The sequence below is a fragment of the Pteropus medius genome, unplaced genomic scaffold (genome assembly GCF_902729225.1).
Source record: "Pteropus medius unplaced genomic scaffold, Ma_sr-lr_union100, whole genome shotgun sequence".
Taxonomy (NCBI): domain Eukaryota; kingdom Metazoa; phylum Chordata; class Mammalia; order Chiroptera; family Pteropodidae; genus Pteropus; species Pteropus medius.
The window spans coordinates 12361336-12505514 of record NW_024354503.1 but is presented as its reverse complement, the minus strand read 5'-3'; the positions used below and the strand labels follow the sequence as shown (position 1 = coordinate 12505514).

The 144179-nt window shown below is 37.0% G+C and overlaps 5 protein-coding genes and 1 pseudogene across 11 annotated transcripts in view; 5 read left to right on the top strand and 1 right to left on the bottom strand.

Annotated features, from left to right (window-relative positions):
- SLC25A27 (solute carrier family 25 member 27) overlaps positions 1–13760 on the top strand; it is a 19521-nt gene extending 5761 nt beyond the window's left edge. The window contains exons 4-9 of the mRNA XM_039854836.1: positions 1–77; positions 1556–1697; positions 2037–2121; positions 6849–6941; positions 7711–7813; positions 11172–13760. The exon at positions 1–77 is cut by the window's left edge and continues 38 nt beyond it. Coding sequence (XP_039710770.1) covers positions 1–77; positions 1556–1697; positions 2037–2121; positions 6849–6941; positions 7711–7813; positions 11172–11243 — 572 coding nt within the window. The 3' untranslated portion in view covers positions 11244–13760. The remainder of the gene's footprint in view (positions 78–1555; positions 1698–2036; positions 2122–6848; positions 6942–7710; positions 7814–11171) is intronic.
- Positions 13761–23460: 9700 nt separating this feature from the next.
- On the top strand, positions 23461–45264 carry TDRD6 (tudor domain containing 6). 2 transcript variants are annotated; one of them, XM_039854365.1, is made up of 4 exons: positions 23461–29634; positions 31078–31202; positions 32938–33027; positions 43153–45264. In XM_039854365.1, the coding sequence occupies exons 1-4, from the start codon at positions 23583–23585 to the stop codon at positions 43174–43176; spliced, it is 6291 nt and encodes a 2096-aa protein (XP_039710299.1). In that variant the 5' UTR covers positions 23461–23582; the 3' UTR covers positions 43177–45264. The 2 variants fall into 2 exon arrangements, with proteins under 2 accessions (XP_039710299.1, XP_039710300.1); XM_039854366.1 differs by lacking the exon at positions 32938–33027.
- Positions 42188–42306, top strand: LOC120596386 (uncharacterized; annotated as a pseudogene).
- A 138-nt stretch (positions 45265–45402) lies between the features above and the next one.
- On the bottom strand, positions 45403–82023 carry PLA2G7 (phospholipase A2 group VII). Of its 5 annotated transcripts, none has more exons than XM_039854378.1 (12): positions 81808–82023; positions 78428–78575; positions 64840–64961; positions 64253–64397; positions 62579–62672; positions 60410–60478; positions 59744–59870; positions 58727–58840; positions 50107–50198; positions 49031–49201; positions 46613–46761; positions 45403–46252 (listed from the first exon to the last, which is right to left on the bottom strand). In XM_039854378.1, exons 2-12 carry the CDS (start codon positions 78471–78473, stop codon positions 46110–46112), a joined length of 1272 nt encoding a protein of 423 aa, XP_039710312.1. In that variant the 5' UTR covers positions 78474–78575; positions 81808–82023; the 3' UTR covers positions 45403–46109. The 5 variants fall into 5 exon arrangements, with proteins under 5 accessions (XP_039710312.1, XP_039710313.1, XP_039710314.1 ...); XM_039854379.1 differs by lacking the exon at positions 81808–82023 and adding an exon at positions 81416–81434; XM_039854380.1 differs by lacking the exon at positions 81808–82023 and adding an exon at positions 69606–69673 and having other exon boundaries at positions 78428–78566.
- An 8357-nt stretch (positions 82024–90380) lies between these two features.
- On the top strand, positions 90381–104494 carry ANKRD66 (ankyrin repeat domain 66). 2 transcript variants are annotated; one of them, XM_039854483.1, is made up of 4 exons: positions 90381–90467; positions 95987–96161; positions 97893–98121; positions 102265–104494. In XM_039854483.1, the coding sequence occupies exons 2-4, from the start codon at positions 95999–96001 to the stop codon at positions 102422–102424; spliced, it is 552 nt and encodes a 183-aa protein (XP_039710417.1). In that variant the 5' UTR covers positions 90381–90467; positions 95987–95998; the 3' UTR covers positions 102425–104494. The 2 variants fall into 2 exon arrangements, with proteins under 2 accessions (XP_039710417.1, XP_039710416.1); XM_039854482.1 differs by lacking the exon at positions 102265–104494 and adding an exon at positions 101424–101845.
- A 20284-nt stretch (positions 104495–124778) lies between these two features.
- Positions 124779–144179, top strand: part of MEP1A (meprin A subunit alpha) — a 29864-nt gene continuing 10463 nt past the window's right edge. Inside the window, exons 1-8 of the mRNA XM_039854091.1 lie at positions 124779–124871; positions 124953–124977; positions 125072–125122; positions 128090–128130; positions 128653–128728; positions 134403–134520; positions 139181–139356; positions 143284–143505. Of these exons, the coding sequence (XP_039710025.1) occupies positions 124803–124871; positions 124953–124977; positions 125072–125122; positions 128090–128130; positions 128653–128728; positions 134403–134520; positions 139181–139356; positions 143284–143505 (778 nt within the window). The 5' untranslated portion in view covers positions 124779–124802. The remainder of the gene's footprint in view (positions 124872–124952; positions 124978–125071; positions 125123–128089; positions 128131–128652; positions 128729–134402; positions 134521–139180; positions 139357–143283; positions 143506–144179) is intronic.

Genomic DNA, 144179 nt, shown 5'->3' with positions numbered 1-144179 from the left:
TAAGAATACTACTTAGTCAGTTACGGCGGGAAAGGAGTACAATTGCGAAGACAGATAGACTCCTCCCAGGAGGAAAAGTACAGGATGCATTGTGCTGAGTATGTAGGGTCTAATCCTCTGAAGACTGCAGGTCTGCGGCTGAGCCAGAGATGGAGGAGGGTTTGGATCCTCTTTTGGGAGTTCACCACTGACCACTGCTCTTCACTCTGCTACTCCTCTACCTGACTCAGTAAATGAGGTTGGGCTGCAGCAGTCCAGGCTTCCCTTCAGCCTTTCAAACAGGGAAAGAGCACACATCGCAGAGGAGAAAAGGGAACCATTCCGAATTAACCAAGTATTCAACAGAATCCTAGGGCCTATTTTGTCATTTTGTAACAAGGTCTAATTACTAAATAGCAGAGAGAAGTATTGTTGCCTTGGTTGGATAAGGAGAGCCTTGGGGATTCTGGGATATCTGAATTTTTAACTTATTGCCTCAGTATTTTCCCTCTCTCTGTCTCTAATGTCAGAAATTTTTGGTTTGCTATAGTAAAAATCATTGACTGTCATTGTAAAGAACATGAACCTTGGGATCAGACAACCTGGGATTCAAATCATCTTTACCATATTTTAGCTCTGTAACTCTCATCAAATTCTTTAGCCTCTCTAAGGCTCAGTTTCCTCAGATGTAATTTGGAATCATAATATACACATCATAGACTTTTCAGAAATAAAATACATCTTATCTATATTAAAGAAGTCTGGTGTTTACTAAGTGCATGACATTTTAGCTGCATTGACCATCATTAATAGGCATAACTCCCTGTGTAGCATAATAGCAATTATTCATGACCAATAAATATGTCAAATGATCTTTTTGGGTGTAATACCTGACAGAGTGTAATTCCTGAGTAAAAGGCACACAACTAGTAAGTGGTAGAAGTAGCATTTGACTCCAGGTATTTCTAATTACATAAAATCCAGACTTTTATATCAGATGTTTCCACATTTGTTTTATGGTTCAGCACCACTTTTTTAATCTGTGTACAGAAAAATGAGCAAAATAAGAATAAGATAGTAAATTTTCATAAAGGCAAAAGTGTTCAGTTTTAAAATTTCTCATGATAAGGCTGTCTTTCCTACTTTTTAATCTAAAAATATCTCTTTTATGAGATTATGTGAGGATCAATTTTTTTTTAATGTTACTTAGTGAAATGACAAAATTTGCAGGTCTCCCACCAAGTAAAATGAACCCAGAGGTCTGATAACCACTGTTCCCTCCTATAATTAATTTGTGCACTGATGATATAAAGTATCAAGAAGAATTTTAATCTGTTCAAAAATATGAGAAGAATATGACGCAGTTTATAAAGATTTTCATAAAAAATATTTAATTAAATGTTGGCCATTTTCTGAAGGATTATTGTTTATCTAGAAATTAGATTTATGTGGATTGCTTGATAATTTCTAACAATCTGGATAATTATTTCTAATAATTAAGATGTTATTTTACTCAAAATCATAACAGCTATAGGTGAAGCTTACCCAATTGCATTCCGTACATAGGAATGCATAGTTTTTACATTTCATTATTATTTCCTTTAGATATCGTGGTGTACATCATGCATTTGCAAAAATCTTAGCTGAAGGAGGAATACGTGGGCTTTGGGCAGGCTGGGTACCCAATATACAAAGAGCAGCGCTGGTGAATATGGGAGGTAATGGAAACTTTATTGATTTCCGAGAAGCTTAATTATCTTAATCATTATAAGTACTCACATTAGGGAAAATGAAAAACTCTCATTATTTTTAATAACATATATTGGCAGCAGTCTTTTATGTTGTCACATCATAATTGAGTAATTTCCCTAGAGCATTTTCACTCTTTCTACAGTGATGTGTGAAGAAGGATTTCCACAAATAATTCAGTTGTGACAGTAATGAGACCAAACTATTTCTAAGGTGTCCTCTCAACCCCACACCTTCTTTTAAGATTCAAAAGATATTCATTGTTGAATAAATAAACATTTAAGCCTTCTATTTCTTTCCGTTCCCAGATTTAACCACTTACGATACAGTAAAACACTACTTGGTATTGAATACACCACTCGAGGACAATATCATGACTCACAGTTTATCTAGGTAAGTGATTGTTTTAGTTTTAGGCTCTTTTTTTTTTTTTTTTTTCTATATCACATTTCTTTTCATATTTGGCACACATTCTAACTTTTTATCTCTTTTGATTGGGAATCTAGTGATTACACACTTAGAGAAAGGTGATACATTTATAGAGAGCAATTTTCCTAAAGTTTGTTGAAGTTAAAATAGGAAGATAAAAACAAAGTTGTAGAATGTTGCAGATTAAACGTCCCCAAATATTTGTACCGTGGTGAGACCCTCCCAGGGTCACATTCTGATGGTGGATTCTCCAACTCAGTTCAGTAGATATTTGAAGGTCTTTTATGTTAAAGACACTGTGCAGGGCCTTGTAACTGGTGCAAAGGTTTACCAAGTCAGAAATCAAGACAGTTGTAAAAACAGTGGACAGTAAATGCTGAAAGAAAGTGACTAGTTAATGTAGAGTTCAGAGGAAGGAGAAAACTAACCACTTAGAAGGGCCTACAAAGGAGATAGAATTAGATATATATTTTGAAGGGCTGTTTGTGGCTCTTTACAGAGAAAGGAAGATGAGCATTTCAGGCAAGAACAGTATGTGCTTTAATCTCTTTACAACACAATTTCAAATATCCACTAGAGTGAGTTATTTTATAGATGTCTAGTATCTTTAACATTATAGTGGTTTTATTTAGCTTCTGATCTTGTTTCCAGATTCTAGAACCCATTATGCTATTTAGACAACCCCAAAGTATATTAATAGTGTCAAACCAGTGATATTTGGAGATACACAGATATAGATGTAATTATGCCGAATTCAGGTTCGCCTTAACTTAATATTCCTAGAGTGGTTTTCTGTCATCCTTCCTTTTTAAAAATAAGTATTATCTTACTGTTGCTAGGGCAATGCATTTGTTTGTCTTTGCTCCTGTTCTTTCCCATTCCAAATTCCCACTGAGGTGTGATCACAGTCTACACCGTACTTTTTCTATCCAATAGTCCAGCCTCCTCTGAGGATTTTAGCCCGTCTTCCATTTTTACCTCCATCCCTATAAACATATTTATTATATCTTTAGAGAAAACTGAGGATTTTAGCCCTTCTTCCATTTTTACCTCCATCCCTATAAACATATTTATTATATCTTTAGTCACTTTTACCTTCTTTCCGCCACTGTCTTCATGTGTGCTATTTGTCCTGCCTGTGAGACTTTCTTCCCAGTCACCACCTGTCAAGTCATCTTGTGAAACTTTTCTATCTTTTAAGATGCTTGTCTGTTCCATTGCTCTACTCTAGGAGCAGGTTATATTCAAGTCTGCTTGAAATTCCCACAGTGATATCTGTTTCTTTGTCATTGTCTTTCTACCCAAATGGTCTTTGAAATCCCACACTTTGAACCTACAATTCATGAATTTCTCAGCAGGTGTAAGTCTACTTAATGTACACTACTCCACTTAACAGATATGTCTTTTTTAGAAAGACCTAAGATTTCCATCAGTATATATTCCAGCCCTAATCTGAAATAACTTACCCTTATTCTTCTCTAATTCAGTTTTCGAGAAAATGAAATTAGTATTTGGTTCATTTTTGAGCTCCACCCACTGGATTAGGTTTTTAAATAGATTGATATAAGTATATGTGGTATTATGAGGCAGCTCAGAAGTTGCTAACTATGAACTCTAAGTAGGTACAGAGTGCTATGTGATCTTAAAGTTCTGGATGTTGTGTCATAGAATACAGTGAATGCTCATGGAGGCTTGAAGGGGATTGCAGCTATACAGAGAGCTTTATACAAGCTGTCAACATCTGAAGAAAAGAGAGTTTGATATGAAGAAGAAGAATAGGAATGGTGTAAGCACTGAACTATGCGATTAAACGTAGTGAAAATGGTATATTGTATGCTGTGTATGTTTTAGCACAATTTTAAAAAATGGTATGACTAAAATGAAGTCCTGGGGTAAGGCAGGAACAGTAGAAAACTATGGCTAGGATTTTAGTGAGATTGGAAGGCAAGTGGCAAGCTATGTTAATAAAGGAAGCAGAGAAAAGTTGAGGAGTTGAATTAATGGTCGGAAAATTATATAGAACAAGAAGACTAGGATAATCCCCTTTTTTAAATCTTGAGACTGTTGAGAGGTAAAACTGTAAAAGGTCAGCCCACACTGTGTGAAGATTGTACATAAGCATGATTATTTAGTTGATCCTGAAGAGTATTGCTGATTCTGATACAGTGCTGATGGAATATTTTAAACTAGTCTTGTAGATAGCCATTTGGTCTCCTGGAAAGAACAAAAGATTTGCCAGTCACTCTCTGTCCATTACCTCTTTAGCTGTGTCCTGGGCCTCATTTTGGTGTATTACTAGCAAGGAGTGATAAAGGTCAATAGCAACAATGGCAACACCCATTACAAGTAGCTTGGCAAAATCTATGTCCCTGTTACTGTTGTGTCTTCTCCCTTTGACTCTAGATGCCATCTTATTTGAGACCTTTTAAATACATTATTTGCTCTCTTTTTTCAATATTTATTTAAATTAATATTATTTAAATAAGATTTAAATAAATAATCTCTAATAATCTCTAATATTTATTTTTTAAAAACGTCTAGCCAGATCATACTATGGCCTCAAAACAATTTGATAAGAAGAGGATGAGGCCATTGGCAGCTGTGTCCTAAAGTCTCTATGTGACAGGTAGGGCCCACAGTTGCTGAAGGGGGTCCTTGACGTGGTTAATATGCAGGTAAAAAAAAAAAAAATCCTCTAATAATCAATTACAAGGGCTACCCACATTTTAAAAAGAGTTTATTAATATTACACTCTGATAGAAATAGTTTCCACTCTTGCCACTTAGGTATAGCTGAGCTGGCAACCAGCATCTCTGAAGCAGATGAACAAGTCAGAATGTACTGTTTCCTTCCAGTCTATCAAGCAAAGAGGGAGAAGCTGTGTATCTGTTTTTTACCCTGCATCTTTTCTGTTCCTTACCTCTTGATTAGTTTTGTGTGTTTTTTTTAGTAGATAGCTTTAGAACTTAGGTGAATTTTGTGTTAGTTGAGATGTTTTTACGTGAAAATATGAAGGTATGTTATAATTAATGATATTGAACTTTGAGTTTCAAAGAAGCTGAACAAATAGGAAATAATGTAAAAAGAGCATTAGTTTGTATTATTAGAATATATGTGGCAAAACAATACATTCTTTCTGTATAGGTAATGCCTGTCATGTGATCAGAGACCCAAGGAAAGTTATATGCATAGTTGGGTCATTTGCTGGAACATGTAAATAGGTTATATGGGTTCCTTCTCTTGAATTCAAGTAGTTCCAGAGTGATTTTTCCTTTGAATTTTAAATCTTGACCTGAAAGAGGTAGAAAGAGTCTAGGTACTTTCTGATATGACAATTTAGAGTAAGAGAGTATGAAGATTCCTAATGCAGCTTCAACTTTCCTACCACAGAGCCTTCGGAGATTTCAAAAGCCTTGGCACAGAATTCAGTGGTCCTTATCTTTGTGAGGTATTTGATGTGCCAGAAGAACATGAAAGCTTTATGCAGTTTTTCTTTCTAGCTTTCCATTAGCCAAACATAAGCTCTTCTTCAGACTCCCATGACCCCAGCTTCTGGCACTTAGACCTTCTTCTGTTTTCCATGATTCAGGTTAACTACCCCTCTTCTCATCACATGCCTTTCTCCTGAAAAAGTTTAAAGTAATTAATGAGTTTCCTGTTTATGGAATTTTGATCACATTCCCATATTGCTTCTCTCATGCCTACATAATGAACTGCTAGTGGTTTTTAAACCTTTCAGTTATTCTTTTAGACACTCTTGATTTACTCTGCAGTAAGTTGACAACATCCATTTTGTCTCTTTTGTGTAATGGACAAGAAGCCTTTTTCAAGAAAGTGATTAGCCTTGTTGAGTAAAGAAAGGGGGATGAGCAAACACTCATCAGACTCTGTGCCTGAGCATGGATTGAAAGAAGAAAAGGAATTTTCCATTATCTGGGGCATAGGACATTCCAAATGGAAATTAAAAGCACAGCGGTGTTAGCATGGTGTATAGAGAACTACACTTAGTTATATTGTTAGAGCATAATGGGCAAAGAGAGAATATCTAAAATAAAATCAAACTCCTTAAATAGCCTTCATGGGCTGATCTCTACTTCTTTAGTGTTTCATCTGGTTAGACTCTCACTCCTTCAGGATACTGCAGCCATGCTGGTTGTTTTCCATGTCTTAAACACACCAAGAGCATTCTGAGCTTGCTCTTCTGCTTGTAATACTCTTTCTCCAGTTCTTCACATAGATGCTTCCTTCTTGCCAGGTATCAGTTCTGCTGTCACCCCAAAAGACTTTCAATTACTGCCTGTCACCCAGTTACTCCCTATCACATTACCCCATTTTATTTTTTTCATACCACTTATCAGCATCTGAAATTATTCATTTCTCCTCTGCTTCTGCCCAAATAGAGTGTAAATGCCTTGAGGACAGGATCTTATCTATCTTGCTCTCCTTGTAGAAGAGTACCTACCACCAGTAGGTGTTCAATGTATATTTATTGACTGATATTCTTTTGTTTTTCTTTTGATCTACCTCTTCAGTGAATTAATTTAGCATTGATTTTAAGCTAAAAGAGCATTATTATAAAGAATATTATTGTAATATATTGTGTTCTATTTTTTCTAAATATTAAATTCCCTTTTCTTAAAATCGAGCAACTGCTACATATTCTCTTTCAATTCACTTATTTGTATCTACAGTTTATGTTCTGGACTGGTAGCTTCTATTCTGGGAACACCAGCTGATGTCATCAAAAGCCGAATAATGAATCAACCACGAGATAAGCAAGGAAGGTAGATAGAAAGTCTTCAGTATCCATGTGTCTGAATGTCTATAATAACATTATTCTTTAAAGATGTTTCCCCTATTTATTCTTAATAGAAATGTATTTATGTGTTTATGTGTTCAACCAGGAAATTATTTTTATGCAATTACCTGCTCTTTGATGAAAATGCACTGTGCCTTTGGGGAAATAAGCTAATTTAATAATAATTATTTAGTCACAAGATATTTATTGTGACTTTATTGTTTTCAAAGAGTTTTGAAAACAGACTCTCCTGAGAATTTACAAAGCATTTTCTTCAGAAGCTCATGACTTGCATAACATGGAAAATTTGATTTGATATAAAACAGCGTGTTCTCCCTGGAAGCAATCAGGTAGAGTGAATTCTAAGTGTAAGACCAAGGGTGGGATGAATCAGAAGAGTCAACCTTGAAAATATCTTTAAACTCAGAAGAGGTAATATATAATGTCATTTTGTTCGTCAATTCCTTATAACGTTGATGAGATAAAATAAAAACTTAACTCTTGTTTATATCAATTAGCCTATGGTAAAATTGGTTTCATTATATATATCATTTTGCGTGAAGTTGCAGAACCTATCGATGACATTAAGTGAGGATTTACTGTATATAGAACCACAAATATTATTTGCCCTAAACTAGCAGAAAATATTTAATTTATAGTAAGCTTCCTTCAGCTATTTTTTTTTAATTAATATTTTATTTATACATCTGTTTACACACAAGAAATTTAACAAAATTGTCTTCTTTCCTTTTTAGGGGACTTTTGTATAAATCATCAACTGACTGCTTGATTCAAGCTGTTCAAGGAGAAGGATTCATGAGTCTGTACAAAGGCTTTTTACCATCTTGGCTGCGAATGGTAAAGTTAGGTCTTTCCTTCTTTTGTTTTTGTTTGTACTGAAGTTACTTTTAATATGTAAATACTTTCCCTTTTTTCTTCTGGTTTTTGGCATGGCCCGGTTCCCAAACCTCAGTTCTGTCTTTCTTTTTTATATTTCTTTTTTGTTTCCTTTTTACCTCTACTCAGAGTTCTATTACCTTCTTTGGTAGATTAAGGTATAGTAATTCACTTACATCCAGAAGTGAATAAGTTGATATTCTGTTATTATAAAGTCAATAGATAGATTTTCTGCAATGTAAAGCTTTTAGTAGTCTATTTAGCCAAAATATCATAATTCCGGACAGGAATACAGGTTATATACTAGAGACCATTCCTATGAAAATGTTACTGTTTCAAACAAAATTTGTTACCTTGATGGCAAATGTCACATTACACATTAATACTTATTACCACAAAGCTCTGCTTAGTAAGACAGCATTATGTCATTTTTATTTAGTTTGGATGTTTTTACTGAAGTGAACTAAGATGTAGAATTAAACTTATTTAAGCAAAATAACAAAATAAAAACAAAGTACTCAAGTATTTTGTAAGTTAAAAAATATTTTTAAAAAATGAATGAGTTGTAGGTTTAGAAATTCAAACAATCAATACTTTTTACAATATAATAGAATATTAGTTGAGCACCTACACCATGCAAAGTGTCGTACTCAGTGCCTGCCTTGGTGCTAAAGCTTCTAGTCTAGGTGAGGACACACATTGAATAAGAAACTCGAAGTGATGACTGGGAGGGGGAATATGCATGGTAATATGGAAATATATAGCAAGCGAGTACAGCCCAGGCTGAGATATTAAGAAAATCTTGAAGAACAGACTTTTGAATTAAGATTTGAAGAATGAGTAGGACTTAGCCTCATAAAAAGAGTAGAAAAGAACATTCTTGGTAGAAGGAATAGTTGGAATGGACAGAGAACATAATGAATTCGAGGAAATGAAGGAAGCCCAGCAGGCAGGCCAAACAGAAACACAGAAGAGAACAGCACAGGGTGAGGTCAGAAAGAGACAGGGACCAGATCAGGAAGGGCCATATGACCCATAAAAGTGAGGGCCCTGATATGTTTAGGGAACTACAGAAAATTTATTGTGGCTAGAGAATAAATAGGGCTTCAGAGGAGGGTGCTGGAGAGAATTCTAGAGAAGTATTTAAGAACTCATTTGAGAAGGACCTGGTGAGCCAAGTTTCATAGTTCACGTGTAACCCTATGGTTAGCAAACAGCTGCTTAAACATGGGAACGATGTGCTAAGATTTGTTTGGCGACAAGATTACTTTGGCAGCAATATAGAAGATACATCAAAAGCTAAGATACAAGAAAGGAAGTTTTGACAGTGGTCTAGCCAGGAGATGATTGTAGATATGGAGAGAAGATAGATTCTAGGGACATTGATGGTTAACTCCACAGGACTTAGTAACTGATATAGAATGTGAGAGAGAAAAAGAAGGAAATGTGACTGTTAGGTTTCTAGTATGGGAGACTATATGGATGGGTGAAACTATTGATGAAAAACAAAATCAGGGTCAGGAGGAGTGATGGGCAAGGAGAATATCCAAAGACAAAGGAATACTGAGACCACTTAAACTGACCCATTTTCTTTTACATGAGACTCAGGAAGTATAGATTACAAAAAATAAGAGTACTTAATGTGTAACAACCATAGGACTAAGCTCTTTACACATGTAAATTATTTTTTTAAAATCTTACAAAAACCTCATAAGACAGGTAGTGTTATTCTTATTTTTCAGATGAGAAAACCATGGCTTAACGTATAAGAAACTTACTCAAGTTCATATATCTAGTATATGGCAGAGCTAAGAATTGACTACAGATCTGTTCATCTTTAAATTCATATTCCTAAATAATGCAGTATACTGAGTTTCTCAAGACACTACAACTAGTTATAGAAGTTTTAAAAGAAAAGAGTGCATAGTGATGATGAGATGTTACCAGAGAAAGGCTGGGTAAACAACCAGAGATCATTGCCTTGTTGATTTGCCATAGTGCATGACCCTGATCTTAGAAATCTGACTCATGAGCATTTCCAAGTATATTGGCCTTACAAATACAGATTCATTTCAGCTGAACTCATTGAAATTGATAAGCAGACCACTGTATCACCTCATTCACATTGAGAAACACACTTGACAAGTGATCCAGATGCTGAAGTCCTCTGGACAGAATTCTTCTAAATCTGTGCTGTATGGGGAGCCAAGTTTTAATCAGAAGGTTGCTTGCTGAACACAGGGAAATAACAGGAAGAGCTTATTTGAAAAATTAATACTTAAGAATATTAAACCAAGAGCCCTTATGTGTCTAGCTCCACATTAACAGGCATATGCTTGGCTCACTTCATTTGTGGTTACAAGAATATGGTATCATCACAGCTTCACATTCTTTATTTTGTCCATGTCTTCAGACATTTAACTCACCAAGATGTGATCTCCACTAGTAAATTCTTAGTCTACCAACATAACATGCTTAATATTTCCAAACATATATGATACACATATTGTTTTACAAACTCTCTAACCAAATATGTTTTACATTCTAATTGCTTAAGCCTATTTCTCTAGGACGATAGAGTTTCTCTCTGGTCAGTATTACCCATCACCTATAAAGCAAACCAGACAGGAATTGGATCCAAGACACTGTTTCTCTGATAGTTGCTTCCAGTGTTTACTCTGTGATATCCCTCTGTGTGTTTAGCATTTAAATCTTCTGTTGACGAATAACTCTTATCTCTTTATATATAATTCCCTTTGGTACAGTTATACCTTCATTCAAGTTAAGTGTTTTTGAGCTGGAAATTCTTCTCTCTCTTTCATGTGAATTTTTATATCCATTTTGTGATATAGCAGGTGTTGGTTTTCTGACCTAACTCCCAGAGGATAACCTTTCATCTTCACTTTGAAGTTCTTAAGTGCCTCCTTCTCATGGTCTATACACAAACGACATGTAAAGGAGTCCAGCCTAGGATTCAGGCATGCTGAGTCCGAGCCTTTTAGCCAGTAATGTTCAGTAAAAAGAACCCTGGGATGGAAGCCAGAATCCCATGGTCTAGATCCACAACATATAAAAGGCATTTGATTGTTAAGCCTCAGTGTCCTTATTCATCAAAAAAGGGATATTGATACCTTTCTTTTCTACTGTAAATTGTTCAGAGAAATCTGTGAGAAATATAAGACATGAAAAATACCAAAATGTTTGTTTTCAGCCTAGGTGTATTCAAAATGACTTCTTCATTCAAAGATACGTATGCATATATGTAGAATATTAATAATTTATTTGAAATATGCACTAACTTCTTTGGTTAATCTTTCAGACCCCTTGGTCACTGGTGTTCTGGCTTACTTATGAAAAAATCAGAGAGATGAGTGGAGTCAGTCCATTTTAAGCCCTTAAAGATGCAGCCCTTAAAGATACAGTGTTCAGTATCATTGAAATATGGGCATCTACAGCACCACCCCCCTATTATTTCTACCTCTTTAGGAAGACACCTTATTCTACAGAGACTGTGATTTATAGGGGGCAGCACTTTATTTTTCTCTGGAAACCCAAGTTCTCTTTGACTCCTCTCTTTGTTCAAAAGCAATCTGGTTGGATCACACATGGCCACCCGATTAGACTCAGCAGAGCATTTTCTAAAGAAGAATGGAATCCTGACCACTTACCTTGAGAGATCTGACCTTTGAAATGTTATTCTATGATGAAGAGCCTGCTTAGAGGAGAAGTGCCCGAAGGGAGACAGCATCTCAGACCTGAAGTAGACAATAGGAATGGGAAAGACTACATACATACATGCATACATACATACATACATACATACAAAATAGTGACTAAGAAATATACTTAATCTATTATGTCAGTATTTTCATTTGAAATTTGATATTTCACTTTTCTGTTAAGTGCACATATTGTAAATTAAAGATAGGTGAATGAAAATTTATGAATAAACATTTTGAATTTTCCTAGTGTTGAAGGAAGTTGATGTATCTTTCCTTCCCAGGTGGATGAAAAAAAATCAAATTGAGATGATGTTTGGATTTCAAGGAAAGAAGCTGCTTTCTGTCAGTGCTGTTAGTTAGATTTGTGTTAATTGGTTAGCATTCCACTGCACATGCTAAGGACTTCCTGACAGCCACAGACTTTGAATCTTGGTGAAAACAAACAGTATTTACTTTATTATATATCCTGTTACAACTTGGATTTATTGCTAGCTCTCAAGAATCATCAATATATTAAGAGTGCACCTTGCCGGATTAAAGCTCAGGTGGATAGGTCTTTTTTATAAAGCAACTTCTGTTATAAGCCTTTTAGTGGCATTTTAAAAGCAAAGCTGAGATGAAGTCATCCTTTCTTTCTTGTCTCCCCCTTTCCTAACACTGAGAGAGAAAGAGAGAACTCAGAAATCATACTAAAGCTGTCTCTAGCCTGAAACTTATTCAGTTTGGCAAAGCTTCCTGCCTAAAAAATAATAAGTATAAACTGCCTGTCGTATACAGTTATACCTCCAATCCCCAAATCACATCAATTTTCTAATTCTAATTTCTTCAGATTTACCTATATACCACCTGCTCCCCAACCTCAGACAGTAGGCATTTCTGGATGGATGGCTACGTTTATGAGTAGAGGCTGTAACTGTCAAAATAGGCAAACTCAGAAAGCTTATCTAGGAAGGACCATGGAGCTGACCCAACAATTTGTTATCACAGACATGGATGATGTTAATCAGAAAAAAGTTTACAAGTGCTTTGTGGTTGTACTAATGCATAATCACTGCCATTTAAGAGGGGAAATATACTTTAAAATATATTTTAATGTGATATACTAATCTGCAGTGGCTTATTGTTTTTCCATAGAGTTGTATAATGTAGAATTTAATCTCTTAAAATCATTAGGTGGACTGCTTTTCCATTGCATTTGTCAATCTGTATGAATTGAGTTGTTAACTGTATTTAAAATAATGTTATGTACTTAAATTCCCAAGTGTTCTGCACTGGAACCACTCGAAGAACTTCTGATTTTTTTATGTTTTATAATATTTAAAATTAAGTAAAAACTGGATCAAAAGAACTATATGCCAACTGGACTGTAAAAAAAATTCCTTAGCCTTATTCTTTGAGGGACTTGGGGTGGGAAAACATTGCTTAAGTACTGAGACTCTTTCTTGGTATCTGGATTCATCAAGAATAACTGGATTTTTTAACCTGAAATGATTATCTGGTTTAACTCTTTCATTTTACATGTTAGGAAACTAAGGTCCAGAGAAGTAGAGTTGTTCATATTCATAAGTTACTTAGTAGCAGAACCAGGATAAAAATACACATCTCCTAATTATAACTGACAGCTATTGTACAGATTTTTCTTTATGACATTTTCCTGCTTTTACATGTTAAATGAATTGAATTGCCTTTAGCATAAATTTTAGAATGGAGTTACCATACTTTACCTTGACCATTAGACCCTCCATAATCTGATCAAATCCTGTATATTCAACATATATATCCCATCATATTCATACTTTTTCAGTGAAATCATATTTATTAATGTATCTTGGGACTTAATTTTAGTTTTACCAATGTGAAATTATCTTGTTCCTCTTCAAAATAATCAACATTTAATAAAAAGGAATAAAAATTTCAGGAATTTTGTGTCCATACTGAAAGACTTAACCATTTCAATCTCACTTTCTCATACTACTACTATTATATAAGGTATTTATCTTCAGCTCAGTGTTGGTAACACTTAATATCTAAGTTTCTTTTGCTTAAGCTCCACATTTTTTCTCTTCTCAAATGGTTTTTTTCTCATCGAAAAATATATACTTATTTTTTAATTATACAGTTATTTGTTCTTTGTATGTATAAGTGAATTAGCATATTATCTAAATAAAGAGATTACATTTCCTAAATTTGCTTTTAGCAAGGAATAATGTGTCTTTATCAAGAGCTCCAAATCCTATTTGATTATAAGTGACTAGTGGTAAGACTATGTCTTGTTTTTATAAAAATTTCTACTCTCATTAGTAGCATTTCTTTGCTGTTAGGTACTCAACAGAAGTTGATTACAGATATATATAACATAAATCAATTAAGTCTGTCTTCATTATTTTAAGAATATGACAGTTATAAGACTAGTCTGAATTTTTTTCCACTTTGCTAAGAAAAAGACATAAATTCAGGGAGGTTTTAAATGTAAAAATAAAAATTTGCTGTTCTGTCATTTTTGAAGTTTTATGCACAATCATTTATTTACAGTTGAAATAGTTATGTATGTTCTTCTCTGTTGATGAAGATTCCCTCAGGACCTCCTTGGGAAAAAATGTTTAATACTTGTGGTTAAAAAAAGGGGGGGAGGGGTAAAAAAATACTCAGTTATCCCCAATTAAACCAGGACTCATTAAAATGATTACCAAGTGAATATATATTATTAGTAAATGCCAGATAATATGGAAAAAAGACAACATGGGTTCTAAAGATCTTTATCCTATTTTGGGTTCTACTTCTGACAAAGTAGTATAACTATGATCAAGTCTCTTCACATCTCATGATTTCTGTTTATAAGATGAACTGATTGAACTCTGGAATCTTAAATAGCATATACTTGGAGGGGGCCATTATATTGATGCCATGTGTGAAAAATAGGATTATAAAAGCTTATTGGGATTTTTTTCCCCTAGACTTAACTAATTTCTCGTATTTAAAGGTTGAGAAAGCTTTATTCAGGCCTTAAAGTATAATTTTATTACTCTAATCTTTATATTACTGGCCTTTCTCACCCAGAAATCCACAGAGTAGCAGTCATCTTCCTTCAGACAGCTCTGGGTATGTCACCCCATGTTCTTCAATCGGTCCTTCATACACACACAATAAAAATCCTTAATACTATACTCAAGTACCTCTCAATCTGACTCCAACCCATTTTTCTAACCTTTGCATTTTACTGCATAACTATTCTACCTCCTTTTAAATGCATTGCTCACATATTTCTCTGGAGATGCTCTTGGCTGCTTCTCATGCAGTGTTCATACTGTGCTCTCCACCTAACTTTCCTTCCATCACCACCACCCATTCCTCTTCACTTCCATTGGTTAAATCTCACTTTACTATCTAGAATGATCTCTGAAGACTTCAATATCTTCAACACTCCATTCTCCCATTACTTCTCCTACTCTGGATATATGTCTATGTATTGATGTATCCTGCTTCCTCTATACAGAATGAACTGCTTGCAAGCAAGGACCATCTGCTACATCTGTTTCTCTTTATACAATTCAAATAGGCGCCAATTAGAAGGTATTTGTTGAATTCAGAGATGTTTGGGGGGTGGAAAGAGAAAAACATTTATGTACGCATGATTTAATTCATGTTGTTTTCCTCCTATCTTCAGAATAATTATGTTGGGTCAGTAACACTTGACTTCATGAGATTCTTTATTAAGTGCTTCATGGCATTTTCAAAAGATTCTATGTATTTAAATGTAATTATCATATTTAAGAAGTATTCATCAGTTTAATAGCTATTCCATAAAAATCTAGAATTTGATAGTTTTAAGTAATACAAAATATTTGATTAGTTGATCAATAGTTAATAAATATGTGATAAGTTTATATTATTCTTCATTTTAGAGTGTATACAAAAATATCACTGTTTTGGCCTTTATTGATACCATACAAATGCACATTTTACCCACTCAAGTGTTTCATTATTTCTGAATTTTGAGGAATACATGATTATTTTTCTCCCCCCATACTTTACCCCCAACAGGCTGCTGTGATTGTCAACAGCAGCAGGATCCACTTTGAAGGTTTGATGAAAGTAGATGAAGATGCCTAAAGATGTCTGTTTGCTGAAATGTCTGGTAACAAACAGGAGTATATGTGAGTAAATATAGTGCACTCTAATTTTTAAAATGTTTTAAGATGCCTAATTGGGTGTTAAGGGTTTTGTTTTGTCCTGGTATGCTTTTTAGTTAAGATGATAATAAATTTAGAGATGATTTTTAAATCTTAATCTTTACTTTTCACAAGTGAAATAGAAACTGGCTTAATTTAGGATGTTAGATTTGAAATATTTATATTAGCACAAAGGATGCTCATACCCTGTCACTATATATTTATTAACTTATAATAAATCCAGTTTAGCTATTAATCCAGTTCTCCCTATTAATCTAGTTCTGCTCTGAATAAAGCAGATGGATAACTCATAATTAGAATGATGGACATGCTCACTGGCTGAGGATAAAAGAGGAAAATAAAATTGGAATTATTTTAAACATTGGATAATTAGTCCCTTCTTTTTGACACCATGTTCCTACTTTGATTTCCATGAACTTATTCCCTCCTGTCACTTATATTTTTCATTACTACCTTTCAGTCTATATTGGCTGTTTCTTTGCTGCCAAGTCCTTAAACTTTGGTTCTCATGGTTCTGTTCTTGGCCTTCTTCTCAATTTTACTCTCTCTCTAGGAAGAGCTATGTGTTTCTGTGATTTAAGCTACCACACTTAGGCTAGTTAATTCTCAAACACATAATAGGCACTCAAATGGTACCTATGTTTCTAGTCCTTACTTCTCAAGCTTCAGTCATGTTTTCTTAGTTGCCAATTATACATCTATACCACAAAGGCCCACAGTCCTTGTGAGCTCTACTTTTCCAATATTAAATCACTCTTTTTGTACAACTCCTTCTTCCCTGACCTTTAAAATCTGCATTTCCTCCAGGATACTCTGTTGCAATACGCAGCCAGCACTGCAGCCAGGAAACCTCAGGACATCCTTAACTTCTCATTTGTTTTCTTTACTTATTGTCCAAAGTGCTTAAATCCATTTATAAAACAGAAAACTACAGGTCAAAGTCTCTTATGAACATAGACGCAAAAATCTGTAAGTACCACTTTACACCTATGTGGATGCTTATTATAAAAACAAAACAAAACACAGCAAATAACAAGTGTTAGCAATGAGGTGGAGAAATTGGAAACTTTATGCTTTGCTGGTGATAAATGTAGAATGGTACAACTGCTATACAAAACAATATGAGAGGGTCCTCAAAAATTAAGAGTTATCATTTAATCCAGCAATTCCACTTCTAGGTATATACCCAAAGGAAATGAATGGGACTTGAACGGGTATTTGTACACTAATGTTCATAGCAGCATTTTTCAAATAGCCAAATGGTGGAAAAAAGTCCAAAGTTCCCTTGCTGGATGAATGGATAAACAAAATATGTGTGTGTGTGTGTGTGTGTGTGTGTACATATATATATATATATCTACACACATATATATATACACACATACAATGGAATATTCCATTGTATGTGTATATATATATATATACCATTGTATGTGTGTATATATGTACATTTCATTGTATGTGTATATATATATGTGTGTGTGTGTGTGTGTGTATAATATTCCATTGTACATATACATATCTATGTGTATGTACAATGGAATATTATATATATATACACACACACACATATATATATGTGTGTATGTACAATGGAATATTATTCAGCCTTAAAAAGGAAGTTCTGAGACATACTACAACATGGATGAATCTGGAAAACATTATGCTGAGTGCAATAAGCCAGACACAAATGGGCACATATTGTATGATTCTACTTTTATGAGATAACTAGAGTAATCAAATTTATAGAAACAGAAAGTAGAATAGTGGTTTCAAGGGGTTGGAGTGGGGAAGAATGAGAAGTTAGTGTTTAATGGATACATAGTTTCAGTTCAGGATGATGAAATAGTTCTGGAAATGGATAGTGGTGATGATTGCACGACAATGTGAATGTACTTATTGCCACTGAACTGTACATTTAGAAATGGTTAAAATGGTAAGTTTTTTGTTATGTATATTTTTATACAATTCAGATGTAAAAATATATTAGCAGATTTAATTCAGCATTATAAAAAGGATAATAACATCATATCTCAGTGGGGTTTATCCCAGGAATACAAGGTTAGTTCAACATTCAAAAAAATCAATGAATATAATTCACCTTGTTAACAAAAACAGGAAAAAAAAACTTAATAGAATGTAAAAAAGTTTATAAAATGAGAAAATCCAATGTCTTTTCATGATAAAAGTTCTCAACAATCTAGCCAAAGAAAGGAATTTCCTCAGCTCGATAAAGGGATCTAAGTAAAACCTATAGCTAACATCACACTGGTGAAGACTGAAGGTGTTCTCCCTAAATCAGGAACAAGACAAGAATGTCTGTTCTCCCCATTTCTATTCAAAACGTACTGGAGGTCTTAGTCATTACAGTGAGGCAAGAAAGAGAAATAAAAGGCATGTCTTCATTGGAAAAGAAGACATAAAAACTGTCTTCATTCATAAACGATATAACTATGTAGGAAATCCTAAGGACTATTTTTTAAAAAGCTACTAGAAATAATAAGTGATCCTTTGCAAAGTGATAAAATATTAGGTCAATATACAAAAATAAAGATATTGCTGTAGCAGTGAAAAATTAGAAACTAAATTTTTTTTTAGTTAATATTTATAATGACATCAAAAACATGAAGAACTTAGGGATAAATCTATCAAAATGTATGTAAGACTTGTTCACTGAAAACTCAAAACATTTCCTGAAAGTAAACACTTCAGTTAATGGAGATAAACTATGTCCATGGATTGAAAAACTCAATAGTCAGTTCTCAAATTCATCTCTTTCTACGATGCAATCCTAATAAAAATTCTGACAGGTTTTTTTTTGCAGAATTTGACAAGTGTGTTCTAAAATATGTATGGAAAAAGCAAAGACCTTGTATAGACAAAACAATTTTGAGGAAAAAGAACAAAGTTGAAGGATTCATATTACCTAATTTCAAAATTGACTTTTAAGCAGTTTGTATAATAATTAAGATAGTGTGCTACTGGCATAAAGATACACACACACACACACACACACACACACACACACAAAATGCAGAGTCAAGGAATAAACTCACTTACATCTGGTCATCTAATTCTTGGCAAAGGTGCCAAAGTAATTTAATCAGGAAAATATAGTCTTTGCTACAAATGGCACTATAACAGTTGGATATCCATGTGCAAAAATAAAACAAAGCCCTCAGTCCTCTCACGACATTTACAAAAATTAATTCAGAATGGATCATAGACCTTAATACAAGAGCTAAAATGATAAAACATATAAGAAAACTGAAAGTCTTTTAAATCTTGGTTTAGGCAAAGATTTCTTGGGACACAAAAACTAATGTATGTGAATGTTTACAGCAGCTATATTAATAATCCCCTAAAATTGGAAATAATCTGAACATCATCATCCAGTGAATAAATTGTGTCTATACAATTGAAAACTATTCAACAATAAAACTATCGATATAGACAACATGGATGAATTCCAAGGCATTATGCTAAGTGATGGAAGTCAAACACAAGAGGCTACAAACTATGGTTCCTTTTTATATGACATTCTGGAAAAGGCAAAACTATAGACAGAGGTTGCCAGGAACTGTGATTGTCAGGGACAGCTCAAGAAGGAGGGAGGGAATAGAATGCAGAGACATCGGGGTACTACTTGGATAATGCAAATGTTTTATATTTTAGCTGTCATATACATTTACAAACTCTACATTTGTATATTTGTGGTGATGTGCACTTACATTATATACAACTGCATACTGTATACAAATGTTTAACTTTACATTTGTCAAAACATCCACCTGCACAAAAGGGTGAATTTTGCTGTATGTAAATTATGCATCAATAAACCTGATTTTAAAAAAAATCTAAGATTTTTTTAATCTTTAAAAGAACAAGAAAGTGTTTTAAATTTTTATTTTCTTTACTGTTACTAATAACTATATTATATGTCTACTGTGCTGGGCCCTTTACCTATTTTGGGTCATTTAATCTTCACAATAAAGTAAAATTCTATTTTTATAGATGAAGAAACTAAATCAGAAAAGTTCATTATCCATGTCGCCCTGAGATGAAAACCAGAGACTTTCAAAATCTGATGCCTTTGCTTTTTCTACTGTTTTGTTGCATCTCAAAAATTTATTTAATGCAAACACATTAACTGTACTTACATTAATTCATACTTCAGAACCATCCTATATGGTATGTCCCCTTATACCCATTTTCAGATGTGGAAATGAGGATAGATAAATAATCTTGGCTTGCTCTTTCTATTCTAATTATCTCCCTATATTGGCATGGTCTTGAATTATTTGTGCGTGTATGTGTGTGTGTGGAGTCTAATAAAACTTCAGTTGTGGACACTAAAATCCGAATATCTTAGAATTTAAAAAAACTTTTTATTTAAAAATATTAGATTCACATGAAGTTGCAAAAGATATACAGGGAAATCCAATGAACCTTTCATCTGGTCCTCCCCAATGGTAACATTGTACATAACTGTAGTACATAATCAAAACTAGCAAAGTGATACTGGTATAATCTAGTTTCAGATTTTACTAGTTTTACAAGTTTTATAAGCACACACATGTGTGAGTGTGTGTCTAGTTCTCTGCAATGTATCACCTTTGTGATCTTCATTTAAACACCACATTCAAGATATAGAAGTTTCATCACAAGGCTCTCTCATGCTACCCCTTTTATAGCCACTTATCCCTTCTCCCCTCATCCCTAACTCCTGGCAATTAATCTATTCTCTATTTCTATGCTTTTAAGTCAAAAACATTATATAAATGGAATCATACAGTATGAGACATTTGGGGATTTTTTTTCACTCAGCATAATTCCCTTGAGAACCTTCCAAATGGTTACATGTATCTACAGTTCATTTCCTTTTTATTGATGAATTGTATCACATGGCATGGATAGACCACAGTCTATTTAACCATTTACCCATTGAAGACTATTTGGGTTGTTTCCAGTTTTTGGCTAATAGGAATATAGCTGCTATAAACATTGATGTACAGGTTTCTGTATGAACATATTTTCATTTCTCTGGGATAAATGCCCAAGATTGCAGTTGCAAGGTCATACTGCAAGTACCTACTGAGTTTTTACAAAGTACATTTACATTACCATTTTACATTCCTACCAGCAATACGAGGGTTTCAGTTTTTCCACATTCTGGTCAGTGTTGATGTTATCACTATTTTCCAGTCATTATCATAGATTTATAGTGATACTTGATTGTGATTTTGTTTTTCCTTAATGGCTAATGATGTTGAACATCATTTCATGTTCTTCTTTGCCATCTGTATGTCCTCTTCCGTGAAATGTCTCCATATCTTTTGCCCATTTTCAAACTGTATTTTTTTTCACTGTCGAGTTTCAAGAGTATTTTACATATTGTAGATACAAATCCGGTGTCAGACATGTGGTTTGCAAATATTTTATCCTCTCATTCTCTTTACAGGGTATTTTTCACTTGAATAATTAAAAAATATTTATTGAACAATAATTTTCTAAGCATCTTTAAACAGGGCTAATTAGTGGTGTGGAAACTATAGACTTTAAAGTGTACTGTGTTTCTGCTGGAGTTCTCTATATAGGGAGGTCTAAGCTAGCACAGAACAAATATGACTTATCTGTTTTGCCCAAGTTCCCTGCATCTTGTTTTCATAAAAATATTGAAATAACTCATAATATAGTGTCCCACTACCTCTTAAACACATTCCTTCACCTTATCCTTTTCGCTTTTAACTCTTAAATATTTGTATTAGAATAAAATTATTCCTTTACCATTTCTGAAGCCTAATAGGAGGGAAGCTTTTTTATTTTTATTTTTTTAATTTTCTGTGTAACTCAAGATATTTTGCTTAATAAAATGTGGGAAATATTTAGCAGGAGCTTAATCTTCACAGTGCAATGTTCTGATTTTGTTTAGTTCCCTGTCCAGAAGCAGAGGAAGACAGAGCAAAGTAAAGATACCTACCCCAAATACAAAAGAGGTGGGACATTGGAAATATCTGGAAGGATGAGAGGAAAGGGCTCTGTCTGACCAGGCCATAATAGCCACATGATACACCTCGACATCTAGGTTTATAGGGCCTGAGCCATGAAAAGAGTTTGGAGACAAGTTAAATAGAAAACAGATAATATAAAAGGTATGTAAAACTAGGAAATAATTCTGCCTGGGTGTATAGTAGAGTCATGAGGAAGAAACATTTCAGCTAGATCTTGCTAGATGTTTTTAAATCAAATGCTTATTTTTTTGCCCATCATGAATAGGAAAAATTAGAGATAATTTGGAAAATAGAATTAAAATTTTAAGGATGTTTGTCAAGTAAAAGTCTTTTTAGAGAAATCAAATTCATTCTTGCATTTATTCATTCAGCAAGTATTTATTGCCTTAGCCCCATGCTACATTCCAGCAATGCAAGAAGCAGTTCTTGCCAAATGGAGCTTTTAAGCTAGTGGGATGACCAGGTGATCAAAGGTAATCTCAACACACTGTGAAAAATAAACTAAGCACAGGAGCCCTTGGAAACTCATGGTAGTTTCTAATCTGGATAGACTGAAAACACTGAGATTTATACTGTTAGGCCAGGGTTATATTAAGTACTGCCTTGGTTTTATCTATACTTTATTTGATACTTCAAAATGTGAAGGCATGAAATGGAAAAGTGTGAGAAACTATGAGAAACTCCGATGAACAGAGATCTAATGTAGAGATATTTCTGGGAGCTACTCATAGTTTGCCTCCATTTTTCCATTCCACTCCCTCCGCCCTGACAAAGAGAGTCTTCTAAGGGTTACTTTGGTAAGATTTAGGTGAGGGGAATAAAACAAGAGTCCAGCCAATAGGCCCTATGCCACAGTAGATACAGGAAGAATTTGAAGTCATGTTTCTTTCATTCCTCGACCTCCTTTCATGAGTCCGTTTCTGTCCTAGATTTCTGAGTAAATGAATAAATGCCTGCAAAGGTGGCGTGCCACAGTTAGTAAAACAAAACGGCAAAAGAACTCCCAAGTAACTGTGGGGAAAGAAGCATAAAACAGCCTCCATATACTCTCATACTTTAACTAATAACTCTTATCAATTCAGGTGATCAAACAGGTTCACCTTAGAGAGGGTCAGCAACTTGCTAGAGAGCAAAACACTGAGTGAGCACAGTGAACCCTCTGCCCTGCGGAGAGCAAGCGCATTGCACCCCTCAGCCTGGGACCTTCTGAAACCTCTGGCCCTAACGCCCATTGCCTCCTGCCCATTTCCCCACGGGCTAACATTGCGCCTGGCTCACTAGGCTCATCAGTATTAGCCGGATAACCGAATAGGAAGTACCTTTCTAGCTTGCGCCTCCCCACGGCCCGGCCCTCGGCCAGGCCTTCACGCTGCGTCCTCCAGAGTTGAAGATGCTCTGAGGAGAAACCGATTATGTCCCAGTCCTGCCTCCTTTGGCTTCCTGAACGGCCCTGGGAGCCCCTTTTGGCCTCACGCCACCCCTCGGCCCACCTCTCGGCTGCCACCGCACCCCAGCTGGGCTCCCCTCCGCCGCCCACACAGGCCCGCGGCCGGAAGCGGGGGCGCCACGCGCGGCAAATGCCTGAGCGGCCGCGCAACCGTGGGCCCAACCGTGGGCGGTTGGTCCGGCCGCCGGGTCTTACCAGTAGGCGCGAGTGCTGGGGACCCCGCGTCGGGTGTGTTTTGGAAGGGGCGCCTCAGGAGCCCTTCCCAGTCCCTCTGTCTTTTGAGCCTGGTTGGTGGTGAGCGCCTCACAGCGGCGCTGGGGGTTTCGGTGGGCGGTGGCCTGGCCGCGCCGCGCCACGGAGATGTGCTCGACGCCCGGGCTGCCGACGCCGGGGGCCTCGCTGGTTCTGCGGGTGTCTTTCGTGGACGTGCATCCCGAGGTGATCCCCGTGCAGCTATGGGGGCTGGTGGGCGAACGGAGGGACGAGTACCTGAGGCTGAGCCGGGAGATCCAGGAAGCAGCGGCCACGCGCGGCCCGTGGGCTCTGGGCGGTGCCTCGGCCTCGCCGGGTGAGCTCTGCCTGGTGCAGGTGGGGCTCTTGTGGCACCGCGGCCGCGTAGTCAGCCGGCAGGCGCAGGAGAGCCGCATCTTCCTGCTGGACGAGGGCCGCACCATCACGGCCGGCGCGGGCTCGTTGGTGCCTGGGCGCAGCGAGTTCTTCCACCTGCCTTCGGAGGTGCTGGGCTGCGTGCTGGCCGGCCTGGTGCCGGCGGGCGGCGGCGGCGCGGGCGGGGGCGAGCCCCAGCACTGGCCGGCCAGCGCCATGGACTTTCTTAGCAACCTGCAGGGCAAAGAGGTGCACGGGCGGGTCCTGGACGTGCTGCTCCTCCACCGCCTGGTCCTTCTGGAGGTGCCTTCTCTGTTCCAGCAGATGCAGGAGCTTGGCCTGGCCCGGCAGGTACCCCACAGTCTCTTCCGCTCGCTGCTCAAGCGTTATCTCTCAGCGGCCACTAGTGGCATGGGCTCCGGGACTCCAGTCTTCCAGCGAGTCCTGCCCAAGCAAGAGCAGCCTGGTCTGGATTACTTCTATCCCCAGCTGCAGCTGGGCGTGACGGAGCCCATAGTGGTGACCCAAGTGTGCCATCCCCACCGCATTCACTGCCAACTCCGGAGCTTCTCACAGGAGATCCACCGCCTCTCCGAGAGCATGGCCCACATATACCGGGGCTCCCCGGGGAAAGGGGGTGAGAACTCCACCAGTGCCACCTGGGAAGAGAGGGAAGAGAGCCCGGACAAGCCTGGCTCTCCGTGCGCATCGTGTGGATTGGATGGACATTGGTACAGGGCTCTCCTGCTTGAGACTTTTCGGCCTCAGCGCTGTGCCCAAGTGCTTCATGTAGACTTTGGCAGGAAGGAGTTAGTGAGTTGCAGTAGCCTGCGCTACTTGCTGCCTGAATATTTTCGAATGCCTGTGGTGACTTACCCTTGTGCTTTGTATGGACTCTGGGACGGTGGCAGAGGCTGGTCTCGGTCACAGGTTGGTGACCTGAAGGCACTGATACTGGGTCAGTCTGTGAATGCAAAGATTGAATTTTACTGTTCCTTTGAGCATGTGTATTATGTCACCCTGTATGGTGAAGATGGGACTAATCTTAACTGTGTATTCGGAGTACAGTCCTGTTGCTTGGCTGACCGATTCCTTCAGAGCCAGGGAGTAGAGGAGGAGGAGGAAGAAGAACCAAAAACAAATCTTCACTCTCAGTCTCCTGCTGAAGAAGTGGATGAAGAGCTTTCACCCCCAACCTTAAGGTCTATTGGGTTAAAGATGAATGCATTCTATGATGCCCAGGTAGAGTTTGTTAAAAATCCTTCTGAGTTTTGGATTAGGTTGAGGAAACACAGTGGCACCTTTAGCAAGTTGATGAGGAGAATGTGCAGTTTCTATTCCTCTGCTAGTAAGCTGGATGGTGTCGTTCTGAAGCCGGAACCTGATGACCTGTGCTGTGTCAAATGGAAAGAAAATGGCTATTATCGGGCTATGGTCACCAGATTAGATGACAAGAGTGTGGATGTATTCTTAGTTGATCGAGGTAATTCAGAAAATGTGGACTGGTATGACGTAAGGATGCTGCTTCCTCAGTTTAGACGGCTACCAATATTGGCTCTGAGGTGTACTCTGGCCGATATTTGGCCTTTGGCAGAAACTTGGAGCCAGGAGGCAATTTCGTTTTTTAAAAAGACTGTGCTCCACAAAGAATTAGTTATCCATGTCCTTGATAAGCAGGATAATCAATATGTTATTGAGATTCTTGATGAATCAAGAACAGGGGAAGAAAACATTAGTAAGGTAATTGCTCAAGCTGGATATGCCAAGTATCAGGAATTTGAAACAAGGGAAAATATTTCTGGATGTGCCCACTCCCCAGGGCATGTTTCAAACCATTTTACTGCAGGGAATAACAAAATATCTTCTGCCAAAAAGGTAGAAGTAGAACAGGAAGCCAAGAGAGAGAATAAAGCATCTGTTTCAGAAGCTTTGACTGACACAACAGTTGTTGCAAATGTTTCAGCTGGATTAGTTATACAGAAAAATGAGAAAAGAGTGTCTGTTTATCCTCCTCTTATACAGAATTTTTTGGAAATTAAACCAGGCTCTTCTTGTAAAGGAGAAGTAGAAGTTGGAAGTACAGTAGAAGTCAAAGTGTCATATGTTGAAAATCCTGGCTATTTCTGGTGCCAGCTGACCAGGAACATGCAAGGATTTAAAACCCTAATGTGTGATATTCAGGACTATTGCAATGATGCCCCTACTCCTTACCAGGGAGCTACTACCCCTGCTTGTTTGGCACTACGAACAGTAAATGGAAAATGGGCCAGAGCTCTAATCAGTGGGGCACAATCACCAGAGCATGTCAAAGTAGTATTTGTGGATTATGGAGATGAAGATATGGTATCTATGAAGAATATTTATTCAATTAGGGAAGAGTTTCTCAAAGTTAAGGCGCAGGCTTTTAGGTGCAGTCTTTATAATTTAATTCAACCAACTGGTCAAAATCCTTTCGTTTGGGATGAAAAGGCGATACAGGCTTTCAGTGAATTTGTAGATAATGCATGGGAAGACAATCTAGAATTAAAATGCACAATATTTGCTTTGGCATCGATACATGATGAAGAACTGTTTAATGTCGTGGATTTGCTAACGCCCTTTCAGAGCGCATGCCATTTTTTGGTAGAAAAGGGACTTGCACGACCAGTTAAACTTCAGAAGCCTCTGGAGTCCTCTGTTCAGCTACATTCTTACTACTATTCTACTCATGATATGAAAATTGGAAGTGAAGAGTCAGTATATATAACACATGTTGATGACCCTTGGACATTTTATTGCCAGTTGGGAAGAAATGCAAATATATTAGAACAGTTGTCATGTAATATTACACAACTAAGTAAAGTTTTGCCAAATTTAAAAACGTCTCCTTTGATCCGTGGAACTTTGTGCCTTGCCAAGTATACTGATGGAAATTGGTATAGGGGGATAATTATAGAAAAAGAACCAAATAAAGTCTTCTTTGTTGATTTTGGGAACATTTATGTGGTAACAAATGATGATCTGCTTCCAATACCTAGTGATGCATATGATGTCTTACTTTTGCCCATGCAAGCTGTTAAATGTTCATTATCTGATGTTCCTGATCGTATACCAGAAGAAATTACAACATGGTTTCAGGAGACGGTTTTAGATAAGTCATTGAAGGCTTTGGTTGTAGCAAAAGATCCAGATGGGAGACTGATTATAGAACTATACGATGACAGTATTCAAATTAATGCTAACATTAATGAGAAACTAGGGCTACTTGGTTACAAAGGTGGGGCAAGAAAAAAAGTAAGTGAAGTACTCTCTAGAGTAGAAACTCTTGAAGTAAAAAAGGAAAATATAAACTTGTCACCTAAGGAGTATTTAAGTAAATCAGTAGAGAACAAATTATGCAATATGGAGATCTTAGGAGAGTCATACAAACCTAAGATCAGTTCAGCATGTAAAGAGCTCAAACTTTTGCAGAGTTCAACAAAGACAAACTTTGTCACTCAACATCAGGAATCTATGGGAAATAAAAACAATCAAGTGTCTTCATTAACAACAACAAAAGAAGAAAGTTTTGCTGACCCACCACCTTTGAAAGCTACAAAACTAGAACCCACTCTTTCAGAAAGGAAAACAGGAGATTCATGTAACAAAGATTTGCCTCTAAAATTTTCTGAGTTCCCTCAGAAGACTATAATGCCTGGCTTTAAGACAATTGTATATGTTTCTCATATAAATGACCTTTCAGACTTTTATGTTCAACTAGCAGAAGATGAAGCCGAACTTAATCATCTTTCAGAGAAATTAAATAATGTTTGTAGAAGGCCTGAATGTTTTGCAGGTCCACATTTGCAAAAAGGAGATATAATATGTGCAACTTTTCCAGAAGATAATTTATGGTATCGTGCTGTGGTCAAGGAACAACAACCAAATGACCTCCTCTCTGTACAATTTATAGATTATGGCAACGTTTCTGTGGTTCATACTAACAAAGTAGGTAAACTTGACCTTATTAATGCAGTGTTACCAAGATTGTGTATTCACTGCTCCTTAAAGGGACTTTGGGTTCCTGAGATTTTAAACTGTAAAGAAATGATGCATTATTTTTCCCGAAGGACAGATGAGGCTCAAATAAAATGTGAATTTGTTAAATTTCAAGACAAATGGGAAGTTATTCTTGCTGATGACCATGGTATCATAGCAGAAGATATGATTAGCAGATTTGCTGTCAGTGAAAAATCTGAAATAGGACTTTCTACCCAAATAATTAAAGGTACCTTTTCAAAGTCTGTCAGCAAGACAGACATCGACACTTCAGTATTCCTTAACTGGTATAATCCAAAGATGAAACTGATAAGAGCTTATGCCACCGTGATAGATGGGCCTGAATATTTTTGGTGTCAGTTTGCCGATACTGAGCAACTTCAGTACTTAGAAGTAGAAGTACAGACTGCTGGAGAACAGGTAACAGATTGGAGAAGTTGTCCTCGTATTGGAGACCCTTGCATTGTGAGATACAGAGAAGATGGGCATTATTATAGGGCACTTATCACCAGTATTTGTGAAGATTATCTCGTATCCGTCAGGCTTGTGGACTTCGGAAACGTTGAAGACTGTGTGGACCCAAAAGCACTCTGCAACATTCCCTCTGAACTTCTGATGGTTCCCATGCAAGCCTTTCCGTGCTGCCTCTCAGGATTTAATATTTCAGAGGGTGTGTGCCCTCAAGAGGGAAATGACTATTTTTATGAAATAGTAACAGAAGATGTGTTGGAGATAACAATATTAGAAATCAAAAAGGATGTTTGTGATATCCCTTTAGCAGTTGTTGACTTGAAAAGCAAAGGCAAAAGTATTAACGAGAAAATGAAGAAATATTCTAAGATTGATATTAAGAACAGTGATCTGCCCTATGAAAAAAATGGCCCCGAGATAAAGGGGGCTCTTGGGTCTCCTAGTTCTGATGTTGGACTTAAGAAACCAAGTAGTAAAACTGGACAAGAGAAAAGACTATATGTGGAAGCACAGACAGATGAGCTCTCCGAAAGAATTGAAAAAGACTTAAATATTATTGAAACCAAACCAAATAAATTCTACAACTCTGAAATTGATAACATTTTTGAAGCTTTTGAAAACCCACACAAAGATAAAATTGGCCCTGAGGTACTGGAAGGTAAAGTAGAGTGCCATTTGGTTGACAAAGCAAAGTTTGATAACAAATACCAAATTACAGGGTTTAATACATTATTACCACAAGCTTGTGAAACAAAAGAGATATTAGAACTTAATTCACTTGAGGTGGCACTTTCTCCTGATGAATCAAAAGAATTCTTGGAAATAGAATCCATTGAGCTACAGCATTCTCTAGTTGGGGATGAAGAAAATGAAGAGCCAGTCCTCGAGTCTCCGATGGTGTCTCTCCCCCAAAGCTGTGACACAGAAGCCACCTTACAGCCATTTACAGTGCAACTTCCCCTCACCTGTGAAGCTGAGAAACAGCCAGAACTAGAATTACCTACAGCCCAGGTGTGTCTAGATGACAAAATAAAATCTTTGTCTTTAAGAGTTAGCCAGAAAGCCCAAGAATCCATGTTTGCTGAGGACACAAGAAAGTCCAGTTGTGTGGAATGTTTTGATGACCAGCATAGGTTGCCATTGCATCTACATGGACAGGATTGTGATCCCAAAATGCAGATTGAAATGAATATATATAAAGAAGAATTCACAGAATATAAAAACAGAGATGCCATTTCATCGTTGACTTCTTTGTTCCCTGAAGATGAATCCAGAGATGGAAAGAAACACAGCAATGCTCTACCAGCTTATGTCTCAGGTATTTGTATTTTTTTTCTTTCACGTTCATTTAAAGTTTACTTAGTGTCTTTCAAGATTACTTATTTGTCTTAAAGAAAAGAATAATTCTTACTTGAATTTTTTTTAATTAATGGTTTTTTTGTTTTTTTTTTGCAGAAAAGATTAAAACCTGAAAAGAGAATTAGATTTGGATGATATTGAGAATATAGGGACCTTAACTTGTGGAATCAATGTAAAATACTACTTTATATGCTGCGTAAAATGCTGAATTGTTTTGTGTTTAAAATAGAATGCTTAAAATTTGTCTTAATCACGTTAAAATGTTAACAGAATATCTTTAAAATCAAGAGGCTATGTTTTTTTTTTTGTTTTTTGTTTTTTGTTTTTGTTTTTTTTATAAAACAAAACAAAATAAAACAAGTATTCCTTTGCCAAGCACTACTGTATGCATGAATTTACAGTAGGGATCATTTTAGCAGTTTTCAAATTTAACTTTTGTTTCATGCATATACCCTGCCATTCATTTAGAATCCTTTAAACAAAAAATAGATTTAGGTTAACTAAAACAGTTAACAGCCATGAGTAAATATTGGAGAACTTTTATTGTCATTAACTTTTCTATAAATTATTTTTACTGCTATTTTTTTTTTTTTGGCTACTTAATAAGATTTAAAAGTTACATAAAAATAGCTAACTTTTAGGTTTTTTATAATCAATGTTAGACTTTTTAAATGTCGATTTTTATATTATTAAATTTGAGTCATTGTACGAAATAGAGGAAACATTAGACTAAGGAGAATGAAAATCACCATAATCCTACCACCAAGAAATGAGCACGGTCAATGCCGTGGTGGACTCCCTTTCTGCTGTCTTTCACCCTCTGTGTGTGTGTATTTACATACAGTTTAAAAAACTAAATAGAGATTATACCGTCTTATAGTGTTCAATGCTGCATTTTAATCCCTTAAGTATGTTTTCAAAATATTTTGATTCCATAGTATGCCATTCTGTGAATACATGATAATTTATTTAAATATTATGCGAGATTTTTAGTCCTTATATATTTCAATGATAAGTAATAGCTTTGTGATAAGAGTGTCTACTCACTTGCAATATGCTGCTGCTTCACTATAGAAATAGTAGTTGTGACCATACACCACACCACATGTAGCGATAATAACTGGCTTTTAGCAGTAATTTTTAATGTTACAAGCAGATTCACATCCTTAAAAAACACATCACACATGGTGGTGTTTTTTGAGGAAAGTTTTAAGGAATTGTATGGGGAGGGGACCCTGGAAGAATTTAAAATAACATTGAAGAAAGGTGACAGACTTAGAACATGTCATACTGTGCATGATAACTGATTATATAGAAATAGTAAAGGCAGAATTAGGAAAATGCTTTGTTCGTGTATCTATCATTAAGAGATATGCATTTGATTCCTTATTCAATTTGGCAGCTCAACAAGAGAACACCTATACTCTGAAAGGATTTACTGTTGGATCCAAATGTGTTGTGTGGTCAAGTCTAAGGAACACATGGTCTAAATGTGAGATTTTGGAAATAGCTGAAGAAGGCACGAGGGTAAGTAAAGTTGAAGTACTTTATCACAAAATATACTTGCAGACTGTTAAGGAAATTTTATCAGATGAGGAAATGCAATTAAACAAATGTTTTCCCTGTTCATTTCCCTTGATGTATTGATGCAGTGCAAAAACTGGTTTGTTTGTTTATTTATTTATTTATTTATTTATCTATTTATTTATTTATTTATTTAAATTTATTAGGAAGACATTGGTTAATAAAATTATACAGGTTTCAAGTGTACAATTCAGTGATATGTCATATGTATATTAATTGCATTGTGTGTTCACCACCCAAAGTTAAATTTCCTTTCATCACCGTATATTTGACCCTCTTTACCCTTATCTACCTCCCCACTCTCTCCCCTTTTTCCTCTGGTAACCACTGAACTGTTGTCTGTGTCTATGCGTCTCTGTTTGTCCTGTTCGTTTGTTGCTTTCAGTTTTTTTTTATCCCACATACGAGTGAAACAATATGGTTCTCAACGTTTTGTGTCTGACTTATTTCACTTAGCATGATCATCTCTAGATCCATTCATGTTGTCGCAAATGGCACTATTTCATCTTTTCTTATAGCCGAGTAATATTCCATTTTTATCGTTTTAAAAGCGTCCTAGCAAGAAATCATCATAAGCTCTTTCATCTCCCTTACCACTGAAATCTTATCAGTCACTAAGTTCCACACTTTCCACTTCTTACTTCAGTTAAAATTTTTTATATCTAATGCCACTGCCTTCGTTAAGTTCCTCGTTTCACAATCAGATTACTCTAATAACCTTCTATTTAGTTTACTTTTTCCAGTCTTTCTTCAGTTCATTCTCCACACTGCCAGTGTGAAATTTATTAAATGCAAATCTGACTACATCATTCCTGTGTGTAAAACTTCTTGGGGACTTTCAGTGGACTGTGTTTCTCCTGTGATCTGGAAACCACCTGTATCAGAATCATCTAGTGTGTTACCTAAATATTAGATTTCTAGGCTATGCCCTGGCTGACTGATTCAGAATTTCTGGGGATAGGAGCAAGGCTGTGCATTCTTATACCATTAAAATCTGAGAACTGCTGGTCCGGAATAGAAAAGTCAAGCTCATTAAAGATTTAAAGGTCTTCCAAGATTTAAGTGTCAGTGTACCTCTCTAGCCTTATGTCTTACTCCTTTGTGTTTTGTGCCTTATATCAGAGGAACATCAAAGTGCTGGATTTCTCTTATATATACTATTTTGCTTAGTTTTTTTTTTAATATATATATATATTTAATAATGTAGTTCTGTTTGCCTGTATTCTGTCCCCTTCACAAAATGGTTCATTTCTACTTATCTTTAAAAGACTTTTCTTCAGTCGTTGCTTCTTCCAGGAAACATTCCTTAGCATTATATTCTAAATCTCTCCATTTCTTCTCCCCAACCCCCCCAAAAAAGCTGTATTCCTACTTGTATATTTATATCTCCGGCTGCAGAAGTCTGTATTTCCTACGTCGTATTGTATTTATCTGCTTAGGGGTCTGTTTCTCCACTAAAGTTTGAACTTCTTGAGATCTATCTTTGATCTCTAGGCAAGCACAAGACATGTTTTTTGAACCAAAGTACCATTGAGTTGAAACATAAGATTGAGATTTAATAAAAAATCATTTTCATTGCCTTTTAAAGCATTTCATTTTAAAAAGGATTGCTATAGTACAAAAATCAGTTAAATATTTGAAAACTACCAATGTTTATGAAAATTTTTTTCTTTGGTAGGTTTTGGACCTTTCAAATGGTATAGAGGAGATAGTGAACCCTGAGAATGTCTGGAATGGCATACCCAAATTGGATAAGAGTCCATCTGAGGTATGGAATTATATAAATAGTAATTAATGAGAGCATTGTCCTTCATTTTGAAAGGTGGTGAACTATTTCCAAAGCCATTGTGTTCAGAATAATGGAGAGGAAAAAAAAAACTAATATTGTAATAATAACAATGAAAAACGATAACAAAATCAATGTTTCTGGATTTAACGCTTGTATCCCTTTGAGCAAACTAGTTATTAATGTTCTACTCCTTAATTTTCATTTTGGGATTTCAAAAATGAAAATTGTTTGGTGTTCATGACCTTTGTAAAATATGTTTGATGCAGAAAATCTAGGAAATGGCAAAGTTAAAAAGGAGAAAGTATCAATCACCTGTAACACATTCACCCAAAGATAAACAGATTGATTAGTTTGGTTTTATTTTAAAGTTTTTCAGTTTATATGGAATATAAATATATCATCTACATCTTTTGAACATAGTTCATTTCACTCTACATATTCTGTGTTTTATATTCTGTGTTCTTCATTCAAGATTATAAGGTGGGCAGTTTTCCATGCCAATGTGATATGTCTGGGTGTTTGAGTTTATCCTCTATGGAGTTTGTTGAACTTCTTGCTTCAAAATCTGTGTCTGATAGTTCTAATATCTGATCATCTCAGGATTTGCTTCTGATTGTCTTGAGAAATGATTAGCTTTTCTTGGTTCTTTTTATGTTGAGTAATTTTATGTTATACCCAGAATGTTTTGAATATTATGTTGGAAGACTTAAAATCTTCTAGAAAATTTTTTTGTTTTAGCAGGCGATCAACCCAGTTAGATTCATACCACAAGTCATGTCTCTTCTGTGTTTATGGTTCTAATGTCAGTTTAGTTTTCAAAGACTTTGCTGTGATGTTCAGATATGCCCAGGACATAAGCCACTTGAGTTACTCTGGAACTTGGGCAGTGGTTTGTATAGTAGTCCAGGTGTTAAAGACTACTACTTCACCTACTTGGTTCTCTTCTGTATATGCACAGTTCAGGGGTAACCTTGGGACTTGTATCAGTTCACATACAGTAGTAGGTGTTCAAATTTTCCAATTCCTTTCCTCTCTGATATTTTCTCAACACTTTTAGACTCCAAGGGTCCTTTTTAATCCAGCCCTGGCCAGGAGACCCTTTTCCTGGTCTCTTGGCCAGGAAGCATGTTTCTAGCCAGGTTTTCCCTCTGAGCTGCCATTAGATCTCTTTGAGCCTGCTTTTGGAGTGAAGCAGATAGAGAAAAGAGGAAAAAAACCATCTCCTTGCATTCTTTAAATAACAGAGGGCCCTTTTCCTGGCTCCACAGCCAGAGTTTTCTCTTAGATTTTTAGGTGCCTGCACTGTGACTGCTGTCCCCAGGCAGTGACTGCAGCTGTTCTCAGGACAGGGCCAAGAGGGAAAAAGATAAAGGAATTTTTTTTTTTTTTTTGAAGTGATTTCTCATCCAATCCCCACTTGCTAGCAGTCAGGGGCCTCTTTTCCCAATCCACTGGCTAGAAATAAGAGATTTCTTTCAGAGTTTTGCTGTCTACTCTATCTGGACAGCTCTGATCTGGTCAAACCTCAGGTCAAAATTAAGATACAAAGCTCGGAAAAAGAAAGGGGGAAAAAAGAAACCTGTGTAACTCACCCTGCTACAAGTGATTATTCAAGTTTTTAGTTCAGTCCTCATTCTGCCTGTACCTGTTTACTTTTCAGAGTCCACCAGTAGTTGATTTTGTATTCTTTACAGAGCTTTTAGTTCTAATTAATATAAGAGAGAAGCTATAGTTGGCTTACTCCATCTTGGTTGCAGCTAGAAAGCCAAAACTGCATAATATTATGTGACATTAATGATCAGTAATTTATTAAACCATTTGGACATTAAGGTCATTTGAAATTTTTCACTATAAAAAATCATTGAACATCTCCCTTCATGTTCTTATTTTAATTCCAATTTTTGTTTTCTTGTCAAAAATAACAACCAGCTTTACTTGTGTTGCATTAGTATTTACTAAAACTTTTCCGTTCTGACCATTTTCATTTATTAATTTTTAAGACTCCATAGACAAATACATAGATCTATACATATAGTATTCTATTTGGGTAAACTATACCTGCCAAATAAAAGAGAGCCATTTAAGATGATTTAAAGTGTTCATAAAATAATGTAGACACAACTACCTCTGGCTTTAAACTAATTAGCAAATATAGAACCTACCTAACAAGAAAAGCTTTACATTTTTATTTAGTTCTTAATGAGATTTAAGTGATCCTTTCCTCAAATTTTTTAAAGAACCTTTGATTGATTGATTGATTGATTGATTATTTATTTATTTATTTATTTAGCATTTTATTTCTTTTTTCCCCTCTCCTACCCTCCCCTCTGGCAACCACTAGTCTACCGTCCATGTCCATGAGTCTCTGTTTGTTTGTCCTGTTCATTTGTTGCTTTTAAGTTTATATCCCACATATAAGTGATAATTATGTGATTTTCAATCTTATCTGTCTGGCTTATTTTGCTTAGTATGATTATTTCAAGATCCATCCATGTTGTTGCAAATGGCAGTATTTCATTTCTTCTTATGACTGAGTAACATTCCATTGTATATATGTACCACAGCTTCTTTAACCAATCATCTGTCATAGGATACGGTTGCTTCTATGTCATGGCCACTGTGAATAATGCTGCTATGAACATCAGTGTGCAAATATATTTTTGGATATGAGTTTTCAAGTCTTTGCAGTAAATACCCAGTAGAGAGATTGCTGGATCATATGGTAGATCAATTACTTTTTGAGGAAGCTCCATACTGTTTTCCAAAGTGGCTGTACTAATTTGCAGTCCCACCAGCAGTGTATGAGGGTTCCTTTTTCTCCGCATCCTCTCCAAAATTTGTTTTACTTGTCCTGTTGATTATAGCCATTCTAACAGGTGTGAGATGATATCTCACTGTGGTTTTGATTTGCATTTCCCTAATAGCTAGCGATGTTGAGCATCTTTTCACATATTTGTTGGCCATTTGTATGTCCTCTAGGGAGAAGTGTCTGTTCAGGTCCTCTGACCATTTTTTGATTGGATCATTTTTGTTGTTGTTGTTGTTATTGAGTCATATGAGTTCTTTGTATATTTTGGATATTAGGCCCTTATTGGGGGTGTTGCTTGCAAATATATTTTTCCATTCGGTTTGTTGTCTCTTTACCTTGTTGATGGTTTCTTTTGCTGAGCAGAAGCTTTTTAGTTCGATATAGTCTCATTCACTTATTTCTGCTTTTACTTCCCTTGCCTTTGAGGTCATATTCATAAAATCCTCTTTATGTCCAAGGTTCTTGAGTTTAGTTCCTATGTTTTCTTCTATGCATTTTATTGTTTCAGATCTTATATTCAGGTCCTAAATCCATTTTGAGTTAATTTTGGTGTGTGGTGATAGACAACAGTCTAGTTTCATTCTTTTTCAGGTGGCTTTCCAGTTTTCCCAGCACCATTTATTGAAGTGACTTCCCTTTCTCCGCTGTATGTTTTTGGCTTTTTTGTCAAAAATTATTTGCCCATATAAATATGGGTTTACTTCTGGACTCTCAATTCTATTCCACTGGTCTGCGTGTCTGTTTTGCTGCCATTACCATGCCATTTTGAGTACTGTCGCTTTGTAGTCTAATTTGAAGTTGGGCAGAGTGATGCCTCCAGCCTCATTTTTTTTTCTCAGGATGGCTTTGGCACTTTGGGGTCTTTTGTGCTTCCATATGAATCTGATGATATTTTCTTCTATTTCTTTCTTTAAAAAGTGCCAATGGGATTTTTATGGGGATTGCATTAAATTTGTATAATGCTTTAGGTAATATGGTCATTTTAACTATGTTGATTCTTCCAATCCAAGAACACGGAATATCTTTCCATTCCTTTGTATCTTCTTTGATTTCTTTTAATAGGGTCTTGTTGTTTGGTTAGATTTATTCCTGGGTATTTTATTCTTTTTGTTGCAATTGCAAAAGGGATTATTTTTCTACTTCTTTTTCTGACACTTTGTTATTAAAGTATGGGAATGTTATGGATTTTTGAACATTGATTTTGTATCCAGAAACTTTACTGTATTTGCTTATTGTTTCTAGTAGTGTTCTTGTGGAGTCTTTAGGGTTTTCTATATACAGAAAAATGTCATCTGCAAACAATGACAGTCTGACTTCTTTATTTCCTATTTGGATGCCTTTTATATCTTTCTCTTGTCTGATTGCACTTGCTAGGACCTCCAATGTTATATTGAATAAGAGTGGCGATAGTGGATAGCCTTGCCTTGTTCCTGATCTTAGAGGGAAGGTTTTTAGTTGTTCACCATTAAGTATAATGTTGGCTGAGGGTCTGTCATATATAACCTTTATTATGTTAAGGTACTTTTCTTCTATATTGAGTTTGTTAAGTGTTTTGATCATAAATGGATGCTGTATCTTGTTGAAAGCTTTTTCTGCATCTATTGATATGATCATATGATTCTTATTTTTTAATTTGTATTTGTGGTGTATCACATTATTGATTTGCCTATGTTGAACCATCCCTGTGCCTCTGGAATGAAGCTCACTTGATTGTGGCGTATAATCTTTTTAATATGTTGCTGTATTTGGTTTGCTAGTATCTTACTTAGGATTTTTGCAGCTGTGCTCTTGACAGATATTGATCTGTAGTTTTCTTTTTGTGTGTTATCTTGACCAAGTTTTGGTATCAGGGTAATATTGGCCTCATAAAATGAGTTAGGAAGTATTGCCTCCTCTTAAATTTTTTAGAAGAATTTGAGGAGAATAGGTATTAAACCTTCTTTGAATGTTTGGTGGAATTCACTAGTGAAGCCATCTGGTCATGGACTTTTACTTTTTGGTAGGTTTTTGATGATTGTTTCAATTTCCATTCTGCTGATTGGTCTATTTAGATTTTCCAGTTCTTCTTGATTCAGTCTAGGAAGGTTGTATTGTTCTAAGTACTGGTCCATTTCTTCTAGGTTATTAAATTTGGTGTTATATACTTTTTCATAGTATTCTTGCATGATCCTTTGTATTTCTGCAATGTCAGTCGTAATTTCCCCTTTCCTCCCTGATTTTGTTTACTTGTGTCTTTTCTCTTTTTTCCTTTAGTGAGTCTAGCCAGGAGTTTGTCCATTTTATTAACCTTCTCAAAGAACCAGCTCTTTGTTGCATTTATTTTTTCTATTTTTTGTTTGTTTGTTTGTTTTCAATTTCATTTATTTCTGCTCTACTGATGATGATTTCTTTCCTTCTGACTTTAGGCTTCATTTGTTCTTCCTTTTCTAGCTTTTTAAGATGAAGCGTTAGGTTGTTTATTTGGGCTCGTTCTTGTTTTTGGAGGTAGGCTGTAATGATATGAACTTTCCTCTTATTACCGCTTTTGCTGTGTTCCAAAAGTTTTGATATGTTGTACTATCATTATCATTCATTTCTATGTATTTCTTGATCTCTCTCGTTATTTCTTCTCTGACCCAGTTATTCTTCAGTAGTATGTTGTTAATCTCCATGTATTTGTGGTTCTTTCTGCTTTCTTTTTACCGTTGATTTCTAGTTTCAAAGCATTATGATCAGAGAATATGGTTGGTATGATTTCAACCCTCTTATATTTGTTGAGGCTATCTCTGTGTCCCAGTATGTGGTCGATCCTTGAGAATGTTCCACATGCACTAGAGAAGAATGTATAAGCACCTGTTTTGGGATGAAACAATTGGTAAATGTCAATTATGTCCAGTTGGTCTAATATGTCATTTAAGGATGTTATTTCCTTATTGATTTTGTGTTTGGATGATTCCTTATTGATTTTGTGTTTGTGTCCATATCTGACAGTGGGGTATTTAGGTCCCCTACTATGATAGTGTTTTGGTCTATTTCTCCCTTTAGTTCTGTTAGTAATTCCTTTATATATTTCAGGGTTCCCTGATTGGGTGCATAGATATTAATAAGTGTTCTGTTTTCTTGGTGCATGATTCCCTTTATCATTGTGAAGTGTCCCTCAGTATCTTTCTTTACCTTTTTTATTTTGAAGTCTATTTTGTCCGATATTAGTACTGCTACTCCCACTTTTCTCTGAATGCCATTTGCTTGAAATATCATTTTCACCCTTTCACTTTGAGTCTATATTTGTCTTTGGAGCTGAGATGTGTCTCCTGGAGGCAGCATCGGGTTAGGTTTTGTTTTTTGATCCAATCTGCTACTCTGTGCCTTTTTATTGGTGAGGTGAGTCCATTTATATTTAGGGTGATTATTGAAATATGGGTTCTTCTTATAGCCATTTTATCTTTTGCTTTCTGGTAGCTTGGTGTTTCCATTGCTTCCTTGTCCTTGTGTTTCTGTTTTCTTTATTTTGGTTGATTTTTGTGGGTTTTCCCTCTGGTCCTTTTTTTATGTTATATAGTTCAGTTCTCAATCTTTGGTGTGTGGTAACCATTATGAATATGTAAAGGATAGTTATATATATATATATACAGTCGTCCATTTTCTTCTGCATGTGCCTTATCTCCATTCCCCTTTGCGAATTTGGATCTTTGAATCCTCTCCTTTTCAGTCATTGTCTCAATTTGTCCCTATGTATGCTGAACATTCATTACTATCTTGCTATAGCAAATCTCTTCTTATTTTAAGCATATTATGTACTGTTTCTAGTAAGAGTTGCACTCCTCTGCTTTTATCAGCCTGGTAGTCACCTATTCCTAGTTATGTATTGTTTTTTTTTTTTTTTTTGTCTTTTGTTTTAGGTGTGCTGACCCCTCTCAGTATTTCCTGTAGTGCAGACCTCGTAGTAGACCTCAATTTTTGTATGTTTGGAAAGGTCTTTATTTCTCCTTCATATCTAGAGGAGAGCTTAGCTGGATACATTATTCTTGGCTGGTAGTTCCTTTCATTTAATAGTTTGAATATTTGATTCCACTCCTTTCTGGCTTGTAAGGTTTGTGCTGAGAAGTTCAACGATTATCTAATGGGTTTTCCTTTATAGATTACTGTCTTCTTTTCCCTGGCTGCCCTTAGAATTCTGTCTTTGTCATTGATTTTTGATAATTCTAATATAGTGTGTCTTGGTGAAGGCCTTTGTGTTGAGATAATTGGATGTTCTATTGACTTCTTGAATTCCAAGCTTCTAGCTCTTTCCTTAGATTTGAGAAATTCTCGTCAACTATTTGTCTGGAAATGCTTTCTAATCCCTGCTCATTCTCCTCCCCTTAGAGAATTCCCATTATTCTTATGTTTCCTCCCCTGATGGTATCAGCTAGTTCTTGTATTTCTCTTTCATTATTTTTCATTCTTTAGTGTCTCTCTTCTTCCTTCTGATTTATTTCTAGATTTCTGTCTTCGGTATCACTGATCCTTTCCTCCATTTGGTCAACTCTATTTCCCAAGCTAGTTATATCATTTTTCAACTCTTTATCTCCAGAAGGTCTTTTCGGTTCTTTTTGAGGGTTTCATTCTCCTTGCTGAAGAACTCATTCTGCTCACCTAATTGTTTTTTCAATTCCTGAAATTGTTGATATGATTCTTTTCGGATCTCAATGAGTTTTTTCAGAAGTAGCATCCTGAATTCTCTGTCATTTAAGTCACATATTTCTATGTCTGTAAGCTTATTTTCTGGAGATTTTTCTCTTTCTTTCTGAGATGCCTCATTACCTTGGTTATTCATGGTGTTTAACGGACTATGTCTGCCTGGGCATTAATGGAAATGTATTCTGTTGTTTTTCCAGAAAGAAGATTTATTATATAATGGTCCCTAGCCTGTTGCATAGAAGGCTAGGGTTTCCAATAGGTGGCATCTAAGCCTCTTGGATCTGTGCTTTATATAAAGTCTTAATAATGTCTTTTTTCCTTATAGATGTTTAATCATGCTTGCTACTCTCAGTCTCAGTTCCTGTCAGTGTTAGCTACAGTTTCGGTAGCGTTTGCTCAGATTTCTCTGGGGCTCCATGTGATTGGTCTCCGAGGATGTGGGGGCAGGGGCCCTCTGGGTTGGAGGATGAGAGCTGCGGCTCCGCCTCGGTTTTGCAACCGTGGCTGTTAAAAATCAACTGTTGTTTCTCTATCTTCCCCACTTTTCTGCCATCCTGTTTCTGTGCCTTCTGCTCTGATGACTGGGCAATGTCCTCGGCCATGTGGAGCTCACAGCACTCCCAGGCAGGGCTGTTCAGGGAAGTCACTGCACCTTCAGCCCTCCCCCTCCTCCTATAGGGAGCTATGGTGGCTGCGAGAAGCAGCTTCTTTGTTTCTCCCAGTCCACTGCCGAACACCCAGGATTCTGACTTCAGTAGGTCTTTTGCACAGTTTCCATGCTCAGAAGTGCTGGTGTGCAGTTTGGATGTTTTTTGTTGAATTTTAGATGCTCAGCTTATTGTTTCAAGGGGAAAGATCTGGGAACATCTCTCACTCTGCCATGTTTAATCTAATCTCCTACCTTTCCTCAAATTTAAAGAAACTTTTAGATATAGATGTCTATCTACAAATGAGCTGATTTTCTTTAAAAAGTGAAAATCATGAGGCATTAAATTATGAATGACTATTTTTTGGGAATACATCAAGTCACTATGATCCTGGAGTCTGTTACATTTTTTTAGAACTTTTTTTTTCCATCCGAGCTACTTTATTTCACCATGAGAAAATGTTTCATGAATAGATTTCTGTTTAGACATCATGCTTGCACATGATACTATTAGGTGTTGAAAAGAATTTGGGAGAACTATTCCTCTTAAGTCCTTAATAAAGCATTTGTGACTCACCATGAATAATATGTTTGAAAAGCAGCCTCTTGAACAATGTACTAAACACCAGAGCTATGGGAGTTTGGGACCTCAAAATTAGAAAAAGGTACTTTATCCCTGTGTAGAATGCTCCAGTGGAGATGGTCCAGAGAAATGAGTAAATCGAAGAACAGAAAATGTATTTCAGGTGATTCTTCATATTATAAAATCATATTGTCAAAAGGATTACTTTTTGTTATTTATACCATTTTTCTGGTTTATCTGTTGTCCCCTTTCTTATTTTAATTATTTTGTGCCTATAATGCAGAACCAGTTGTAATCTAAAGGTTCTTTTTGTTAGGCTATATTCCAAACAGTGAAAAAAGATTATTACTTTATGTCATTGGATGATACCACAATTAAAGGGAACTTCTGATTCTAAAATGAAATATTTTTTTCAACCAGACTGCCAACTCTTAAAAGATACTGCTACAGCCATGCCACCCTGAACAAGCCCGATCTCATCTGATCTCAAAAGCTAAGCAGGGTCGGGTCTGATTAGTACTTGGATAGGAGACCACCTAGGAAGACCAGGTGCTGTAGGCGTAGAAAATAAAAATAAGGGATTGTAAGTTGACAAGGTCCTTGCAATCTGTGAGGTCAACCAACGGTTGTCTCACCTAAAAAAAATAAATAATTGAAAAAAAAAAGATATCGTTACCCTGAATCCTCAGACAAAAATGGTTTATCGATTTCTTTGGATAGTAATAGTGGTGGGGGGGGACACTTTAGCTAAAAGTGTTAAATATGCTTACAGATATAAATAACCAAAAAGTGGATTTCTTGAAATATTATAGGAAATTTGTTTGTTGATTGAATTCGTCTTGAAAGTTAAATTGTAAATCTAATAAATTTATATTTTTAATGATTTTCTCAGTATTTCTCAATATGAGCTCATAATGAGCTCACATGTTTAAATGACCTATTGGAATTTCTTTCTGGATTTTTAGTTTATCTGTACGATAAAATTCAATTTGTTGGGAGTTCCTGGTTCTTGCATGATCATGTTCGTAAGCAGAATTGAGGCAAATTGAGAATGAAATGAGCTCTTGGTGGCTGTAATATTATGTGAAAAATACATGCTAATCAAAGAGAACAATGGACTAACTGGTTATCAGCCTTGTTAACATCATTCTAGCACAATACAAAATATGCCAATTTCATAATCTTTTAGAGAAACTTTGTTTGAGAATAGGTAGAGTATGAAAGCAAAATACTAAAAAGAAAAAAATATTTCTGTAGGAATAATTCCGTGTAGTAATTAGAATACTCATCTGTCCCCTGTACCCATTTTTTAGAGACATTAAATGTGTTGTGGTAGTGCCCATGTAAATAATTTTTTTTGTTTTTACATTTCTTTATCAACTTGAGATTTTTCTCTTTTTGTTTCAGAAAAGGGCTCTGGAGGTGATATAAGTTTAACCATGGATCAGTGGTTATGGCCAGTCAATCAGAAGCTGCTCTTAAACAAGCGATGTCTTATCCAGACCAACAGAGTATTTGAGCCAATTGAGAGCATGTAATCACAAGAAGGTGTCATTTAAAAAAAAAAGCTATGTTATATATTGAAAATAAAATAGGTCTCGGGTTGACTGTGCAGTGTTTTTATAGTGGCATTGCTAGATATATGGATCTGAGATCTTTTTCTTTGAATGTGTTGTTTCTAGTCAGTTGGGAGAATTTATTTTGCTAATCAATTTGCTAACATGTTACTCACATTTCTAAAAAATGATTTTTGTTTCTTCTAAATATAATGTTTAAATTGAAATAGAAAATTATAGGTTTATGACAAGTATATTATACAACAGTACTTAGAAGGATGGCTTTGTAACTTCTTCAGAATTTTTGTTTTGTTTCCGAAGCCTTGCCTTGTCTGTCTAGTAAAACATTTGATTAATATTTTGTTCAAATTTGGAAGTATTCTGATATGACACAATATTTGAATAAAGTTTATTCTTAAAGGTGTAGTGGTCACATTTCATTAAAAAAGAAATAGAATTCTGGATTATCTGTTGTTCTGGAATATCTGTAGTAATAGAACCACAATTCTAAAATTAGGGGTAACATAGTAATGTTAAATGTTAGCTCTATGTTTTCATCACTCGGCTGATACTTTAAATGCATTTTCTCATTTAATCTTCAACTCTAAGGTGCATATTAATATTATCCATATTTTATAGGTGAGAAAATCAAACCTCTTTGAAGAAGTTAAAAAAGTTACCGAAGCCCAAAGAGCTAGTGAGTCTCAGAAGCTTGATCAAATCTGGACCTAACTAACTTTCAAAGTCCATGCTTTTGAACAGCGTTTTGTATAGGCAGTAGTAGATGAAGTACAGATCGCGGCTTTGGGAAACAGATCTTAGCTGTTTACTGCTTACTAGACATGTGACCTAAGCAAGTTATGTAATATCTTTAAGGCTTGATCTTCCTCATCTGTAAAATGGGATAATAAAACCTTCTTTGCAGTGTTTTTTAAGATTAGCAATACTTTATGTAAAGTACGTGAAAAGGAGTAGGCAGTTGATATTTTCTTCTTTTCCCTGAAAACTCAATATGTACTATGCTAGGCATTCTTTCTTTTTTTTTTTAACCTTAACTCATTGGATCCTTTCAGCAGCAGCATGTGCCACTAACAAAGATTTATAAAGAGGTGCTATTGAATGAGACATCAATACAATTGGAATGGTTATCCATTTCTAAAATGAGTAAGGAGGTTTGCTACATGAGAGCAATGAAAAGATGTGTGTATGAAACATTATCAGACCCTGAAGCTTGATAGGAATAGTGAGAATTAAGAACCTCGAGAGCTGGGTATAATTTCAATAAGTAACAAGGAGGGGATTTTGCTTTAAACATGATCAAGGTAGATAGGTATATTGCTTGTTCCTGAGATAATAAATAGACAAGTTTGGCTCATTCATATAGGAGATATACTTATGAATTACTGGGAGAAAAGGTCAGAGAAGATGCATTAGGGCCAAATTATAGAAAACCTTCAGTTTCACGCTGAGAAGTTGAATCTAATCCTTTATTTTAACTTTTTAAATAGAAATGGCTACAGGATGAGAGAAAACGAATTTCTCAAAATGAGTGATTTTGCACCTTAAAATATTAGGATGAGCCTAAAGTGCTCAGTCAGAACACACAGTTACCTAATAACTGGGCAAAAGAGATAGGAATGGAATAGTTATAGTTAACTGGGCTTGCGTACTAAGCAGTGGTTATCCCTGTTTACACAGGCTTAATTAGACTTAATGATGGAGAATTCATAGGAACGAGACCATATTTAGACCAAAATATACTCAATTAATGAGTGGCATAAGTTTTTATACCCCTTGGGAACAAACAAACAAACACACACATTTTCCTTGACTCTCAGATGTATAAGTGCATAATTTTTTAAGATATCTTTTTTACCTCCTTTTATCGTACTAGTCTACATCTACTACAGAATTAAACCCTTATTAAATAAAACTAATTGGAAAATAAAGTAGTTAAAAGAAATTCTGAATGTTTCTTTTGTTATCTTCCCAGGCTTTGGGTGAATAGCTAATTTAATGTGTTAGAGCTGTCTTATGTACTTTTCTTTAGCAAGTAGAATCCACCAGAGATAAGCCATTAAAGTAAATGCGAACAAATGACCAACTTTCTTCCATTTGTTTTAATCTATGCCTTTGCCCTTGTTCACTCCTCATTTAGTCATTACATTCAAATTGTATAGTATTACTAATTCTATAGTATAGTATTACTAATTGTATAGTATTACTAATTCTATATTTTCAGTATTTTTACCCTTGTTCACTCCTCATTTAGTCATTACATTCAAATTGTATAGTATTACTAATTCTGAGGTAAAGCAGTGGCTTTATTATCTGCTTGATCTAATTTTTCTTAACATGACCGAAAGTCAAAGGGCAGTGCTGCCAAATTCCACCTAGAATACCATGTTGCTAAAACTCAATTCTACTGTTCATAATAGAAAAAGAAAAAAAGACAAGAAAATCTGTTTTTATTGTATTTTTAGGGAGTGTTATATCATTGCAGCATGTTTTCATTGGCATTGTGCCTGTTTTAATATCCTTGTTCATTAAAGTAATGTAAAAACAGTTGTGAACTTGGGCACTAAAAATGGATCATTTTAGTAAAAGTAAAATTTCAGCTGGTATGATTTTTATAGACAGCAATCTCATTATATTTAAAGGAAAACAGAGCATAGAGAAACTTCACTCACTATTATGGTATAGCCTACATTTTAAAATACGAATTCATTTAGAAAATACATTAAAATCATATACATTCACATTCAGAGGTTTTAAAATAAGACTTAAAAAAGACTTTAAAAAGCACTTTTAATCTAAATTCTTTTTCTCTATTTCTGTAGAGTTCTGTAGAGTGACACGTTGGTTGGTTGTGTCAATGTTGGTCCCTGGAATAAGATTGTCATCTTCCCCTTCCACCAAATAATCCCACTGATCGAAACCTTTCTGAAGTTCTGTAAAATATAAATGTTAATAAACATTAAACTTTCGAGAGCATTAAACAGTTGAATGCCACTAGGTGGCATCATAGCATTGCAAATGATCTAATCTGCTTAATGATCATGGAGACGAGCTACTCTGTGCTGAGCTGCTGCCTGGCTGCTTCAGCAACTGATAGCTTTAATAAGCAGACTTACCATGTGATATGTAGTATGCAACAGAGCACAAATTTCTGATATTGGTTTCAAACTGATTTACTGCTACATTAAATTGTAAACCACTGGAGACTGTTAAAATTTGACTAATGCTGTGTTAAGATAGTTTTGTCCTGAGGATCATCTGGTTTATGTTATCAAAGAATATTAGTTTCTTACCTAAATGCTTCTGTAAGAATGCTAGTGAAGCTTTGTTGTTAAGATCAATAGCTACTTTTGAATCTATATTTCCTTTTAATGTTAATATGTATCCAAGTATTTTGCCAGTTACCAAAGAGAAGTCAACAAAATTCTGATGGACTGCACCCCTGAAAGACAAACGAGACATTTATAAATCACATTGTTTGATAAAATTATTTTTGTAGTTAGGGTGCAGGAAAGATCCTGGCCTGCACCAACAACCAAGGAAACAAAACTTACCGATTTGATCTCCTTAGATATGAACTTGAGGGTCATAGACTGACTGTTCACTTAGAGATCCTAGAATATATATAGTCTTCCCTTCTAGATAAAAAAATTTAAAGATTCCTATGTTGCTTGGCATCTTGTCTTTAGAAGAAATGATTCCAGCGTTTTAAGGGACTAGAATATTTCCAATTTGAGTAGATGAAATGTGTTATATGTTGAAGGGGCCCCGAACTCAGAGCCAGAAACCTGCTTGCTCCGTTACCCTCACCTCTTAACTTGATATCTATTTGATGCTAATCAAAAACACTTTGGATTTAAGCCTTAGATTAAGTATATTTAAAAAAAAAAAAGACACCACCACTTTCCCTTGATTTGTTTAAACTGTAAGCACCTTACAAATACCACTATAGTGCACTTTAAATTCACCAATAGTCTACCATCAAATAGGATGGTCTTTTTTAGTACTCATTTTCTATTACCTCTGAAATATTCGACACTTCATTTCCTCGCATTTTTTTTCCTTTGTTTCCTTGACGTTGCACTTTCCCCTCTTTCTCTATACTTTGTTTTTTACTGGATCTTCACCTAAATGTAGGCCTTTCTCAAGGTTCTATTCTCAGACCAATTCTTTTCTCACTTTGAGGCCTCATCTACTTCAAAGGTTTCATCTCTGATATACAAAGTCTATACTTTTCGAAACATCCAAGAGATGTTTGTGGCCAGACATCTCTACCTGGATTTCCCAGGCTGATGTTAAGAAACTCCAAGGTTAAAACACATCTCTTCAACCCCACTCGGTGCACCTCTTCCTTTTCACTTTCCTGCTGCTTATTGGCAAATCATCATCGTTTTAGTTATCTATACTCAAAACAGAGCCATGTGAGTCCCGCTCACTCTTCCCCATATGCCCATCAAAACTTGAGAGTCAGATGCATACAGGTAGACCCAGGGTCATGAGAGAGTTGAGAGCAAAAGCCGGAATGCTACCAACAGTAAGGGGACTGCCTGAGAAGGAGGGAGGGTTCGGGAGAAAGGGAGGGAGCAGCCTAATGAAAGGAGAAGCAGGAAAGACTAGGGTTGTGGTATCTAAGGGAGGAGAAGTAAGGGTAGTCAACAATATTGAATGAATGCAGAGACACTGCAAATGGGCTTCTGGGCCTTTTAGATCCTCAGTAGGTTCAGCTTCAGCACACTGGTGGGGGTTCAGGAAGCTAGATCACAGAAGTCAAGAGTAAATAGAAATAAGGGCATGAAATATTAAATATAAGCTATTCTTTCAAGGTTTCTAGCAGAGAGGAAAGAGAAAGAGTGAGAGCCTAGTAAGGAAGTAGGGTTCTATTTCTGTACTATTTCTCTTATAGAATAAGACTTGCATATACAAATAAGCTAAATTAAAGTCTTTATCTAGACCTACCCTTGCCATTTATCTAAACTCTCTCACTCTAGATCCTTCAAGACCCAATTCTACTCTGACCTCCTCCAAGCAGTCTTTTCTAACTACCTCAGTTGGAAAAGACCCCTCCATTCTCTGATCCCATAGTGTTTGTTGTCTATACCGTGTGTATTTCTTTCCTATTGTCTCTTTTTTTCTCCTAAGTAAACAAGGTTTCAAGAAGGAGAGGGATGTGCTCCGTCTTTGCTTTGTAATATCTCATTCTGACCTCAAAACCTTATTGGGATTCCTTTTTCATGTCCATGATATAAGCACATTGCTGATGCTCAAGGGGACCCCCATTATAGTTTTGGGAGTTTATAAATTCATATTCTTTCCAAATAGGTGATCACACCTTGCAGGTCTCAACAGATGATCTGACTTCTTTTCTAAAGAGTTCGTAGTCTAGCCTGATGGTGGAATACTTCCTTCTACCCTGGACTCCTACCCTGCCCCTCCTCCTGTGTAAGCCTGCTCTTGTGTTTACATAAAAGTAGCATGTATCCAGGTGCAAGTTGTAATTGTTAGTATATGAGCTACTCAAAACATGTGCATTTTAAAAAGAGTAAGCCTAAATGCACTTAGAGCCTGAGATTTTCTAATAGTCTCCCTTATTGAAAGTTCTAAACAACAAATTCGATGATTCTTTGATGGCTACCCAATATTGTCTGCTGATGTTTATCCAAGTTTCAAGTTTCTGTTTCAGATGATGAAATAAGTCAGTTACTTTTACTTACTTGATTGTAATCATTTTTCTTTCTTTACCAGGTACGTAGCATTTTTTCATTTTTATGATATTATCAGGATATTGGAACAGTTCAGAGTTGATAAAAAAGAGGGGCTGAGAAAAATGGGAAAGTACTTCTTCATGCAGTGGAAACATCCATGCATCCAAGGCAATCCCGCATCTGGAGATATTTGTTGACGACAATAAAAGAAGGCTGGTTACATACTGGGCAACATATAGGACCATTGTCCCTGTGTTTCCAGACCTTCTGACACTCCGCAGTCTAATTATTATACCTTTTTTAGAGTAACAATTGGACCTATTGCTTTATATTTACAGGTGGGTGCTTCACCTGGAAAAGTGAGCATCCAAGAAAAAAACATATGGGGTATATGTTTTTGAAATATAACTAACTTTTTTTTTAAATAAGTTTATCCTATGTTTCTTGACCTTTGGGGCACTCTATTTTATTTGCTAAATGGATGAAAGAAGAGAATTCCCTTACACTGAAACAGATTTTAAGAAGTATGAGATGAAATTTCGCAAATGATCCTGCCCCTTTCTATGTGGGTGGTTCTACGTGATCTCATCAGTCTGGGATGAAGTGGCTCAAAAAAGAAAATATTTCTACAAGCTAGAATACTGGAGTCCTGTCTCCCACCCAAATAACTATGTAATTTCAGACCTCACTCTAAATTAAAGATGAAACAAAAATAATTTAAAAATACTCTGCTTATTGGGGAAGTCTAGACTATAAAATGGCAATATTATTATCACAATCATTATGTCACAGATCAAATGTGGCTATAAAGATAAATATCCAAATAAAAGTGTTAAAGCCTCAAAAAAATAAGAATGGTGAGGGAAAATCAATAGGGGTGGGGAGCATTTTTAGTCTCAGTAAAAGTAGATGGTTTATGCCTAGGTTAATTCACATAGTATACTTTATGGAGGCAAAAGAATAGACTTGTAAGCCTCAAAGGATCCTTTCCTTCCTAAGAATTGGATAAACTTCTATCTCACACAGGTTATCACTCCCCTTCTTCCAATAACTTACTGTTCTTTCACTTTACCTCATTTTCTTACCTGAATCTCTGGTCATCATGAAGAGCCTGAATACTTGTGGCTCCACCAAAAGAATGTCCAATTATTGCTATTTTATTCCTATCGATAGAGTCCTATGTGAAAAAGTATAATATGAATTCATAACTATCTCACAGTTTGTTAGAATACACAAAATGATTTTGAGAATCATACAATTATTATTCAATTATTGGACATAATTGTGTACCTTGATTTCTTATTAAAAATACACACACATGGAGGTATAGAGGGAAGATGGCAGACTAGGTAAAAGCAGGGTTCGTCTCCTCCCAGGACCACAATGAAATTACAACCAAACTATAAAATAGCCAACATGGAGTCCAGCCGATCATAACACCTACATCTGATAATATAAAGGAGCCACATTGAAGCCGGTAGGAGGGGCGAAGTTGAGAATTGGGCTGGACCTGCACCCATGGGTGGTGGAGGATCACCGGGAGGGAGAGAGAGGCTGTAGAGGCTCTCCTGAGGGAGATGGGGGTCCTGGTCTCATCTGCGGGCTCCCCAGCCCAGGGTCCCAGCCCAGGGAAGAGGAGATTCCAATAATTCTAACTGTAGAAACTGGAGGGGATTCTGGCCATCTGGGTGAGACGGAGGGCGACTGAACCCCTAGACGTCCCTTTGAAGGACCCACGTAAAGGCTTTTTGACCTGTGGATGCTCACCCGAGACATCAGTGGTGAGTCAGAGGCTTGCCCGGGATTCATTCTAAAAAGGTCTCCATTGCCTGGCGTCTGAACAAGGGCTGGAAAGTCGGCCACCGTTGTGCCTTAGTCCGGCTCCTCTGCGGGGCAATCTACAGACCTCACCAGCTTGACTGTGTAGACCCCTCCCACAGGGCCATTAGGAACCTCTGGTCTGAGAGCAGCGTTCCTAATCCCAGCAACAGCGGCCAGCTGCTGTGAGCCACATTTCAGAGATAGGGTCAGGCAGATCGCTGCTGCCAACACGAACTTGGGCTGAAATCAGAGACCAATGAGCTAGTCCCAGACAACAGCTGTCTTGCTGTGAGCTGGGTCTTCTGTAGGAACTCGCAACAGTTACCAAATTTGCAGCAAGACTGAGGCTGAATTTACCTGACTGCCATTGTCTCTCTGAGACCTCGCCCCACCCTACCCACGATTGCCCCAGAGGGCCCATTGACAGTGAACTGCAAGAGACCTGCTCTTCCCCTTCCCTGATCTCCTAATCCACACAGGCAACAAACTTTGGCTGGCACAGTGTGGGCCAGAAATCAAGGGCAGGCAGACCTTTGCTGCACAGAAATCAAGGGCAGGCAGACCTTTGCTGCCTGCAAGAGTTGCAACATTGTGTCCAGGGAGCACAGGGGTCTGAGGGACCACCCTTGACAGCAGCTGGCCTCACTATGATCTTTGTCTACAGCGGGAACGCCCAGGCATAGAAGTTGCAGCAAAACTGAGGCTGTATTGGCCGAACAGACCTTGTCTCCCTGAGATCCCACTTCACCCAAGCCACAAAGTGCCTGCGGCCCATTGACAAGCAGCTTCTTGTGCCCTGCTTGGCTCTGGGGTTGAGCAGTCAATGCAAGCAACAGACCTTGGCTAGCGCAGTGAGCACATTTCGAAGAAAACAGTTGTGGACAGACCACTGCTGCCTGAACTAGCTGCGATATCTCTTAAGGGGATTACGGGGGTCTGTATTGGCCTGACGGTCCTTGACTCCCTGAGCTCTTGCCTCATTTGGTACACAAAGTACCCGCTGCACATTGATAGGCAGCTGCCTCTGCTCTGGTGTAGTGCATATAGGCCCAGAGTAGGCAACAGTTGACCTTGCTACAAGTGGAAACTAGTACAGCGAGCCACAGAGACAATGAGGGCATGTAAAATGACACTGCAGTGGCAGGGGGAAATTTACTCACTAGACCCAGGAGACTCCCAGTGTCCCTGCACCACCCAACATGTGTATCACCCAGAGGCTCATTCAGTTTCAGAGACTTACAGGCATCTGATAGGCAGTATCATGACTTGAGGAGCACTGGTCCCTCTGCTAAACTGCTACAGATCAGGGATGGGGGGTAACTGAGTGCTGCCTACAGCGGTATCTCTTCCATTTACTTATAGATCCAGCATAGACAACAATCATCAGTGAATAGCCCTGAGCAATCAAAAGCAGCGGCTGACTTTGGCCTATGGGGGAGCCTCTCCCAAGGGGACACGAAACTAACGCAACTGGAGGTTGGCACCAGACCACAACGGAGCAGCTCCTGACTAGTTGTAGTAGTGATACACACAAAGGATAGTTGCAACAAGTACACAAGCCTGCTAGGGCAAGTCCCACTCAGTGGGGTCAGCCCCCCACAACAACTCTTATCCTGAGGGTGCAGCCAATTCACACAATTAGTCAGCCTGAACATTAATCTTACCCACTGATCTACTAACAACAATAAAGGCTTGGTAACAACAGAAGATCACACACAACCTACACAAAGGTCGCTTCTAGAGCTCCCGGCACAAGGGGTCAGGGAGAGTGTGCCACTGGGGCACACCGGACTCCTTCCACATTAGGCCATCTGGCCAAGGCTGAGAGACAAAACAAATATTCCTGACACATAGAAAAGAACACAGAGAGGCTAATAAAATGATAAAACAAAGAAACATGCCACAAACGAAACAACAAGAGAAAACTCCGGAAAATAAGCTAAATGAAATGGAGGCAAGCAACCTACCAGAGACAGAGTTCAGAATAACGGCTATAAGGATGCTCAACGAACTTATGGGGAGAATGGATGAGCGCAATGAGAACCTCAACAGAGAGATAATAAACATTAAAAAGGACATAGACACTTTAAAAAAGAACCAGACAGAAATGAGGAATACAATAACTGAAATGAAGTATACACTAGAAGGATTCAACAGTAGATTGGATGAAGCAGGAGATCGAATCAGCGAATTGAAGACAAGGTAGCTGAATACACCCAATCAGAACAACAAAAAGAATAAAGAATTAAAAAAAAAATAGGATAGTTTAAGAGACCTCTGGGACAATATGAAGTGTAAAAATATCCGAATCATAGGAGTACCTGAAGAGGAAGAAGGAGAGCAAGGGATTGAGATTCTATTTGAAGAAATAATGACAGAAAACTTCCCTAACCTGGCAAAGGAATTAGACATACAAGTTCAGGAAGCACAAAGAATGTCAAACAAGAGGAATTCAAACAGACCTACACCAAGACACGTCATAATTAAAGTGCCAAAGGTCAAAGACAAAGAGAGAATCTTAAAAGCAGCAAGAGAAAGGAAGCTGGTTACTTACAAGAGTACCCCCGTAAGAATGTCTGCTGACTTTTCAATGGAAACTTTGCAGGCCAGAAGGGAATGGCAAGAAATGTTCAAAGTTATGAAAAACAAGAATCTACAACCACGGATACTCTTATCTAGCAAGGCTTTTGATCAAAATAGAAGGTGGGATAAAGAGCTTCCCAGACAGAAAAAAAGCTTAAGCAATTCATCACCAACGAGCCAGCATTACAAGAAATGTTAAAAGGTCTTCTGTAAAAAGAGAAGGGGTAAAAAAGAAAATAGAAATAACAAATATGAATAATAAAATGGCAGTAACAATGTACCTATCAGTAATCACTTTAAATGTAAACGAATTAAATGTTCCAATCAAAAGACATAGGGTAGCCGAATGGATAAGAAAACAAGACCCATGCATATGCTGTCTACAAGAGACCCACTTCAGATCAAACGACATTCACAGACTGAAAGTAAAGGGACGGAAAAAGATATTTCACGCAAACGGAAATGAAAAAAAAGCTGGGGTAGCAATACTTATATCAGATAAAATAAACTTTAAAACAAAGACTATAATAAGAGATAAAAAAGGGCATTACATAATAATAAAGGGATCAATAAATCAAGAGGACGTAACCCTAGTAAACATATATGCACCCAACAAAGAAGCACCTACATAACATAAAGCAATTATTGACTGACATAAAAGGAGAGATCAATAGTAATACACTCATAGTAGGAGACTTTAATACCCCATTGACACCAATGGACAGATCTTCCAGGCAAAGAATCAACAAGGAAACAATGGATCTAAAAGATACACTAGACAGATGGACTTAATAGATATTTTCAGAGCATTTTATCCCAAAGCAGCAAAATATACATTCTTCTCAAGTGCATATGGAACATTTTCAAGGATAGACCACATGTTAGGACACAAATCAAGTCTCAATAAATTTAAGAAGATTGAAATCATATCAACTATCTTCTCTGATCACAATGGTATGAAACTAGATATCAACTACAAGAAAAAAAAATGGGAAAATACACAAACACATGGAAGCTAAATAACATGATACTAAACAATGAAAGGGTTATTAATAAGATCAAGGAAGAAATCAAGATACCTAGAGACAAATAAAAATGAAAACAACGACTCAAAATTTATAGGACACAGTGAAAGCAATACCTAAGAGGGAAATTCATAGCAATACAGGCCTACCTCAAGAAACAAGAAAAAGCTCAAATAAACAATCTAACCTTACAATTAAAAGAACTAAAAAAAGAAGAGCAAACCAAGCCCAAAGTGAATAGAAAGAAGGAAATAATAAAGATCAGAGCAGAAACAGATGAAATAAGAGTCTAGAAAAACAATGCAAAAGATTAATGAAACCAAGAGCTGGTTCTTTGAAAGGATAAACGAAATTGACAGACCCTTAGCCAGACTCATCAAGGAAAAAAGAGAGAGGACTCAAATAAATAAAATCAGAAATGAAAGAGGAGAAATAACCATGGACTCCACAGAAATACAATCATAAGAAAATGCTATGAGCAATTATATGCCAACAAACTGGACAATCTGGAAGAACTGGACACATTCCTAGAAACATACAATCTCTCAAGACTGAGTCGAGAAGAAACAGAAAATCTGAACCGACCGATTACCACCAATGAAATAGAATCAGTAATCAAAAACCTCCCCAAAAACAAAAATCCTGGACCAGTTGGCTTCATAGGCGAATTTTACCAAACATTCAAAGAAGAATTATCACCTATTCTTCTCAAACTATCCCAAAAATTCAAGAAGAGGGAAGGCTCCCTAACTCCTTTTATGAGGTCACCATTACCTTGATTCCAAAACCAGGCAAAGACATTACAAAAAAAGAAAACTATAGGCTGATATCTCTTATGAACACTGATGCAAAAATTCTCAATAAAATATCAGCAAACCGAATTCAGCAATACATTAAAAATATCACATATCATGATCAAGTTGGGTTTATTCCTGGGATGCAAGGTTGGTTCTATATCCACAATATCAATTAATGTGATACACCACATTAACGAATCAAAAGATAAAAAATCATATGATCGTACCCATAGATGCAGAAAAAGCATTTGACAAAATCCAGCATCCATTTATGATAAAAACTCTCAGCAAAGTGGGAATAGAGGAAACATACCTCAACATAATAAAGGCCATATATGACAAACCTACGGCTAACATCATACTCAATGAAGAAAGGCTAAAAGCATTTTCCTTAAGATCAAGAACAAGACAAGGATGGCCTCTTTCACCACTCCCCTTCAACATTGTATTGGAAGTCTTAGCCACAGCAATAAGAAAGAGAAATAAAAGGCATCTGAATGGGAAAGGAAGAAGTAAAACTCTCGTTATTTGCCGATGACATGATACTATACAGAGAGAACCCTAAAGATTCTACCAAAAAAATGTTAGAACTGATCAATGAATTCAGTAAAGTAGCAGGTTACAAAATAAATATTCAGAAGTCAGTGGCATTTTTATACACCAATGACAAACTTTCAGAAAGAGAAATTAAGAAAACAATCCCACTTACAATTGTGTCGAAAACTATAAAATACTTGGGAATCAAATTAACCAAGAAGGTAGAAGACCTGTTTTCAGAAAATTATGTCATTGAAAAAAGAAATTGAAGAAGATACAAATAAATGTAAGCATATACCCTGTTCAGGGGTAGGAAGAATCAACATTGTTAAAATGGCCATACTATCCAAAGCAATCTATAGATTCAATGCAATCTCTATCAAAATACCAATGGCATTTTTCAGAGAGCTAGAACAAATAATCCTAAAATTTATATGGAGCCATAAAAAACCCCAAATAGCCATGGCAATCTTGAGAAAGAACAACAAAGTTGGAGGTATCACACTACCTGATATCAAATTATACTACAAGCCTACAGTAATCAAAACAGCATGGTATAAAAACAGATACATTGATCACTTAATATATGACAAAGGAGGTAAGACAGTCTCTTCAATAAGTGGTGTTGGGAAAATTGGACAGATACATGTATAAAAAAGAAGCTGGACCATCTTCTTACATCATATACAAGAATAGACTCAAAATGGATTAAAGACTTAAATGTAAGATCCAAAACCATAAAACTTTTAGAAGAAAACATAAGCAGTAAATTCTCAGATATTACTAACAGGAATTTCTTTTCAGATATATCTCCTCAGGCAAGAGAAACAAAAGAAAAAAATAAACAAATGGGACTACATCAAACTAAAAAGTTTTTGTACAGCAAAGGAAACCATCAACAAAACAAAAAGATAACCAACTGTTTGGGAGGAAATATTCACTAATGATACATCTGATAAGGGGTTAATATCCAAGATTTATAAAGAATTTATACAACTCAACAGCAAAAAAAAAACAAACAATCCAATTAAAAAGTGGGTAGAAGACCTGAACAGATACTTCTCTAAAGAGGAAATACAGATGGCTAACAGACATATGAAAAGATGCTCAAGGTTGCTAATCATAAGAGAAATGCAAATTAAAACCACAATGAGATAATCACCTCACACCTGTTAGAATGGCTATCATCAGTAAATCAAAGAACAGCAAGTGTTGGAGAGGATGAGGAGAAAATGGAACCCTCATACATTGTTGGTGGGACTGCAAATTGGTACAGCCGCTATGGAAAAGTCGGGAGGTTTCTCAAAAAATTAAAAATGGATATACCTTTTGACCCAGCAATTGCACTTCTCGGTATTTATCCAAAGAAAACCAAAATGATAACTTGTAAAGATCTATGCACTCCAATATTCATGGCAGCACAATTTACAATAGCCAAGATATGGAAGCAACCTAAATGCCCATCAACAGATGATTAGATAAAGAAATTATGGTTCATATATACAATGGAATATTACTCAGCCATTAAAAAAAAATGAAATCCTATTATTTGCAATGACATGGATGGACCTAGGGGTTATTATGCTGAGTGAAGTAAGTCAGACAGAGAAAGATAAATACCATATGATTTCACTTATATGTGGAATCTAAAGAACAAAAAGAACAAACTAATCAAAAACAGACATAAAAATAGTGGACAATTTGGTGACAGAGGGGAGGGGAGTTGGGCAACTGGGAGAATAGGGTGAAGGATTAAAGAAGTACAAATTAGTAGTTGATAGCTGGGCACGAAGATGGGGAGCACAGCACAGGAAATGCAGTTAGCATTAATATGATGGCTAAGTGGAGGGCCAGGGGAGGAAGGGAGCAATTAGGGGAATCATTTTATGAACAATATAGATGTCTAACCAATGTATTGAATACTTGAAACTAATTTAAATAAATAAATTTATTTAAATAAATACACACATATATACACACATATATAAATATATATATTTATATATATTATATAAATATAATAAACACACATAAATATGTATATATAAATACACACACACACACACACACACACATATGTTAAGCATTTGTAAAAGTTCAGAAGTGAACTGAATGGTCTTACTAGTCACCCACACTTAAAATGTCAACACCAATGCTGACTTCTCCCTCTCCTCTTTCCATATATATTAGTTTGTTCATTCCATGACTGTTTATTGGACAGCTGCTCTGTGCCAGGCATTGTAATTCACTTTCAGTGAGCTCATAGTCTTTTAGGGAACAAAGAGATACAAATGCATGATGCAAATACAATAGAGTGGTGCCAAGAAGGAGACAGAATAGATAGCTAACTCAGACCAGGGCTGGGCAGTAGGGTCCAAGAAAGCTTCTCTTGGTGGAGGTGATGACTGACTTGAGTTGGATTAAGCAGGACTTAGGGTAGATGGTGTGTCAGGCCATGGGGACAACATGTACAAAGTCATGGAGACATGAGAGAGAGTGGCTGGTTGAAGAACTGTGTCTGGAGAACAGACCATCATCTTCTGCTCAAAGTACTTCTAGTTCTCTCTGTTCCCTGTACTCCACCCTCCACACCATTTCAGAGTCCACTTGGTCTGATATTTTTCCACCCTTCCCAACGTTTTGTCTAAAACTTTTGACCAACTTTCCAGGATCAATGGGCTCAACAACATGCAGAAGCTATCCAAGAAATTCAGTCCTTGCACTGGCGGTATTAACTTGAACCATATGAAATTGTCATTTTTGTAGACTGACTGTTGGCAATTTCATATCTAGTTCAACCTAATGCACTCCTCATTGCTATAATACTTTACTTGTAATTTTTTGCAGCCTTTTGTCGTGTTTTTCTGTATTATAGCAGAAAAGCAGAAAAATAAAGAACAATAAAGAACTAAGGGACAAGGGAAAAGGCTTTTTTGGCTTACCTTCAGTTGTTTTAGATCAAACTCTATATCTAATACATTCTTCACTGGCTTTTCGCAATCAGTGCAGAGAATATAATTGAGAGCTTGGGAACACTCTTTTGCTCTTTGCTGTACCTAATATGATTATTAGAAGAAGGAAATGACAGAGTAAAAAGTTGTAACATTTATTTTAAAGTTTGCGTAGAGTTTACATGTGGGGAAAATGGTCAGTTGCTTTTAAACTGCAAATGTCTAAGAAATTAATGATTAGAAAACAACCTAGCATAATGACACCGGCACCAGCTTTGCAGGTAGTTATAGCTTAGTCCAAATCCTGGCTTTGTTGCCTACCCACAGTGTGACCTCAGATGATTACTTAACCTCTCTAAGCTTCCATGCATTGTATAATAATGCTTATCTCAGTGAAATGTGATTGGGATTAAATGCAGTAACAGAGGTAAGGCAACTACTTAAAAGCTTGGCACAGGGCAGACGCCAGAGTGCTTTATTTCATTTAATCTTCCCAACAGCCCTGTTAGAAAGATACTGTTGTTATTCCTTATTTTGTAACAGAGTAAACATGGAAGCAAAACAAAGAGAGTAAGTAACTTGTCGAGGATCACCCACTGCTAAGTGATGGCGCCAGGATTCAAACGCAGAAAGTTGAATTCTAAGGCCTGGACTCTTAACGCTATTGTATAACCCACTCTCTGAAAAGTAGTTTTATTTATATTGCCTGTGGCAGGGGGGAGGGACTCTATGAATTTATTTTGAGATTTTAAAGTTAGAAGTTCTAGTGCAAAAGAATTCTGTATATTTGCTGTATCTCCCAGAATTTTTGTTTGTTTTTACTATGATCCAGGTATTTCAATAAGGGAATGTTATTATTCAGAGAATCTTCTGGTAGAACTTTTGATACTGTGAAGTAGGAGCGTGAGGAGCACAGCTTGTCCTGTGTAAAGTTAAATATGCAAATGTCACCATTTTGCATATGCTTTTTTCAGTCACCACAACACCTCTACTCTTACTGCAGTGTACCTGCTCATTTCGCAGAGTCGCCTCCTCCTCTCTTCGTTTTAGGGTTTTAAAATAGAGCCAAGACTTATTCACAGTTTCTGCAGCATACTGGTCATTGAAATAGTAAGTTGCAGATGCTGATTGATCTCTACAATATAAACAGAATCACTTACACTTCCTCATCTCACCCACGTTCCTCATCCCCATTGCTGATCCCTCCTCACTCAGTTCTTTCTGACTTCCCTTTCTTCATCCACAGCACATTTTTTTTTTTTAAATCAACGAGGACCCCAAGGGATTTCTAAGAAAAAGGCATCATTGTGAGTAAAATCAACCCATAATATCTTCACAATTCTGCGAAGCAAGATTGATAACTCACTCCTGGAATCAATTCCTAGTACTGTCACTTACTAGCTGTGTGGCTTCGGGCCACACAGTACCCTTTCTCAGCTTCATTTTCTTCCTCCTTAAAACAGTGGTACTGGTACCCATTTCATAGGGTTGTTATGAAGATTAAATGATGGTATATGACTATGGCACGTGATAAACACTCCAGAAATGTTAGCTGTTTTTTTAATTCTTGACAATCTAACTCAGTCTCATGATGTAATGATAGTTGACAATCCAATCAACAGCTTTTATAAACCTTGAAGAAAGTTAGAGCCCAGTACATACCAGGTGACATACCTGTGTTCTACAGCAGCAACTATAAATCCATGAGATGCCAGTTCAATGCCAATAGCAGAATAAATTGTCCTTCAAAACAAAAAGAGGGAAGCGTTCAACTCCCTGTAATGGTTACAAGGTGGGATTCACTAATGAACCTGGGCACATGGAGACCATCACACCCCCATAGTAGTCCCCAGGGTGAAGCAGAGAGCTGTGGTTCTCAAAGGATGGGTGGCAATTTTGCCCCTCGGAATATATTTCACGTTTAGAGGTGTGTTTTTATTATCATGACGCCGAGGAGGGTGCTACTGACATCTAGTGGATAGAGGGACTGAACATCCTGGCATAGAAAGGCCTACACAACATGAAATTATTCAGTCCAAAACATCAATAGTACCAAGGCTGATAAACCCTGGTGCAGCGATTATAAATATTGCCTTTGAGAGTTCTGGGTTTTAATTGTGATTCTGCCGCTTACCAGCAACATGACTTTAGGTAATTACAGTACTGAATTTTTGTCCTCACTTGTAAAGTGGGGCTATTAATGCCTTTGCTTTAGGAGAGTTGTAAGATTTTGATAAGAGAATGTATGTGGGAAGGCAGTATAGTGTGGTTTAAGAGAAAAGGACCTGTAGTCTGACCACTGTGTTTGAATCCTGGTTCCTCCACTTCTTAGATGCCTACCTAGGGTAAGTCACCCGTCTTACCTCTGCCTTGGTTTTTTGTTTTTTTTTTTAAATCTGTAGAAGGGTGATGTTATAACAATACAGTACCCAATGAGATTATTGTAAGGATTAAATAAGTTAACACCTTTTCGGTACTTATAATCATGTCTAAAATTGGGTATTACTGAACATATATTTGCTGTTGATTAAATAAATGGACAGGGTGAGAAGCTTAAAAAATCATGTTCTAAGCAACTGCATTTACAACCCCTTTCTAGGTCTTCGTTCTGCACAGTCTTTTTATATCATGGATTCAATAGAAACTGTCCACAGAGAATAAAAAGGAGGTAAGTAGAAACTGTATCTTCTACTCTTGGAGATGCAAGACCGACTCAGTAAGAGAAAATGACCCCGCACAGAAATCAGCAAACCTTTTAGTGAAAAGTCAGAGAGTAAATGCGTCCAGTTCTGTAGGCCATCTATTACTTGTCACAGCTACTTGATTCTGCTGTTGTAGCACAAAAGTAGCCATAGACAATGTGAAAAGCAAATGAGTGTGGCTGTGTTCCAATGTAATTTTATTTACACAAATAGGCAGCGGGCTGGGTTTGGCCCTGGGATTCTAATATGCCAACTACAGGCTAGACAATTAAAGAACTGAAGATAATTTCTTATTGCAGATGCTACCCAACTTCTTTCTTGCTGAAAGCCACCTTTTCTTTTCTGAAAGTCTTATAGTCTTCTGAGGTGGAAGAAAGGGAGGAGGCAGTACGAAGACAGAAGTAGAGAGGGTGGGTGATTATGAAAATGCACCACTCAGATATTATGCCATAGAAACTATAGTTGACTAAAGACCCCACCCAGCTGCTGCCCCTCTGGATCCACCACCACGACAGTTTCCGGTGGGTCACTTCCAGTGACTGGGCAGTGCGGGTGTAACGTAGGCCCATTGCTGTGATACACAGAATTTCTTTGATGAGCAGCTTTGGGTCAAGCACTCCCTCTCCTGGCTTGGCCTGGTCTTTCTTTGAACCGTGCTGTAGCCTGGTACTCTTCATACCCAATCTTCTGTTTCTCATCTCCTTTCCAAGTGTCCAACCTGAACATTGTCTGAAGGCTCTCTCCATCTTTTTCTGCACCTTCCCCTCTATCCTTCACAGGTATTTCTCTCAATAAATGTCTTTCACAGCTAATCCAATCTTGGATCTTGGTACTATTTCTCAGAAGCCCTGAACTAACACAGTGGATCATTTTGAGAGTGTAAATATTATAATATAGAAGGACAACGGCCAAAAATGCAACACCCTCTCTTCTCTATTGTAAGGCCAATCTCCATGAACTGGATAGAGGAAAAGACACAGCTATGACCGATTGACAGATCACATCCAACTCTTCAGAAGCCTCAACTCCTCTAGAACAGGGGCCAGCATGAAGCTCCAAAATTTGATTTTCCTTTTTTGGGAAGAAACACATTTGGTTATTGATCCCTAGATCAATAATTGTTCAATCTCTCAAACTTTACCTGAATGCGCCAAGACCATGAGAAAAAACAATTAGTGGATATTTTTCACCAGTCTTCAGATGGGCATTCCAGTTTGCAGGAGTTGTCAGTGAACCTAGACAACAATGGAAGATTATAAATAGCATTTTATCTGACTTGAATGTTTTTGGTTAATTTAACCTACATCTCCTGAGTATAAAATCCTGACCCATGGAATTTATATTTTTATGCACTAATAGTAAATTCATTAAAAAGTTTCCTACTAGATACACACCAAACAAAGACCTCGACCATGTGTTTTTTCCTAAGACCATAGGCTCATTAATTATCAGTCCTCCTTGCCAGCTCTAAACTTAAGGTGACATTTTTTTTACTTAAAAGTGTTCAGCAAGGCTGGTTTTTATTACCAATCCCAGGTTTGGGCAAAACTTCTAAGGGAATGTTCAGAAACCAAATTACTAATAAAACTCAAGAACATTACACTGAAACCCAGAATCTTCAAATTGGAGACTCCTCTCATTCTAACTAGTTTGTGATCAAGAGAAAGGTAGAGAGACCATTGACTCCATATTCAGGTATGGCTTTGCGTACAGTTCTGCCATTTACTGGTTATTGACGTTGGGCACATTAAGAGAACTTTCTAAGCTTCAGATTCCTTTTCTGTAAAATGAAGGAAATGATATCTACTTCACAGGGTTTTGTGAGAATTATATTTAGGTAGGTAACATATGTAAAGCACCTATCCAGTCACATAGTAAGGGGCACAAAAAAGGAAAAGCACTGTCTTCTCTTCTTCTTAATTCTTATTCTCATTATTATCGTCAACGATTGTGTTTCATTTTCTCATCTATAAAATGGAGATGTGATCATGAAGAATGAATATGATGATTGCTACGGAAGTGATTTATAAGTTATTCGAGCACCATAAATATGTGTAGTTATAGAATTTTCATCATTTCTATAATAAAAGGGCTTTTCAGAAAACTCTCAAGATGTTTAAAATAAATGCCAAACACTGTAGGTAGTTTTGGTTGTGGGGGGTGGGGTGAAATTTGAAGATATAATTAACACCAGCCCAACGGTAGTGTCTGGTCAAACAGGTAAGATAGGAAAAGTCTGTATTAGTGAAATGTAGACAAATGAAGTGATGATGACTGCATGTCAGATTGTCTTAGGGAGAGAGGCTGGTCCCCTGGGGGTGGGTGATGGGAATGAGAGTAGAGTCTCCTCATTTATGCTAAGTAAGAAATAAGCTTTTACTCCTTCATTTTGGATCTGGAGAATTATGGTGGCTTCTACTTTCTTCCTCTTTGGCCCTACTTTAGAAGGCACTTTAGTACAGAGCAATGTGGGATAGTAGTCACATCAGCCCAGCTGATTATTGTCCCCCCATACTATGTAAGAAAATAAACTGAAGACCAGTAAATGAGAGATGTTGGAGCCAGTCTGAAAGTCTGATACTTTTATTCCCTACACTCATCCCATCATATTCAGATTAGACCAAATGAGAACCCTTGATTTGCTGATAGTTACCTGGCCTTTGGCCTTCTAAGAAATACGTACTTTCTTTGTCATCCTAGGAGAAGTTTAGACTGGAGAAAACCTACTTTGGTCCTTAACTGCCTGAAACTCTTGCTGTTTTCAAAGCTTTCTTATACTCTAGAACCTACAAATCAGAATCAGCAGAAATCTTACCATATAAGAAGTTCAAAATTTTGCCCATAAACCAGTGTATTCCAAGATATTTACTAAGACCAAAAAAATATTCTTCATTTGGGATCAAGAGGGTTTCAACATACTCATCATCTTGGGATGGATAATACAAACGCAAGAAGGTGCTCTGTAGAAGAAAGAAATCAATGTACTTTTAGTCGTTGCTTCTCAAACAGATTCTAACAGCTATTTTACATATTTAATTAGTAGGAACCCAAATACCTCTGTTGTTCATGAAGAGGTCCAGACAACTTTTTAAGCTGCTGTCATGATTGAATACAGTAGAAAGAGAAGAGGAATAGAACAATATATTCTTTCTAAGTGAAAGGAAAGTATGAGCAGCCCTGTTCCACCCATTAAGAAAGGGAAAAATGGAGTTTATAGGTAAGTTATTTAATCAGATAACAGCAATGAGATGGGGAAGCAAAAGTCTTCCTATGAAACAATATAAATGGCAGAATGCCCTCACATTCTCAGGTGAGGGCAGGTGAAATTTCAAAACCGCTAGTGATCAGTAGCAATAGTCAGTATTACCATATAAAGATAAGTGGTATTAATCAAAGCATTACCTTATTAGTGTACTCAAACATCAAGTCTGTACAACCAACAGAATAAAGGCCACTTCCTCTGGGGATTTTAGTTTGGCTCAAAAGTGCAGCAGCCATCAGAGCTTGTATTTTACTGACCCATGCTAAAAAACAAGTAAATATTATTTCACTTGTCATCCATTACTTTATTATGCAAAGAAAAACCAACAGAATCAAATTTCTGCCCATAGTTTCTGGTCTCTTTCATTCTTTTACTAACTAGTAAAAGACAACAAGTAATTAGTGAGGGCCCTGCTGTATGCAAAGTCTTGTATGGGGAAAAAGATGAAAGTAGATATTGCCCGTCTCCCAAGGCATTTAGGATCATCACCTCCTAAAACTCATAGCCTTGCCCTTACTTTCTGTTCTAATCCAGAACATATTAAAGACCACTTCCTAAATTTGTTTTTCTTAAACATGAACTTGATCTCACATTTCTTATTTGTGAGATCATAACTTCCCATTGGGTATCTCCACCTGATGTCCTTCCCTTAGGAACATCAAAGATAATCATTTAAAGTAAAACTAAATGACCCTCTCCTTACTCTCTCTCCTCATTTTCCAACCACAGAGCCTGCAAACTAGAATTTCCTATCTCGTGAATCCCAAGCCAGAAACCTAGGGATCATTTTACTCTTCTACCTCTTTCTCACCAACTCCCTATATCCGACCAAATCTCAATTTATAACATTTGTTTTCAGCTTACAATTTTCTCTCCAATATACCTATGATAATCTGGCTCAACTGTCTCACTTATATCTTCGCTGTTTCTTGATCAGACAGTTGCCATCTCTCCTAACTGTTCTATTCACCTTAAATCTTGGCCTTTTCAAATGCATGATTCACCCACCTCCTGGAGTGATTTAAAACACAAATAACACCAGGCAATTCTTCTTAAAATTCTGCAGTGGCTTTCTATCATCGGATGGCTTTTTTTGAAGGGGGAATTTATTGGAGTCATTTTGGTAGGCAGTTTGTAGGTGGTATTTAAATCTACGGATGCCTTCCTAAGCTATTTCCATTGTTACTTGAGGCTCGAATGTGTCTTATCCTTCCAGTGATTTCGGGTTGAAATATGTTCACAGGCACATAAATCTCAGATTCTGGGGCTGTGTAAGAAAGACCCTCCATGCTCTGGAAGTCCACTGTCTCATTGTCTTTCTTGCTTTTCCTCTTTAATTTATCTCTCTTCCATGTGCTCCAGTGCTCTCGAGCTACACATTGGGCTGTTTGATGCTTCTGCACCTTTGTAAATGTTATTCATTGTGTTTTAAGTCCCTGTGGCAAATTCCTATTCAACTTTTAACATTTCGATTTGATGTCAGGTCTTCTCCGAAGCCTTCTTTGATCCCCCAGACTTAATGATTTTATCCTTAATATTAAATCGATTCCTCAAACATGTTTCTATCATTCTTCCTATCATATTATAGTAAAATTATGTGTTTGCACACTCTGTCTCTCACAGTAGGCTATTTCTTAAGAGCTGTGTCCGTGTCTTTGTATCCTCAGATCTTAACAAAATGTGGGGCACATGGTCAGTGTTTAATAAATATTTGTGAAAATGAGCTGAACTAAGTTTTTCACTGCCACTGGTTTCTTGCTTTCATCAAATGCTTTAGAATATACATTCTTTTACCCACCCACTCCTGAAACTTTCTCCCCCTCCAGTACCAAAACCCTTCGACACACCTGCAGTTTCATTTCACCTGTTCTCCTCCTTTATAACTCTCAGTCAAGTCCATATTTAATTTCAAGATGGTGAGTCCAAATATCAGTATATCCAGACTTTTACTCTTCTAGATTCAGCTTGCCTGCTACTTTTCTTCTGTCTAACTGTGAGTTGATTACTCTGCTAGACAGACACTTTTGTGCTTTCTATGACATTCTGCCTCTGCCACTGACACTTAGAACTATGTTAGGTATAGCACCTGCATTGATATTATATGACATCACCTAGAAAGATTTTGAGTCATGAGAAAAAGCCCATTTATATCCTCCACATTGGCGACTAATACGTGAAGCACCACCAGTGATGAGCCTTTCAATACATAAAGTCTTGCTACTCAAAGTTGGTCCATGGACCAGCATCATTGGCATCACCGGAGAGCTTGGAAATGCAGGATCTCAGGCCTCACCTCAATTCTGCTGTACCAGAAAAGACGTGCCTATTAAAGTTTAAGAAGCACAAGACTAAGGTACCAGGCCACCTGGACTGACACATGGGTCAACAATTTACAGTCAAACAGTAGGAAGTAGTTCCAAAGAAAGCAGGGGATGAGATGAATGGATCCTGGATCTTGGAGCCAAGTGATCCTATTTTGGATTTCAACTGTACCTCTTGTAGCTATAATGCACGAGGCTAAACAATTTACTCCCCTCTCGTACCCTTATTTGTAAAGTGAGAATAAAAGCACTAGACCAGCCCGTAGGACAGTTGTAAGGATGCTGTCAAGTACCTAGCATGGAACATAACATGTAACAGGTAGACAACCGATGTTATTTGTCCCTTATCTAGAGTTAGTTAACTCTGGTTACCCAAATTAAAGCCCTTAGAGGAGTTTTAGCTGAGCTAAACTAAACCATATCATTTTCCCTTCCGGCAGATTCAACCCAAGGCGTTTCCTCAGAGATTAAAGAAAAAAACAACCATACCTTTACATGTAAGGCTAACATTTTAGAGTCTATTTTGAATTAGAAAAGGCTCTTTCTCTCCCATTTAAGACTGTCTACTGAGCCATGCTTTGTGGTGTGATAGAGATACATCAAGTCCAGTAGGGGAGTAGGGGACAGTAGAGGAGTCTATACCTGCCTTTTGCTTCTGTAAGATGCAGCTTGGGTTCTGCTGTGCCCTTTCCCACAGGCAGTTATAGTGTGTGTGACTGTGCAGGGGTTGAGGGAGGAGTAACTCTGTTCAGAATTTGGTGAGCAGCCCAGAAAACCCACAGCTGCCTTGAAAGCACTCCTTCTGGAACTAGGAGTTCAGTTCTAGAGCCATGGAAAGGTTCCAAGTTGCACAAGATTCCCTTGTGAGATTTCAATTCCACTTATGGTAACCTTTTCCAATAATAGAGGCATGCCCCAGTTCTCTAACACCTGCTCTACTGAAAAGCCTCCTCACTCAGCATTCAGGAACCACAGGTCAAGGTGAAGCTATAGGCCCACCTTTTCCAGGAACCCCAAACCCTGAGAAGGTCTTAAGAAATTCTGAACTGGCCCAGGTTTGGGTGTAGACCTACAGGGCCCTGGTGACTAGCCAGGGGAGCTGCAGAAAAGACTCACTAGCCTAAGGCTAATGTGGTCACGGTCCTGGATTTCCTGTCCTCTCTGACCATCTATCATCGTGGTGGAAGATTCGTGATGGAAGAGGCAGGGAAGAGGCTTGTCAGGTTGAATGGCCACTCTCTAGATGATAAAATTTTGTGATTCGGAACTTATGTCACTTCCTATTTTTCTTCAACTTTATTTTCATAAAAGCATTGGAATACTCAGTATGTTATTAATTTTACTAAATATTTCTGGATGGAATTCATTTTGCCAAGTATTCCTGATATTTATTTCTGGGTTTGGAGATGGAAAGTATACATGCTAGAAACATTACATTCTCTATATGGCTTTATATCCGCCATTAGCTAATAAGTTATCTCTAAATCCATATTTATAAATCTTTTACCTGCATAATCATATTTTCTATGTATTCATTTAGTAAGAAGAATATAATCATCTTTTATTTTAATCTTTTATTTAATAAACTATTTCTAATAATTAAAAAATATGCATTCATTTTTGAGCATTTAGAATGAGTAGAGTATTAGGTCCAATGCTGGAACTACAAAGACAAATGAAGCAGTGTCCCTGTCCTCAAGTTTCTGCCAGTCCAATGACAGCTTTCCAGTAATTTTCAAAGATAAAGGAAAATAAGAGATGAAATTCCCACCCTGTACCAATAAAAAGTGTGTGATGTTAATGTCTCCTCGTTGATAATTTGCTCATCAGGTAAAATATTACTTGTTTTCAATCCATGCAAAAGGTAATGAACAATTAATTTAATTAGGCTGCAAGCCTTTAACCTGATTGTGAATCCTTTGGCTTAGTAATCAGTGTATCACTGATGGCTCAGTTCTTGGTTAAGTGTTGTTGAAATAATGGACATGTGAGATATTTCGTCATTTTCTATGTAAACGTAGATTAGATATAAGATAGAATCCCTCTCCTACTGATGAAGTAGGGTAACAATTACAAGGTGCCAGGTTACGAAAGGTCTTTTGTAAATGTTACAGTAATGAGTCACCCATCGAGGCTGAATAACTATATTCAGAGGGACCATATTTATCTAGGTGCACAGGTCTGTGTGTATAAACAGTATGACACCATTCAGAAGTCACCTACACTGCTCACCTGAAGAGAGTGGATAGAAAAGTTCATAAATCACAACCCTCTGGGATTAGGAAGAATTCATAAAACTCCATAAGCAATCTCTTTGCAATAAACATCTACCTTCTTAGTGATGGTAGATGTATCTGACTATAGGTGGCTGTTCCACTCTGGCCCCCACTTCCGGGCTTGTCTAGGCCTTCCTCTCCTCTCCTTCTCTCCCACCACAGGGTAAGAAAGAGCAAGCGATGCAGTCCACTCTCATCTGCAGCTCCTTAGTGCCTATTTCTCCCTACTTCTCCCTATCACTGGATAGAAAAGGTTCTTTCCCTCTGGATCCTCAGACCCTAAATTGCTTGAACAAATATATCTCTTACCTGATGATTTAATATGTGTAACAGGATTTAGGTCTTGCCAGTCAAAAGTATGAACCAGTGCGAGGCAGCTGCAGAGGCAGAAAAATGCATGCAATTTGGGAGGCAACATCTTGGGAGCTGAGCAGTGGTTTCAGATTAATCTTCTTCAAGAAGATTATTAAAAGAAAAAAAAACATGGATAAAGAGGACTTAAATAGTCAGACAAATCAATGATATTAGGTACTAGTAACATGATTTTACATGTTATAAGGAAAGAAGACATTTGGCAAAAATGGAACATGCGTTTTCTGAAAGGCGCGAAGGTGGCAAAATCCTTGGAAATCTGGTCTGTAGAGCATAGAAATAACACTTTTAGTCTGTTGTATTGGGCTCTTGGTAACTAGTTCTCTAATTTTGTAGCAGTCTAGTTTGGTCATAAAGAATAGCATCAAAATATAATAATTATAACAATTATATATCATAATCATAATAATATCCATAGGTATGTCTAGCACACAGTAAGTTTTGACTAATATTTCCATCATAATTATAAAATGATCATTTTGCTATAACTGTAGTTATATTTTTGGTTATCCTATAATTCCACTACACTGAGAGCTCCCCAAAGGCAGAGGTCAGGTCATCCTTATTGTCCTCCGTGCCTAACAGAGGGCCTGGCATGCTGTTGGTGTTGAATAAATATTTGTAGAATCCGTAAAAGAATGTTTGTAGTCCAAGAAATAGAACATAGAACTCATGATAATAATACATGATATTACAATTGGGCTCACCCTAATATCTTATTAGTAAAAAACTATCTTGTATTTACGCATCACCTTTCCCCTTTAAAATTTCTCGCCTCAACTTTCTGGGGTGATGGAAATGGACCAGGCCATTGCCATCTTTCACTTGAACTTTGGCAATAACCTCGAACTGGTCTCCCTGCTTTTAGCCTTTTCCCTATAGTCTATTTCCAATAGTAACCAGGCTAATTATTTCACTCCTCTGCCCCAAATCCCCAACTGGCTTTATATGACACAGACCATAAGCCACAGACCATAAAGTCACCTAGAAGGCTCTACATAGTCTGTATTCAACAGACTCCCGATCCTACTCCTAGCCACTCTCACATACTCACGCAACCACACTTGCTTCCTTGCTGTTCACCAAATATATCAGGTACTCCCCGCCCTTCTTTGGGATCGTTAGATGTGTCCCTTCTTCCAGGAAGATTCTTTGCCCTGATACCCAAGTGATTGGCTCCCTCACTCCTAGGTTTTCGCTTCTTTGTATCTTTCTCAGTGAGGGCTTTCCTGATCAATTTAAAATTACAAACGAACCACGTTCTCCACACTTATCCACGTCCTACCTCCCCACCCCCAACATACTTTATTTTTCTCTATAATATTTATCACCAATTAATTATCTCTAAGCATTATTTGTTAATTGTTCATCTTCCTCTACTACAAAGTCAATGCTGTGAGTATAGGACATTTTGACTATTTTTTCCCCCTACTGTATTCCCATGACCTAGAATAGTACCAGCACACAGGAAGCACCAATCAATGCCTGCTCAGCGAATGAATTCCAAATCCTAGGAGTTGCCAATGCAAAAGCTTACTAACATAAACTGAGCCAAGTTTAATAATCCATGTGAGTATTGGGCTCACTGATACCAGTGGGGAACTAACTAGTTGGTATAGTTATTCTGTAGGGAGATGTAAACATGTGGCACAGATAACGAGTGCTTCTGAGCACTTTTCCTGTCCTTCTTTGTGGCTGGACAGGGTCATGGGGCTGATTTCTGATAAACGGGAATTAGGAGGGAAGTGGTTGGTCTAGGACACTTAAGAGTCAGTATTGTCTTCTCCATCCTTTCCTTTCCCTGATGTAGCAAATGATGTAGCATGTGGTCTCAAAATGGAGGAAGCCTGGACCCTAAGTCACTGAATAGAGAAGAGCCTCTGCTAATTCATATGGCCTTTCATGAGAAAGTCCATATATTGTGTGAAGCCACTGAAATCTCCAGGTTAAGCTCTTATTGCATTATTGCAGCACAGCAAGGCTTAATATAATATCAGATCTTCAGCCATTCATTCAATGGGTATTTATTAAGCAAATACTACATACCCTCTGCAACGTCAACTGTTGTGGAAATACTGGAGAATTTGACACATCCTTGCTCTAAAAGAGCTTATAATGGGGTTTCTGAGATAAGAGTAGCACGTATAATACAAGTAGATAGCAAATTGCAAGGACATTAACAAATTCTTAAATTATATGGTACAAATTCTCAGGGAAATGGGAATTCAAAAAGAAAGTTTTCAGAAGAGACAGAGATGTAATAAAGTCAGCTCTTATCACACAGGTTATAAAAATCTAGATAGGTTGCTAGGAAAATTGTCACGAGCTCTAAGCTTCTTGGGCTACTTATAGAATGACTGTATTTCCTTATTCTACATATTTTTTCATCAGAAAAAGATATGTATAGTTTAACTCCTTAGATTATTTAAAATTTTAGTTGATTATATTTTATCTCACTTCAGTACTACTTTTAATTTTATTATAAAGTCAATATGATTTCAAAATTTTAACATGATAGTAAGAAAATAAAAACTGACTTGTCTCTTCACTGATAATCACTTGCTAAGAGATTTTTTCCCACATGTATTTCTATGCTTGAATACAATACGCACAAACACACTCAGATATGTAAATATACATATACATATATAAATATATAGTTTTAAATTTTTTATTTATAAAACTTCATACTATATATTCCACTTACATTTTTAATATTATAATATTTTAGATATCTTTTCATATGAGTACATGGTAATATAATATATCTTTTTATTTTAAAATGGCACTTAGGAGTTGCTCAAAAGAGTTTGTTCACTAAATGAATACTGCTGACACTTGAAGGCTTCTTATGTGTCAAGCATTTTACACAGTTCCTGGCACATGTTATCTTTATTCAATCGTGACCAAAATGATATGTGAGGGAGGTTTAATTATCCTCATTCCATTGATGAGGAAATTGAAGCAAGGAGAGTTTAATTGACTTGTCCTAATCATACAGCTAGCACGTGCTGGAGGCAGGGCTTAAATCCAGAATGTTTGAGTCCCTATTTTTAACCACAACATACCAACATTATGAAGCAATTCCTGAGCAGTCTAAAACTATAACCTTCTAAATTTAAAAGAAGAAGAAGAAGGAGGAAGAGGAGGAGGAGGAGGAGGAGAAGGAGAATGAGAAGGAGAAGAAGGAGGAGAATTATTATTTTAATGATGCTAAAGTGTTCGGGAACTCCCTGGATTGAGAAGATGACGTAACAAAGAATTATTCATGGTGGCCAGGCGGCCAGGACGTGGAACAACCAAAGAGTCTGAGAGATGATTGAATATAGAAGATGTGGTATATATAGACAATAAAATATTACTCGACCATAAGAAGAGATGAAATACTGCCATTTGTGACAACATGGATGGATCTAGAGATTATCATGTTAAGTGAAATAAGTCAGAAAAAGTGAGAACCATATGATTTCACACATATTTGGCATATAAAACTGAAAGCAACAAACAAACAAGACAAACAAACAGAGACTCATAGACACAGACAACAGTTTAGTGGTTACCAGGAGGAAAGTGGGGTTGGAGATACACAAATAAGGGTAAAGGAGGTGAAATATATGGTGACGGAAGGAAATTTAACATCGGGTGGTTAACACACAATGCAATATACATATGATGTATTATCTAATTGTACACTTGAAATCTGTATAATTTTATTAACCAATGTCACCCCAATAAATTTAATTTAAAAATTACATAAAAACAATAACAACAACAACAACAATAACAAGAGTTAGAAATTGTTCTCCAAAGAAATGAGACAGTCTCATTGTTTTTTATTCTAATATAAATTTGGAGCAACATGCTAAAATGATTGGAAACTGCAGAGTATTATACATGAATCTAGGGAAATAGCTACTGAATTGTAATAGAAGTTGAACTAAAGTCAGGCTACCTGCTTATCAGCTTCCACCACTACTCCTCTGTTATACTGTCACAACTAGGTTTCTCATCAAATAACATCATCCACGGAAAATGTTTATAGGGTCATGAGCACAGGCATTTAGAAAATTCCACCCTGATGCATTCAGCTTATGACTGGAAAATCACTTGTGATGAAGATGAGGAAAGATGGAAGACAAAATGAAATACGTAGAGTCCCAATTTTTAGGAACGCTGATCTAAAGAAGTTCAGCTTGCCCACAGCTTCTTGGTATTCACACATTCCCTGTCAATAACCTCAGGAAGAATGAGAGACAGCCAATTTCTGGCAGGGCTTCCCCAAATCCTCCAAGAAGGACTGGGGTGCTCTTCCTTCCCCATGATTCCTACCAAACCAGTGCCAGGGCTACCACCTTTGGTCATCAGAGTAGAATTAAGGCCAGGTGAAACGGCACACTCAGGTTTCCAACCTGATCTCACGCAAGCGACAAAAGCTCTTGGGGGAACTTTGAACACACTGAGTCTTGAGCCGCAGGACTTAATGACTCAGAATCTTCATAAGGCAGTTCCTGGCATCTACATCTTAACTCTCTAGGGATTCTGACACAGCCAACCCCCAAATATAGTGTTTGGAAATTGCTGCTATGAAACAATGCGGGTACTGTTTGTCTGATCTCATCTTCAAAGTAATAATCCTCTAAATAATTTAATGATTGGCTGACCCATTCATTCATTTATTCATGTTTTCATTTACTCAAACTTAAGAGTGCCTATGTGTCAGTCACTATATTTGGGATAATAAGATTTTTAAAAGAGGCGTGACTTTTGTCCTCGAAATTCCCAGCAGAGAAAGAGACTTTCGAATAATCATAATGAATGCTATAACAGATTATTTACAAAATTTAATAGAAATAAAGGCCTAGTGAGCATAAAAAAAGACGCAAATTTTAGCACCTCCATTTATCAGTTTGAGGGATGAAGATCAATGAAACAGGAAGGCTATGCAACCTGCCTGAGATCATACAGCTAGCCTTTGTCATGGGCAGGACTAGATGGCAAATCTTCCTCCTTTTGCTCTGGTGTACTGAGTGATAAAAGGACCCAAATGGGATCTCTCTCCTCTCTCCATCCTTCCCAATGCCGCAAATGCTCTGCCTTTCACACCTCTGGTATGATTTGCGGGATGAAAAGATATGCCAGGACTGTCAACAGCTGATGGCACGAGACAGCTGTGTTCAAAGCAGTGGACCACCATCACCAAAGTTTCTCTGCAGCCAGGAAAAGAAGTCTTCTCTGGGCCTGGCTCCTCAAGAACACCAAAAGAGAAGGCACATCCCACCTCAGTGAGCAGAGGCTCACCTGTCTGGGTACAGTCAGGCCATAGGCCACTAGCAGCACAGAGGGCTGCCACCTCTTTGTTCTGGCAGCTTCCTGCATGCAGCTCCATTCCATTCGGGCACTTTTCACCCTCTACTGCAATTGTCTGTTCACAGAATTGCTTTGTTCAATAGCCCATGAGCTCCTCCAGGGCACGGAATGGTCTTGTTCGTCTTTTTATTATTACTACTTAACAAAGGGCTCAGAATGTAATAAGCACTAGGAAATGTTTTTTCTCAACTTTGAAATATGAGTTAGCTAGAAATGTATTTATATTTGAAAACTAGGTCCCTGAAAAGTCTCATCTTGACTTTGAATATTTAGAACTGGAGGATCAAAGGCGACAACAATAAAACCCTTGACACAGCAGTCTTCATTATCGTAATGTATGAAAACCCATTACCACCATCACCAGTCAATACAAAATATTTTAACTGGTCAGACAAAGCAATAACTGGTAATCCAAACTCCGGGAACATAGGACTTACCTATTCTTTAACTGTGCAAAATTTACTAAAGCAAAGTCAATATTCTAGTCAATAAATAGGCACGCTAATTTTTTGGAAGGCAATCTGGCAAGACTTCAATTGATCATATCCTTTGATCTTTACACATTTCCGAGATCAGCACACAAAAACAACTTTTACGCAAGGAGATAAAACTCTAAAACTATAATGCATTATAGTGTATATTTCCACTGTTCTTATAAAAGCCAACACATACAACATACACACACACACATGGAAATCTTACAGATGTTGAACAATAAGAGAATATCACCAGTGGGATTCTAATCAGTTATTAACATGATTTTTACAAAATAAATCTTGATAACTTAGGAAACTGTTTACAATGTAATTCTAATTGTAAAATGAATATAAAATTGCCATACAAAAATTCATACAAAATTCATACTAAAAAGACAATATAACAAGGGTGATAGAATTATGGGTGTTTTCTCCCCATGTTTTGCATATCTTACAATAAAACGTATTGCTTTACTAATAAGAAATAATTTTTAAATGATATTTAAGAGTATGTTTAAGAAGAGTTTGTATGACCATGAAAAGTGTTTATGTTTAATATTAAGTAAAATATTGTATAGCGCTTTATAAGAATTATCTGTGATCCCAGATACATAAAAGAAAAGAGAAAGGAGGAGAAGGAGAAAGAGGAGCAACAACAAGAAACAAAATAAATATAAAGAAATAACAAATATTTACAAAATTCATCTTCTTTGGAGAGTTTTGCATAGTTAGAAACTAAAGATAATTTTTTATCCTCTCTATTTTTCTCTTTTTAAAAAATTTAAATTTATGAGAATATTTACATTAAAAAATCAATAATGTTTTAAATAGTAAAGCCTGAAAATCATTTTCTTCAATTTTGGCTCCTTGACCACTAGGTAAAATATCATCTTGGCAGATAAAGAAGACCTTTAAATGAGAGCGTAGGGAACGCATCCTATTTAAATCCACTTAAAAGCTGATATCATCTTTTTGCCTTTCTTCTGTGAACTTTCTACCACTGAAACCATAGTTCCCTACTTGCTCTTAAAATATCACCTGAGATCTCCATATATACTACCATGACCTCTGCTATTCCTATTTTCCCCTATTTGTCTGTCACTGTTAAATTCTCACCAGGCATCATATCTCTTTTGAAATAAAAGACAAATCAAAACAATAGGTAAAATGTCCATTCTCAAGTTGAGAATTTTAATCAAGCCTTAATGAATAAGTCAGAGTAAAACCCAGTCCTGGCAACAGATTAGGGCAAGTTCCTTAACTCTTCTGTTATTGGTAAAGAGAAAGAAAATGCTCTTGCATAAGTATCAGTGCTTTATCTTTGTCAATTTTTTTTTCTGTTTAATAAGGAAGAAATATATTTTTATCGGAGTATACGGCAAGCAGAATAATGTTACTACCTCACCTCCCAAATGTCCACACCCTAATCCCCAGTACCTGTGAATGGCAAAGGAGAATTATGGTTGATAATTAGGTGACTTTAAAATAGGGAGATTATTTGGGAATACCCCAGCAGCCCAATGTAATTGCAAAGGTCCTTAAAAGTGGAAGAGGGAGGCAGAAGAGGAAGTCAGAGTGATTAGGTGTGAGAAGAACTCAATCCACCATGGCTGGTTTTGAAGTGGAGGAAGGCGGCCATAAGCCAAAGAATGTGGGTGGCCTCTAGAATCTGGAAAAAGCAAGGAGACAGATTCTCTCCTAGAGCACCCAGAAAAAAAATGCAGCCCTAAAAAGCCTGATTTTAGCCCGGGGACACTTCTCTGTTAGACCTCTGACCTACAGAACTGTAAGATAATAAATTTGTGTTTCCTTAAGCCAATATATTTGTGATAAATTGTTACGGCAGCAATAGAAAACTAATACAGAGCATCTAAAGTTATAGAATGAAACCAGAGAGCAAATAACAGACCAATTTACTTTCAACTAAAGTCAAAGAAAGTGATTTTAAAAATCTCAAAATTGACCCAATACCAAACTGAATGATTAAGAAGATAAATCTGCTTTGGATATTTTACAATAGGATGAAAGCGGGACATTGTCAATCTTCCAGCCCTGATTTCTAAGCACTTCATTATTACTTTTTTATTGTAGTGTCTTTTGTTGTTATTTTATGTAAGTGTTATATATTCATTGTTTAAAAATCTGAAAATTACAGAAAAGTATAACTCCGAAAGCTCAGATCTCTGTAATTTTATACCCATTTCCTTCCCTGCTCAGGAACTAGTGGAAACTCCTACTCATAATTAAATGAGGGTGACCTCATATAGTTTTCCATAAGCAATATTTTTAGAGCAACTATACCTTTGCTTGATAAGGAGACAATATTTACTTCATTCTGAAACAGGCTAAAGGCAACTAGAACATCATCCCATAGTATTGATTCTCAACCAGAAGAGATCTGGCAATGTCTGAAGACATTTTTTTGGTTGTCACAACTGGCATCTGGTGGGTAGAGGCCAGGCATGCTGCTAAATATCCTACATTGCACAAGACAGCCGCCGTGACATGGAAATATCCAGCCCCAAATGTCAATAATGCTGAGATTGAGAAACCCTGGTCTAAGTGATGCGGGTGAAATCATACCCTTGTTTAATAAGGAAGAAATATTATTACATTCTGAAACAGGCTATAGGGAGGCAGATGGTTGTTCAATATAAGGAAGAACTTTTTAATAATTAGGCAATTTGTGATGTACAGGTCACAATGTAGAGTGCGTTCTTTGTCATGAGGAGGATTCAAATAACGCTAAGTGGTCCCCTGCCAGGGGCACTGAAAAAGGGATGGGTTCATGGGTGTGGTTGGACTCTGAGGTTCCATCTCTATGTAAGAAATGTGATTCCTTTTAAAAGCATCAGCAAAATGTTCCTATTTCATGCATGTTAATATTGAAACTAGGAAAGAGAAAAAAATACTTACTCAATATTATGTTCTCTTTACCATATGAGAAACTTAGTCTGGACATTATCTCAAATGTGTAACTTTTAAGTGGCTTCTGTAAAAATGTCAAATGTCTCTTATCTTGGGCACAGTAGATACAACTCTTGTGTAATCATTTCACAACAACCTAAGCAAAGAGATAAAGGTCAAGAAAGCAAAATAAGAAGCAGTTCCCTATTGTGGGAGCAATTTAACAAAATGGCCATTTATAAGTACAAGTTCTTAAAAGCTGCAAGGAAAATAAAATTAATTGATTCTACCTAGATTTTGAAAATCGGAACTCATCTGCATCCAGTTGGCAAATGTCCAGATGTTTGGTTACCTATACAGCTTTGACAGCATAAATATTAAAAGTTATCTAAGATCACTGGGCAGTTTGATGCCATACTGGAAACATGCTGGGATATTCCACACCAGTTAAACCACATTTCATGGAACTAGTAGGGCTTTAGGGATTTTAATACATGAAAGTTTAATCAAAGGAACAGAAACCCAACAATACCAGACTGGTGAGAGAATAAGGTAGCAAGTCACATGAGGAGCTGTTGAAGAAACCAGAGATGTTTACTCGGGGAAAACCCATGACAGCTATGCTAGTTTTATGGAAAAAGGACTAGTTCCATTTGCACCCAAAGTACAGAACTTGGTTTTCAGAAGCTTTACAACAATTACCGTATTCTCTATATTAGAGGAGCAGTTTAAGCATAGGCCTTGGGCTACCAGTAAGGATTCTGGAAAGGGGATTCCTGCAAGAATGAGGGTGAAAGTGGAATGGACAGGCTAGATAAGCCCAAACCTGAGGCTTAATATCAGAGGTCTAGAAGGTCCAGTTAGGCAACTTATATGAGTTAAACAGGACCTGTATAATACAAAAAGCAGTGGTGGGGACTTGGCAAACCGGACCATCTGAAAAGGAGTCACATCACTCTATTCCAGCAGATTGCTGTTATGTAAGAATGAGAGCTCCGTGTTACTAAGTCTTCTGCTTTATTTTTCAAGAAAAGCTGAAAAATCATTTTTGTATGTAAAATCTACTGATTTATAAGAGAGAGCAGCTATTCAACATTGCAAAACATGTAATTTGAACAGAATAGATTGGTGGCTTCAAGGAGGAAATTTAATCTCTCCCCTAAAGATGCCCCAACCACCTTCAACCCTACAGGACAATGATGGTAAATATGGCAGAAAATGAACTGTACAGATCCCAGAATGAGTCACATTTTGTCTGCAATTTGAATCACCAGACTGGCCACTTCAAACTGAAATTCCGACACATCGACCAATAAATAATTAATGGGGTCTGACAAGTGAAGGTAATCAAGAGACTGTTAAGTCACTAAGAATTGAATCTTCCAGTGCACACAATGTAAATGAGAAAGGGCCTCCATTTGCTTCTAAACAGAAATCTCCTTTTAGTGAGTTGTGCATCAAAATGAGGCAGGAAAGAGAAATACGGTTGCCTCATTGTGGCAGTCAGTTGTCCTGTTGCTGAGGCCATCCCTACTTCACTTGGTAAACAACACCAAAACTCTTCCCTGGCCCTCTAAAATTTAGTTAGTGATCAACTAGGGAAAGTTCAATAGTGTAATAGCCCGCTGAAATGTGAAAGGGTTAAAGAATAATTAAAACCTGAAACTGGAAGTCTATAACTTAGGCCTAGTTTCTGGAACCCCTAATCACATTCTGTTAATTATGAAACTTGTAACAATGAGCTCATACGCTAACTGCCAATTTTAGCCTATGTAACCCTGCTTGCTTGCGTGGCATGAAAAATAATCAATTGTATATAAGCTGAAAATTACTGTTTGGCCATCGCCCATGGGAACACTGGCTATTGCCCATGGGAACATAGGCAATCACCCATAGGAACATAACATTCTAACAACAAGCTTTCTGCTTCTGTACTTCCCGCTTGCACACCTGACCAGTGGGTTGACAGGTAGTGAATAGGAGAAAGATGGACCTTTGTGTTTAAAACAGAATGAGGAATGGGATTTGGGGCTTAAAAACCTTGTATCTTGGCAATTCGGGGCTGCTCCTTTGCAAGGACAGCCGCCGGCTAATAAACTGTCTCCTGGTTAAGAGCACTCAAGTTGGGTCTGGTTATTCTGGACACAACAAATAGTTTCCTATGAGAGAGAATGCTCCACTAAGCGAAACAATACTACTATTCAACTCTGGTTCACAGCCCTCTCCAGAAATTCCGCTGCCACATACAGATTTTCAATTATTGACAAATCTTTCCCCTCACAGATATAAGTGTACAATCGTATCCAGGACAGAGGCAAAGCTGCTAAATTCTTTTTTTTTTTTTTGTATTTTTTCCAATTCCAAGCTTTATATATTCTAGTTTGAGTTTTACCTGATCACATTCAACTTTAAAAAGTAAGCCGGCTATCAGTTTAGCATTAATTTCACTGCACTCTATGATGGTGTGTTCTATTGGTAACTCTGAGTTAAGGTTTGCCAATGCCCTCAACAGAGAAAAACATTTTTTATGTATAATAAATTATATTAATTAAAAATAATAAGATAAAAAGACACTGAAATTTATTATAAAAATTTTGAAAATGATGCACAGGGAATTCAAAGCAACACGATATTAGCAAATAATGATAGTAGTAAAATCATTACTCTTAAGAGCATATTCGCTGGCTTATTTATTTTTACAAGATAAGTGGGCCAGATGTAGCAATGTCATCTCCATTAAATAGATGGGAAATTTGAGAAACATTAACTTCCCACTCTACCTCCCAAAAGAGCTCCGCCCACCTACTGCTACCATCATCCACTAGATCATCAGCAATAAACCTGGAGCCGATCTCCTTACTTATTCTCTCCCCCGCCCCAAAATCGATTCTTTACATAGCACCCAGAGTTACCTGTGGGGAAAAATAAATAAATAAATCTATCATGTCACGCCTCTGTTTTTGGCTTTTCAATGCATGTAAAGCCCAGACTGCTTACCTCAGCCTATGAGGCTCTGTTTAAGCTGGCCCCTGCCCCTCAACCTCACTCCTCGGTTCCCCTCCTCTCTCAACATACTCCAGCCACACTGTCTTCCAACTGAGCCTAGAGCACAGCAAGCTCGTTCCCAGTTTGCCTGTGGCCACCGGAACTGTGTGCCCATCTTACGGGGATTCATCTCAAGGCCATCTCTCAGAAAAGCATATCCTCAAAATTCATTCTAAGAAACCGGGTCCCTCCCACTTGTTTCAGCACCCCCACACCTGACATTCTACCACAGTTTGTCGCCGCTCCCGGTCCCCCGCCTCCAGCGCGGCGCCAGACCAGCCTGAGTCGGGCTGGCTCTGCACCTCTCCCCCGGCTCCCGCCTCTCCCTCGCGGTTCCTCCTCACCCGGGCGCTTCGGTGAGCTGCTCTCAAGAACCCAGGACCCTGGGCGAGCTCCGCTGCGCACCGACGAGACCCGCGCCAAACTCGACTGCCACTCGCTGCCAGCACTTTCGGGCCTCTGCCAACTCGGCGGCTGGGAGACAAAACAGCTCGGGTGTGCTGCGGGGAAGTGGGCGGCAGCGGGCTTTGCCCTGGGTCCGCCCCGCGCGATCTTATCGCCCTACCCTCTTCATCCCCTGCGCTGCAGGAGGAGGGGCCGGGGTGGAGCGTGTGGCCAGCAGCCTCCCACAAGCAGCGGCATCTTGGGACGCTAGGATACTCAGACGTCAACACTCTCGGGAGGAGGAGCCCGGGGTTCCGCATTCTGGACCCGCGGTTAATTTATTCCGCCCTGGGAATGGATCTAGACAGCGCCTAGGGAGGGTGCTGTGCCTCGATTCTGATCCTAATCAGACCCGTTCCCTATTTAATTTGTCCACACCAAACCAACCTCGCTTGTTTCAGATTCCCTCTGCTCTAATTTGTAATCTGATAAGCCCTCAGCATTTCGCATTTCTATGCGAAGATGTAGATTGGACACTAATTCAAAACAATTATGTGGTATGTGCTCTGGATTGAAAAGCCGGCCACTGTGTTAGTTTCATTTCTCCGTGGAGGTATACTGCCAGGCAGTCTGGAAGACAGGTTATGACTGGAGAGTGGTGGTGATGTAAGAGGGGCCGTCCATAGCTCAGTTTATTTATCTCAGTTATTTGGGTTTAACCGAAACCCCTTCCTAAATTTTGCAATGCTTTCTCCTCAATCTACTTTCTAATGAAAACATAGGCATTTAAAGTTTCCGTTAGAGACTCGGGAAAGATTATTTGAAATGTATGTCTGGTGTTTTTAAAGTTTGTATTTTTTAAATAGTGATTTTTGGTTTTGAGTGGGTGACAGAACTGTAGATGAAATTCATTTTATTTTTATTCTGAGGACTACGGTAAGAAGGCATGGATTACAGCTAGTTTCTCCCCCACATGTTAGTGGTTCTCAGCTTCCTCAGCGTTAACATAGAGATGATCAAAGTACATTAGTTAGAGGCACTTTGCGAGAATGAAATGTAAATGCATGTGAAATGCTTAGGTTGAGCCCAACATGATAGATAAGACAGTGACTTATTAAACCTAACAAGATGAAAATTTATATTAAACAATATTAGCCTAATGACATTTCCCTGTACTACCTGAGATAACCTGCTATAAAACAAATTGCCCCAGAATATTACTCTAAAAGGGTACTTTATGCTCTATCCAAGAGATCTCTAGGCCTTCTTCCCTTTGACCTTAAGACCAGATTATGAAGCAGAAAACTCTACATCACACCTAAAAAGATGGTGGGCTTTGAAAGTAGATCTTGAAGGCAAGTATAAGATATTTTATTTATTTCTCTCTAAACCAGCTCTATACCTTCTCCTCATCATCAGATCATATTCTGTGAAGCAGGCATGGTGGTTGGTATTTACTAGATTAATGCCTTGAAAAGATACCCAGTGTAGAGTAGCTGGGTTTAGCAAACAAAACTACAGGACACCCAGTTAAATTTGAATTTCAGATAAACAAGGAAAAAGTTTTGGTGTAAGTATGTTCTATGCAATATTTGGAATATACTTGCACTAAAAATTATTTTTGTTTCTCTGAAATTCATAATTTAACTGAGCATCCTGTATTTTATCTGGCAACCCTAGTCCAGTGAAATTAATAAAAAATTAATTTAAAAATTCCAAAAGGATGAGAAGACAGCAAAACATATAGATTATAAGGTGAGTCTCATATGGGTTTTGTTTTAATGTCATGTAGTGAGGAAAAGAAATAATGTTCTTGTGTTTATAAGCTAATTCTTAGTTGAGCTATTTTATTTTTTAATTCTCACTCCCATTTCCCATCAACATAGCAGTGTTTATTTACTAATATGAACAAAAATGATGGCTCTCCCTTTCAATCAAGATATCAGTTTAAATAATAATAATGTACTCAAAAGTGTTTTCAATAGTATTTATTAAGGGCCAGATGTCTGTCGGGTACCATTTCAAAGATGAATAAGACACAGTGTGTGCCCTGAAGACTAAGAAAATAACAACACGGAGTGCTACCCCAAGTAGGTAAATGCAGAGGACTGTGGGAGTTCAGAGTGAGTTACTAATTGTCCCCCAAAGGGGCAGGAGTCAAAGCTGCCCTTGATGCACAAGATTGAAAGAAAAATGGCTCCAATCCAGATGAGCCCAGGAGGGAAGTTCCAGGATCACAGCTGTGTCTAGGCCTGGAAACTAACACATCATAACTGGAGCAAACTGAAAGAAAAAATGGGATTCGAGAAAACTGAAAGAATGCTTGGAACTTAGAAACACTTGAGCCTGTTAGAAGGTGACAGAATGAAAGGAAGAAGATTAAATTACTTAAATTTAAAATAAAAAATTTAAGTTAAAACTAGGAACTGCAAGGTGGAAAACGTACCAGGAAAAGCATGATACGAGTGTGATGAAACCTAAAATGGATTGATTTTGAGTTATTTACTGGGTGGTATCTAAAAAGAAGACTATATTTAAACCTGAAATTTAAGAATATACTTCTCAAAATAGCCCAGAGAAGAAAATATGATCAAACGCTCCACTCAACTGTGGAGAACAAGATTCATGTAGTTTAATAATTGAAACATTGCTTATTGGTTTTCAAATTTTAGAATATCTCATAAACAAGCCAAAGAATAATTGATTATGATTATACATGAGAATGTAATATGATTAACTGTTTTTTAAAATGTAAAAGTAAAGGTAGGTAGGTAGATAGGTAGAAGGAAGTAGAAGTAGGGAGCAGGATGGAGAGAAGATTGGGTTACTAAGGGTCTCATTTCAGTAAGTGGAGAGTCAACATATACTGTCTGTAGTTGGTAAAACAGGAAACGAAGGTCTGGATACATAGTAACTTTGCAGGGGGGAGAGCAGCAGGAGGGCCTGAGTATAGATATGTAACTCCATTAGGTGGATCAGGGAGGAGAAAAGACCAGTATGTAGGTGAGCTAGAAATGAGATAGTTTTGGAAACACAGAGATAACCACCAGTCATCTAAAAACAGAAATCACTTAGAATGATTCTTTTTGGGGAATTGTACTGGAATTGGGGTGGGCTGTGGTGGGAGACTCTGCCTTTTCTCTTTTATTACTTTAGTACTATTTAACTATTTAACTATCTTATCACTTTAGTACTATTTAACTATTTGGAGTATGTGCATGATTACATTGATTAAATATTTAAAACTTCTTAAGAATAAAAATTTGTGAAAAAGAAGGCTTTACCTAGATAGTGACTTTCAAGGATGAGTAGCAGTGCATCTGGAAGAAAGAGAGGGAGAATATTCTATAGAATGTGAAACTGCATGAGAAAAGGCATGTGGGGCAGGGAGGGCGTTAAAAGTGAACAATATACCTTGGGAGTGTCAATTCTCTACTATGGCAAGAGCATCAGGTATATAGGTAGGATGGAGCAGAAGGTAAGGATGAAAAGATGAGTAGGGGCTGCCATAACAGTCTTCTGAGTAATGCAATGGAGTTTGTAGTATGAGCTTCTTAAGGACAGGAACTTTGCCATTTTTATTAGCCTGCATTCAGTAAGGAGCCTAGCACACAGTAGTTGCCCAATAAATGTTTTCTGAACGAATGAAAACTATCTTGGGGGAAATGGGGAACCACCAAAATTTTTAAGCAGAGCCGATGTATTACTTATTTTTGAAAGAATTTTGTACTAAAAAAAGGTGAATCGAGATTGGAGAAATCGAAAGCAGAGGATAAATTAGGAGTCTTTTAGGAGAAAGGTGATGGTGTAAAACAGAATAGTGACAGTGAGAATTGAGATTGGAAGATCTACTTAAGGGATATTAACAAGGCAGAAATGGACATGAGGAGTAAATAAAATAAAAAAAAAAAATAGGATGTGTCCAAAATGGCTCTGGGATTTCTAGCTGGGGAAACCAGGTAGATGATGGGCTATTAACTGAGAAAGGAAAACAAGGAAAAGGAACAGGTTGGAGAAGTGAGTTAATACATGCAATTCTGTGTATATTGAGTTTAAAAGGCCTGTGGATGATATTTTTAAAATAGTGGGTCTTGAACCATTAACAACTTATGAAATCTACTTGAGAGTCAAGACTAGTAGTTTTTAACAAAATAGACAGGATAAATTTTAGAGTGTATCGTGTGTGGTAAAGTTAAGTGTTATTTCATAGAACTTCTATTTCTTCATATGTAAGTATACATAACTAATCTAAAATATATTTTCTACTATATGTCAAAAAAAAAAAAAGTTTGCCCTTGCATACCAGGCAGAACAAGTGGTGTATGGAATCACATTACTCCTGCTTGAGAGAGCCACCTGTGCACATTTCTTTCCAACTCTGTATTCAGTGACTTCACATGGATAGCTGGAAATCAGTTGTAGTGGAGTCTTCATGCCACAGAGATCAACAAATACTAGAAAATTGGCCTTTTACCCTCTGTAGTGAGCTAGCACATCTCAGAGTGGAACCATCTCATGTGTAGTTAGTTATGCACGTCTGAAGCTCAGTATATACCTGGCAGAAGTTATTTGGAAGTGAAAATGCCCAGAGTATTTGGGCATTAAGAGTTGACCATTAAGAGTTTTTAGAGAGAGCAGAGGTAGAAGATAGAATTCTAAATAACAACACATTCGTGGAAGGTAGGAGGAAGAGGAGCCAGTGAATGAAATTGTGAAAGGTTGGTCAAAGCAAGAATGGAAAATGGGAGATAGAAGCTCTACAGAAGTCAAGATAGAAGAGGGATTTTAAAAAGTAAATATGATCAACACTGTTGATTGAACAGAATGGATAAAGATGGAAGAAACAGCTGTAGAATTTAGCAATTAGGTGAGCAACGGTAACCCCTAAAACCAATTTTCGTATAATTGAGAGCTAAAGGCAGGGAATCAGTAAGGAGCAGAGATGAAGATACAGACTCTAAGTGTAGACTACTTTTAAAACATTTTATGGAGATGAAATGAAAAAGACACGGCTGTAGCATGAGTGAGATAAAGCATGAGGAAGGTGAAAATTTGAGGAATGGGCATGAAAACCACTTGAAGATGTCAAGCCTTCAGAGCCTCATGGTGGCTGGAATTCACTCCATCATGGAATCAGTCTGGTGATGCACTTTCCCCGGTAATGTTTGCCAGTCCAGGAACAAGACCAGAGAGGATGATTACTTCGGTTTGGAAATTGGGAGAGTGGATTGACCAAAGGCAAAGAAACTGAGGGAATTGATGGTAATTTGAACAGAAATAATTTTTTTCTAGTTAAGGTATAATACATTTGTATTATTAGAAATCTAAACAAAACAGCACAAAATAAATAAAAATACAAAATAGGGCTGTCCCCATAACCCCAATTTCATTAGGTAATTATTTAACAATTTGGTACATATCTTCCAGATACTTCTCCGGATATAAATGTAGTAATTAAAAGGGCTAAGTCAGACAGACCTAGGGTTAAGCCAAGTTCTACTTTTGCTAGTTCTAACGCCTTGGGCAAGTTACATAGCATTTAAATCCCTCAGTTTCCTACTTTGTAAGATAGAAATAATAATAGCGTCTATATCACAGGGTAGCAGTGAGGATTAAAAGGGGTCATGAATGTAAATTGCTTAGAACAATATTTGGTAAGCAAAGTGGGCACTTGAGATATGTGTGTATGTATATATATATATATATATATATATACATACATACACCTTGAGATGTATATATATATACACACACACATATACACACTCACAAATATACACATATGTGTGTATATATATATACATACACTTATGGGAAAGAGAACTCATATATATACATACATACATACATACATACATACATACATACATAATACAAATAACCAGGAAGAACTATAAAATATTGGTAATTCGAGTGTGTTGGATGAACTTACCCTAGGCAGGATGACAGAAGTGAGAAGGCAGAATGTCATAGTCAGAGAATGGAATTTGAATCACAAGACGTCAGAGGTGAAGCACAGCCAGAGGTGAAGCTCAGCCAGAGGACAACAGCCTCCCAGATCGTCATACTTCCAAGTTTCTAAAGTGGACAGAAGAAAATCATTTATTCAATATTTTAGCGAATTCCAAAATTTATTATCCAATGCCAGGCTTTAGTTTTCATTCCTCTTTGGCGGTGTCTTAATGCCTTTTGTAGACGTGATTCTTAGAGACTGGAAAGGTGGACGTCACAATCGACGTGTTTGTATGCATTCAGTACTGGGCTCCAAGATCTGGTCTGCAAAACCGGTCTCCAAGATGTTTTCTCTTGTTCAAGTCCTTGATAATACTTCTACTAACATCATCGAGATACAGGAATTTTATCTTGATACAAGACTCGGCAGGTTTCTCTCAACAGCACTATGGCTCACAGTCACCTAGCTCCTTCGCCTGCTCACGGAGTTGTTTGATTCTACATACACAATGTCATCAGTTCCTTCCTGCCCATTCCTACTATTGTCTTGTTAATCAAAGTCCCCCAAAGCTCTACTTTGACAAGTACAAAATGTTTCTTTTATTACACAAGCTATGATGCTCATTATAGGAAAAATGCTACTTAGCTAATACAAATTCAGTGTATATCATTTTAAACTTTTCTTCACAAAAACAAGTACATGCATAAATACTGAATTTTTGGTCAGTTTTATAAGATTCTACTTTAATTTAGCAATATAATACTAACATTTTACCAAGCTAATCAATACACATCTGTAGTATCAGTTCAAAAGGCTATAAAATATTTTCCCTTACTGGTGGAAATTTGGATTATTTATTACAAATTTGGGTGGTTTATAATTTTTAATTTTTAAATAGCACTTCAGTGAATATCTTTGCAGTTAAATCTTTGTGCATGTATTAAATTATTCCCTAAAAGTGGGTTTCCTGTCGAAGTATATGTGTTTTTATTGCCTTCTAACTCTTTCTTCCTCCTCCAGACTGCCCCTCACCCCAGAATACATTACACCTTCTTGTGGCAAAACTACTTCTCTAAAAATGATGGACTTGTAACCATTTTACTTCCCCATTCACAAACTGTCAACATTTCTCATTGTACAAAGGGAGAAATAGAGTCCAGATATCCTGCCATGGCATTTGTGGCCTTCCAGATCTGGACTCAACCTCCTTTTCATATAGGTTTCCCACATTCACCTTACTTTACACTCATCCATTCTGAATTCCACATTGAGGGATTACCCACTCTGCTGGTAGAATTCCTACTTCATTGGTCCAGATCCCAGCAGGAAGCAAGTGGCATTCTCAATCTGGATTATTTGTTGACTTTTTACCAAGGCGAGAGTAGAATTTGAGGAATACCAAAAGGCATAGTACAGGGACTCTGGGCAAACAACACCAGAGAGCCCTTAACACCCATGGGCCTGAAAAAGCAAGAGGAGATAGCAATGACTGGGGTCCAGTGAGAATAACTCTACCTGACAGGAGGTGTGACTTCTGCAGCAAATCCCTGACAATCAGGCAGAAAGCCAATGACTAAATATTCCAGCCCCATTTTCCTTCCACCTTCCAACGTTGTGCTGGAAATTGGCCAGGCCCAGCAAGAAGTCAGAAGGCATTGAAGCCCATGGATATGGTCCCTACAGGTAAGCCTCCTCTGGTAGTGAATAGTGAAGAGTGGATCTAATGGGACAAATGGAAAATTTCCAGCATGCTTTAAAGATTCTTACATGTTGTCTTCAAGTGTTTAGTGCTTCTCTTAGAGCATTTAATATATATGCATTTATTTGTTTTCTTTCTTACTGTCTGTCTTTTTCTCTGGACTCTAAGCTCAAAGAAGAGAGAAACGGTGAGTGCCTTATTTTTCACAAGGCCCAGTACGGTATCTGGCAGGTAGAAGGCATTCAACAAATACATGTGGGAAAAGAGGTATGAGAGAAATGGAGGGAGAAAAAAAAAAGAGAGAGTAAGGAGAGAGAGAGAGAAGAAAAAGAAGGAGGAGGAAGAGGAGGAGTGGGCAGTGGGGGGGTGGGGAATGCTTAGAGTAAGGGAACAAAAGACAAGGCAAAGGGAGCGCTTCCTCCTTTCCTCTCTCTCTCCCTTCCTCTACTCTGTGCCAGATGCTTTATAAATTATTTCAGCTACTAATCTTTCACAGCCCTATCAAAAAGGTGTTCAAACTTTATTTAATTGGAGAGGAAAAAACAAAAACAAAAAACAAGAGGCTTGGCAACGTTTAGGGCCTTGCCCAAGATCTCACAGCTGGTTCTGAACGTGAGGGGCATACTCTGTCCCCACTGCTCCACAGTGGTTACCAAACAATTTACCACCACAGTGTCATAGAGATTGGCAGTCAGTTTTTTCAATTTTCATGTTCTTTGATCAAAATGTTATTTGAAAAAAACCTGTTAGGGACCAACTTAAACTACAGAAGCAAACAGAAATTGCTGACCAGTTTCAGTGCAAAGCAGAGGGGCAGTCCCCTGGCGACCAGATGGTCACTACCTAGTACAGTTGATTGATGGGCTTTAATGAGGAAGGAAGGGTCAGTTTCCATGGTGTGAACACAACAGAACTCTGGCAGCTAAGACTCCCTGCCAGCACCAAGCATCTCAATTTCAAACAAGACAGTAAGTATTTTTATCTTACTCTTGTCTTCAGATATTTATTGCAGTTTTTATGGATCATTCATATTTATTAGAGCTTGTAATTACTGGCTACATTTTTACATTGAGACACCTGTACCAGAAAGATAGAAATTCAAGTGCACTTAATCAAACATACAGGGATTCATGTGAAGGAAACTTTGCTAAATTTTAGTAGTCAGTGGTAAGCTAGTGAATTGCTTATGTTTTCTACAAATAAATTTTTTATTTTTTTACGGGAAGTATCCAATTAATAGTATCATTTATTTTTTAAACAGCTTTATTGAGATATAGTTTACATACTATAAAATTCATCTTTACACAATTCAGTGGTTTTTAATATATTCAAAATCGTGAAAGCATCACCCTCCACTATCTAATTTTAGAACATTTCATCACCCCAAGAAACCCTCTACTTCTTTGCAGTCACTTCCCAGCCTGATCTCATTCCAGTCCTAAGCAACAAATAATCTACATTCTATCTCCATAGATTTGCCTCTTCTGTACATTTCACATAAATGGAATCACATAATATACAGTCTTTTGTGACTGGCTTCTTCCACTTAGCATATTTGCAAGGTTCATCCATGTTTTGGCATGTCTTGGTATCTCATTCCTTTTTAATTGCCAAATGATATTCCATTGTATGAATATCCCACCTTTTATGTATGCATTCATCTATTAATGGACATTTGAGTTGTTCCTGCTTTGGGGCTATCGGGAATAATGCTACTATAAACATTTATGTACAAGCTTTTATATAGACTTATGTTTTCTTTTCTTTTAGGTATATACCTAAGATTAGAGTTAATGGTCATGTAATAACTCTATATTTAACCTTTTGGAGAACTACCAAACTGCTTTCCAAAGTGGCTGCACCATTCTATACACTTACCACAGTGTATGCAGTTTCTAATGTCTCTACATCCTCACCAACACTTGTTATTATTTGTCTTTTTGATAATAATTATTCTAGTGGGTGTGAAGTGATGTCTCTTTGTAGTTTTGGCTAGTATTTCCCTAATGACTAATGACGTTGAGCACTTTTTCATGTGCTTATTTGCTATGTGCATATTTGTTTTGGAGAAATTTCTGTTTATTTTCTTTGACCATTTTTAATTGAGTTTTTTTTTTTAAGTTGTAAGAGTTCTGGATGCAAATCTCTTATCACGCATATGATTTGCAAATCTTTCTCAAAGGTATCATTTACAGAACAAAAGTTTTTATTTGTAGCAAAATTCAATTTATTTAATTGTTTTTCTTTTGTTGCTTGTCCTTTTATTGTCCTATCTATGGACTTTTGCCTAACCCAAAGTGATGAAGATTTACCTCCATATTTTCATCTAATAGTTTTAGTTTTAAGACTTATATTTAGGTCCGTGATATATACATTTTAAGTTTTATATGTGGCATGAGGTAGAGGACCAATTTCATTCTTTTGCATGTGGATATCGAATTGTGTCAATATCATTTAAAGAGACTATTTATGCCCCATTGAATTTTCCTAGCACTTTTGTTAAAAATCAATTGGCCATAAATGTTAGGGTTTATTTCAGGACTCAGTTCTATTCCATTGCTCTATATGTCTAGCCACACAGTGTACTTTGTACCACACTGTCTTAATTACCATAGCTTTGTAGTAAATTTAGGAATCAGGAAGCGTGAGTCCTACTTTGTTCTTTTTTTCTAGATTGCTTTGGCTATTCTGAATCCCTTGCATTTCTATATGAATTTTGAAGATCAGTTCATTAATTTCTCTGTAAATAAATTTAACTACCTATTAAAAACATCTACTTAAATTACAATTTATTCATGAGAAGTTGTGAAATTTCCTTGGCATGAACTCAAATGTGGAACAAATGGAATTGATTTAAGTGTAAATCTGCTTAAAGTTTTGTGTGAATGACAAACAAAAAGGCTTCCAGAAACTGAGTCTAAAAATGGCTTGGCTTTTCACACATACATGCAGATTAGAAACACTCTAGTACTACTGTTTACCGTTTTATTTTATCATTGAATGCTCCAGTGTAAGAGCTGTCTCAAAAATGCCAAGCCAAAAAGATAAAATACGTCCTGTGCCATCTTCTGTTACTTACTATATGTACTGAGCATCCACTTCATGTAAAAGGGCATGTCCTCGTCTTACATACTCAGAGATGCCGAACCACTTTAGACTGAGGCCCAGGCTCCTATTTTTTTTTTAATTGATTTAATTATTTAAATTAGTTTCAAGTATACAGTACATTGGCTAGACATCTATATAGTTTATAAAACGAGTCCTCCAATTGCTTGCTCCCTCCTCTGGCCCTCCAGCTAGCCATCAAATTAATGCTAACTGCGTTCTCTCCAGGCACCTATTTTTTAAACCCACCGATGATTCCCATGGAGACCTTCAGTGAAGAACAGCTTCTACAGCCCAACTGCCTCTACCTTCAGGTCTCCGGTCTTATTCTCTGCTGTCTTTTCCCTGTTTTGTAGCTAGAAGGATATTGCTACTCAAAGTGTGGTTTATGAACTAGTAGTCACTGTGGGAATTTATTACAAATGCAGCACCTTGGGCCCCATCCCAGTCCTACTGAGTCAGAATCTGCATTTGAACAAGATCCCAGATGTTGTATATACATTAAATGTTGGTAACTATGGTCTGCGGGGCCAAATCTGGCTTCTGCCTGTTTTCATAGACTTCTGGTCACCACCTGTGGTGGCGGGTCTCATTAGGCAGGCACTGTGAGCCTGAGAGAGCCAGCTGCAGTGACTCTCTCTGCCTCCACTCCCCTGTCTGTTCCCAGCACTTGCTTCCTGAGTCCACCACTGTATCTAGCTGCTGCCAAGGGTCCTGCTGGTCACTACCTACACTTCGGGAACTCTACTGCTGGCAACTGCTGGCCACTGAGCAGTGGAATTGCAGTCCAGTCAAGTCACCTTGCCTCCAGGCAGCTGTCAACTTGTGATGGTCGGGCTTTTAGAGAGGAGCGAGAGCATGCTGGGATCTGGGTATTACTGGGGCAGAGCAAAAGTGACCATCCTATGGGCCAGGCCCCTCCCCATCGGGCCAGTTGCTCTTTGCCTTGAGAATGTCTTCAGCTGAATGTCTACTGAATGTTCACCTACCATTGCCAATCCTTCCTCTCCCAGGAAGGCCCACCCTTTGTAAACAGGGAAGGAGTTTTTCTTATTACGTAACAGCCTTGATTTTTGCCTCTAAGCCTACAAAGCCTAAAAAATTTCTTATCCAGCCTCTTACACGAAAAGTTTGTGGACCCTTGGTCTACACATTAGAAGCAGGGCAACTTACACTTGGCAGAATGTACCTTTTCCGCCATAGACGTGCTGTGCCTCATGGATTCCTTCACCACTGTCAGTGCCCAAGATGACTCTTATTCATCCTTTCTGGACCCAGCTTAGGTCATTTTTGAAGAAAAGTGCCTTTACTTCCTAGTCTTGGTGAATGAGTCTTTCCTTCTGTCCCCAGAAAATCACTGTCATCATAACACGTAGGGCATTGAATGTTAATTATGTCATTTCCTCCTCTTCTTTCCCACTCTAGGACTGTCCTCATGGTTCCACGTACATCAGATTCACCTAGAGGACTTACTATAACACAGATTACTTCTCCTACCCCAGTTTTTAACTCAGAAGGTCTTATTTGGGGCCCAATAATTTGCATTTCTAAAACTTCCTGGGTGGTGTTGCTGCTACTGGGTCACAATTTGTATGGTGGACTCCAACTTCCTCTTGAGATTTCAACTTAAATGTTGAGACCAAAGAGAATTCTGATAACCCCTTCTCAAGTGGCTCTCTCTTCATTTTTTCCCTTCTATCTCAGTCCCTTATTTTTTATATCTGTAATTTTCAATCTCTTTGGTCTCAGGACTCCTTTACATTCTTAAAAATCACTGAGAACCCCAGAGAGAGTTTTCGTTCATGTGGATTATAGCTACCAATATTTACCCTATTAGAAACTAAAACTGAGAAAACTTTAAAATGTGTATTAATTCATTTGCAAAAGTCATAATAAACCTAATACACAATAAGATAAGTTACATTTTCATAAAAAATAGCTATATTTTCTAGAACAAAAATGTGAGAAGAGTGGCACTGTTTGACTTTTTTCGTCAAATCCTTTACTATGTGGCTTAATAGAAGACAGGTGGAATCTCATATCTCTTTCTGCATTTAGTTTATTCTGGTTGAAGTATACAAAAAAAATCTGGTTTTGCACATATATGAAATTGGAAAAGGGAGCATTTTATACCCTTTTCAGATAATCGTGGATATTTTTCTTTGTTATTACACCAAAACTGGACAAGGGGGAGTGCTTTAAATGTTAGTTGGAATCAGAAATGATCTCAGTGTGCTCTTCATACTCCGTTTTATTAAAATCCATCGGCCTTTTCTGAATGGATCTCTTTATTCCTGCATGATTTTGTAATAACATACAGTTGTCATACTGACAATATTGGTTCACAGAGTTATGCAGACTTTCCAAATGTTGACACATTTTATTACACAATATTTTTTAAAATCACTTTTATAAAGTCATGTAATCAAGGGTAAAATTTAACAAAAAATAGTAATTCTTATTGCTTTAGTTTCTTTACTGAAACTAGCCTTTTTTTGTTTATTTGTTCATTTATTTTATTTTATTTTTTAACTGTATGTGTGTGGTGGCAAAGAATACCATGACTGCCAGTCCAGTTTGGTGTCACTGCCACTACTGCCTTTCTTTATTTTGGGCACTGGCAATTTTCTACACCATGTCTTTTGAATCATCAGGGCAATTGTTAGTACGGTGAACAAGGTCAATGATGTTTTAATATTATGAGAGCAATTTTATGAAATTATTATGAAAATAATTTAATATTATAAAAATAATTTTAACCTTATGGGTCTCTAAAAGAGTCCCAGGGATTTCTAAGTATCTATAGGTTATGATTTAAGAACAATTGGTTTACATCTTAATGTGTAAATAATTGTTGCCATTTAATTTATATGTTTATACTTTGTCTATCTCCTGAATTGGTGTGACAATAGTATTTAATTTCCATGGAGGATATGTTCTGTATCTGGCATAAACTTTTCACATAGATTGTCACTGTATCCTCACAACAAAGCTGACAAATTATACCCATTTTACAGATGAGAAAGATATGACACAGAATTAAACAATTAGCTTAGAGTAACACTACTAGCACTTTGGAGTTGGAGTAGGAAATAGCACTGGAAAGTGTTTTGAGACCAAATAGCAAATGCCAGCTCATGAATTTAGCATATAGTCCTGTAGACAGAAGAGAGCTATTGATAGTTTTTGAATGAGAGACTGGCATGCACTAACTATAGTAGCTAAGATCCAAATACACACTCAGCAGAACGCACAAATGAAGCAACCCTGATTGCAAATTTTTGAAGTAAGAAAGAAAGCACATGGCAAAGAATCTTATGGAATCACTCACTAGGAATAAAGAGTTGCAGAAAATTTCCTAAGTGGCCTATTTTTCCCGTAGTTGTTTTTCATCATGGAATTGACCAAAATGTCAGACATGACAAAGCTCCATCAAGCTGTGGCTGCAGGGGACTACAAGTTAGTGAAAAAGATTTTGAAGAAAGGTCTTTGTGACCCAAACTATAAGGATGTGGACTGGAATGACCGAACCCCACTTCACTGGGCTGCAATCAAAGGTGAGCGGGCAATGCCTAGGTAGAATCTATCCCCTTGAGGCCACCATTCATGACAGCGGCCTGTATGTAGTAGAAAAAAACATTTCTTGGGAGCCAGATGGAACATTTCAATCATGGACCACCAATTACTAGTTGTAGCACTTTAAGCAAGTTATTTAATGCCTCTAGGCCTTAGTTTATTCATCTAAATAATGGGAGTGATAATGCTTCTTTGGAATGTTATTGTGAGGATTCAGTAAGATAATGGATGTACAGTTCCTAGCACATAGCCTGCTCTCAATTAATATTAGTCTCTGCTCTCTTGACTTCTAACAGGAATGGAGTATCATTCCTGTAGTAGAACAGAGACTTTGTCTTTTTCTTTGTTACGTCCCCATGCCTAACATTGCTCAGTTATAGAATTGGAGAAGGATAGTGGCAATCACTCAGCCAATGGGCTTGTCAAGGTCTTTGCCAATAGAACGCCAATGAAGAATGTTAAGTAAGAAAGTGCTATAGCCAACTTTGCTTTTTAAAAATTTGTTTTGGCTCTTATATGGAGAATGGATCGGCAGGAAGCAAGACTGCTTCAGAACAATCAGTTGAGAGCATTTTGTAGAAATTTAGGTACAGTGTCACAGTAGCTATACTAGAGAATCTTTTAGTGAGCATTTGCTATATGCTAGGTACTATACTATGTACTTTATATCATATGTACTTCACAAGAACTCATTGAGATAAGTGGTGATACCCTTAATTTACAAATGAAGAAACTGAGCCTCAGGCATCTGTTTCTTATCGGGGTGTCATAGTTAGCAAGTGGTATTTATTGACAGGTATGAATCTCCATCTATCTGGCTAGAAAGCCTGTGCTAGCTATAATGTAAGTGGGGCTTAAATTACTTTTATTGAGATATAATTGAAATATAACATTATCTCAGTATCAGGCACAACATAATGATTGGTTTTTGTATATATTGTGAAATTATCACAATAAGTCTAGTAACATCCATCACCATCCATAGTTACAAAATTTTTTTCTTGTGATAACTTTTAAAATCTATTATCTTAACAACTTTCAAATATGCAATACAATATTATTAATTACAGTTGTCATGCTATACATTATACCCCCATGGCTTACTTATTTTACACCTGGAAGTTTGTACGTTTTGACCACCTTCACTCATTTTGCCACTCCCCCCAGCCCAAAACTATCTATCTAATCTGTTCTCTGTATCTATGAGCTTGATTTTTGTTTTTTGTTTTTTTGGTTCCACATATAAGTGAGCTTATACAGTATCTGTCTGTCTGATTTAGCATAATGCCCTTGAGGTTCATTCATGTTGTAACAAAATATATATTTTGTTAAAGCAACATTGAGAATGCCAAAAGCAGAATGCCTTACCAGTGCCAGCACAGGCAAGTGTATAAGTGACCTGCAAGAGAAAGCAAGATTTCCAGGCAGGGCCTGCAGGAATGGGCAAGCAAGGGGTGTGTCCTGGAAGGAGTAGAGAGAATAGAGGGTCTCAGGCCCTGAGTTGAGAACAGCGTTCATGAGGGTAAAGGTGGAGCAATGAGTCTCTCATTAAGGAAAGGAAAAAGGGAGGAGGGGATGATGCTAGGAAACTGGAGGGGCCTCACAGGCAAATGTCTTCCCCTCTTGTGTGCTCCCTAGACCAGTGCTGGCCTTTGGCCAGCGGAGACATTTTAATCTCAATTAACCTCCTGTTTCTTCTCGGTACCTCTAAGGTCATATGGAGGGGATGCAACTCCTCATAGAATACGGAGCCAGGCCCTGCTTGGTAACTGATGTGGGCTGGACCCCAGCTCATTTTGCAGCTGAGTCAGGCCATCTGAATGTGCTCAAAATTCTCCATGCTTTGCACGCCGCCATTGACGCCCCTGACTTCTTTGGAGACACACCAAAAAGGATTGCACAGATCTACGGGCAGAAAGCTTGTGTGGCTTTCCTGGAGAAGTAAGTTCCTTTCATTTCTAACTATAGAAAGGGTGGAGAAATGGGTGTAGAATCACCTCCCAAAATTAAGATTCATGTGCCCTATGAGCTATTAAGCCAAAACATTGAGATACTGGTGCTTGGAGATAGAGAAAGGTTTATTCAGTTTGTCCAAAGTGAGAGGATGGGAGAGCAAGACCTCTCAAATTCATCTGTCCTAAAAAGCAAAAGTAGAGAGTTTTTAGGGAATGGGGTTTGGGGGCAGGGGGAGTTCCAGGAAACTGAGGGAGAAGTCTGTGTTTCTTTAGTCACAGGTGATGCTTTTTCATATAAGATTCCTGGGCATCAGCAGCTGGTCGCAGCTACCTTGAAAACGTGCTTTCCTTCTGCAGAACAAACTCAAAAATTCTCCTCAAGACCATGAAGTTATCTCTCCAAACTGCTTGGCAAAGAAACAGGCATCAGCAATACAAAATTATACTGTGAGGATAAAGGGTGCTGGGTTGAAAAACCAAGATTCTGCAAAGTATCTCATAAATGTGTATCAGTTACCATTAAGGCAAAAAGCAGAAACTAGACATCTTGCGACCATCGCCACGGTTTAAGATATCATTGTTTTGTGTTTAACTAGCTATACTTTTCTATTATCTCAAGCTAAGTGTACTTTTACATATTTCTCCTGGAATTTACTTCAAAGGCCATCCTTCAGAACATGACTAATTAACATACTTTCTTAATCTTTGACCATAAGCTACTTAACAACCAAGGCAACTGAAACATTTAGTTAAAGCCTATACCTACATCCTAATTAAGAATTAAATTATTTAATTCTAGTGGCCAAAAATACTAGGGGGCATTAAAATCACAAGGGGCTCAACTACAAAACAAGAGCCTGTGATCAAGGTCTTTGCCAACTAAGTGATCTCAGGTCGATGAAAATGAAATGAGGAAGTCCAGCTAACTATCGTTTGAGTTGTTTTATTAATTTTTCATTGAAATGACTAGTGTGGGGTGGAAACTATAGTGTTTTAGTTATGTAAAATGTATTGTTTTTAAATCATACAAAAATTATAATTTTTATAATTATGCATTATTATAATTTTAAAAACATAACATATAATTATTATAATTATTATTTTAGATTATATAAAAATTATGTCAGGTAAGAGAGATGGGGCACCAAGTTCAAAAATGGGACATGGTGCAAGATTTATCATTACACAGAGTCAGTTCTCATCCAAATTACCAGGGAGAGTCTTGCTAAATCAATGGCCTTGTCTAAATTCACATCTTACCTCCACCTAATTTGGTATTTGATAATCTTGAAACTCTTCTCTCTTGCTCTATGTTACTCTCTTTTAGTTCTCCTTCTACCTACGTAACTATTTCTTATGATTTTGTCCAAGCTCCTATTTTTACGTGCTTTTTAGATGCTGAAATTCCTCAGGGTCCTGTTTTTGATTCTCCTCCACTGACTTTCTCTGAGTAATCTCAGCCCCTCCCTAGTGACCAGTCGATGGATGTGCATTATTCACACCCCGGCATAGCTGAAGTGGGAGAGAAGTGCTTCCTCCAAATAGTCTGGAGTGCCACACTGCCGGGGAAAGTGGGCGGACCATGCTGAGCAGACATAAAAAAATGCATCACGTGTAAGTCATTTCTACTCAGCATTGTCCCCCACAAGGAACTTCCCTTCTGAGAGTAACCGGGGTTAGAGGGGAGAAATTCTGGTTGAGGGAAAATTAATTTGGACCTTGAAAAATAGCTAAGACCTGGCTAATGGAGGAAGGAGAAAGATGCTGATTGGAAGAGAAGGCACCAGTTGGAAACTGTATATGTGAGGAGATGGAAGAATAGTGGAGGAAGGAGTGGCCTGGCTAAGCAGAGCATTCACACTGGAGAGAAGTGGAGAAGAAGGTCAGGTGGGTGAGCGGGTGACCACAGTGAGCTAGGCGAGCATATGAGTGTGAACTCATCAGGAGACCGACAAGCTGAAACAGCTAGTTCAGCAAAGTTAGGCCTGCAGTGCACGAGGCAGCAGCGGTGCTGTGCAGGTAAGATTGGAGGCACTTAAAGACTATAGGTGAGGAAACCACTTAAGAAATTTCTTAACACTTCATGTTGCAAGTAGGTGAGCTCCCGGGCCAGGATGATGAAGAGGAAGGAAGTGAGAGAGCTTCAAAATAAGCCTAGACAGTATTTGACAATTTTCTGAATATCCTAGGGATCCTATTGGAACAAATCAACTTTTGGTTCAGCCTCTCTAAGTCATACATCTCTAGTTTAACAAATACTTTGGAAATCTACTATGTGCATGGCACTGAACTAAATGCTAGAAAGGATTTAAAGAGAAATCAGACACAGTGCTGAGACACCAAGAAGTTCTCTGTCTGGGAGACAACTTGTTTACACAAATAACTAATACAAGACAGAAAGTGCCAAGGGTCATAATAGCAGGGCAGAAGAGGGACACTGAATGTTGAGAGGTACACTGAATGAATGTGGTTTGATTATTGAGAGGTCACTTCCAGCTTGCTGGGAGAATGGGGGCTGAGGAACAAGCAGGTTTGCTATCCTCTGAACAAAGTGTGCTTTTTATAACACTTTGCACTTAAGATACCGTTTGCCCTACCTGTACCATTATCTATCCTCTAAAATTCCATTTGTCATCATATTGGCTAAAGTTTTATTTCTGTGAAGTGACTTTCACCAATGTCTTTCAGCAAGTCACACATTCACCTTTGGCCTCTTATACAAAATGGTACATATGTACACCTCCCATTGTCCATGTGTGTACAATAATCTGTCTGTCTGTCTATCTCATCTGTAACTGTTCTTTACACAAATCATCAATACATACAGTACATATATGATTATAAGTAATTTCTATTTTCTCCCTTATATGTTTCTGTACTTTTAAATATTTTTACAATGAACAGACATGGCTTTTATAATTAAGAAAAAATACAATTAAAAAATAAATGAAAGAAAACAGCCTCCTGATAATATGCTGGTCACTCTACAAATGTGAGCACTTGAAGAATTAGCAGTGCCTTCCTCAAGCTAAGTGCCTGACTGCCTTTGATTCTGTTAACATCTCACTCTGAGCACATTGTTTTTCTCTACCTCTAAGCAGTTTCTTTACTGTCTGAGACTTCCCTATGTATAGCTTGGAAAGGCTTGATCGAATTTGGCCTCCTTTGTTGATTAGACCTCTGAGGCACCCAGGCTCTATGCAGAAGGCAAGCAAGAGAGGCCTATTCTGAAGCCAGGCCAGGCTCTCCTTCTTGCTCTTCAAGAGCTCTTCTCTTCCTCTTTCCTAGGGCCGAGCCTGAGTGCCGGGACCACCGTTGCAGGGCCAGGCAGAAGGGGCTGCCACTGGATCAGTGGGATGAAGACTGGGATGCCAAGAAAAGGGAGATGGAGCTGTCTCTTCCTTCTTCGAATCAAAACAGTACTAAGAAAAAGAATAAGAAAAGCCATAGTACAAAAACATGTAAAATAGATCATTAATAATATTTAATATTGATTACATGTTGAAACCATAATGTGATGTTAATGATAATGAGAAGTTAACAGAGTCAAAGGCGGTTAGGCACTTAGCTTGAAGAAGGCACTGCTAATTCTTCAAGTGCTCACATTTGTAGAGCGATCCGCATATTATTAGGAGGCTGTCTTCCTTCATTTATTTTTTAATTATATTTTTCCTAATTATAATGCTTTGGATGTTGGGTTAAATAAAAAATATTATTAACATATATTTTACCTCTTTCTTTTCACTTGTTTAAAAAATGTGGCTACTAAAATATTTAAAATTACATATGAGCCTTGCTTCCTGCCCCCCCACCACCCCCTACCACCCCATCAGATAGCACTGCCTTAGAAACTAGAAAATATTTAAGGCCAGCAGCTGACCTGGTACACTTTAGTTGACTGCCCTACATTCCAGGTTTACTAATTTCTCTGCCTAAAGCAATGTCTTTAGGTACCTAACATCTTTATTACACATTCCTCAAGTAATGCTTATGTTAATATAGATCATGTTAGGTTTGAATTTTCTGAAATAATTACTCGAACATCTTAGGGAAAGTAGTAAAGCTGGGAAGATACCTTTCTAGTGTTTATCCACCCTGCGCATCAATCCCCTTTCTCTATGCCCTGCAGTTCACAGAGGTGGTTCCTGTTTGCCATGTTTGTACTGGTCCTCAACCAGTATGAACACTGGAAGACCCCTGACTCCAGATGGACCAACATGATTCTTCTTCCGGGAACTCGAAAAGAGTCTTCACGAGTAGCTAATTCTACAATAGCGTTGAGAAGATAGAGAGGTTTTACAAAGAGAAAACTGAGATAATAGATGGAGAGAGAGAGAGAACAATTTTCTAATTTCCAATTCTGATTCATTACTTAGGAAACCTGCAAAATACTACTTTCATAATACTGTTTCCTCTTTTTATTTTTTCCCCCTTGCAACCAGTCTTTTCTAATAAGTACAGTTTTAAGATTATGGGCTTATGAGTTAAGCAGACTTAAGTTTGTATCATCCTCTATGAAAGAGGCCGAATAATCCTTACTTTCCGGTGTTGTTGTAAGGATGAGATGAGAGGATGTGTGCAAAATGCTGGCATTGGCACACTGTAGCTAACTGGTCCATGTAATGGCTAATGTTTTACTATAGAAGTGAGCTCAGTTTTTCACTGGGAATTCCAAAGGCATGCAGGAATAATGCCTTTTATAGACCAAATGAGACTCTTCATTGTTCAATCCATAAATATACCCTGTCTAGTTTCATGACATGGATAACAGCCTGTCTTCCACTGGCCAGACATACTTGGACTAAACTGTGATAAGTACAGTGATCTCAGGGGCCTTTACTGTGTCCATAACCCCATGGCCTCCCAGTGTCCTTATTGAGTTCTCCTTTCATCCTTATTCTCATGAGTCATTAGAAGGAATATACTTCTTCTCCCATGAATTTTTGTATAGTATTTGAGAACAGGAAGAGGGTATTAACATCATTTCTTTGTATAAAGAATTCGTTGCCGGGTAGATGGTATACTAAGCACTTTACGTGTTTATGTCTAATCTGCATGACACAGCTCCAAAGTAAGTATCATCCCTGGGTGATATCACAAACTAAAGTTTTGAGAGGTTGAGTGACTCGCCCTAGGCCACCTGGCTGATCTTGTATAGCCTTTAAAGTCTGCCTGGATTGGACAAAGCTCTAGCTCTTTCAGCTGTGGGAACTTGTATGGGTGCTTAACTTCTCTAATTTTCCTATCTGTAAATTGGGGAGATTACCAGTGCCTATGCCACAGTATTGCGTGGACTAAATAAGCTAATGTATGTCAAGCATTTAGTACAATGCCCTTCACACGGTAATGTGATTGAATGTCAGTTGTGGTGGTGGTTATTATTTTCACAGCCTTCATTGTCCCAGATAGGTAACAACGAAGAATAGCTTGCCAGCGAGCATTAGCATCAGTCCAGAATGGGAATTTGGGAACAGTGTTCTCTCTAAGCCCATCAATGCCATGAATGAGCGTGCCCACGTATTTTCTGGCCCCTGAAATTAAGCTCTCAACCAAGTAGCCTCAAGGCTGAGGTTACTTCACAGTGACCCCAGGCTTATCCCTCAAAGGGTGCATGCATCATAATAGATGACCTTCATTTGTCCTGCTCTCACTCCGAGGTGATACTCAGTTCATTTCAGTAAGGCCTGTGTAATGATTTGCAGCACTTGAAGGGTCTGGTATTTGGAGTATTCATCTGCTCTCTCCCACTCTCATAGGTAGGGAGGGATTAGCTGTTTATGTTATTGTGTAAGAAGCAAGTATAGAAAAGACAGTGGAAGAAGAGAGAAGCCATTCTAGGCTTGACTTATCAGGGAAACCGGCTCTGTGACTGTGGGCAGTGCTTCTGGGACAGGATCCCCTATCTGTAAAACAAGATAGAACTAGATCTCCAAGATCACATCTAATGCTTATAAACAAAACTTCCACTGGACTCTTCTGAGGAATTAGATGAGTTTTATTCTGATATGATTTGCAAATCAGAGAACATAGCCTTCAGCATAAAGTGAAGCCGTGTGTTCTGCGGTGGGAAAAATAAGGCAAGGGTTTTTAAAGTATGAGTCAAAGGGACAGGTTTCTAGGAAAATAAGACAGTGAACTACGTCATTCATTTTCTGATTGATAGGGGCAACTGGATGTTCAAGAGTAAACTGACTCAGTGGTCAGCAAATGGGGTTGTGAGATAAGAACAATGGGTTGTTTTGTATTGGCTGGAAATTACTGCTTGATTGGAAATTACTGTTTGAGATTTATTACTTGTAGGAAATTACTGTTTGGCCATTGCCATGGGAACATAGGCTATTAATTATGGGAACATAACATTTTAATAACATTCTAATAACAAATTTTCTGCTTCTGTACTCCTCGCTTGCATACAGGTAGTGAATAGAAGAAAAACAGACCTTTGTGTTCAGACAGAATGAGGAATGGGGTTTAGAACTTAAAAACCTTGTACCTCTGCATTTCAGGGCTGCTTACTTTGGGGTCTGCGTATCCCTGGCAGACCCAGCTGGCTGAATAAAGAGTGTGTTTACTATAACTCACTGCTTTCTGGTGGTCCATGTGTCTTTTGGTGGCTACAACAGTTTCAGTTGACTCATGTCAGAAGGTAGAGTCACCGGATATGGTCAGCAGTCGAAGTAATAAGTTATGGTCAGCAGAAGTGGGAGGAAGTCACAAGACCTGGGCAAACACCTCAGTTTCTCTTGAAGTCTGCAAAATAAACTAGTAAAACAAGTTTTGTGGTGAAAGGAACAATGCAGCGAAAGCAGTTCGTCAGGCAGACAGCATTTAAGACTGCAAAATGACCTCGTCACTTGACCAGGGTCAGAGACCAAACTGCAGAAGAGTCTGGAGATTTGGTCACAAAATTATGATATTAGAATCCTCACGCAGAGTCTGAGACCCTTAGCCCTAGGCTGACTAACAAACCAAGATAAAGCAAAATGTTATCCTTTATTGATGTAAGAAACATCCAAACACAGAGAGAATTTTTATAAGTTTATTTGAGCCAAACTGATGACAATTTCCAGGAAACAAAATCTCAATGGATTGAGAAAATGCTCCAGAGAATGGCAATTTTACAGCTTATTTTATACAGCAGACTAAAAGGAGGAGAAATAAGAAGGTTTGTATGAAATCCATTAGTGGTAGATCAAGGGGGACAGGAGAAAGCAAAGCAGGGAAATCTCTGAGATTGGGTAAGAAGGAAAAATCGATAAACACATACTTCTTTTACATTGGTGGGTACAGCACATAGAGATGGTATTTGGGCAACGAGATAACAATGAGGAGTTTTGTGGTCTCTGCTCTGGTGCTGGCAGTTGTGCCTTGCGGGGTCTGGAAAAGATTACTCTGACATTTCAAAGGTATGTTATCTTAGATATAAAAAGATAATAGACAGGTTCGCTTAAAATAAAGATTGACCTTTGTCAAGGAAACTTCAGGCCTAGGACATGACTACCCACCGTGACTTTTTTTTAGTTAAGAATTTTTATGTTCAGACCATCCTATGTTGTTACTTTTGGTCTCTGAGTTTGTAAGGCCCATGATGCAGGCCTCTCCTGAACTTGTCAGGTTTAGTATGTTGCCCCTATTTTGTCCACACCCTGATAAAGTCACACCAGGCATCTGATCTGAATATTTAAATTAAGATGTTCCTATTTGTTAGAATCAGTGATTTTGGACTATACAAAGCCTTGGACTAATTAAGGAAATGACAAGCAATGGTTTTTTTTGTTACTAAGGAAGATGTGTAACAAGCAGAATCTTTCCTCCCTCCCTCCTACCCTCCCTTCTTCTCTTCCTTTCCTTTTGCCATTCATCAAATATTAATATAGCCTATATTTTGTGCCTAACACTATTCTTGGTTCTGAGACTCAAAAGATGAAAGACCTGAGTAGGCTGTGTATTCCAGAAGGTGCTTTATCCCACTTTGGATGCCTGTTACCTAGAAGCATAATGTTTACTGAAAAAAAAAATAATAAAGAAAGTTTTAAAATATTAGAAAATGCTGTTGTCTTGACTTTATAGATGAGAAATGGAAGTTGTTGTGGGTTGCATTGTGTCCCCTCAAAATTATATGTTGAACTGCTGTCCCCTAGCACCTCAGAAGGTGGTATTATTTGGAAATAGGGTTATTGCAGATATAATTAGTCTAGATGAGGTTTTGCTAGAGTTGAATAGGCCTCTAATCCAATATGATCAATGTCCTTATAAAAAGAGACACACATTGAGGGAAGACGATATGAAGAGACACTGGGAGAAAACTGTCATCTGCAAGCTAAGGAGAGAGGCCTAGACAGATCTTTTCCTCTGTTAAAGAACAAAATTCAACTGAGTAAATTTGAAGATCTAATTGGTTTCATTAAAAGATTCATGAATCTGGCAGTGTCCCATCTAACCACTTGAAAGGAAGGTTTTTATATGAAGAAGGGTGGGGCAAGGGAGCTAGTACAAAAGAAGAGAGAGAAGAGAAGAGAAGAGAAGAGAAGAGAAGAGAAGAGAAAAGGAAAGTAGAAAAAGAAAGGGTTATTTTTAGGCCACAACATCTTTTGGGAGGAGGGAATTGCAAGAACTTTTATCATGCAGAATATGTCTTTTCTTCCAATGGGGGATAGAGAGGGCCCATGTGACAGATGACCTCATTGGTATTGACCAGAAAATCCCAGACTGGTTGATTAAGATTATATTTCTGGAATAGGATGAAACAGCAAGTAGATCAGATATTAAATCTAGGTTTGATATCATGGGCTTTAGTACAAGTGACTCAACTTTGGGCCTGAGGTTTCCTCTCTAACATCTCACAGCCCTCAGAAGGCATTATCTCTGCTGACATCTTGATCTCAGACTTCTTTCCTTCAGAACTGTGAAATAATACGTTTCTGTTGTTAAAGCTACCCAGTTTCTGGTACTTTGTTATGGAAGCCCCAGCAAACTAATACAGAAGTCTTTTAAATGGCAACATTTGAGATAGTTAATTTTGTGTCAAATTGACTGGATTAGGGGATTAGATATCAGGTGTACTTTATTTCTGGGTGTGTTTTGAGAGTGTTTCTGGATGAGATTAGCACTTGAATCACCAGACTCAGTAAAGCAGACAGCCCTCCCCAGTGTGGGTGGCCATCATCCTGTCTGCTGAGGCGATAGAACAAAAGGAGGAGGATAACGACGAATTAACCCCTTTTATCTTGATGACATCTGTTTTCTCCTGTCTCTGGGCTGAGAAACCGGCTCCCCTGGTTGTCAGGCTTTTGAATTTGGATTAGAATCACACCCCCCCCCCCCACACGCCACCCCACCCCCCGCCTCCGCCCCGGCTTCCTGGGTTTCCAGTCTACACGTGGCAGATTGTGGCCTCTGTAATTGCATGAGCTGATTCTTCGAATTTCATAAATTTCCATATCCTACTGGTTCTGTGTCTCTGGAAAACCCTAATACAGTACTGATCACAGAATGAAGACATTCTCTGATTACTTATTTCATTTCTCTGGGCATATTTACCTAGCATATCAGAAAGGCTTTAACAAATGTTCTTTTAATGGCATTATTGAACACCATGCATTTTGAAGGGCAGAATCAGGATAATAACTCAAAGCTTTTGACTTTTAGTTTAGTCATACTTCCAGTAGATCAAAAGGTTAAATAACATTGTATATTTCAATGCCTGTCAGCATAGCATTAGGTTTTTATTTTGGCCAATGACTGTTTGAATTACAAGGAAATCTTTTTTTGGCCATGGAAAATTTTTATACCTTATTTTTAAAAATTAATATTTACTGAACAGATTCTAAAAATTATACCACAGAATAGAGCATTCAGAGTATATCTCCATGGAATTAAAGCAACTAGTTAGAAACATGTAAAAGGCAATCAATAATCTTATTGTTTGGTATTTATATTATCAAAGAAGGTGGTGGGATTTATTCTTTCACAGCATGAATTATTTGGCATTATTGAGAGAGAGTCACAAATAGCTTCATTTTGGCCAAAAACATTGTTAAAGTTTTTTTTTTATTGGTATTTGGATTTCCATCCTTGATCTTATAAAGTAAGGCCAACACTTTGCTCTCCGTTTCCATCCATTGGCAGGTAGTGTTCCTTTAAAAGCCCTCCTATGAGAAACTTCATGGGTGAAGACAAATAAAAACACCAAACAGCAACAACAAAAAAGAATCAACCAAATCCCATATTTCATGCTGAACTATCATGTAATATTTAAAATGACCATTCAGTTCATCTTCTTTTATTATGGCTTTGGAGACAATACTATCTCCACTTCCGAGTTTCCGCCCCAGCATTTTTGTAGTTAAGTGAAGAGATGGCAAATTTGGAAGGTAAAGTGATTAAACTGTGGATTAGAAGCCTCTCAGGAAGGAGACTCTTAAAGTCGTTTTGATCAAGAATAACATTTACAAAGGGTTGCAATTTTCAGAGAGTATTTTTGAAAATCAAGTTAATAAAGAAATCAAAATTATGAAGCATAATAGAATATTTATATATCTGACCCCTAATCTAATCTCACTTCTGAATCCTCCTCCTTGAACATCCCCGGTGCCTGCCAAGCTGGGCTGCTCACTATCTGGTAATATCTACACTGTGCTAGGCAATGTTTCAGACATGTTACTCTGTCTGCTCAATAATTCTTTGCGGTAGCTGCTATATAAGTGAGGACACAGGAGTTGAGAGTAGTGACATAATCTGTCCACATCATACAGCTCACAGGGGCCAGAGCTTGAATTGGACTTAAGCAACGTAGCTTTACAGCCTGGCCTCGTAACCACTGTGATATCCTGCCTCTCTGCACAGGGCCCTGGTTCCTGTTGTCTCTGCTAGATACTCTCCATCTTTCCTCTTGCCTCTCCAAAACTTATTCCTCTTTCAGTGTTCCCCTCTGAAAGAGGAATAAAGCCTTCTCAGATTTATGACCCACACTGTCTAGCCCTGCTTTGAGTTCTAATTGAATGTATTAAAATATAGTTTTCTTTTTCTCTTAATTAATTCATGAATACCACTTTAAGCTTGGTCCACCTTTAAACTCTCTAACACGCGAAAGCTCTACCTATACTTCTTTGGTTTCCCCTATAGGCCTAAACATGATGCTAGTAACATGTAATGCTCCATACATATTTCTTGACTAAATTGGAGTCACTAGTATTTTCTATATGAGGATGAAGAAAGATCCGCGCCCCACCCCCTCATCCCACAAAACACACTGAAAATAACTTCAAAGAACCTGAGCTAGAATATTTAAGAAAGGTTTTCTCTGCAACTTAGAGGAACTTGCCCTTTCTGTCTTTAGAAATGGACACAGTTTAATTTGAACCCACATTACTGAGCTGGTTGCCATGAAAAATAATAGAAGCTTCTATTTCCTGGGCATTGACCATGTACCAGATGTTTTGTATCAATCTCTTCAAAACATCATACACTAAGTTAAGTATTTTTAGAGAGAAATAAATGGAAGTTTCGAGATGCTATTTGTCGAAATCAAACAATCAATAAATTACTAATACAGGGTTGCAAGCTGTACCTGCTATACTTGAATCGTTCAGCCCATTCTTTTATATAGTTCTCTTTGCCTTTCTTTTTGGATTTAGATAAATTCTTGGGTTTTAACCATCATTCAAACTGTTCTTTGGCAAACTACTTAACATTTCTGATCTTGGTTTTCTCATTTATAAAGATTGTTTTATAGTTGACATGATTGTTTATTTAGAAAATCTCAAAGAATCTGGAAAAAAGCTTTGGAGCTGATTAGACCATTGGATTGCAAACATACCACTGAGGACATTGAAAGAGTTTTATTTCAAAATAACTAACAGAAATCAATTGTTCTTACAAATAAGACTGACCTGGCCAGTTCAAACATCAAATTTTGCTTTGGTCTGGAAATATGTCAATTCAGTTAGATAACCCTAGTTCTTTCATGTTAGAATGACTATTAAACTGCAAATTTGATGGTTTTTCATGAATAAAAATGGGATAACCCTACAGAAATTAAGGTTAACAAGAGAGTACTGTGAACAACTCTATGCTAACATTTAGGAAATGGAAAAAATTCTTCAAAGACACAATTTGTCAAAGCTCGCTCAAAAAAGAAATAGATAAATAGCTCTATGTCTATTTTTAAAAATTGAATTTGTAGTTAAAATTACCCAAGAAAGCCATGCCACCCTGAACAAGTCCGATCCCGTCTGATCTCGGAAGCTAAGCAGGGTCGAGCCCTGCTTGGATGGGAGACAACCTAGGAAGTCCAGGTGCTGCTGTAGGCAATCTGTGAGGTCAACCAAGGGTTGCCTCACCTAATAAACAAACAAACAAACAAACAAATAAACAAGTAAAATCACCCAAGAAAGAAAACTTTAGGCCAAAGTGGCTTTACTGGTGAATTCTACCAATGGTTTAAGGAAGAAATAATACCAATTCTACATAAACTCCTCCAGAAAATAAAAGACAAGGGAATATGTCCCAATATCTTATTCCCAATTACTCAGATAACAGAAGTAGACAAAAACATTTCAAGAAAACTACAGGCTAGTATGCCTCATAAACACAGATGCAAAATTCCTTAACAAAACACTATCAAATTGAATCCAGCAATATACAAAATATATAAAAGATAAATACATCATAATGAAGTAGTTTTTCCTTCCAAGAATTCTAGGCTGTTTCAACATTCAAAAATCATTTAAAGTAATTCACCATTATCGACAGACTAGGGAAGGAAAGCCATATGGTTATCTCAATAGATGCAGAAAAAGCATTTGACAAAATTCAATAAAACAAGATGAAAACACTTAGAAAACTAGGAAAACCAACTTGATAAAGGCCATCTATTAAAAGAACTATAGTTAACATCATAATTAATGGTGAAAGTCTACATATTTCCTCCTTTAGATTGGGAACAAGACAAGGATGTCTTATCATTCTTATTACACATTATGCTGGAGGTTCTGACATGAAATAAGACAAGAAAAAAAAAAGGAATGTAGATTGGAAATGAAAAAATAAAACTATCCCTATTCAGATGACATGATCGTCTACTTATAAAATTTCAAATAATCTGCAAAGAAAGTTATTAGAGCTAGTGAGTATAGAAAGATTAAAGGATGAAAAGCCAATTTTAAAAAAATCAGTCTTATTTCTATATACTATCAATGAACTTTTGGCAACTGAAAAATGTGAAAAAGTACCATTTATAATAGGACCAAAACCATATGAAATAAATCTAACAAAATATGAACAATATCTCTATACCGAAAACTATTAAACTAATGAAAAAAATCAAATATCTAAACAAACTGAGAGATATAAATGCTCATTGATTGGAAGACTTAATATTGTTAAAATGGCAATTCTTCCCTAATGGTTCTGTAAATTCAGTGAAATTCCAGTCAAAATCCCATCAGGAATTTTTTCATGGCAATTCACCAACTATTTCTAAAATTTATGAAGAAAGACAAAGGAAGTATATATAATAGTCCAAAAATTTTAGAAAAATAACTATGTTGGAGGACTAGTATTATCTGATTTCATTGGGGAAGGATTGTCTACAAAAAGGCACAGGTAATTTTTTAGGGTAATATAGTTTTTCTATACCTTGATAGTTGTAGTGATTGAATGATTGTATGATACACTAAAGAGTATAAATTTTATCATATGTAAATTATACCTTAAATACTTTTTTATAGGAAGAAAGAATTAAATATTACTTAATTCATATACTGAGACAAAGTCTTTCAAAGTATCAGGTTCAGGAGAGTTGAGGACAGAAATGTTAGCAGTGAGTGGCCTTTGAGATCTGAATATTATTGATTTTTATAAAAATGTTTAGCTTGTAAGATTTTGAGAAATCTTTAGAACTAATTGGCAAGGAACCAATAGACATCAGATGGAGTTTTTTTTTTTAAACAAAATTATTGAGGTACAATTTACACGCCATAAAATGCTCTTATTAAGTGTATAATTCAATGATTTTTAGTAAACTTACAGAGTTGTACAACTATCACCACGATCCAATTTTAGCACATTTTTATCATACCAAAGAGATCCTTCCTGGTCATTAGACCCAGAATAATGTTTGACCAAATATATGGGCACCCTATGGCTTAGTCAAGTACACACATAAAATTAATCATCCCCAGATTAATAGGAAAGGTAATAACCGGGGGTCAGAGGGAGATATCTCCAAGGAGAGGGCATTTAAACAGTGCCCTAAATGAAGGAAAAGCTAGAAGCTGTAGAGGAAGATCATGTCAAGCAAAGGGAATAGCAAGTGCAAAACCCTGTACCTGAGACAAGTTCAGAATATTGGTGCTACTGTAAGAGCCACTGTGACGAGAACAGGAAGCAGGTATGTGTGGTGGAAGACTGCCTCAGGAAAGGAGCTGAGGTTGGAGGGATAGACAGCAGCAAGCTCATGCAGACCTTGTGGACCAAGGCAAGAACTGGACATTTCATTTTTAAGGGTCATGAATAACTACCAGAGACTTTTAACCACATCTCTCTGGCTACTGTGTTGAGAATAGGCTGTAGAGGGGCAAGGGTAGAAGTGGGGACATGAGTAACTGAGATTATTGCCTTAACCAGACTAGAGATGATGGTGGTTTGGCCTGCAATGGCTGCAGTGAAGGCAGTGAGAAGCACCCAGATTACGGACATACTTTGGAAGAAGAACAGAAGACCCAATTGTAAGGTGAATAGACAAATTAATAGAAAATAGACAATTGCTCAGGATGTGCCCCATCAACCCTTTTCACAGTTTGATCATACTTGATGATAATTCAGCTTTCACAGAGGAAATCCTTTTGCTGGGGTGGCCTCTGTCAGCTGATTATTTTTCTGAATGGCTATGGTTGTACCTATTCTTCTGGAAAGTTGCTCATGCTTTATTCATCACTATATGCATCTGTCTGTTTGCCAGGGAAGCTATTTCTGTACATGCTGCCTTCTCTAGCTCAGCTTTACTTTGTGAGCAATTTTTGGCTAGGTAAATATCATAGATATGTTTATTTTGTCTTATTTTTCCAAAGAACTAAAATGTTATTGGGGGATAATTTACATAAGTCAAATGCACAAAGTTTAAGTAAAAAGTCAAATGTATACCAATGAAGTCTACACCCTACATAGGATTAGAACATTCCCATAGTCCGGGCAAGTTTCCCCACGCCCCTTTCCAGGCTATCTCTACCATCCCTGTTCCCCCTAACCTCTGTTCTGATATCTGTCACCGTCATTTAGTTGGGCCTCTTCTTGAACTTTATATAAAGAAATCATTAGTGTGCATTCTTTATTCTCTGGCCTCTTTCATTCAGCATAATGTGTTTGAGATTCAACTATGTTATTGACTGTGTTGGTATTTTGTTTCCTGGATGAATTTAGCACAATTTGTTTATTAATTCACCACTTGATGGACATTTAGGTTGCTTCCAATTTGAGGCCATTATGATTAAAGCTGCAATGACGCATTATTTACAATAGCCAAGATGTGGAAACAATCTAAATGTCCATGAACAGATAAGTGGATGAAGAAAATATGGTAATGCTGACAATGGAATACTATTCAATCTTAAAAAGGAAGGAAATCGTGCCATATAAAACAACATGAATGAACTTCGAGGATATTATGTTAAGTGAAATAAGCCAATCACAGAAAGACAAATATTGCATGATTCTACTTTTACGAGATATTTGAAATAGCCAAACTCATCGAAGCAACAAACGGAATGGAGGTTGCCAGGGGATTGGGGCAGAGGGAAATGGGGAGTTGCTATTCAATGAGAATAAAGTTTCAATTACACAAGATGAATAAATTCTAGAGATCTGTTGTACATCACACCTATAGTTAACAATACTGTATGATACACTTAAAATCGTTAAAAGTATAGATCTAATGTTAAATGTTCTTATTATAATAAAAAACTTCAATGAATATTGAGTGCCTGACTTTTTATTTACACATATTTTTATTTCTCTTTGGTAAATAGTTAGGAGTGAAACTACTTGGTCACAGGGTATGTGTATGTTACGCTTTATCAGAGTTTTGTTTTATATTTAGTTTTCATGCATGGGAAGCCATAAAAGCCATTGGCTAGGCATGTCCATTTAAGGACTTTCAACTTGAAGCCTCAGAAGGAAAGTAACATGTGATGATAATGATGAAGATAAAGGTGATGAAGAAGAGAATCATGATATGGTTATGTTTTTGCAGTATTTACCATAAACAGCTTTATATGTATTAATTTATTAAAACCTTACATAATATACAGAGGTAGGCATTATTATCCTTATTTCACAGTTGAAGAAACTGAGACTCAAGAGAAGTTAATTCCATTCTCCAGGTCACTCTAACCCATATCGAAAAAGCCCATGCTTTTTCTACTAATTCCACAACCTCGTATAAGAACTTCTTCTCACGGACATCATTTCTCACATCTTCTCGTGGTGCTCTGAGTAGCCTTCTGGGTGTCTGTTTTGCCTTTTGTGAGACGTTTGGAGTCCTCTTGGTGTACAGTTTGTTTGACAGGTGCTCTCTGGTGTCTGAAGTGCTAACCTAATGTTTGCCTGCCTACAGAGTCCCTTTGACTATCAATTTGTTCGTCCTTCCCCATAGACGCCACTAAATCTCCAAACCCTTTTCTCTTCTCTTCTCTTATCCCTATCAACTTTGTCTCACCCTCTTTATCACCACCATCTCTATCACCAAACCCCCTTATAATTTACCCAAAGCCCATAAACGGACATCCTTGAATCAACTTTCTTTCGGTGGTTAGAAAAATCTTCCCTCAATATGACTTATTGCTTTCCAAAGTATTTCATTGTTTTTGTGAAGAATTGTGCTCAGAATCATTTTTATAATAAAAATGTTTAACTCAGTGACCTTATTTTGATAAAGCCACCATATAGCATAAAAGGTATGATGCCGTTGAGTTCAGGCTTGCTATTTAGGTGGGTATCTTTTCACTATTTGATGGAAATTTTAAGTAAATAGATTTCAAAGAGAAAAAGAGGATCTTTTTATGATTTCATTTTACCTTTTTTTCTACAAATATCTAATTATAATTAACATATATCTTGAGTCCTGATTTTCCAGCAATAAATTTCTGTCTAATAACAATAAACTACATTTAGATAGTGTGTCAAATCATTTTCATAGATTTTAAGTTAATCTCCATAAAGCCTCCTGATGTCAACAAGCAGAAGTAATTGGGAAGTACGACCATTAAGTAGGAATTTCATAAGTTAAGGAATTGAGGATTCTCTGTAGTGTTGAATAGAACCTCAAGTTTAGCTCCATACAAATTCATATATCTCATCACTCCAATATCACAGGTAAAACTATAAATTCATCATTTGTGGAGACACTCTTTTTTAAAAATTTGAAATCAATATGTCCCAACAATTATCTTTTGAAATATCTAAATAAGTTACAGGTGCATTTTAAAGGACTTGTAATCCTATCCTGGCTGGAATTGCCCTGAAATTTAAGAGAATGACTTCTGTGACATCAAGGCTAAAATGTTCAATTTGTTAGAAAGTGGGCGCCCTCTTGTGGACCACATAATACCAAAGAACGACAGATTTCAGTCAGGAAGTACTAAAGTCTAAACACAGTAGCCATCACCACTGTACAAACTGAATCCCTAGCTTTGAATTATAAAAGTAAATAAAATCTTAGAAGCAGAGGGTAAGTTTATTCATTAAAGACATTATAGAACCTTAGAATTTGAGGTGTTACATCATCAAGGAGTGACATAATTTTACAGATAACAAAACCAAAGCTCAACGACTTAAATGACTTGTCCTCAAACTATAAAACATCATAAATCTGAGGTACTGCTAAGAATTTAAGACTTTTAATGAAAATAGTATTAACATGCTGAGTGTCCCTAAAAGACCACATAGAGATATGTGTCAAGAGAAATATATACACGTAGTATGGCTAATATACGATCTTTTAGTAACTCCATACTGTACTGCATTCTTTAAACACTCTTGAAGTTTCTCATTCTACACAGAGTGAATTGGTGGAGAAGATACTTCGGAGGCTGATTCAGTCGTAGAAGGGAGTGACGATGCTGACCTGCGATGGGATGGGGGCTACTGGGAAGCACATGATTCTGAGAGGTGGTTATGATAGTGAATGCACAGAACTTATTGAGATTAATTGCTATGAGAAAGGAGAGACAAGAATGTTTTCTAAGTTTCTGGTTTGAGGCAATTGGGTGGATGGTAACTGAGAAAGGGAATATGAGAGCAAGAACAGGCTTCGATAAATAAATGATGGCCAAAAAAGTTAATAGCTATGTTGTCTACGTGTTTTTTAGGATTGGGACACATAGTCTTAAATCTTGTGTGTGTGTGTGTGTGTGTGTGTCTTTATGGATATTTAATTGATAGCTAGGGGATTAGAGAAAGTACCTGGCTTACAAGTGTTGATGAGACTCAAAAGAAAGATTCAAGGGCATAATGGAGGTTTTGTTCCCTCTTAAAGAGGTAATTATTGCATTCTTAGTGTCTTTAGTTAAAGGAGTTCAAACTGCCTTCACATTTCTGAGATGGGTTTTCAAGGGTGGGAGAATTGAAGATCTTTCACATTTCTTAAGAAAAAAATAAAACAACTCAGTATATTTTGACTCAGCAATTCTACTTATTGGAATTTGTTCTAAGGCAATGACCTGAGGTATATATAATTGCAAATGCAAGATATTTACTGTAGCATTGCTTATGCTAAGCAAAATCAACTGAAAATAACCTCTACATCCACGACATAGGGTTGGTTAGTTAATTTGGTATATTCATTGAATGGAATTTTATGTAGTCACCAAAAAGCATGTTATTGAGGAATATCTATAAACATGGAAAACATTTGCAAGCCAGGCTGTAAGCCTGATGTAACTAACGTTTTTTATGAAGAAAAATAAACATGAGGAGAAAAATCTAAGACATATACCATGATGCTAGCTGTGGTTATTTCAGGTAGTGGAATTAAAGTTAGCATTTCCTACTATGTTTGCCACTTTTTTGCATTGAGTAACTATTGATTGCGAATATAGAAACACTTAATAAACATTTATTTTTGAAAAAGATGAGGCATCCAAGGACCCACAGTGTTTTTGCTGGGTCTCTGTGTTGGTGAAAGCCTGTTGTGGGAGGATTCAGCACTGATGAGCATTCTTGAGAAGAATAATTTAGAAAAAATAAATGACATTTCAACTCAATGACCCCTTAAAAGCTCCAGTGGTCAAAATTTCAGTGGATAAAAATTTATATTACTATATGCATATATTACATATATATGCATATATTAAAAAATGAAAGAAAATAGACTATGTATCAAGAGTGAGATTCATAATGATTTTTCTTTTCTTTTATATATGTTTTTAAATTCTAAAATTATTTCGTAACGAACATGTTTTAATGTTATAAACATTTTTTTTTCTGGCCCAGTAAATGAAAAGGCCAAACTGTCAGGAAAAGTTAAGTTTTAAGGCCTTGAGGACAAGTAATGTGCACTATTCTTGGATTCTCTCTCAGCACTCAGCATGGGCTCCAGTGTATAATGGTGACTGGATCAAATACTGGCTGGATGGTTAATATGTCAAGATAGATTATCTGTGCTACTCGTGTTTCTTCTTAGCATGACTAGTCTCAAAATTGGTAACATATTGAACTATAAAATAATAAAATAAAATAAAAATCAGTGGCATACGAACCACTTTCAGAATTGAAAAGAGAACATTTCTGCTTCTTCAGGAAAATAGCCAGCACTGAAGAGATAAATCCCTGGATGAGAATCAAGGAGCTTTTCTAAATTCACAGCCAACCATCAATTGTCTTTTTTGTTCTGTGACCAGGCTCCATGGATCCACCCTCAGCATTTGTCTCTCATCCAGCCCATCAGGGGACTTGGACTTGTTAATTATGTAGGGATGTGTGGTCATTGGCAAAAGAGCTTCAGAAGATGATGTTTCCAACTGCTCAGCCACTTGATGGTCCAAATTCAGAGCAGATGGTGACGTCTTCTCTAAACCATTCTGACCCAGCCTCCAAGGCTGCCCTTCTTACAGATCAAAAACCAAAATTTTATAAAACTTATCAAATTAAATTCACTCTAGACCTCTAAGAATTGAGAGAAAATGGGCTTCAGTGAGAGAACAATAACAAATAAGTTACGTATTTACAAAGCGTTTAAACATAGTAAAGCCTTTCTCTTGCACATTTGAAATTCTCTTGACCTAGAAATAAAAGTGGGAGAAGAGTTCTCATTAACTCTATACTAGAAAAGAAGAAAATAAAATATACATTAAGTTTTTGACTAATGTCATCTGGTATGTCAGTGGAAGAGGTGAGATATGGACCTCAGGGTTCCTAATTTTTTAGAGTCAGCTTTATTGAAGTGCGACTTGCACACAATAAAAATTAGTCAATCTTAAGTGTACAATTTCTTGAGTTTTGACAAATTTACAGAGTTGCGTAACCACCAACACAATCAAGATATAGAGTATTTCCATTACATCCAAATTTCCTCTTGTTCTTTGTAGTCAGCCTACTTCCATCCTAACCCTGAGCCCTGGCAACTGCTGGGATGGAGTCTATTACTATAGTTTTGCCTTTTCTATTATTTTATATGAGTGGAATCATATAGCATGAGGTCTTGTATCTGGCTTTTTTCACTTAGTGTAATGCTTTTGAGATTTGTTCATGTGTGCATCAGCAGTTCAATTTCTTTTATTGCTCAGTAGAATTCCATGGTAACAGTATTCTATTGTGTATTTTATTCTATTCTAACAGGAGTCTATTGTGGTCTATGAATACATCACAATTTATCCATCTATTTACCGTTGATTCATTTTTACTTCAGGATCTACTAAAATGCTGGTGTGACTTGCCTCTCCATGATGTTTACCTCTATCTAAACTCTATGAGGGCAAGGGCAGCATCTGTCTGATTCATGGCTGTTTCCCAGTGCTTAACAAAATGTCTGGCACAGAAGATGCACTTAATAAAAATTTTATGGATGAATTCATAGATGAGCAAATGAATCATCAACACACTATGTTGTTTTAGCTAATAACTGAGAATGAAGACTGCTCTGGAAAGAGAACCACATGATTAAGCTAGTTTCTTTACTTTAATATTTTTCAGGTTCTGGGTATTATATATAAAATCTCTGAGCTTAGTCTTTTATAAAATGAGAGCCATGATTTTTACCTTATGAGAATTAAATGAAATAGCTTATGTAAAGCATCTTATACAGTGCCTGTGAAATAATAAGTGCCTAATAAGTCATCTGGTTGTTATCATAATAATTGCTATTATTTGAATAAGAAGAAATACCATTCAAGGTAGGGAACTTTGTAGGGGATTATCAAACTGCTCATCCCAGAAATTCAGCTGAAAAATCAAGGTGTGGCTGGTTTTCTTCCCTTCCTATTATGTAGAGTCACTTAGCCCTTCTATTCACATGTCATTAGTGACTGACATTCTTGCTTGCATGTTTATGCAAAACTCATTAGTGTATGACATGTGGCACTGCATTGAAAAGTGGCTGCCACTGTATTCTTCCCATTCCCACCATTAGTAGTTAGAAAATGAACTTATGTTTAAAAATGTGATTTATCATGTGACTGTAAACAGACCTGCTACTAATTCAGAGTGAATTCGTAGCTGGTCTATTTGACCAATTACTCTTAGACTTTCCAATAGTGCCCCCCACACAACCTGTCCTATTACCTTTCCCTTGTGCTCAGAGTTCTGTCGAAGTGTCACATAATGCAACTAATTGGCCCAGAACAAAGCTGCTGACCACTTGCGTAAAAGAATCAGCTGTACCAAAAACAATTTAGTGGTTTTTCAAAAGGCAATGGGATTACAATTCTCATTTGTTTTCTAAGAGGGCTGAGCCTCTTGTTCTCTGGATCAAGTTACATGTGTGACTTACCATCATCTTGCTGCCATTAAATGATTTTAAAACTGAATGACTTCTCCCAGAACAAAGAAAAATTCCCAAACCATGCAACACCCATTCTTTGTCCAACACCACTTCTTTCTGAAGAATTTCATCTGTCCATGCTTGCCTCACCCCCAGACTGTAGCTTTGGCTTTATTCTCTTTGACTAATGCTGTCCCTCTCCTTAAAACACTTTAGGATCCAAGAATCCTCATACGACCAGGAGGGTCTTTATATCTAACAAGTAGGTGTCCCTTTTGCAATTTAAGCCTGTTTCCTTTTACCATAACTTCAGGGACAATAGTGTTGAAATAAATTTCTAGGCCTCAGATAGAGCCACTTTTGTGCAGGGTGCTGCATCAGCAAATTGAACTTTTATGATCCCGCAAATGTTCCGCTTGACCAGAAAGTAAATATGTTCAGTATGTAAATACCCAAATGCCAAGCCAACTCTAGGCTCTGTACAGTACTTATTTCCTTGTTCCTTAATCTTTCTAAATAAGATTAAATATGCAACCCCAGCCAGTCATGCCATGTTCTGTGTCGTTGCTTTGAACTCTATAAAACTCACTCTTACCCAAAGTCCCTTGAGAAGAGTTCTCCACCACTGTGAGGCATAGTACTTCCCAACCCATGGATTGTTTTCCCTTGAATAAAGAACATCACGCTCATTACTCAGTTGTTTTAGTTTTGTCATTTGATTGTAGAAAACAACTAGATCTCTTCTTCTTTAGAATCACCCTTCCTTTTGGAGAAAAGCCCACGCCAGTTGTGTCTCTCATTTATTCAACAATCTCCATGTGTTTGTTTCCAGATGCCATGGCCCGACTGGGCTTCTTGGGCAGTGATGACCCTTGTAATTAACAGAGGTTAGAGACTTTTCCTAAAATCAAGAGGTGATCTTACAGCTCTTGGCTGAGTCAGCTTCAAATTCAAGTACTCTATGAAGGTTCAATAAACAGGAAGAGAATTGGCAAAAAATGAAGTAAGCCTCTTGTCTGATTTTTCCCCACATCGTGAAAGATGGTGACACTGGGGTATATACAGAAAATGAACGTGGACCTTGCCCAGCAGAGTGCATAATCTACCTTTTATCTCCAAAGCCATAAATCTTTCAAACCTAGGATTTAAGGCTCCAGTCTCATTCACTTGATATCCTGTGACATGGAGTGCCTAGGATTGTAGATATAACTGGTAACTAATTAACACCTGCTATCAAGGTCATGAAAGACAATCATCAGGGGCAAGTCGTGTCTGTTGAAGACCTATGCTCCCAGCTGCAGGAGTCCTGCTAAACAAGGAGAGTGCTGAGTGAGCCCTGTGTCCTTACTGTCTGACTTTTGCCAGGAGGTAGTGTGTGTAGATAGAAAGACCTGTAGTTTATTGAACACTTCCTATGTTTCTGGTACTTGTGGTTGATGTAGGTTATCTCATCGAATCCTTACATTAGCCCCATGAAGTAGGCAACACTACTCATTTTACACATGGAAAGCTAATGCTCAAAATGCCACAGCTAGTGAATAGTGGAGGTGGGATTTAAATACCTGCCATCTGACTCCAAAGCCATCATTATAGTATATTGTTCAGATAAGTTTTAGGAGAAAGGGAAATATAAAAGCACATCTGGAGACAGAGGAAGGTGGAGAGAATTAAACAGCTCTACTACTGCTTATTTAAAATACTAATACCTGAGATTTAGTAGGGAACAGGACCAAAGCAAGCATGGGGGAGGAAGAAACATTCCTCTACCCTCCTTGGTTCTGTCTGTCAGCTGGTCTAATAATTAAATGGACATGAGACAGATTAACAAGAGAAAATAACCAAATTTAATTACATATGTACACATGGGATTCTCATGCACATCAGTGAGTCAGAGATCCTACATGCATGAGAGGTTCCAAGACAGAAAGGGAAAATGAAGTATATATATCCTGACCTAAGGATGAAGAAAACACCTTGGGGCTTCAGAGAGTCATTGCAGGACAGTAAGAAGAGCAGAGGTTCAGTAATTCGTAGTTTGCCCTGCCATATAGATAGCTCAAAAAAGGTTATCTCTGATCGCCTATTATGGGCAAGGCCCCTAATTCAAATTCTTTAAGGAAGAGGTAAAAGTTTCTCATGAGCCTGCAAGGTCCTGCTTGCCTTCAGCTCACAATAATTCATATGCCAAGGTGGTACGTTGGGGGAGGCCTGTTCTGAAACCACACATAAGAATATTGGCCTTCTCTTTAGAAAACAACGTAACAGAGTACTAAACCCCTACTTCCTGGCCTCCAGAATAACAAATATTGAGTTTTGTTATAATTGTTTCAGAATTTGAGAAAAATTAAACAATACATTTAAGAAATAAGACTCTCCTGTCTCTTCCTCCCTGATACTTAGAGCCAATTATTATTACGTTGATGTTTATCAAGTCTCTCCCCACTCATTTTTTAATCATAAAGATTATAGTTACTGACTTAAGCCATTTTAGAGAGGCTGGGAGATGACTTTCTACACCCTCTTTTACAACCTCACCGACAGAGACTGTAGGAAAACAGAAGTCAATCATAGACTTCCTGTGCCTGTCAGAAACTGCACCGTCACGCCCCCCCCCCTCCCCTCTCCACCCAGCTGTCAGGCCTGTTTTACGGGTCTGGAAGCCCTACTCTCTGCCTCCAGAAAGACTTTTCTGACCAGAAATGCTCCTCTGACAGCAGGCCTGGCTCACCTGCCCCAGCGGTAGGTTTGAGGTGAAGATGTGCAGGCTCTACATATTGAGGGTTACTCTAATACCAAAGATTCTTATGCTTCATGCATGCAAAAATAGGAGGGTGTATAAACATATGCGGTACTGTACTGGGGCAGTAGAGCCCATGGTGCACATCTCTTCCCAACCCTGCATTTAGTGACATAGTGTTGGTGGCTTGAAATTGATCATGGTAGGAGTATTTACACCCCAGAAATCAGCAAACGCTACAAATAAAGGCTGTTGTTGTTTTTTCTTTCAGAGAGTGGGTTGTTAAACACTCATCGCACATGACTGAATATACCCCGTAATTTTTTTTTTCTTCTAGTATAAATTCATTTTCCAGTTCTTTACTATTACCAAAAAATACCACGATAAATATATGGTAACTTGTGTACATATGCGTGAATTTCTTTAGGGTATATATCTAGAAGTGGAATTTCTAGCTTATATAATGTCTGCACATTTCAATTTATTAGATAGCATTAAATTGCTTCCTATCAGCAGTGTGTAAAATTTCTTGTTTCCTCATGTTTTTGTTAACACTTGGTATTGTCAGGCTTCTTCGTTTATGGCAATCTGAGCTTGAGGTTGTTATTTGAATTGATATTTTTCTGATTACTTATGAAGTTGAAACTTTTTCAATATGTTTATTGGCCATTTGGGTTTTGTTTTATTGTATTTCATATGTATATTTTTTTGCCCATTTTTCTCTTAGATCATCTCTCTCGCTTTTTTCTTACTGATTTGTAGGAATTCCTTTATATACCCTGGATAACTTACTCACGTTTAATTATATGCAGTATCAATATCCTCTTTCATCTGTGGCTTGTCTTCTAACTATGTTGTGTTTTTTTGTCATAAAAAAGTTTAAATTTTGATAGTCAAACTTATGATTTCTATGGGGATTTTGTTTGTTTGTTTGTTTAAACAATTTTTTCTGACTTCAAGGTTAAAGGCATTTTTTTTCATATTTTCTTTTTCAAAGTTTAGATTTCAATATTTATGTCCTTAACTACTCATAATTTGTTTTTGTGAATGGTATGAGAATTTAATTTTTCCCTCATAGGGAAATGCTATTGTTCTAACATCATTATTGAAAAGACCAAATTTTCCCTTTTGACTTTTTGGTTTATCTCATACATGAAATCCCCATATATGCTTGCATCTGTTTTGATATTCTCTATTCCATTCTATCAATCACTTGTTTTTTCTTTTTTGACAATATCACACTCTCTACCATAACTTAATAAAAATTCTTGATATACTGTTAGGACAGTTCTTTTCTCCTTGTTCTTCCTCTTCTGATTTTACTTATCTATTTTTGTAGGTTATTCTTTTGTGTGAATTTCAGAAAGTTTGTCAGTTTGTTAAATTCCACAAAGACCCTGTTAAGATTTTTATTGGCATAACATTAAATTTATAGCCTAATATCAAAATAATGACCATCTTTATTATATTGACTCTCTCATCTATGAATGTTTATAGATATAAATATATATGTAAATGTGTGAATAGAGAGCTAGATCAAAATTTTTTATGTCCTTTGATAATTGCTTTATAAGATTTCCTTAAAAATTTAATTCATTTTTTATTAGATTTAAGTACTTTAAAATCATTTTGTAAATTATTTTTACTTCTACTGTGAAACTGATCTTTTACCTCTTACATGAATATTTATTGCTGAAATATAGGAATGTTATTGATTTTTATATGCTTATCTCATTATTAACTTTTTCTAACATTTTCCTGGTCTCTGAATCTTGAGCTTTTATGTTAAACTTAGTATTTGTCCTCAAAAGGGTCAATGACATTTTCATTGACTACTTTTTTTTTTTAGCTCTATAGTACATATGGAAGGGTCAAAGTTTCTAATATGACAACCAGGGCAAGGTCCAAGAGGTATTTATCACAAGCTGTCTTTGCTAAAATCTGTTCACTTGCAACAATGGCTGGGACTAGGTCCATTTGCATTCTCTCATTCATCCTGTTTTTTGTTCACATAGCAGCTGTATCGGTAAGTAGAGTTCTGCTCTTCTGGGGATTTAGAAATATTAATTCTAGTATATATTATCCATTTTCTGTATTTTTTTTTCAGATTAAGCATCTTTCTAAAGGAAATGGTAAGGATCAATTGATATGCATAGAGAGTGCTTCTGAGCTTTCTCTCTTTTGTTCAGCAAGACTAGTAACGATTTTCCCCCAACTTTTTAACAGTACATGATGCACATTTCGATGAACAGAAGGACATTTCAGAAATCAATTTAGGTGGGTTCAATTTCTGCATTATGAATGCCTTCAAATAATTTTAAATCCTGTAATAGAATTACTGAAAAGCTATTACCTTCATAATATAGTATTATGGGAGGGGGAGTATTTATTTGTGCTTCATTAGAATTTGCATTCTCTGACAAATGGAAATGTGGAAAGAGAATAATGGTTAGACCAGATTTTCTAGAACCAGCCTGTGCTTAATGGATCTAGAAATACGTAACAAGATTTTTGTTTCTAAGTATTTAATTTTGCCAGTTTCCATTTTGAAAAAAGGAAAAAAAAATGGATGATTATTCTGCTTGCTAAAGAAAAATAAAAAGAATTTGCATATGGTTATATTTAGTGAGGGGGAAAAAACCCCAGTCCCTCTGTCATATTTACTACCAACTGTTTGCTTGGGACTTAGAGAAGAGTGCAAAGGTGTTTCCGTTTCGACATCTTGTCCACAAACACATTTCTTGAAGAAATCCATCAGTCTCATCCGTTACTGAGAGGAGAGAGAAGTCAAGTTATAGCCCCTCTTTTTCTTCTTTTGTCCTGCTTCTAAAATGAGGGAGAAGCCTCTACATTCTGGGTGTCTTTGGTTAGGATTGGTGGGAAAACAGAGGTATTCATGGTCATGAACACCTATAGTCTACAAAAGCTTTTCTATTTAATTGAACATTTATTTGTCAAATCTTATAGTGGAGTAAGTGCTATTTTCATTTTGCAGGAAGGGAGAGGAGGCTTCTTGTGGTTTAGGTGACTCGCCCAAGATCACGGTGGGCAGTGATGGGGCTCACCTCCAGGTCTCCTGACTCATAGCTCAGTGCTATTTGAAGACAACAAAACTAAAAAACCCATGCCTAAAGGTTTAATTTCTCCTACCTTGTCCCATTTTCAGGGAAAGCAGCCTAATTGATATTTAATTGGAAAAGTTTGGGAATGACTGCATGGGCAGAACAAGATAAATGGGTGAACAGTTCACAAAGCTTTAGAGTTAGGCACCAAATGATCTCTCATTTGAATCAGGCAGTCAAGGTGTAGTAATTAAGAAGATCTGCTGTACTTTAAAACAATTTGAGATTAGAATTAGAGTTTTTCTAATCTTATCCTTATTTATCTAGTAAAAATAGTTCTTTTACCTTAGAGTCATTTCTTACTCTTCATATCTACCACTACCTCTGAACTGTGACCCCAATGAAGAAATTTTACCATGTGGGTTTTTTCTCTTTTTCTCTTTTCAACCAAGCTATCAAGATTGATTGGGTTAGCCACATAGCCAGAAATCACTAATTTTGGGGGGAAGAAATCATATAGAAAGAACGGTCACTTTTTTTTCTTCTTTCCATGACTCGTGATGCTGATTTAAACTTTTCTGACCCAGGACCTGCTCCTCTCCATCTTTTTCATTTCAGTAAATGCAATTTCCTCCTTCTAGACCTTCAGGCTCCGACCTCAGAGTTGCCCCAACTCTTATCTTTCTCTCACACCTCACACGCCTTCTTTCAGCAAATGCTGTTGGATCTACCATCAAATTATATCACAAGTTATGACTTTTCAGCACTTTTTTTTTTCCTGTCCTTCTCCAAGCCATCTCATCTCTGGCCTGGTCCTCGTGGTAGCCTCATAACTGCTCTTCCTGTTCTGTCTTCACCCTCTATAGGCTGTTCTTCACAGAGTGAGAGCACTTTGAATATCAATCAGGTCATGTCACTTCTCTGATCCAGTCTTCCAATTGTTGGCCAACAAGCGTTGTTGTTGACATCTCATTCAGCACAAAATAAAGGTTATGGAGCCTGGATTCACAAAGCATGGGCCACAGGCCAATATCACCTGTACCATCTAAAGATTTTTCTAGAAATGCAGCACCCTGGGCCCCACCTGAGACCTACAGAATCAGCAGCTCCATTTTGACAGACCCCAGATGATTCCTATGTACATTAAAGTCTGGTGTGATCTGATCCTGGCCAGCTTCACGACCCCACTTTTTACTACTCCCTCCCTTACTTATTTGAGCTCTCCAGTCATCCTGACTTCATAACTATTCCTCTTTATAAGTGGCTTTCAGTGTGTGGTCTGCCAACCACAAAATCAGCATCACCATGGAACTTGTTAGAAATGAAATTCTCAGGCCCAACCCCCAGACTTACTGACTCAGAAGCCCAGGGAATGGGGCTCAGCAATCTGTGTTTAGCAAGCCCTCCAGGAGATTCTGATCATGACATCTGGGAAGCACTGCTCTAAGACACCAAATGTGTATTTTTGCTCATGACAAACCTGGACAAGAATGTGAATAGACCAGCACATAGTACCCCCACTGAAAAGGAAGTTCAAAAGTTGGGTCCTACCACTGGTATGACACTGGTGTCATTGCTATCTGTTGCTAGTTATGCTGCTATCATATACATAGGTTAGGGTAATGGAGATTAAGAAAATCTAGGAAATGTATGAATGAGGAAAGGGGTGATACGGGACAGCCTTAGCTGCTTGGCTTTAGAGCATATAATTGTTTTTTCATGGGAAAGAGCAAAATTAACCCATTTACCTAGGTCAGGAAGAAGGATGGTATAATAACAGAAAGGGTTCTGGATGGGGCGGTCAGGAGATCTAAGCTCAGGCAGCCACTGACCACCTAGTACATCACTTCCTGTCTCAGGATTCCATATTTCATACCCTGAAGTATGAGAGGTTTAGAGTCAATAATCAAAAAAAATCTCTGCTAACTCATCTTTTTAAAAATTCTTGGACAAAGTTTCTTGTTCTAAAAATGGAAATGGAGGATGTGACAATATATATTTATTGGCTATTTACATCCACTCAAGTAGAGAGAATTTTTGCATTGTTTCAAAGAGTTTCACTGCATGAAGATTAATAACTAAAGATTTACAATGGAAAAAATAAATTTTATTATGAGAGATGGCTTTTAGTAATGCTCATTCAACTATTCTCTTTTTTTCTCTTTTCAAAATCCACATCTAGCTGCAGGATTGGACCTCTTTCAAGGGGACATCCTCCTGCGGGTGAGTACCTGTCAGTGACACAGGGATGTTCCTCAAGACTAGCTGAGCCATAGGACTGTGAGCCTCTGCTCTGTGTTGAGCTTTGGGATGGGCACTGAGGAGGAAATGAAAGAATCTAATCCAAAATCTGGACCCACAAGTACTCCCACTGTGGTTGGTGGTGAAAAAAGCAGATTAAAAATATTAGCAAATGGCACAAAACAGTCTAGAATTATTGAGTTGCATGTCCACCCAATTTTACTAATAAGTAAAGAATGAGAGGAAAAAAAAGGGCACCAACATATTAAAAGTGGCTATTTCAATTTCAGGGAATTGTGGGTCTTATTTATTTTATTCTTAATAATTTCTCTGAATTTTTCAAATTGTTGATAATGAACTATCACTTTTATAGTCAGAAGACAAATGCTACTAAATTGTTGAATTATGTGACAGATTATTTGTGGTGCGAGAGTTTAGTGAAGGAGGAGACCAAGGAACCTTTGAGGACTAACCTCCCTAAAGATCTTTGCTTTGTTTTCACAGAACTCCAGAAATGGCCTGAGAGACCCAAACGCCAGGTGGAAGTTTCCCATCCCTTACATTCTGGCAGACAATCTGGGTAATACAAATTGTTCTTAATTAGAAGCTTTGAATTTCACTCTTCTCCCTCTGCTGCCTCTTGTTCACTGGCTTCAGATGGAAGTAACCACCAACATATAAGAGGGTTTCCAAACCCTGACCTTTCTTTATCTCCTTGAGTCAAAGAAATGACATTACATCAAAACCAGCGTTGCTTCACCAGTCTGAGATACAGAGTATCAAATAATAATTTTAAAAAGGCAGAACATATTAACGTGTTAATAAAACCAGAAGCACCGTAAAGAATAAAAGCCCCATAAAATATGATTTGGCATCATAGCAACGAAAATCTGCACTTTAACTAATAGTTTGTTTACGTGAATCTAAATATGGTATGAGGATACTATTCTCAGCATATTGATCTTCCTTTTTTGTTATAACACTTATATAGAAAAATTTTAAAAACATATTAAGCAAAAGAAGCCAGATACAAAAGTAGATATACCATGTGATATTATTTATCTGTAAATCAGTTGTAAATACACATTTTTGAGAAATAAAAAGTCTATATTTTACATGGTAGTAGTCCTTGTTCCTCAGTATTAATAAATTCTGTTCTTTTATCTCTCTTAAGATAAAGGACTGTTACATTTTATTCATTGTTGGAAATAATAGTTGGTGGGAACAAATAAATATTAGAAGCCACATGTGGACACTGGCTAACCTCAAGCAGCTGACTGATACCTGGCCTGTGAGGCCCATCTGGGTAGACTGAGGAAGATTAGAGAGGAGAGGGGGAGCGAGGACAAGACCATTCAATCTGTATGGGCTGCTCGGCTGCCCCCACTCTCGGGAGATGTCAATTTTGCATCACTGTTTTTAGTGCTGCCTCCGATCCCTTTTCCAGAAAAGAGCTAGATATAAACAAAAGCTATTGTTGTCAGTTATTTTATGGAAAATTGAGCTGAGTTGTTTTTCCCTAGTGTTTTTCCAGTACACTTGCCAGTTCATGGACCACTCATATTTACTGGGACATGATTTGAGAAACATCAACTTTAAAATATTTTTTTGTTTATTTGTTTGCCATGACCATTTGTCTTCCTGTTTGTCACACCTGTGCTACTTCCTCCTACCAAGACTTATTGAATCTCTATTATGTGCCAGGCACTGCTGCCTTCACCTGATATTTTATTTACCTTTCACTATGACTCTGTAAGGTGTAAGTTAGTGCTTCTCAGACTTTAATGTGCTAAGGGTCCCTGGAGGAGCTTGTTAAAACTCAGAGTAGGGCAGGGGTGGGGCCTGAGATTTGGCACTCCCCCAGGTGAAAGCTGATGCTGTTGTTCTGGCCACAGCTTGAGTAGCAAGGTCTCTTGAGCAGCAAGGTAGGTGAGAGGTTAATGGAGAGCAAGATTGAAGACAGGTGGCCTAGAATAGGTAGCAGCAGTAAGGATACAGTCATAGTTCTCAAGCAGGTCCACATGGGAATCACCTTCAGAGTTAAAAAAATGTTCAGATACCTGAGCCCACACCATTGCGAAAAGTAACCATACTAATTAGAGTTCAATATTTGTGTAGAATTCCTTTATTAAATTTACATAGAGTAAAATATACAAATTAGTGTATAAGTCAGTGGATTTTGATAAATGCCTAAGCTTACGTAACACATACTTCCATCACTCCAGAAAGTTCTATATGCTTGTTTCCAGCCAGCCCCCATCCCCACTCCCCAAGAGACAACTACCATTCTAATTTTTTCTCTGTGGATTAGTTTACCTGATTTACAACTGATTTACAGATAAATGGTATTACACGGTATGTCTACTTTTGTATCTGGCTTCTTTTGCTTAACATGTTTTTAAATTTTTTCCATATTGTTGTAGATCATTCTGTAGTTAATTCTCTTTATTCTTAAGTGATATTCTTTTGTATGAATATGTTGTAACTATTTATCCATATTTCTGTGCTTGGACATTGGGTTGTTTCAAGTTTGGGGCTGTTATAAAGAAGGCTGCTGTGATCATTCTTGTACAAATCTGTATGAATATGTTTTTAATTGATCTTGGGTAAATTGCTTGATCACATGGTAAATATATGTTTAACTTCATAAGAAAATCCCATTCTTTATTCTCACTAACAATGTACAGGTGTCCCATATGTTAAATTAAAAGTTAATCTTTTAATTGTAGTCATTCTATGATTGTAAAATGGTATGTCACTGTGATTTTAGTTCAAATTTCCCTAATGACTAATGATATTTAGTACATTTTCATGTGCTATTGGCCATTTGTGTATTTTTTAGAAAGTATTTAACTTCATGATTTTTTATGGTATTATTTGTCTTTTCATTATTTGTAGAATTTTATATATTATAAATTCCTTTGTCAGATATCTATGAATATTTTCTCTCAGTCTGTGACTTGTGTTCTTTTAAAACACTTTATTAATTTTCTTAATTTTTTCTGAGAACCAGCTTTTGACTTGTTAATTTTCTCTTGCTTCTCTGATTTGAATTTTGTTGCTTTCTGCTCTTATCTTTTTTTCTTTCTTTGTACTTATATCAGGTTAAATTTGTTTTTTTTTTATATTTAAGGTGGAAATTTATATCATTGATTTTAAATCCTCTTTTTTCTAATATAATGCTATAATATGGCATCTAAAACCATACATTTTATTTGAAGTACTGATTTTACTGTTTTCCACATATTTTAATATGTTGCATCTTTATTAAATTTTACTTTAAATATTTTCTAATTTCTGCTGTGATTTTTAAAAAATCCATGGGTCAATTAGAAGTGTGTTTTTAAATTTCCAATATTTGGAGCTCTTCTAGATAGTATACTATTGATTTCAAGTTTTCTTTGAGGTCAGAGAACATATTCTATAAGATTTCAATCTCTTGAAATTTACTGAGACATGTTTTGTCATCTAATCTGTGGTCTATCTTGGTGAATGTTGCATGTAAACTTGAAAATAACTTATATTCTGCAGTTTGGGGGCACGTTATTCTATCGGCATTAAATAGGTCAAGGTGATTGTTGGTGTTGGTTATATATTAGATATTGTAAATATTACATTTTAGAGATTCTGCATTCTGTTATTCTCCTCTGAATTGTGTTAATTTGTTAGAGCAGTAAATTACTGACTAATCATCTTAGATTTGTGGAGGTTTTGTTTTGGTTTTGTCCTTAGTTCAAAGCAAATCCTTTTGTGCTGGGATATAATCATGGCCTCTCTGGAGTTTCAGTGGACTGCCCAAGAGTTTTCCCATCCCCTCTAACTGACGTGACTCAAACTGCAAAGTCTCTCTCCACTGTGGTGGGAAGCAGCTGAGATATCTGTTTAATTTAATAGGCCTTTGCCTGCTACTTTCCACTAAGTTTCTTGGAGACCTCTCCCATTCATGCAGAGTTCATGGGTCAGACAAAGTTGGAGAGCTGTTTATACAAAGATTTTGGAACCACCAGTCCTCAATCAATCATGGCGCTTTACTTTCCAAGATTTCCTCCCTTGATTTTCAGCCACTCAGGCAATCCCAAAATCTTCCCTGTAAGATGTCAAGAAAGCACAACTGCAAATTTATGTTTGAATTCTCTCTTCCCCACACTGAAAGAATTGGGGCATGCCCTCATGCAAAAGCTGTATAAATATGAATCTTAATCAATGATATTTCCTCCTTTCAAGAATAAACTTTCCTATAGTTTCTCCATTTTCGTTATTTTACAGTGCATTAAAAAACTTTCTTTTCTTATTTTTTCCCCAAAGTTAATAGTTATTATGTGCAAGAGAGTTAGTCAGATTCAAGCTCCTCCACCAGTACCAGATCAAAAATTCTGTCAATGGAGTCTTAAACTGAATATAATTAGCCATCCTATGCTCATCTTCTAATATGTACAATCATCGCTATCTGAAGTAAACTCTTCTCATACTAATTGATCCAGGGTTAAAGAAGACTAGTGACTTTCAAATCTAACATGACTGTTTAAGACAGAACTATGTAAAACTTACTCTGTCATGGCAGAGCAAAGAACTGAGAAGTAGGAATACAATGAGGCAAAAGGTAAGCTCCTTCCTAACAAGGAGCTAACAATGAATGTCCAGAGTGGAGCAGACCACCTGCATAAAGACAATGCTCAAAATATCAAGTGTGACTTTCAGAGGAAGCACACTTGGGATTGGCTTCATGGTGAAAAAGGAGGCTTCAAGTAGGCTTCAATTCCTTTTTTTAAGTTCAAATAATGTTGGAACGGTTTTTACAAAATTATTGTATAATTGTTTGATTCCCTTTTTATAACTTATTCAGGTATGAGAAGGTCAAAAATGATGTGATTTTGAAATTAACCATTCTTAGTACTCCCTCTATTTGGCTTGAGGATAACAAAAGCAACGTAACCTTATTGACAGCATGATTTTAGTAAAATCAAATGTTTTTTCCTTACACTTTTGTGAAAACTAAGCTGTCTTGGGTACATACCTTCATATTATAGATGTCACTAAGAAAGAATAGTAAGAGATCATGAAAATCCTCCAATAAATTTAATTCAAGCTCTTGTTGTTTTCTGTTGTTGTTTTTTTTAACATTAATTAACTAATTTTTCCAAAGACTATCATTTTAATGACTTTGATGTGATCTTATGACATCTGAACTGTAGAGTCTCCAACTTTGTAGCTTATTAAATGAAATAAGGGCCAGAATAACATGAAACAAGTAAATAATAAACTGCCAAGAATTACAAATTCTTTAAGAGAATGCACAAAACCAAATGTGCAGGAAATACAACTTAATTTTATATGACTTAGCTTTATTTTGAACTTGGAGACCTACTTCAGTGAGTTGATGGGAGAGAAAAACCACAAAGTAAACACACACAAAGAAACCACAAGGAAAACACACACAAAGTAAAACAGAATCTCCATTCCTCTGGAACATCTTTCTTCCCTGTCCCATCCTTGTCTCATGCAACACTAGGGGGTGAGCATGTTAGGTGAAAATAAAAAGAAAAAAAAAAAAGACATTTGATCTTTGGTCATTGGTCCACACAGTTTACCAGTAGGCACCTGTCTCTTTACATCCATTAGACTTCTACTCCTTTGTTTTCAAACTTGAGTTATAGCAATTTTTTCTAAGGCTGTCTGTAGTGCTGCCTGTCTAGCCCTGCCATCTTCCCAGGGATCTTGCAAAGAAGCAGGGTATATGTACTAATATGTACCATATGTACTAATGCTTTCAGAATCCACAAATCTCTCTACATTCTGCTCTCTTATTCCAGCAAGAGGGAATGTCTTTTTAGACTGGGATAAGGAACAGCGTTTTCATTGCCTCTCTCCAAAGTACTTTATCTATTCATCAGTATGAATGAAAGCCATGTGCCTCTCCTGAGGTAAAGCACCCAGAATCTCTACTTGAATGGATAGAAAGGCAAAAGAGAAAGTGGGGGAGTTATTTTATGATTTTGTTTAGCTGCATACACATACATACATGTATTCTTATTTTGTAGTTATATTTACATTATGTATTTAGAGTATTCAGGTGACATTTATGTCCACAAATAATTTTTCAGTCTTAGTTTCCAAGGAATCTATTTACTGCCAAAAATAAATCTATAATGGACCTTTGTGAATTTCATATGGTGGCATGATTTTATCTAAACTGTGTTATGTACATTATCCAAGATCTAAATAATGCTCATTGATATTTTCACTGATTTCTGCAGAGCTGAATGCCAAAGGAGCTATTCTCTATGCCTTTGAAATGTACCGCCTCAAGTCTTGTGTGGATTTCAAGCCCTATGAAGGAGAGAACTCATATATCATCTTTCAGCAGTTTGATGGGTTAGTATGAAATTTTATAGAGTGTGAAAATTGTGTATCTTTTGGTTTATAAAAAGTGACATATCTTTTTCAAAGGCTAAAAGAAGAAATTGGAAAGAAACTAAAAGCAAAATCAAATCTTTCATTGCAAATTTTTAAATTATATAACATTTTTAACATATTAGGTAGAGAATTAACTGTTTGGATACTTCTGGGTCCCAGGGAGATTTATCTCAATTCTTTTTCTCTGTTTAGGTCATGTTTTAAATTACAGTACTTATTAAAAGTCAAGTTTATTAAAGTATAAATTACAATCTTTTTATGTACTGTTTTAAGTTATGCTACTCTGTTGCTGGACCTTTTTGAAAAGTTCTAGACATAAATTTGTCCTTGATAGTTATTTATTTCTAAGAAGAAATAATTGGTGTGTGTGTATGTATACATACATACATACATACATATATATATATATATTTATGTATGTATTATTTATATAATTTATTTATTTATTTATCTATCTATTTATTTATTTATTTTTAAAGCCCATTTTCTTTTGTGGTAGTTGTGTCAACCAACCTGGGCAGATGAGGTTGGGAAGCAAAGCTTCCCTCTGCTGTCACTCTGTATGTTTGTTTCTTGAAGCCCAGCCCGGAGGTATTAGCTCACACTGCAATTCCCATCACTACTTCTAAGTGTTGGCTGGATTTGGTTGTCAAGTTCTGATGGTGGAATTTTGTTTATTTGTTTGTTTGTTTGTTTGTTTGTTTTTAGTTTCAATTATACAGTCCACTGGTTAGATATTTATATAGTTTATGAACAATCCCCCTGATTTCTCTTTCTCTCCTCTGGCTCTACACCACACCATTACACTAATACTAACTGCATTCCTCATGTCCATCCCCATGACCATCTATTAACTACTAATTTATACTTCTTTAGCCTTTCATCCCTTACTCCCAGCCCAACTCCCCTCCTCTCTAGCCATCACCAGATTGTCCTCTATATTTGTGAGTCTGTTTTTGATTAGCTTGTTCCTTTTGTTCCTTAGATTCCATATATAAGTGAAATCATGTCATATTTATCTTTCTCTGACTTATTTCACTCAGCATAATAACCTCTAGATCCATCCAAGTTGTTGCAAATGGTAGGATTTCATTTTTTTAATGGCTGAGTAATATTCCATTGTATATACGAACCATAACTTCTTTATCCAATCATTTGTTAGTGGGCATTTAGTTTTCTTGCATTTTTTGGCTATTGTAAATTGTGCTGCCATGAACATAGGGGTGCATAGATCTTTATGAATTATTGTTTTGGTTTTCTTTGGATAAATACCCAGAAGTACAATTGCTGGGTCAAAAGGTATATCCATTTTTAATTTTTTGAGAAACCTCCGGACTGTTTTTCATAGCAGCTGTACTAATTTACGATCCCTTCACCAGTGCATGAGGGTTCCCTTTTCTCCACATTCTTGCCAACACTTGTTCTTTGATTTATTGATGATAGTCATTCTGACAGGTGTGAGGTGACATCTCACTGTAGTTTTAATTTGCATTTTTCTCATGATTAATGACCTTGAGCATCTTTTCATATGTCTATTGGCCATTTGTATTTCCTCTTTGGAGAAATATCTGTTCAGGTCTTCTGCTTATATTTTTAATTGGATTGTTTGCTTTTTGTTATTGAGTTGTATGAATTCTTTATATATTTTGGATATTGACCTCTTATCAGATGTATCATATGTGAATATCTTCTCCCCTGATGGTGGAGTTTTTATTAATCATGGATGGATAACAGAGATGAAGAAGAAGTTAGCACATGATTCAGCCTCTTAAGAAAAAAATATGCAAAAAATAGCAGTGAAAAAGTAAAATTCTGACGATTACTTAGATACAAGTTAAGTACCTTATTTAACCTGCATATTTTCTTAGTTCATTCTTTTATTTAAAATATATATACTATTATGTACCAGGAAGTATGCTAGTTTGTAAGTACAAAGAAGCATGAGATACAGTCATAGACCTCACAAGGTTTACCACTGGCAAGTGGGGGTGTTGGGGAAACAACAGGTGACTAGTTCTAATATGCTATGGCAAGTGCCATGGGCTACAGAACAGAAGCAGAACCTCTAACATAGTGTGAGGTGAAGTGTCAGGAAGAGCCATGCTGAATGTTAGAGAGATGAAGAAAGGAGGACATAGAAGCAGAGGAGGGGGAAGGAGAAATGGAAGTGGGAAGAGAATGAGAGTAAGAGAAAAGAGGGAGGAAGAAGAAAGAGAAGGAGGAGAAGAGAGAAAGAGAAGAAGAAAGAAAAGAGAATAAACATGAATGGAAATCTGGCTTACTGGGCAAACTCATTAAGTTCAGAATGTCTGAAGCTTTGCATGTAAGTGGCAGAGTGATGAGTGATGGAGCCAGGAAGACAAACAGGAGCCTGGTAATAAAGAGCTGTGTGTGAGGGAATTGACTCTTATGTAGAAATATGTTAAATTTTCCATTTTAGAAAAATTACTCTAGCAATAGAATTGAAGTGGGCAAAACTGATGGCAAGAGACCAGGAGAGAAACAAAAGGAACCTACACTAAAAAGAGGCAGTTGAAATAAAGAAGAGGAAATGGATTTCTGAAATATGTAAAGAGATGGACTTATCAGAAACTGGTGATTAGTTGATGTGAAGAATTAGAAAGAGAGAGGGATCAAGAATGATCAACAGTTTTGATTTGGATGACTGGTGGGTGGTAACTTCATTCACTGGGATTGAGGATACTGCCTGGAGAATCAATGTGGGGGATACGATAGTGAATTTGTTTCTGGACAAGTAGTTTATTGTTTGAGGTTTTTGTGGGTAATATAAATGGAGATAACCAATATTTATGTGAAGGAAAAACATTTAAAGTATACCTCAGGCCTTGCCAAGACTACAGATTTGAGAGGTTTTCTGCTTTTGACTTCTTCGTCTTGTCTCTTGTCAACCTCTGCTTAAAGAAAGTAGCAAAGCTTTTAATTATTCATTAAAAAGTTCTGGGAAAAAATCCATTTCCTTAAGACTTTTATTTCCATTCTTAATCAACTACCATTTGTGTGTGTGCATGTTTGTATATGTGTGTGTGTGTGTGTGTGTGTGTGTGTGTGTGTGTGTGTGTGTGTGTGTGTGTATATTCTTTTTTTACAAAGAGAAAGAAGTTGTTTCTCTTAAAATAAAATAAAGTCAAAACAATCACTTTCTAAAAGGTCTCCCTTTCTCAGTAAGATTTTCTTGTTTTGTTTTTTTTTGTTTGTTTGTTTTTGTTTTGGTCTTTTTTTTCAGTTTGTAACTCAGTCCCCAGGTACCTGATGAAGGGGTAGGTCAGCTTTGAGGGACACTGTAAAACCTGAATCTGGGGGACTCATTGCCTGTGTCCAGGAGTTGTCTCTGTTACATTTAAATTAGAGGAAGGGAATAAGGGAAGAAAAAGTCTGAAGCAGAAACTGGCCCAAAGTGCCCCAAATTCTTCAGGGTCTTGGTTCTTTGAAGCTGGAAGTTAATTGAACTATTTCAGAAAGACAAGGTCAAAAATTCACAGAGTGATAGAGTTATAAAATTTTTGCAATTTATACCTTTCCGTTAGGGAAGAGCTGTTTAAAAAAGAGAGAAATAAGTGATAAATGAGTCATCTGGATTGTGGATATTTTGCAGTGTAAACTCTGATTTTATAACAAAATTCTACTGTCAGAAAGGCAATTTGATCATGGCAATACTTGCACAGTTGGTACATTTACTAAAGATCATTGAATTGTACACTCAAAATTGATGAATTTTATGGTATGTAAATTATGCCTTAATAAAGTTGTTAGAATATAATTAAGATCCATCTTTAAGTAAAGATCAAACCCATAAGCTTTGAAGGTATATGATACTAACACTCTTGGGGAAAACAGGTAAGATAGTGTGACTGTCACCAAGAAACTTGCAATCTGTCAGTAGCATTTAATACTATTGGCAAATCTTTTATTCTGCTGAGCATTGGTTAGAGTATAACTTCTTGCTCTACAGCTTAAAGCAGCTAAGGAGACAATTTGTGGAAAGATTCGAGTTTGCTAATAGAGATGAAAAATCACACTTGTATACCATGAGGAATTTAGAGTATCTACCAGCAGTTCCTGAGTCCACTGTTTTTTGAGGGAGGTTATGGGTACTTCCTGCTTGGAGCCCTCTAGAAATTAGTTAGGCAGCCCAGTCTGTGCTGTCAGTAATGAGGCTCTTTTCATTATCATAAAATTTACACCTGCTCGTTATAGGAAATTTGGAAATTTGTGAGAGAATAAAGGAGAAAATTTAAATCAACCACAGCCACCACTCAGAGACAATATTTTGGTATAAAAACTATACCATTATTCTTTGGAATGCCATATGGGGTTGTGGAGGTGAGGGGAAAGATGCCAAGTTTTACTTCTTTTTGTCTGATGCATTTTTAGGATTAATTTGCTATTTTTGTAATGGACCATCATTTTTAAAGCCTGCAAAACACCCTCCAGAGAATGTTTCTTATTTAACTAGTCCCTATTGTTGAACCATAAGCATATGAGAATGCTAGTGATAATTTCTTTTTAAGATCAAACCTAACTTCTTTCTAATTTGTGTTCTGAATTGTAGCCACTTAAGAATTCTCTAGGAGAAAATTTCCTTTTCTCCTCTTTAAAGGTGCTGGTCCGAGGTTGGTAACCAACACGTGGGACAGAACCTTTCCATCGGCCAGGGGTGTGACTATAAAGCCATCATTGAACACGAGATTCTGCATGCTTTGGGATTTTACCATGAGCAGTCAAGAACTGACCGGGATGATTATGTGAAAATCTGGTGGGATGAAATTCTTCCAGGTGTGTACAAACCCAAGGTGGATGGGTGGAATCTTCATCATTTGTAGAGACCAATGCTGGGATAACCAGGCCAAATCTGTATGTGGGCAGGTGCTTCAGCTACTCCAGTGGGGATGCAAAATACAAAGAGGATATGATATGTTGACTTGTCCAGTAGACTGCAGATCTGATTGTACCTGATCTCAGACAAGGGTATCAGGAAATGGTGTATGTTGGGAGGTAATTGAAAGTTAATCAGAAGCCTTTGCTTTTTGTTGAAAATCTATCTAAAATGCTATGTACTTCCCCATCTTAGTGAGTAAAGTAATTTAGTTCTCCGAGGATGACAAAGTCATTTTTCTGGATGTGAAATCTCATGTAGCAACTAGAGTTTTAAATTGAATTTATGACGACTTGATAACATACTCAAGATTTTTTTGGTGCTTTACCAAATTAATGATAGGCTTTTAAAAACAAAACAACAACAAAAATGAACGCTTTTCTTTGAATTGTACCCGCAATTCTGTTAATTTTGGCTAATGGTCTGAGTTCTGGTTAATCAAACTTTATTGGCCTCTTCTTTCTCCTCTCTAAGCATCACTCTTCTTTGGCCCCCAGTTTATATTCTACACATGACAACACAGTTTTATTTCTCATATTATCATACAGTTATGTTATTCTAATAATTTCAGCGTTCTTTAATTTGGTTAGACTTCCTGGGACACTACCTTCCTTAATTGCTTGAAGCAACTAAGTAGAGTGCTTCAGAGTAAACTAAAACATGATTTATCAGTTTCCTGATGTGCTGGGAAAAAAGTCAATGCTGTGTTTCTGAAAACACCCAATTTTTAATTAGGAATTAGTTCAGGGAGTGGAAGAGCATTATTTTTGGCAGGAATAGAATTAATGAAACTAATGTATTAGAAATAACTTATTACCACAGATGGTTTTCATAAAGCAAATAATTGGCTTGTAATTATCTGGGTTGTTTTTTTTTTTTTTTTTTCTGTGATCCCACTCATATATGAGTTCATTTATAAAAGTGCCTTTCTAATAATTTTATTTGAAGAGATTTGGAAGAACTGGTCATATTTTAAAATTAAATATGAATCCCCAAAAGACTTCTGCTAGAACTAGTGCATTTTGGAGTAGAGTGAATCAGTGGTTCTCACATGAGTATGACTAATCATATCAAAGTAACCTATAGGGTTTCTCAATCTGTGTCCCTCTCAGTATCTCTTATTCTGATATTCCTATGAATGGAGTGCTGGTGGAAGGAGGTAAATGGTATGGTTTGTAAAAACCTAATATGTTACCAGGATTGGACCCATACACACATTTCTATCCATCCTACCACCCAATCACTGATCTAGAGGCCAAATGATGTTCTCTGCCTCCCAGTCCAATCTAGAGAAATATTAGAGGGTATTCACCCAGATACGAAATAACAGATGAAATTTAATATATTTATCTTTCAGGGTAATTGCATTATAGCTGAGTCTATGTAGAGGGGAAAGGACAGTGAGATCATAGGTCAAAGGACTTTGTCTATATTTGCCTAGAGGCCTGAATTTCTTACCTTCCCATATATATACTTGACTCAGCTGAAACTTATGTGAAGAAGCAGAAAACATTCACATTTTTAAGTCTTGAAAAACACAATGCTTAGCATTTTAAGCTGGCTTTAGGCCAACCGAATTCCCCTTTGTCAGAGGAAACCGATACATTTGCCAGGATAATTTGCAGACTTGCTCAGCTCTAGGTTGAGCATGGGTTACTCAATACATATTTGCTCCTCTCCAATCTCCATTTTCATCAGGTATAATTCCATATATTGAAATTGCCCACATCACTGAAGAACTGTTCTCAAATGAGACATCAAATCTAGTAAGATCATAAGTAAGACATTATTATTGCACAGGGTAATTTATGAATTTTATTGCCTCTTATCTTCAGTTGGTCATAATCTTATTATTTAACCAAAGAAGACACTGTACTGGCAATGAAGTTCTCTCCCTAAATCTCTCTCCATTTCTCAATCCAGTATTATGTTTTCTGGATCTGTTTCCTTCTTCCATTAAGGAAAAAACTTCTGAGGTCTAGCAGGGGTTTGCTAACTACATACAGCCCTTGGGCCATGTCCACTTTCTTTTGTAAATAAAATTTTATGGAGACAGAGCCACCCCCATGTGTTTATGTATTGTCTATGGCTGCTTTTGTGCTGCAATGCCGAGTTGTGACAGAGACCATATGGCTTGCAAAGCCAAAAATATTTTCTCTCTTGCCCTTTACATAAAAGGTTTGCTGACTGACCTCTGTTTTATCAGATCACTCCCTTTTCAAGGCTCACAGTTGTGAGTTTGCTGAAGACAGAACCATCCCTGCCCTATTCACTGCCAGGGGCTACCACCTATCTAGCACAGCTCCCAGTAGATAGTGGGCATGACGAAATATAGTAAATAAAAAAAATTAATTATTCAAAACATTTATTTGGTAAAGTATTCTGATAAGAATACTTGAATAATAAAGAATAAAATGATCTATGCTAACCTGATGATTTTATTGAAAGTTAAAGAAAACATACCCAGTGAGTCAAAAGGGCCTTTGTTAAGATGCTGCCAAGAGTCACCAGGAGATCCCAGACACAATCCCCAGTCCACCTTATTCTCTTCCTAATTCTCCCCGCTCAACTAACATCCTGGGACCAAGTGCTCTGGAAGAAGTTACTTTCCCCTTTCCCTGTTTGTGTCATTTATTTCTTGCAGTCCTGTCTCACTTTTGAAAATGCTTTGATCCCTCTCAAATTAAGTCCCCATGAAATCCCCGTGAGTTGGGACGATAAAACATCAGTACTCTCATTTTATACTTAAAACAAGGTCTTTATCAAAGGGGTTCATTGATTGTTCCCAAAACATTTGCACCTGCTGGACCACCCACCAGGTTGCACCACACTTCTTCAATCCTGACTGTGGATGCGTTTGACAGACAATTACATTTTCTTCCCTCTAATTGTTAAAAGTAACTGGATGGGAAACAAGAAAAGGAGAACATGAAGATGAGAAGTTATGACTGAGTGAGTTATGAGCACTCTCATTCAGTTCTTCTATCACTTTTTAAGAAGGAAATTAAAAATCTGCAACTGAAACAGTAAATTCCTGATGGCTAGTGGATTAAAGATCATCTGATTGGTTTCTTATTTCAGCATATCACAGTGTAGTATGTATTATCTTACTTGGGCTAATCTCATAAAAAGGTTTTCCTTTCTTATTTGGAAAGGAAAGTCAATTTTCCTCTTCCTATTTTATTTTTTTTCTATCTATGAGGCTATTTCTGGAACAGAAGGATGAGAGCCTGGATTGACAGGATGCCCATTTCTGTCCAGCTGCTTACCTTTTCCCTCTGCCCCTCAGATTTTCTTTTCCTAACCTGCGGGAGAGCTGGCCAGGTACAGCTCTTGGATGAGATGCTTGGCTATTAACAAGATGTGTTACTTCTGAAAATTTTCCTGAATTCAGAAATTCTGTTTTCTGTTATTTAGAACACCTGTTCCCGCTTTGATATTTTTATCTTCTCTTTCATAAAACCGCCCCACACACATTTATTTATTTATTTATAAAAGAATCTTTGATTTAAATATATATCCGATAATTTATATGTGTATATTAATTATAACATGTATTTTAATATTCATTATTATAATTGCATATACCATTATATAATACAGTAATATTGATAGTTAATATTAGTTAATAATATATATTAATTTTATAAGCATTACACTAATTAAGAAATGTTAAAATATGTGTGTGTGTATATATATATATATATATATATACACATACATATATTATTTCCTTTTTTTTGGTCTCTGCTTGAGAATCTAGTCAAAGAGAGTAGGATGAGGAAATAATATGACTGAAAAGAACCTGTGGATTCTCTTCCTGACAGGTTTCGAGCACAACTTTGACACCTATGATGACAACTTCATCACAGATCTCAACACGCCCTATGATTACGAGTCTGTGATGCACTATGCACCTTTCTCATTTAACAAAAATGCAAGTGTCCCTACCATCACGGCCAAGATCCCTGAGTTTAATTCCATCATTGGGCAGCGCCTGGATTTCAGTGCCATCGATTTGGAGAGGCTGAACCGAATGTACAATTGTAGTGAGTACCTCTGGGGCTGAGGGTTAGGTCCACGAGCCTCAACAGAGATTCTCCAGCCCTGTAGGTTTCTTGTACACTTTCCTTCACCCTCCTTTCATCTTCTAGTTAAGGGAAATGGACAAACTACATAACCTTATTTCTTTTTCAATGAGTAACAAAATTATAACACCTATATCACAAGATGGTTACGAAAATCAATTATGTGTTTGTGTTTTGTAAAGTGAAAGTATTGAAGCAATTTAAGGAGCGGTGATTGTCCAATTTCTTTAGCTTCCTTTTGAAGGGTGCGTCATTATGTAAAGCTCAAGATAGGTAATAGGCTTGAAGGTATTTTGTAGCCAGAAAAATTCTTTATCCAGGATAAAGAATTCCTAGAGTAATCTAACGCTCGGAGATGGGACGTTTTCTAAAATGACCCCACTAGTTTTCAGAAATACATTCTTTCATTCTCTTCCATGTGTGTGTACAGAAGATATATTAAGTACAAAGCCCAGTGTTATAGGTACCTTGTTCTTGATCTAAAGGAGTTTGTGGTTGGTGTTAATAGCAAAGCACCATGATAGGATTTTTCATTATTTGACGATGACTCTGTGAAGTGGATAGGGCTGCGTCTATGTTGGCAAGTTCTATAATCTAGTGGATGACAATAAGATTTGCATTTGAGAAAAAGTCAA

Excerpts from the sequence above, each read along its gene's own strand:
- PLA2G7 (XM_039854377.1), bottom strand. The coding sequence starts at position 69,714 with ATGTTGCCTCCCAAATTGCATGCATTTTTCTGCCTCTGCAGCTGCCTC. Across the intron at positions 58,841-59,743 it reads CGACTCTGCGAAATGAGCAG|GTACAGCAAAGAGCAAAAGA; the intron begins GTACACTGCAGT and ends TAATCATATTAG. Across the intron at positions 49,202-50,106 it reads CATGATGACCAGAGATTCAG|ATGCGGGATTGCCTTGGATG; the intron begins GTAAGAAAATGA and ends AAATATCTCCAG.
- ANKRD66 (XM_039854482.1), top strand. The coding sequence starts at position 95,999 with ATGGAATTGACCAAAATGTCAGACATGACAAAGCTCCATCAAGCTGTG. Across the intron at positions 96,162-97,892 it reads TCACTGGGCTGCAATCAAAG|GTCATATGGAGGGGATGCAA; the intron begins GTGAGCGGGCAA and ends GGTACCTCTAAG. Across the intron at positions 98,122-101,423 it reads TGTGTGGCTTTCCTGGAGAA|GGCCGAGCCTGAGTGCCGGG; the intron begins GTAAGTTCCTTT and ends CCTCTTTCCTAG.
- TDRD6 (XM_039854365.1), top strand. The coding sequence starts at position 23,583 with ATGTGCTCGACGCCCGGGCTGCCGACGCCGGGGGCCTCGCTGGTTCTG. Across the intron at positions 29,635-31,077 it reads TCTACCAGCTTATGTCTCAG|CTCAACAAGAGAACACCTAT; the intron begins GTATTTGTATTT and ends TCAATTTGGCAG. Across the intron at positions 33,028-43,152 it reads TGGATAAGAGTCCATCTGAG|AAAAGGGCTCTGGAGGTGAT; the intron begins GTATGGAATTAT and ends TTTTTGTTTCAG.